Raw genomic sequence first — 144,179 nt, 5'->3', positions numbered from 1 at the left:
TCAGATGAGTCCGATGAGTCATGGTGAATTTGTATAGTCTGCATATAGTACAGCCCATACATCCTAACCATGATTCTTTGATAAGCTTGTGGGCATGAGGGAGTCAAGTCATGTTTATGCATGAAGTGCTGCATATAGACCTTAATAGAATGCTGTTCCTGATTGGTTAGATGCTTAGTCAGTTAGAAGCCTACTGTGAAGTATTGTATTTCATTACTAACCAAAACAAATTTAAAGCAAACTGCTAAGTTAAAACTACAAAAAAAAAAAAATCTACAAACAAACAAAAAAACAACTACTAACTAAAGCTAAATTTAAGTTAAAAAAAAAAAGAAAAAAAAGAAGAAAAAAAAAGAAAAACTCTTATCCCTTTCCGTTTTCAGAAAGAAGACTGCAGAAACATAGGAAGAAGCTCAATTTCCAAATTAATCGGTGTGGTATGACCATCAGTATCCTATGGTGATTTTAGTATTTCGGAGAGTAGAGTTACTGAAAATTATTCAAAAGTAGATGTCTAAAATCAGAGTAAAGCCATATTTTGCTTAAAAAAATATTGTAAGTATGATCATTTGGCGCTTTTCAATATTTGTGGTAACCTTTTGGCTGACACAACAAAATATTTCCCAAAGCGACTGTTAACGAGCTAATGAATGTGTGTGAGGTGAGTTGGTAATCCAGTATGGTGAAGTAATTGATCGATAGTAGTAGTATAAAAAAAATTCCGATAATTTCCTAAACTGACTGTTGGTACTACAAGCAGGAGCTTCTCTGTTTCTGAGGTTATTCTAGTGATCACTATGTTGAATATGGATTTATTGAGTAATATTCGCAATAAAAATACATATTTTCCTAACAGTGTGCTCTAGTATAAGCAGCATGGACTTCTTGATGTCTGTGGTCGTTTTTGTCATATAGTGAATAGATTTGAATATTTCGCTTTGCTTTTTTCAGCGCTGCACTAGGGTGCGCCCGGAGACCAGCGTTGATTACTCAGCAAGAAACCTTTGAGTTTTGCTGAAAACTAAAAATAAATAAATAAATAAAAACAACTGAGGAAATAATCGTAAAATGTGACTTAACATCATCAATCTCTAAAGTCCAAGTGTGCAATTTTTTTCTAACTTTACCGACGGAATTTTCTGTTGTGCCAGTTGTTTCTGTAAGATGCGGTCCGCATTTTTTCCTCATGTTTGCGAAGTTTTCATGTTCCAGATTTCGGTGATAATTAGAGTTGGACCCGTTCTCTCTCTCTCGCTCCCATAATTGTGGAGGCTGGTTTTCTAACAGAACAAGGAAAGCGCAGCTGCAGAAAGATTTTCCTTCATCTCAAGAGAATGGACAATACGTGCGCTCACTCTCAACAGGATTGCATCACTGGCGGCACACACACGTGTGACTGACTGGAGGATTAAAACATGGAAATTGATGAGGATTCTTTAACCTAGCCAATTCAGTTGGATATCTGCTTTAACAATGACCCCTGCAGCTGCAGCATAGCATCCGTCTCATCCCTGAGGAGATCCAGGTGTGGGTAAAGAGCGTTTTTGGAGGTTTGCTGCCTGATTCCATGCCTGGCCCCAGAAAATTTCTAGTGGCATCCACCTCGCTGCCCCTAACGCTGGGCTGGGGCTGGAACCTGAGCTTGTACGTGGGGATGCTCCTCGGGCTCCTGGTGCTCATGATGCTTCTTCTCTGGATGCTCTTCAAGCAGCTCAGGAACTCGGTGTCAATATCCATGCTGCAGCCCGTTCGCTCTTTCAGACAGCCCTACATTGAGCACGTGTTGTGAAAAATGGAACTGAATCTGCCAGAACACTGCCAGAACTGAGGCTCGTTGGAGGTCTTCAATGTGCCTTTGCAGATCCATGTAAGAAAAATGACTTTTAAAAATGATTTATTGTGGACTATAATACTTTTATTGCGTCAGACAATAAGAAAAGATCATGTTCTTATATGTAGAAACCTATCTGTTCTTGTAACTGCTTTATAATTTGCCAAGGTATTATCCTTCTCATACAACCATGAAACAGAAACTCTTATCTGTGTTCTTTTGAGTTATTAAAAATGCAGTTCATCTTGTGCGGCAGCCACTTTTTTCTCTTGTTAATGAATTTACACATCCCAGCTTAATGTGGTTGTTTTATTTTTATTTTCCTTCAGTCATTGTTCAGGGCCTGTCCAGGCAGTCTTTGATTGAATAGTCTGAGAGGAATTAATAGCCTCTTAATCCTGAGGGGACAAAACGTTAACAAAACGTTGACAGCTGATTTCCACAACACAATAACATCAGTACCCATGGTTCAGACTTAACTGTATAGAATAGGCTTGGCATCAGTTTCTTAAGTTTCTTCATAATAAAGTCAGTTCATTTTAAAGTTGTATTTATACTTGAAGTTTTATTCCAGGATGTATATCCCTTAACCTAATTTAGCTTAGTAGAAACAAATTGAAACAAAGGGAAGCATAGCATTGCCTCTTTTGTTCAAAAGGAATGAAAAAATCATAAAAACTTGTGTTCACGACATGGGAAGTCATGTACACAGTATGTGTGGTGTTCAAGTGGCTCTGAGCTGTGAGAAGGTAGTGCAGTAAAAATAAAGCAACCACGCTAACAATCTGGCAATGCTAACGACTATATAATTTAATGTAGGAAATGTAAAGGTCTGCAAAAAGTCTGTTGAAAATATCAACATTGTTCTCAAACATATTATAAAATCTCTATAGGACTAAATTGCAATAATTATCACAGATAAATAGATAGACCCATGCAGTTTATCAAGCTATTAAAAACTCAGCAGCCAATAAAACAGCAGGTATGGATTGGATGGGCTGTATCTGCTGAACATCTTAAATTTGCAACCTTGAGGTTAGCTCCACTTCTTTCCCTATAGCCCCTTTCACATCGAGCGAAAAACACGAGAATCGGCCCGGGATTTTATCGGCTTGGCTTTGTGAACAGGAATGCCACATCGACCCGGGTTTTTTGACCTGACATTGATGTATCTACCTATTACATTCTAATTTTGGCACTCAATTGCCTGTTAGACTATCAATGTAGAAGCTCCAGCTCAAAAATAGAGTAAAGACTGATCTCAGGAGGGCAAACAAATCAAATGTGTTGTTACACATCGTGTGGAAAATGCATGTGCGACTGTGTTTATATACAGTCTGTATTTGTGATATCCCACACTTTTTTAACAATCATGGCAGCGCTCTGCATCCGAGGAAAAGAGGAGATTAGGCAGCAGATATCGGGCTCTGTGCAGGACACAGTGATTTATTCAAATATCAGTAGCCTCTTGATGGAGCGGGGGTTTGACTGGTCCATTCTTAAGATCATCAACAACTGAAAGCATTAAAAAAAATACACCATACTGTCCATTGTTTACCTGCAATGTACGCAATGACGTATGAGGGAGGAAAAAACAGGCACACAGCTCTCACAGCGGGAGGTCCGACCCGGGACTTCTGGAGATGTGAAAGTGCTCCAAAGGTGATTTGACCCTTTTCGATGTCTCACAACTCTCATGGTACATGGCTTTCTTCCAGATTTGATGAGTTTAATGTTGGTTCATGTGGTCAAGGATAAAGCAGGAAAAGTAGGCTGCTCAGACAATTATAGACCCATCACTCTTGCAGGCCTATTATCTAAGATGGTTGAACAAATTCTCCTGGAGAGGATCAGTGATTTGACTAGTTCTACAGATAATCAATTTGGTTTTAAATCAAGGCATGACATGGATATGTGTATATATGTCTTAAAGGAACTGCTGAGTAATTTTAAGAGAAAAAATCTCATCCATTTTATGTGTTTTTTTTAGATGCTTCCAAGGCATTTGATCAGGTGATCATGTGAAATTATTTTAAAAAACTGAGTCAAGCTTGGGTCCCTAAATATGCAGTTAGAATTCTTTCCTACTGCTATACGCATACTATACTCATTGCTTAAAGTCATTATAGGATTCCACCAAAATGTTTTTTTCAAAACAAAACAATTCAGGCGAACCCAACAACTTCTTATTTTTTAACTGTGTGCCTTTATTCAAGAACAACACCACTTATGCTTCTGACTTTTGTGACTGACTTTCAAAAGAGACCAAGGCCATGAATGAGCTCCAAAATGTTCATGAACAGCATTCAATTTAATTTGGACATGTCCTAAACAGACAAGACTGGAATGATAAGAGGTTAAAGCATTTTGTTGTCCTTTATACAAACAATATAAAACAAACATTAGAGATATAAGGGATTACATATTAATGTTGTCAGGACTTTCTACATCAAACATGTACACCAGGGGAGGCACTCGGGCCAAAGGTGGATTACCAACCATTTTCATTGTGCACATATTTATGATATTTTGATTAACTTTAACTTTTTTCAGATTTAAATTAGAATATTGAATGAATGAGGAAAGAAGCACACTGATGGAAGTCAACGAGTCCCATAGGAAAGGTAGATGCTAATTTAATCTAAATCAAACATGATGATATTGTTTAGGAGCCAGCAAACAGGTGATCCGTGGTGGCTAGGGAGGCGCTTTCATTGATGATGGCACTTATTGTCAGTCAACGCTGGACAAACTGAGCTGTCACCATGCAGCATGCACAGCTGTTTCACAGCTGTTGTGAAGGAAAATCTAACAGAGATTTAGTTTAAAAAAAAAAAAAGAACGACCACTCAGGGATAATAGGGGAAATAGTGAAACTCAGCAGTCAGCAGCTTGCAGGCTGACTGACTGGCTGAATAATTGTTTTGTTTTGTTTTTTTTTTGTTTAATAGTAAATTTACTTCGATATCAGACAAAATATTGTCGATATTGTGATATATTTATTACATAATTGTCTTCAGCAGAAGTAGTTGGAATGTAAATTATTGCAGTGGTCTTTAATGTTGGCTATGTAGAAGATGACTGTATAAATATCAGTCACTACATGTAGCGTGTTAATCCATCCATCTGGTACATGTGTCTAGTCTTAACCATGAACATAGGCTTCACAGTGGTGACTTACCCAGGTGATTTAATAAAAATCTTTTATTTATTTATTTTTTTTATGTTAAAACTTACAAGGGAACAATAATCTCTAAATCCTGTAAAATAAAATAGTAGTTTGACATTTAAATAAATGGGCCACTGCAGATTTAAACCCTCAGCAAATAAATAAATTTGCAATATATATATATATATATATATATATATCAAAGTGTCCCTTATCAAATTAAGTTTCTCTGTTACTTGCAATTAAATCTGTGCAGTTACAAGATTATTTTGTTGGACACTATTAAATGTCTGAGATGAAGGACCGAGGATTCCACAATAGATTAAGCTTTTAGCTCTTTATATATTTGCTCTTTAATAACATTTTGTTTAATTAGAAGTTTCGTGCAGTATCTGAGCAAAACTCCAGAGCAAACATAAACACACAGTATCAACAACAACAACAACAACAGCATCAGTCTTAAAAAAGATGAGAAAATTCCTGGAGGCATTTGTCAATGTGCTAGCCACTAGCTAATAAGCCCCAGCCATTCCTTCATCATGCTTCAAGCCTAATGTCACCTTGTGGTGTGGCTATTGATTTACACTGTAAGTGGTAAAATGTAGTTCAGCAGTAGCACAATTAGCTACATTAGTCACAGCAGTAGCGGTAATGTTTGCTAGAATTAGCATTAGCATTGGTATCATTAGCCACCACATTTGAAAATTTGAAATGTGACAAGAGATATTGCATCTTATTGTTATGTAAGAATATGTTAAGATGGTTTTATTCTATTTTTAAAAGTCAGAATAGCTATATTTGTTTTGGTTTTCATTTGGTCACACCAGTTGAGGATTTTGAGGATTCCTCAATACGTTTTCAATTCAATGATTAAAGCACAACTAAAAATACACTCGCGTCATGTTGTGTCCAGCATTTCTATAGCTTTTATCCAATACTGTAATTCGGAAAGAACAAGATATTTGGGAAGCTGAAAGAATTACACAAATTATCCCAATAATTCAAATGAAACACAATTCAAATCTTCAGTTTTTGAGATGATTAAACATTCAGAGCAGTACTTAATCTCTTCAGTTTGCATAGGGAGAAAAAGTAAATTATGAGACAGCATCTGTTTAATCTGATGTGTTTGTTATTAACTGCTAGTACACCTGTTTATTTGCTGATGAAGGAAATTGGCTTGACATCGGTCTGGGAGGTGGTGAAATGAAACGTTGCGCTACCGGATCACCTGGGAGATAGTGTTCACGCTCTCATCTTCTCAGATGTGCTCACTTTAATTAAGGTTTGCAGGGAGGAGGACAGCAATAATGATACGTGAGCCGCACCTTGGCGCTTCGCTCTGTCGATCCCTTTGCTCCTATCAGAAATCAAGCGTCTCCCGTGTATGTCTTGCTTGCCCGTAGCACACATTTACCTCACACTCGGAAACAATTTACTGTGGAGCGTTGATAATAACAAATGATAAAGATAATATAGAAGACAAATGAGAAACTGGACCAAATTAAAGTGCATATTCAGAATGATTAATTATTTAAAGGAAACTCATCAACACTGATTCAAAACAATAAAGTAATTATGGTCTTATGTTATTAATATGTGTACTTACTTTGTTTCCATTTCATCCAGTTTATTCGTCCACATTATTATTTGATTACTTTACATATAAGGCTTTTATAGTACTGTGTGGGATGCATTCTTCTAATAAAATATATTTAAAATTACCACCACCTAACTAAATTACTGCATCTAAAAAAACAAATACAATAGGACACAGTCACCTTCCTGGATGTCTTTATATTACATACTTTTTAGTACATTTTGTTACTACAACAGTTACATACACACATTTTTAAAATGACATATTGCTTTTATCTTTTTTTCCTTTGTAAAACGTTTGAAAACTGGAAAAGTATCATTTATGCACATTTAATGTAAAATGAAATAAATCCAGAATCATATTTTGCAGATAAACCTGGGAGCATTTTTAACCTTTTAAAAGCGTTTTCATTTTCAACTGCAATAACATGTGTGACAAACACTGCTGGACTTGATCTTCTTCTAATAGAGAGAGTGTCCACTGTAAAACCAGCCTCTGTGGACCCTTGGGTCATCCAGAGTTGGAAAATATTTAATCCTTGTTGCTTTTTGAAGGTCATACAAAGCAGCTGTATGCATGATCTCATGATCTCTGGAGTGAAACACTGCCTGTGGTGGAGGAAATCTGAGCCACACATCACCAACGTAGAGAAACAAGACAGCTGGCAAGTTGGTAGGAACAGAAACTCATTAGTATTTAGTAATTTCATAATACTGATGCTACGACAAAAAAAAAGTTCTAGTTTAATTAGTATTGTTTTTTTTTTGTTTGTTTGTTTTACTTTGTTCTATTTTGTTTCATGTTACAACGCTTCAACAAAAGTGATGGTGAAAGGTTCCTTTAACCTCTCAGATTCCCTTAAATAAATTTTTTTCCTACAATATAGCTGGAATTAAGAGCAGTGTGTTTTAGCCGCAGCATCAGGTCTAACCTTTATTTGATTGTGTAATGAACTGTGTCTTTAGTGTTGAAAGGTCAGAGACTTTCCAAGCCAGTGATGCTCACACTGCATGAGCAGTCTTAAACAATGCACATCATAAATAGAACACTATTTAGGTTTTGCACGCACCTCTAGATGTTTACTTCACACACCATTTCACTGACAGGACTCTCCGTGAAGATGCACTCGTTAGTAAAACTTTAGCACGCCTTGTACAGTATACTCACATTGGCACAAGAAGAGAATGACCATTTTCATTTGATATCCTAGATTTGATTTTATCCCCTCCAGCTTGCTGAGAGACCTCAGACTGTGATGACAGTAAGTAGATGGTAAGATGGCGCTGTTTCAGCTGATGGTTGTGCCATATTGTGATTCCATGTGCATGGAAACTACAGGTATACCTTTGTCTGTTGTTGCTGTCTGTCACTCTGATGAAAATGTGGCTTAAAAGGAAACACTAGCTCTTCTGCACTGTAATAATGTTTTTTTTAAGTTAAATAAACACTCTTTGAGATTAGACTTTAATCGAACCATACCCTAAACCAAGTAACCACTATGTTCAATAACTAGTGCAACAATTTCTTATTGTATATATTATATATTAAAAAGATACCAATGAAATATTTTACTTGAGCATTTATTTGACATTTTCTTTTGGAATTCCATGGTAATATTCAGAATGTATTGGTCCATCAGTGATTCCAAGCCATCATGGCTCAGATGCAGTGTGTTCTACATTGGCCTAATCTGTTCACAAAATATTTTCTCAGCACCTTTGTCCACGCCATCATATATTTCTACCAACATATGTCAGAGTGTGAGAAATATCTGATTCTTTAAACAACACAGAGCACTGAACAACCCTTGAATCTCATAATACTGACAGGGAAAAAATTATAACCAAATTTACTTGACGTTCTCTCTTGACTTTCAACGAAATATACTTATAATATAATATACTTCATAATTGACATGGTTTTTGTTTTTGGCGAAGCAAGAAGAAATTTAATGTATCAATGGTTAGGTCATGCTGCATGGTGACAGCTCAGTTTGTCCAGCGTTGACTGACAATAAGCGCTGGTTCTCTTTCTCTACTTTCAGGACTTATATGAAAATTTGTTTCTGACAAAATTAAGTGCATGAGCTCCCTATATGTGACAGAGGTGATGGAAAACTCATCCACACACCATGATAATAATGGACAGAGCCATGGAAACGGAACGTTGAGGAGGGTATGCATTGTTGTCCCTGCTGCCTGGGGTCACAGCCCTGAAATGTGGCAAAAACACAGCAGTAAATACAGTGAAACCAGGAAAAAGTCTTTTATCAGATCCAATTAAGGACAATAGGACTCGACAATGATCCATATGAACTAGTATGGATTTGGAGAAGTGGACTAGCCTCAGTTTCAGTTGCAGTTTAAGTTTAAGGTTCCATTACTACGCCAAAACAACATCAAATCACCTTTTTTTTAAAATGAATTTTGCAGTTTAGACGCTATTAAAGCCTGCGATTCAGACTTATGCTGCTAATCTCCATGTTCAGCTGTCAGTGGTTACGGCCACTCAGACTTCGCTTGCTGTGACACGTACATTACATTAACTTTCGAGTTTACCATGCATTGAAAATTTGTAAATTGAACTAGGTTAATAAATCTTCTGGCTGGAGACCTGCCAGGCTCTTACCACCAAGGAACAGGTTTCCTTTTGCATATCCTTTTTCTTATTCATTAAATTACCACACTAACTAAATTGAAATAAAAGTGATACAATGTAAAAAAAATGCTTCGGTGACACTAGACGTCTCCTTGATATGAAGTCAATATATCATCATTTTCTGCCTAGAAAATTTCCTGGTAAATGTAAGAAAATAAAGACTTGGACAGACTTTAATGATCCACAAGGGAAATTACTTTGTCACCGTAGCTTTGTTGCATAGAAAAGTAAACACTCATAAAAACCACAAGAAAGATAAAATGAGATGAAATTAAAGTAAAATAAAAATAAGTATCATCTAGCAAAATAAACAGTGTAATCAAAAATAAATAAATAAATACAGAATTAGCATTATGAACAAATATACAAAAGTAGAATAGTTGGCAAAACTAGCTAGTTGTGTCTAAAGTGATGTGGTTGTTTGGCCAGTTGCATAGCAACAGCGGCATGGATCGTGTCACATGGTGTTTCCTTGTCGCTGAGGGAGGGATGTAAATTCAAACGGACTGTGTTGACCCGTAGAGTCTGAAGCCGGGCACAGACGTACCGTGGTCCTATGAACCAGGTCTACAAAGCACTTCAAGAATCAAGAATCAAGAATCTTTATTGTCATTATGCAAGGCACAACGAAATTCTGTTCAGCAGCTCTTGGTATAAATGTACAGACCTGAGATATATAAATAATATAAATATAGAATAGGAAATATTAAATAGAATAACAAGTTAAAATAAAAAATAGAATTTAAGAATAAAATAAGATGAGATGAGAGGTAGTAGTGCAATCAAGGATATTTAAAGTGACCAGTATGAATATTGCATGTATAGCAGCATGTTTAGACAAGGTGCAGTGCAGTATCAGAGTCTATCTGGCATCTGCAGGGGTTTAATGCTCAGTCTCTGGATGGGGGGGTATGTGAGGAGATGGGGTGATGGATTTCACAGCTCTGGGGAAGAAGCTGTGTCTCAGTCTGTTTGTGTTGGTCTTTATATTCCTGAACCTCTTCCTGGAGGGAAGAGGCACAAACAGTTCGTGGCCTGGGTGGGTGGGGTCTGCAGCTATACGGCCAGCCCTCCTTTGGACCCGGCTGTCATATATTGAGTCCAGGTGTGGGAGAGGACTCCCAACAATCCCCTGTGCGGTTTTCACCACCCGGGCCAAGTCCTTCCTGTCCTGTACAGTGCAGCTCCCATACCACACTGTTGCACTCAGACAGAGGATGCTCTCTATTGTGGCTCTGTAGAAGTTTGTCAGAAGCTGAGAGGAGAGTCCAGTCCTTTTCAGCTTCCTGAGGAAGAAGAGCCTTTGTTGGGCCTTCTTCACCAGGTGAGATGTATGCGTGGACCAAGTGAGGTCAGATGTGATGTGGATGCCAAGGAACTTGATGTTGTCCACCCGCTCCACCTCCTCCCCATGAATGAGGAGAGGGGTGTGTTCCTTCCTCCTGGATCTCCTGAAGTCCACGATGACCTCCTTGGTCTTGCTGGTGTTCAGGACAAGGTTGTTGTCTGAACACCATCCTGTCAGGTGCTGGATCTCCTCTCTGTAGTGAGTCTCGTCGTTGTCGATATGAGACCCACTACGGTGGTGTCATCTGCAAACTTCACAACCATGTTTGTGGGGTGAACGGCAGTGCAGTCATGTGTGAAGAGGGTGAAGAGGGCCGGGCTGAGCACACATCCCTGCGGTGTCCCTGTGCTCAGGACCAGTATAGATGATGTACGGTCCCCAATTCTCACCACTTGTGGCCTGTGGGTGAGAAAGTCTCTAATCCATGAGCACAGAGAGGCAGACAGTCCAAGGTTGTGGAGTTTCAGGGTCAGCTTGTCTGGGATCACAGTGTTGAAAGCTGAGCTGAAATCCACAAATAACATCCTGACGTAGGTGTTAGGATGCTCCAGGTGAGTCAGGGCCGTGTGCAGTGCTAATGAGACTGCGTCCTCTGTCGATCGGTTCTCCCTGTAGGCGAACTGATGTCTGTCCAGAGTAGCAGGGATAACGTCCTTGATGTGACTTAAGACCATCCTCTCAAAGCACTTCATGATTACCGGTGTTAAAGCAACAGGACGGTAATCGTTGAGGCAGGTGACAGCGGATTTTTTTGGCACCGGCACAATGATGGAGGACTTGAGGCAGACAGGAACTGAAGCGAGCTGCAGGGACAGGTTGAAAATGTCCAAGAAGACTCCAGCCAGCTGATGGGCACACAGCTTCAGGACCCGGCCTGACACCTTATCTGGTCCTGCAGCTTTGCTGATGTTGATCCTCCTCAGCGTGGTGCTTACCTGGTGTTGCTGCAGGACGAGGGGCTGGGGCTGCTCCTCTGGCTGTGGAGGTTGGAGGTTCTCACGACATACTCCCTCTGGGTCCCATCGAGCGCACACAGTCCATTGATCCTGCTGCCAAAGACTTCCCGTTCCCCATGAGGACAGACGGCACCGCCGACCTGAACCTCCTTCTCCGCTCCTCCACCTCCAACTCCAGCCTGACTCCCCAGCACTTCTGCTGAAGTTCAGTGTGAATCTCAGGCCTCAGGCCCAGCAGCTGATCTCTGAAACACACCGGACACAACAGCTGCTCCACCGAACTCCACAGCGGACAACACAACTAAAAACCAAAAAGTCCAGAAAAAACAAAATACACAGCACAAAATGACAAAAAAACACCAAAAACCATTTTCCCTGGTTCAAGGCACAGGGTAACAAGAACAAGTCAGACAAAAAACAACCAATAACACACTAAGAATAACTTAAAAAGGTTAACATTGTACTTTTTTTAAAAAAAAGCCTGAAAGACTGTGTGCATGTCGCCAGTAGCTCCATGAAGAATAACCTTTTTAGGTTATATTTTATACTATATTTATTCACTTTTCCCACCTGTGTGGAGTTGGGAACAAGGCTGCATCTGAGGCACATATTTCATTGCTTTTCCTGCTAATGGCATTTTCTCTAGAGAACAACCTGACCAGCAAATTACATTTTTTAAATTTACCAGCAGTCAGACCTGATTTGGTCCTCCCACACTGTTTGGATAAACAGTAATTAAACCCATGTGAGCTTTATTTGGTTTATATCCTACGATGCAGCTGCCAGAAGACATTAGGAGCAATTTTGATCATCTTTAAATTTTTATGCCCTATGGCAATTTCATTTGGATTTGGGAATTCAGGTTTTAGCACCGTGCTGAATTTTATTTTACTTAAGTGAGTCTAGCTGCAAATGTAGTTTGTGTATGACCATGCTGTTGACACTCTTCTGTTATCAGAATCAGAATTACATGATCCCAAGGGAAAATTACTTTTTGTTACAGCAGGTCCTACTCAAAGTGTATGGGGTGTTGCACAGCATGAAATTATTGCACGAGGTGAGTCCAGAGTCCAATAAATATATAAGGAAATATGTACAAGTAGATGAAAAGAAAGTGAACAGGAGTTATTGCACAATATCAGTATAAATATGGTTATGGGTTAGACCTGCTGAAGGGCTGTTAGGCTGTCATCTTAGTTACATAGATATCTTTTCTCATGTGAAATCATTTTAAACTGTAAACCAGTAGTTAACACATAATGAAGTAAATCTGCAATCTTGTAAATGTTATGATCAGCACCTTTTAACTCCAGTTTTGACACTCTCCCTTGAACCTGTTTATCCACCTCAGCCCTTTTCTCTGAGATGTTATGACCGTAGTGGTCATAATTTGCATGTTTTGTTCTTTCTGTTGTGTTGTCCCTCCCTGTCCAGGGGGGGAGCTGTGTCCTTGTGTTTCCAGGATGGGCGCGTGCGGCTGGAGGCCGCTGATTGGAGGAAGTCCGGAGGCCGCGGATTCAAAAGTGGAGCTGACAACACACACTCTCTCTCTTTCTCGCTGGTTCGCCTTTGGCAGCATTGCAAACCGCATCGTGACCTTCACCGACGCAATCCATACCGAACTTCTTGTGATTCTTGTGATTCATTTATGTTGCGGATGAGATCTGTTATCTCTCCTGTACATATTGTAAATAGTAGAAATAGTTCGCAGTGCCATATTAGTAGGGGTGAGTAGCCTTTTACTTTTGTCCATCTTTTCTCTTGTTTTGTTGTTAGGGAGTGAGGGTAGAAAATCTGTTGTTTTGTTGACTCCTTTTTCTTCTGGCTAGGCAAGTCAGTTTTCAAACCCAGCTCATTTTGTTTATTGTTTTAGATGATGCTCACCCCGAAGACTTTATGTTTGTTTGGGTAAATAAATCCCTTCGTTTTTGGACTGCATCTCTCTGTGTTCTGTGTTACTTTACATGTTTATGTTATGTTAAGGTATCCCTAGGCCGGGGCATACCAGAGATGCTAGTGACTTTCAGGAGCTATTGATTGTTAGATCATCAGTGTCCGAAAACATTTTGAACCTGATCTCCTGCTCTTTAACTGAAGTTGTCCAATCACGTTTAATAGCAATTTGTTCCTTAAAAGACAGGGGCGAAATAAACCCCCCCCTTTTTTTTTCTTTTCCATCCACGTTTCAAGAAATGTTTGCAGTCTCTGAAGCTCACTCAGTGTTGTTTTCTTCATGTTATTTGATTGTTGGTCCAGGTACTGATGAAGATGCCATACTCATGCTTCTGACGGCCCACAGCAATGATCAACACCAGCAAATTAAAGCAGCATACAAAAAGGCCCCACGGAACGATGTGATGGAAATGAAGTGGAGAGCCAATGACAACTGGAAGTCACACTCTCTAATGCACTAATTCCTGAGCATATCCACCCTGGTCACAACCACAGAAAACCTCAACATCTTCAGCTCTGCTACTTCCAGCTTCTGTCTGTCTGCCTGTCCTATTGCTGCCATTCTTTCACTCCTTTCTCCACCCATTCCATGATGCCTGCACATGCGTGTTTGCCTCTTTTCCACACTCCGTTGACGCTAAGTACTTATTAAAGCCCTGAACCATCTGTACATCTGCTCCCTACAGCCTTACTGTTTCACTTGTGCACACATGTTTTCAGTCTTGCTTCGGCTAACCTTCAGTCCTCTTCTTTCTAGAACAAACCTCCATCTCTCCAGATTTTCTTTCATATGCTCTCAGCTCTTGCAACAGACTACAATGTCCGTGGAAAAGAGGTAATTTCAGCCGCTGTGTCCCCCTCACTGATCAACCAGGATCTGACTGATGCTCCATCCAACCTCACCTATTTCTTATATACACAATTATAATCCTAAACAAGCTGACAATTGTAGTATTCATCTCATCTCACCTCATCTTCTACCACTTATCCTCACTTGGGTCGCAGGGATTGCTGGAGCCTATCCCAGCTGTAATTGAGTGATACGTGGGGCCTGGACAAGTCACCAGCCTATCGCAGGACTAACACTGAGACAAACAACCATTCACACTCACACGCACACCTAGGGTCAATTTAGAGTCACCAATGAACCTAACAAGCATGTCTTTGGAGGTGGGAGGAAACCGGAGTACCTGGAGAAAATACACGCAGAACAATTATTAGTATTGGTATATATTATTAAAAAAGGAGTAAAATTTGTAACTCTCTAGTTAAGTGCGTCTCATCCTGAGGTGTGGAGACCCTTAAAAGGAGACATAAGATCAATCTGAATGCACACAAATTCATTACAAAAAGTAGCAGTTAATCTGCTTTCTTCTTGCTAATTACAAGAAAAATATTTGGGCAAACTCATCACATCTGAAACCAATTGTGGGGCTCACAAATTACAACAGCAATAATAAGTATGTAGAGCAGCAACGGGATGCACGTGGGTTAAATTCATAATACGGTACTGTTTTGTTCTCTTTGGCGAATCCCTTGGCAATAAGTGGTAACTGCAGCTGAGGTTTTGAACCTCACCTCTCAAAGATCCAAACAGGTGTCTCCACAGACACCCAGTTCACAGCTGTAAGAACCTTCATATAATCAGTGATCCACTGACTCAGTCCTGAGACCTGCGGTCTGACTTGGTGATAGATGGTAACTGAATATACATTTCTTAACTACAAACACACAACAGTATTTGTTATACTTTTTGGTCAAATTGTGCAAATTCATGGTGGAAAGAAATTTTGTTTCTTATCACAGATTTTGTTGACAGTAAGAATAAAATAATAATTTAAATAAAACAAGAGAATAAAATATATCTTACCACCACACCCATGCATAAAGGACAAATTTGATCTAAAACACAGTCATTACATATGAGTATTATGATATCACTGTGAAGTTGCCTTCCAATATTTTGCATAAATAGAATAAATGCCATCATTTTTACCCTGCTATAAAAGGTTAAATTTTGCCAAAATTGCACATTCAAGAGTCATAGCGAAACATTTTGTTCGAACACAGCATCCTTTGACCATTGACCACGAAATTTAAATCAGTTCATTAATGAGTCTAACTGAACATTTGTGCTAAAATGGAAGAAATTATCTAAAGTGTTTTAAAAACATCACATTCACAAGTTTGGTTATAGCTAGAAAAATGTGGTAAATGCAAGCACAGACACATTCACACACTAAGTCCATGCACTGGGAGCAACTGGGGGATTGGTGTCTCACTCAAGGATAAAATGATTTTATTATGGTGCATGTACACTTACATTTTGATTTCTATTTCATCCACAATGGTCAAATAAAGGACTGCATTTTTCAGCACTTGTCATCCAACTTACAAGGTTTAATAGCAAAACGTGGTCAAAAGCAATGCTAGCGTTTCTGTTTAACGGTCAGATGTGAAGAGTTGACAGTTCGTACCCACACTCATCAATTGTCTAGAAAATGTTCTTCAAAGTGGGAGAAAGACTAACAACACCACCAGACACGGGCATTTTATGCTTGTATACTCTTCACTGCTCTATCACACTGTCAAGTTGTTTTATTACCACTTGTGGATTGAAAGCCACAGGTTAATTTTCCCTCTGTGGAGGTTATTGAACAGCATTCTGGCAAAGGTAATTGTCGCCTCAAGTACAAACACACAAAGCATCCAGAGAAAGAAAGAAAAGGACTTGAGAAAATCATAGGGTGGCTCCTGGAATACGTCTCATTATTGCAGCGTTTTATCAAAATGAAGGAACCCATTAGCTTTTTATTACTATTTCAGTGCACTTTTATTACATGCTATAAAAAGTAATTATTGCCTAAAACTACTCATTTGCGAAAATATCCGAAATCCGGAACTCCAGTTATTATATATTATTATATATTATACCCTTTAACAAGTACTGCAGAGGAATTTAGTTTGACAAGCTTTTTTAAGGCACAGACAAAACAGACAGATGAATATTTTGTTGACTAGAAATAAGGAAGAGTTTCTGCTTTTCAAGCACTGATGACTGTTAAACTGTGTACTAAAGAGCACTGGCTGAGCACGGTAGATTAAAGGTTGCCATGGGTGTTCTGCACATATATACACACACACATACTCAAATAACAAAGTGTGTGTTCGCATCAATGACCAAAATAGTTGCAGGCAAAAATCAATCCGGATGAAGCCAGCTGTAACTCATAAGAGCTGCTTGACTCGCTGGTAGTTTAAGGAAATATTGCATATTTCTTTTACCAGCTTATGGAATGTTATTCATGCCTTCACTTCAGTAATGTGAAGAACCCTAATGCTAGCTTTCTATTTATGTATTTGTGTCTACGTACATGAAGATAATTTGCCAGGGAAGCAGACACAGCTGGTGAGCATTGTATATTTCATGGCACTTTGCTTTTAATAATTGTTATTTGTTGGTATCCAGTGTATCCTCTGAAATCTGAGCTCAGTGTGCTGTTTGAGAGTCTGACTGTGGCCTTTAGGACGTCATCTCTTTCATATTATGATACTGACTGCACAAGGCTCAAGGTGGCAGTTTCCTCGCTTCACCTTATTCAGATTATTTACAAACCCACAGATAATGAATTGGAAGGAAAGACACGTGTTCAGTAACAGGAATCAAGCCCATCCTAGACCCTATATGTCAACACAATTTATTTTTGAAGAATAATAAGCTCTTTAGTTTCTTTTTTCTTATTGTTTTGGCCACCGAGCTTGTTTACCGACAGTCCATTTGATGTGTTACAACACATGCAATTACACAATTAAATTTGGACAGTGCACAAAGAAAAGAGTCTGCACTTCAATTCATTATTAATTATAAGACCATAATTAATCATACAACCATAATTTCTGTTTCGGTAAACAGCTAGAAACAGTCTGTGTCACTGCTCAGACCAACTGTATATGGACCTAACAGTATGTCGTTGTTTCACACCTTCATCCAAAGCATTTCCATCAGCAGGCAGCTGTTCTTAGAAACAAGCCTTAGATGACAAATTGGGTTTGCAAAGTATAGGAGATCTTTAGACGAATGGGACATTTTCATCATTTCAAATAGATTTACTGTCGCTTCACAATAAAAACATTAGAACCAAGCTTCAGACGAACTGTTCTGGTGTCCTTTTCCTCAAAAGAAGGTGGGTCACAAGTTGGATTTTAAAGGAAAGGGAATATTGGATTTACATTTCTCAGGTGCTCGGAAACAAAGGCATATTTTAGCAGTTGTTTGCTAACCCTTTAGTCACAATAACCTCCTTACTTAAGAGTACTTTTACTCAGTACTCAGACTGTTTTGATAGCATTCATCTTCAATAACTCCCATTACACAGTGGCAGTGTGGTCATGACTGAAACATATAGAAAGTGGAGAACTGAGACTAAGAAACCCACTAAACCCATCACAGGTATTGCAGGATGCTGCTTGCCATTGACACTTTCTTTTGCTCTTGTTACTCTAATGTTAAACCTGGTATTCACTGTGATTACTCAGGGCTGCATTTACATTAGATTCTTACTGTCATATGGCTTCATGAATTGTCCGACTGTGTACTTTATTAGAACTATCTCCAGAGGTACAAGATGTTATTGTCTCTGGGATTATGGCTTTGATTGCACCCCGTTTCCTTGCATTCTGTTCAAAAAATGTGTATTAAATTTATTTGTATATCTAAAAACCTCAACGTTTCAAACATTTGTGATGCTTTTTATGTTACTCTCAAGGCTCATACTGGAAAATAAAAAAATTCGCAAACTCCTGGATCAAACTTACCAGAGCGTTTGAAGACATTTAAAAGCATTTAGAATTTGGCCTCAACATGACCCTCTCACCTTCTGCTGCATTACTTTGACGCGTTAAAGTACTTTTTGCTGTTAGTTAATTAATTAATTATTAGTTGCAGCGGAGAAAAGATCATTTTCTTTGGTTCTGAACCCTTTTACTTTCTAATTGCACAGCTCTTAAGTGGACTGTGTTCACAAATTATATTTCTAATTATGTATTCTCTAACCATCATCATCTTAAATGTTTTTGATTTTTGTTTTCTTTGCTCGCCAACATTTCACTCTTTACTCCAAACACCACACAGGGTAATATAATGGAGGACAGCATTGCTTGGTGAGTTCACATTGCCTCATGTTGAGCACATTTCTATACTTTGTTGGCCAGGGTTCTGGGACTGATGATGAAGTGCTGATTGAGATCCTAGCCTCCAGGACTGGTAGAAATCATCAAAGAGTACAAGAAAGGTGAGAAAGAGACAGATAACAGAAGACAGACATGGCAACTGGGACTACTACTGCTTAGTAAAAACCTGTGAAATGAAATAAATGAAACAACAGGTGTTGCACTTTAAAAAGACACATACAGTAAAATCAATGTCTGATGTTCTTGTATGTAGACAGTGTTTTTGTCCCTAGGGTTGGTTGAGGCACAAAAACATCTCAGTTAGAGTTAGAAAGACTGTGGTTTAATTGAACTACCTAACTAATAAATGCAAGGAAATGGTTACAGTCATGGCTAAAAAAAGGAAATGTGAATGAATGGAATTCTCGATATCAAAGCCTGATGACCTAACAGACAGTAATTCCTATATGACCTCTGGAAAGCTTTGTCACTTTCATGTAAGCAAGAGGAGCTTGGGCTGTTTGGTCAACAGGGTTAGGGCCATAAAAAAAAATGGATTTAAACTCACTCACTTGATTAACTCGTTCATCTGACAATAGTCTTTTCTTAAAGTTGAGACACGCACTCCAATTTCCTTTAACCTCCAATAAAGTTTTTAAAACCATCTTATGCTGCATTCACACAGCTAGCAGCAAAACTTTCCAAATTCCCAAGCATAGCCAACTAAACTTGCAAATGAAATGCTGCTCAAGTGCTCATTGACGTTGTTGAAAGTCAGCATCGGTTTCTAAAGCTTTGATATGTAACCTAGGCATCGGTTTCATATCACCAGCTCCAAATGAATACAGCTACATCATGTGTCTTCAGTTGCTAATGTGAACACAGTATTATTCATTATATCTTTTAAATATGATGTGTACACTGAAAAATATCAGATGCTTCTGTTTGAGTTACCTTTTCTCTGTTGACTAGTTTGTAATTCAGCTCGTGAGCCCTTTCAAAAACTTTATTTTTTTCACAAAACCCAGTGTTAGTGTAGTATCTTACCTTTAAATGTGCCACGATAGGAATGTAGCTGCAGTAAATTGCATCAAACCTCAGAAGAAGATAGCATGTGAAAACAATGGCTTAAAAGGCCAAAAGTGAAGAGCTCAGTTTATTTAATTTGGACGACACTGGTCACTAGCCAACTAATCAAATCTCTCATGTCTGATTCCTGTTAAGTGTAGAACAGCGGCTGTTGTGAGTGAGAAAAGTAAACAGTCTTTCCCTCGTTTTTTCTTCCACATGTCAGCTGCATGCTAGATATCTGTAGCAACACCTCGGCATTATCAGAAACTACTGCAGGTAGAAAGACTTGTGTTTCCTTTCCTGATAATGAGAGAGCTGGTGATGCTGGTTTTTCGTGCAGTGTGAAAGGGTTGACATAGTATTCTGACCCGTCTCAAATGACCCGGCAATCGACATGGGATTTTATCAGCAACATGCAAACTCCACCTGGAGCTGGGAGGCATCAGTGCTAACCACCAAGGCGCTGTGCCACCCATGATGTTTAATAAGTGAATTTATAAATGATTCCACTTAGAGGGGAAAACATCTAAGGGGATGAATACTGTTTACAGGCACCATATTTCCATGTTTTACTGCACGGTATTTAATTTAGAAATATTTTGTTCATTTTATTTCTTTTTTTGTTTTTTAATTATATAGAAATATATTCTTCTTTTATCATTTTTTAAATTCCATTTACTTTTATTGCATGTTTGTCAAGTTGTATATGCCATTGAAAATGGGAGTTCTCCTTTGATGTATTCTGTAAGGGTTTAAATGAATCAAATAATAATAACAATCGATAGATAATATAGCAAATAATTTAAGTTTAAACGAGATGATTGTGGTTCATTAAAGTGCAAATTAGTGATTAGAGGCCTGTGCCTAATGGTGAACTTCATGCTTTGCTATTGTCTGCACTACTTTACTACCAATACTGAAGGCAGAAATAATTCTCGTAATCACAAAAAACAATAAAAGTGGCAATATAAAATATTCAAGATACATACAACTATAGAAAGATGTGTTCTATATACAATTAAAAATGAGGCTCAATGGATTGCAGCTGCCTTGTATGTGCAATCAAAGACGTGGGTTCTCCCTCTGTGTGTTTTCTGGACGATATGAATAATTTAAGTTTAAAGAGAGTCATGGTGAATGGTAAATCAACGTGCAAATAATTGATTGCAGGTCTGAGCCTAAAGGCACAAACCTTGTGGCTTAATATAGTCTGCTGCAGGCCGGCAACAGACGTAGTGCTCATAAGGATGTAACTCCAAGGAAAAAGAAGTTGCTCAAGTGTATATTAAGAATAAAGGCACTTTAGCCCTTAATGTGTTTGCCTTTATGAACAAACCCCTTTTCCTGTTTGAATATGAAATGTGATATAAAACTAGATTTAGTTTAATTTGGTGGCTTAATAAAAAATATTATACTTATGCTGTGGTCTGTGTGTTTTTGTTTTGTTTTTTTATATTTATGATAATGCCTTGATTTTGAATCCATCAGCTGACTGGGGCCCCTCTTTGTGCAGCTAGTATGTTCTCCCTGTGTCCGCGTGGGTTTTCTCCAGGTACTCCAGTTTCCTCCCACCATCCAAAGACATGCCCGTTAGGTTCATTGGTGATTCTAAATTGGCCATAGGCATGAGTGTGAATGGTTGTACGTCTCTCTGTGTTAGCCCTGCTGGGACCTCTGGTCCAATGACATCTGGGATCGGCTCCAGCTCCGACATGACCCTCCAGGTCAGGGATAGGGATGAATGAATGATGATTTTGTTATGAAACATGATTTTGTTAATGTTGATCGAGCAACTTTAAAAGAGAAAATGCTGCAGGTAGTTCGGATTTATCTGAATTTCACAGTCATTTTTTAAATGTCAGCATGCTGAGAATTTCATCATATTCACAAGGCTGCTCTTTAAAGTGCAGTAAACGTGAAGGCCAAGAACGCTGTGAGTGAGTCTCATGGCAGAACAGTCAATACAATAAATTCATCAGAGGATTTTAACCTTCAGGAACAGGACATCTCAAAAACCATCCCTCAGTAATAATATTGACCTGTGAATTGGAATCCATCCCACAAGAACATTAAGTATTCCTGTGTGTATACCGTTAAATGCACAACCCACCAATGCACTGCTAAGATGCCCTATGATCAAACTCATTAAAAGCAACAATAAATTGATTTTATGAACATATTTTCATATATCTGTGATCAAATGGTAGCTGTCTGAGCAGGGGATGAGCAAACAACAGGTGCAGAGAAAACCTGATGCCCAGAATGTTTCTAATAAGAGAGGCAGAAATGTTTTCAAGGTCCAACATTAGTGCTGTCATCTGTCATCTCTTCTGGGCCTGTGAGCTCCAATAAGACATGTCAAAACCAGGTTTCTGTGCGTGTGTGTATGTGTGTGTGTGTGTGTGTGTGTGTGTGTGTGTGTGTGTGTGTGGTGTGTGTGTGTGTGTGTGTGTGTGTGTGTGTTTTGCCATTACAGGACTTATTTGATGCAAGTGAAGGCAAGTTTGGCACAGATGGAGAAAGCTTCATTACAATTCTTGGCAGAAGGAGCATCCTTGAGGCCGTGAATGTTGTGATGTGTGTACAGTATAATTTATGTTGAATGTGCAGGCAAAGCTACAAAGGTATGTCTGTAGTAAACAGCCACACAAAGTCAGTTTTATATGGTGCAATAAACAACAACCGTGACATCAACTGTCCCGTGGCTCAAACTTGTAAATCTGTGGAACTTTTAAACTCAAATGGATTCAAGCAGCAGAAAACTGCTCAGCCACCGGGTGGATGAAAACTAAAGTGACCCTGCAGGCAAAATACTGGTAATAAAATAGAAGCTTCAGTCAGTATTTTAGCAGATAAGTGGCTACTTTGGATACTTCAGCATGAACACTTCATGAACCCTAAACACATGTCGATGTTTTTATGATAGAATTTCACACGGCCTCATGTTAAATTATTGAATTTACTAATTTATTCTTATTTTATCTATTAATTTAGCTTCTTAAAAGCTACAAGAAAATACATGAAAATGCTCTCCATACTCATACACAGAGGGTGCTTTTATCTTTTCTGACAATCATTCAAAATATCGACTGTGTGCTTCCTCTCCATGTGCATGGTTATGGCACAATTAAGTCACCGTTTTGCTTTGTGACCACTGAAAGTACTCCTGATCTATACAAACCCTTATAAGATGGGAAATATATTGTAATTTAATTGTATAGATTTTCTTAATAGTTTTACAATATGGAAAATGTAGCTTTTGCATTTTAAGGTATCAGCTTGATAGCTTGCTAAAGTGCTAAACTCATCAACTTACCACAAATGTAAGTTCAACAAGCCTTTTTATGTACAGTGCCCCAACATCTATTTGGAGTTAGAATGAAAAAAAAGAAAAAAAAGACGCAATTTAAAAAGATTAAAAAAGATAAAAACTCCAGCTATACCTGTAGCAGCTCTCACCCTTATGGAAAGTAAAGGTCACTAGATCGTGTCAGTGACTCCTGTATGTTTATTAGAGTAGGCTTACATGGGATTTTTTGTTGCTCTTGCTCATTTATACAGTTTATTTGTGTGGCTATAGCTAAATAGGCTAGTAGCTTTTCTGAGCCTGCTAAAGGATGCTGAGGACATGTGAGAGCGAATGTCAGGATGGTGTCAACACTATTACATTTCAAGAGTCAAGAGTGCCCGAAGGAAGGAATGTGGGAAGTTCAAGGTTTTTGCTCAAGGACACGTCGGCATGTTGAAAGAGGATGCAGGAGATCGAACCTCCTGAGCTACAGCCACCCACATGGCAGGCTGCAAAACAAAAGAAATGACATAACCAAAACAAACAATTGGATATCATGAACTGAGAAATGACAGAAAATAGATAGATAGAAATTTTTTAAATTAAATGAGATAAAATTCTTAATTGCGTGTTTTGCTCTACAGAAAGACACATATGTAGACTGCCAGAAGGCTATACTCTGCGTCTGCTGTGCGGTGGGAATGATTAATGCTGCTTCATGATGTGTTTAGCAGCACGGAATGATGAGCCCCTGCAGCGCTGTGAGACAAAGCTGTTCACATGAGATGAGAATATTGATCCAGAGTTCTTCCTTTTCTTGCTGACTTTAGTATGCTGTTGATTGTGAATTACCCGCTTGTCATTTTGACTTACGAAAGTATTTCCAGCTTGAATATCTGTGACAGTGCACTCACTTTAAAGTTGGTGTTAGTTTAATGCCAGACATAGTTATAGTAAACAGATGGAATGCAGTGCTGTTTCGATGGTAAAGACGGGAACTTACAGACTGGGTTAAGAGTTGTTAAACCTTACTTATGCGCGACGATCGCAGCATGTGTTAAACGCAGCTGCTGAATTATTAAACCCTACATGTCGACAACTCTGCTGCTCTCATAATTTATGAATGAGATCCAGCCTTGAATGGCGAAGTAGCTGTCAGTAATCAATAAGTAATGGGATGCTATTAGATATTTGTTGACTCATATAAAGTCATCTATTGCCTACGTGTCTTTAAACATGAAGGGGCCAGATGTCAGACAGATGAGCAGTGGCTTCACGGTGCTGGAGCTGAGCCACAGGGTGGCAGCAGAGTTTATAATGAGCACACAAACATACGGCCTATGGGCCAAAACCTGGCCCGCCAGAGGGACTGATCTGGCCTGCAGTATGAAACTGCAAATTGTTAAGTGTGGAAATTACATAAAAAAATACTTGTGTAAAGAATCTGTAATGTCCTCTGTTCAACATGGTTCCTGATTTGGTGTATTTATTTGATGTAGAGAGTGAACGCTCAGTGCAGTCTGTTTCCATTGGAAATTCTACTTAATTGATGTTAAATGGTGACCACACTGCAAGTGTTGCTAGTTAGCACCTTGTGCTAGCAGTATGAGAGACTGTGCGTGAAACACTTACTGCACCATGTTGGAGAACCTACTGGATGCTTATGTATGTAGACGGAGCCTGAGGTGTTTCTTCACCACTGTGACAGGACACTGCTGAAGGAGGCTTTACCAGACAATATCAAACCGCATTCTGCTGCATTTTCAGTGTCAACTTGGCTGTTTATAAATAAATCTTATACAGTCTATGGTAATAAGTAGGGAGCTATGGGATCACACTGGTTTTGTTAATGCATGGGAGGTTGAGCTCACATGGGCAGCATAGCTATATATTATGCTGGCGACGTCTCTCTACCCTAGAAAGAGTCATGCATTCTAATTGCTGGTATACACACATTAATACTTTAATAGACCAGTCACCACTACGCCTCTCATGCAAAGAATGATTTCTCTGAATTGTTAAAGGCAGCTTGTAGGCTACAAAAGTAATGGCTATTTACATTTGCACTTTTAATTAAGAAGTTTTTGGTTGTTCATTAAATGTAAACATTTTCATAATGTACTTGTAGTTCTTTGCACTAAAAAAAAGGGAAACAACTGCAGTTTTTACTCTGATAATTATCTGACTGAATTCACATAGTCTCACTATTTGTTCACTTTAGGATTCACATAATTCACATAATTCAACTTTTATAATCATTTTTTTAAACCCCTTATTGTGTCTGTTTATTTTTTCTGTCTTGTTTGCATGATTCCTCTCATGTCACTGTAATTCAGCTTGATACAATAAATGCATTTTAATCTGAATCTATGCTAGAATTTAAAATAAAGCTTTGAGAAAGCCTCACAATAGGGTTTGCAATAATAGGAGCTCATCAAAGAATCTTTTTGATTGGTGCTTAACATATAATTATCTACGTGAGTGAGTGTAACAGTTAGACTGGATTCATAGTCACCCTGAAGTCATAAAATAAAACGTAGTCTTTCAGAAAAGTCTACATTCAGTTTTTAAGAATGCATGTCTGACAGATGCTGTATCATATATTCAAAAAACACCTGAAGGCTCAGGTTGGAAAGGATTTTCTTGTATTCAATTACGTTTCAATTAAATTGTATCTTTATAGCATCAATAACAGAACAAATTGTCTCAACACGCTATACAAAACCCAGGCTGAAAACAGAGCGAGCCTGAAGGCAACAGAGGCAAGTATTGGCATGCTCTCTCTGCAAACGCGTTTTTCACTCCAGTTCCCTGAAAAATGACTGAGGATATAATGTTTGCATCACTCTGTAGTTAAAGTCATTCAGGTAAGAACCCACAACATAATTTCTGTAGCTTTTATTGTCATGAATCTATATTTTGTTGTGGATGTGATGCTCTTTTGCAGACACATTTTGTGAGATGTCACAAATTAAATAGAATCAGAGGAGCATTTAAAATACCAATACAGTGACAGGAGAGAGATATTGAGTGTAAATCCAACGACAAAACTAAAACAAAGTCACTTGGGCTTGTTTGAATTTTTTTGAAGATGTCACACCACTCATCCAAGTTTACTCTTCAGTTCTAAACAACTGCTACATTGATTCTGTTTAGAACATAATCAGTATAACTGTGGATGTTATCAGACCTAGGGGTAATCAGGACGGGCAGCAAAGGTTACACAGGTTAGGAAGCAACTGACAAAAAATAATGTAATCATTCAGTCTAAGGAAAATAAATACGCATAAATCCGTAATAAAAACATTAAAATCCAAACCCAGACCCCCATGAAGAAACGTAGAGATCAGAAGTGCGGAGAGGAAATGGAGGAAAACTAAACTGACAGTCCATCATACGGAAATACTATGGGAAAAACTCATAAGCTACAATAATGCCATCAAACAGACAAGAACCTCCCATTTCACTAAACTCATTTCAGACGGACAGAATGACAATAAATTCCTCTTCTCTACAATCAATCTTTTAACTGACCCTGATTTTAAAAAGTCCTCCATGATTCCAACAAATGCTCTATGTCAGGACTTTCATAGAGGGTGTAGGAGGGTCGTAGGAGTAACAGGCGGATGACCTTGGCTTTTGCATTTAGCTGGGGAGATTTCTGACATAACTGCATACAGACAGAAAGGTAGTTGGAGGAAAGTGGCTTCTACCTCCTCGCCGCCATTTTGGCTCCCCCATTTCTGGCTTCATTTCTGAGTTTCAGAATCCAATGGGTGAGGTCACGATGAGTTTGTCCATAATATGGACCCCTTCGTGGTTTGTTGACAATGTGAGCATTTTGAGGGGCGGGGCTTAACTGGAAGAAGCAGATCTCAAACACTATACTGTAGATTATAAACAGCAGTTAGCATATTTCAAGAGACTGTTTTGGCAAGAATGGACATGAGAAATGCATATTTTAGAGAATATACAAATACACTCCCTGAGGCCGTGAGTGTTAATTTGACTCTGACTGATGGGACCACATTCATCCTCCAAAGCCAAAGCCAAACCAAAGTTGTCTACGAGTGGCAGTGGCTGGTATGTGATAAAACTTAGTGTTTTTGATTTTTCGGATTTGGCACCAAAAATACAGCAAGACAACATTTTCATGGTCGAAAGTGACAGTGTGCGCTTCAGGTTTCCCTCTGTTTTGCCTCCGGTTAACATTGTGACGTCACAGTGACGTAGGCCATGAAGGGGTTAGTGGTGTAAACCTGTAAGAATAGTTAAAATATTAACAAAAAAACAAAGGGGTGTCTGTTTACCTAAAAACTGCACATGAAGTGTTTCCAACCTGCTACATGGACAGCTTTGTCAGTATAGTCTATAAGCCAGACGATGCTCTGAGGCAGTCACTGGCTGAGACTTATCTTAAATCAGTCTTGTCCTGGAAAGATGCTGACCTCTACTGCAGGAGGATGCGTTAAAAAGCCTCCACAGTCACATTCCATTAACAAATTTAAGTTATGATGATGATCTTGATTTGTGTGGTGTGATTGTATAACTTTTTTTGTGGTTGCTTTAGTGCCAGAACCGCACATGTATTAGTTTAGTTTCACATCAACAATGACACTTTTGTGGTGTTTCATTCATTCCCCACAGTCGTTTGTAATCTTGGCTCCACTGAGTCTAAAGCTCTTTATAAACCAAATGCTCATTCACAAAGGCTTTTGTATGAGCTTGTAAGCCGCATGCGTGCATGCTGGCCCAGATCTCCTTAGTGTCAGTGGTGCTGGAGTCCTTTAGTTTCAGTTCGACTCACATCTCTCGGCCAATCAGGAGCAGCGGGTGGTCAGACCACCTGTAAGTCCTCACCAACCAGGGTCCACTCAGGAAGGATGCTTTTGGCCGTAATTCTGGTGTAAGCCTGGAAGCCAGCAATGGCACGGAATAAGGCTGCTTAGAGGAATGTTTTGTTTTTAGCAACAGGAGCTTCAGGTGATTTAGAAGACTGCCTTCCTACCAGGCTGAGAGCCACAGACATCCAGACCTATTATATATTGTCCCTACAGTGTAGGCAATGTCAATTTAAAAATTCTTTTCATATCTTGCGTAATGTGACCATGTTGACCAAAAAGCTTTTAAACATTCGCCGCCATCATATTAGTAAGGTTTTAATTATGAACATCCAGCAGACACAGAGAAACATCAAGTTTATCAGATGGCCAAACAAATGCGCAGTACATATGCACATAAAAGATATTTTTCTTTGACCAACCAGAAGGCTCGTATTCTTAATCTCTGTTACGGTTGCTAGGATAGTAAAGGAAGGTGTCCAGGGCCTGCTGCTGCTGGAGACGTTGCTGATGAGAGTCATTTGACTTGATGTAAAATAAATAAATAAATAACACAGTAGTGCAGCTTTAAAAATGCCAATATGAAAATACCTTTGTGATTTGCACAATGTAATGCAAATGGTAACCTTGTCTTGAAGGAAGTACAGGTTCATGTTTAGGGCTATGATAAAATATGATGCTGCCAATTTTAGGTACTACGTGACATTTAAAAGACAAGAGTGCTTTAGCTGTAATTGTTTCTGAAAATGCTAGTCTTCGTCTCCCATAATCACTGCACCTGTAAAAGCACGACTCTGTAAAGACTGAGATATTTAGCTGAGATACATGCTGTGCTTCTAAGACACCAGTGGCAAGACAAATCACATAGAAACAGAAAACTATCACAATCAAAACGGAGGCTCTTAATGCAAAGCGTGATACAGCAGTGCAGTTTCTGTTATTTCACTGAGAAGTTGAGTCTGTCTTTAGATCTGACACTTTCTGAAAGGGGATCGTGTGCTATCTGAATTAGGTCTGGGTCAAAACTATACATTATTGGTTGGGAGAATGACTGCTTATTGGACTATAAAACAACATTAGTGTCATTTTATCACATTTCTGACAGTCTCAGAAATACTATTTCAATGGCTTGCCTCCTGTCCTTTTATCAGCTTTAACACTGCAGTCTTTAATAAAATTATCCACAAAGCAGATCATTTAGGAGTGAGCAGGTGTTCCTATGGCATTTTAGTTTTTATGGCCACAGTTTATATGGAGCATGCTATCCAAACCACTTCCCTACATCACATTGCTTAAGCCGCCCAGCAGAATTACAGTCCTGTGTTTCCAGCAGCTGGTGTTCTAAGGTTTCGCTCGAAGAACTCCTCCCTAAATACACTTCTATATTCATTGCATTCTTGCAGTGACTTTGTGGCTGCCCTCTAATTTGCTTTTTTTCTGCTGGAGCCACATCGTTTTGGTCCGACTCATCTGCCAATAACAGATTTCCTACAAAGCTCAGAATGCAACCTGCTGAGAGTCTGAACTTGATGGATTTCAGCTGTGGGTAATGCATTATGGTTACAGCAGGAGATGAAGATTCAATCATCAAGGAAAAAGGAGCATCATTCCCCTTTGTGAAATCACAGCATGTCATCTGGCTGCTCTGTTCTGATCTGTTTGAGCTTCTCTGGATGACGAAAGCTTCTCTCTTTTATAGACTTTATCATGATTTTGGTTTTAAACATTTTTCGCTGATGGTTTTAGGTGCAGTGGATATATAAATGTGCATTGTGAAAGTGTGAAATGGAAAACACTGTCACATGATGGACCACTCTAATTTTTTGGCTTTTTATTTTTCTACTCAGGATTAGAACTACGCAGAGTTGCACTGACCCTGTTAAAAAAGACAAACATAACATGTCAAGTATTTCAATAGTCAGTTTTATTACATTTATCCTGGTTGACTCTGATTATGCAAGTTGAATAAGTGCAGTTTTAATGGCTTCACACTGAGAGTTTCAGAGGCTTCAGAGGCTTCTCAGTGCCAAGGTATGCGGGCTGACTCTTCCAGAAATCACACTCACTTTGGTTAAATTACTATGTCAACACCCAGCAAGCTCAAACATCTAATCTCCCAGCAAATGCCTTCAGGACTGTACGCATTTAGCAAAGGTAGAAACTGGGTTTGACATGAATTATTGTTTTATATGGGCAGACTGGGGCTTTTTATGCAGGCATTTTCACTGTGACGTTACATAAATGCATTTAAGTGAAGTTACGTAAAGTAATAGACTCCACAGAAACAGAGAAATAGATAGAGAACCAGCTGCACTGTGATAGTATGTGGGCACAATGAATTTGACATTTGTCTCAGTAGTCTTTATGTCTAATCAAACTACACATAGAATAGATAGAAAAAGGGTTTATTGAGGGATAAACCAGTGTTAGCAAGGTGGAATGATTTTGTGTGAACAGTTAACCTCAGCCTCTATAAAAAATCACAAGTATTAAAGATAAGTATTGATGTAATTGCATACAAAGCTGAGTTGAGTTTACTACAGTTTTCTGTCTTAGCAATCATAATCCTGAACCATTGTAAAAAAAAATGTGCATAAGCTTGACCAGGAGTCATTGCAGTACTCCTCGGCTCGCTTCTTGTTTTCGGGTTGACAGGATTTGACAGTTGTGGAAGGTGGAATATAAGGCTGGAGAGTCTTCCTCCTCTGTGCAACACGGAGTCTGAAATGAGCATCTGTGGCAGCATTTCTGCACATACCAGCTCTGACAAGCGCACCACTGTCCTGGCACAGGCTCTTCTGCTTCTTCAGTGACCTGGCAATTTGCTTCCAGTAAAGTTTATTGTTGGAGGTGTACTGGGGACAAACAGCCGGTGTGGCAGTGTACTCGCAGCTGAAGCTCCTCTCCCCCTTCTTGCAGGAGACTCTGAGGATGAAGATGTCCTCGCCCGTTGCTGTCCAGGTACACTCGGACTTGTCTTTGGTGACCAGTTTTCCTTTAATGGGTTGTGCAGAGACAGACTTAGGTTGGCGGTCCATCTTCAGCCCTGACCTATCCTTGTTCTGTCCCCTGTCCGTGCCTCGCCCCTTCCGTCCATGGCTCTTCTGACAGGCGCCCAGCATCAGCTGATGGGACACACACGCCACGACCAGAAGAATGGTGATGTTGGTTAGAAACGCCATGAAACCAGCACTCTGTGATAAAAAACAATAAAACCAGATTCAGATATAGGACCTCATCTGTGGCTATTGGGACAGTGAAAGGCAAGCAAAAGAAATTTAAAACAAACAATAACGTTAAGTGGAGCATCAATATAGGATGTTGTTTTGAATGACAAAACTTTAAATCAAGTGACATAGCTTTCATCTAAAAGTAGAAAAAAATAAAACGGTATCACAATAAATGATTGATTAAATGTATGCAGCAACCAATACATTTATGCTCCTTTGCCAGTTCATTAGTGACACATGTGAAAATAAATGCATCTGCTGATATAACAGTCCTGAACTAACTCCGTCGTTATGCCTGTAAAGTTCAGTTTATGTTGAAACATTGTCAGAAAGGTGATCATTCAAATTCTGGAGGATGGAGTTTGTATTAGATTAAACATTAGTGTTTCTATTATTTATCCAAGCCCTTTAATTAAAGGGGGTTGTCAAATAATAATAATAAAAAAAACAATAAATAAATAAAAATCCAGTGCAACCTCCACAATGAAAACACAATTGAATCAACAGCTCTCTCAGACATTTTTAATGTTATGTCGAATGTTGAAAATCATAACTTCTGGGAAGCCATGATTTAGTGAAGGACTGTTGTATTATATTGCATCCATTAGTCTAGTGTCATATAAGTACTTACGAATAATAAAACAAGTAAACACATATAACAGTAGTAACTTTACTTACCTGAAAATCTTCAGTGAAAGTTTGGTTTGCAGTCCGATCACATGAGAGTTGAGTCGCTTTTACCTGTAGTCTGCAGTATGCTGCTGCACAATCAGCCCTCCCCTTCACACACACACACACACACACACACACACACACATGCTATCTTTGTGAGGACATTGATTAATGTAATGCATTCCCTAGTAACACTAACCCTATCCATATCCACAAAGTGCCTAATCCTAGCCATATTATAGGATTAGGCACTTAGCTCATATGAAACCATATTGTAACCGTTAACCTAAAACATCTTAGCCCTGAAACAGCCTTGCAAAGAAGTGTGGACGGCCCAAAATGTCCTCACATTGCACAAATCTCCTCTCTCAGATGGTATAAAACTCAACTGGTTCTCAGAAAGACAGCTATACAAGACACTACACACACACACACACACACACACACACACATTGTTATGGCTATCTTTGTGAGGACACTCATTGGCATAATGCATTCCCTAACCTTACTCTAACCTTAACCATCTCAACTAAACGCCTAACCCTAAACCTAACCCTAACCATAGCGTAATTGCAACCTTTACCCTAAAACTGATTTTAACCATCGAACAGCCTTGTAAAGTAGTGAAGACCAGCCAAAATGTCCTCACTTTGCACAAATGTCCTCAATCTGATGCTGTAAAACTTAAAGTGGTCCCCGGCAAGATAGCTGCAGAAGTACACACACACACACACACACACACACACACACACACACACACACACAGGGGTGCAGCATGACTGAAGGGCTTATAAAGTTTCTTGAGGTCATATTTTTAAAAGGAACGAGTTGGAAAAATATGAGCATTTGGATTGTGAAAACACATTCGCAAATTGCAATCATGTGACGAAAGATAGGGGTTGTAATGTTTTAAATGAAAATAAAAACAGATAAGGATGCTGACTAATCTACAATTCCTTCATGTTTTCTCTGACTCCAAACCTAATGAAGGCTTTAAGCCCCCATGTCTATGGATTTCAGTCATTTATAAACACTAACCAGACTTATGTTGAGATATCACAACTAAAAGTTATCTGTTGTGGCAGATTGTGCAGCCTACCCCAGGAAGCTCCTCCTGCTTTAGAATGATTTAAGCTCTTTATTTAAAACAAATGCAAATAGGTATTTCAAGATGCTCACTGGGCCATCTGTGAGTGCAGCCTGCAAAAGATAAAATGAGTTGCAATATCTTGAAAGCAGCCAGATGTCCCTGCAGGAGAAAATCTCTGACGGGTAGAACCTGACAGTCCTGATATCTGAAATGCCTAGTGGTCAAATACATTAATTGACTTCTAAAAATGTACACAGACACTGTAGAAAAAACCCTTTACAAAACTTTTCCTAAATAAATCTAACTGCTTAACACAATGATTTGAAATATGATTTATTTTTTTAAGTAATCATTTCACATTCTTTTTATCTTTCTGTCAAAAAGATGAGTACAGAAGTCGTTACCTGTTTAAATGTGAATGAAAAAAAAAATAGCAAAATCTCAGCTCTTCCAACAATGTAATTCTCAAGGTATGTGACTGAGTAGGATTATATACAAGTAAACAAACATAAATACATACGTTATCGCAACTTAAAGCAGTACCATTTCATACATGCATTATCAAGTCAGGTAGTGAAGTTCTTCCAGGTTTATTTCTGCAACTGCAGTATCACCGCTTCCCCAGAAGATGGTGCTACAGTTCTTCTGCCACAACAAACTGCAACTAGCCTGGAAGTTTCCTCCGAGGTCAGTTTTACTCAGACATCAGGAGTTATCTTCATCAGAATTCTAAATCTGGGAACATAACAGAGAAAGGAAATGCATAGAGTTTAAAATTATGTGCAGCCGTACAACTTTTTTGCAAAGAGTGCTGTAGGAAAGTTTGATAAAATCGCCTCTTTTACTCCAGAGGACTCTTAGGTTAGTCATAAAATTAGCCATAAATGCTCTGTGTTGAATGCTCACCTTTTTAACTACGAAACAACCCAATGACATAGGTGCAGACGCCTTGTAGTGACCTCCAGCAGTACTGCCGAGCCATCCTCTTAGGAGTGCTCTCAACAGGAGGAGTTGTCGTTGTTATTGGTTGTGAACTGGGGGCCTGTGTGGTCTTTCCCCTTTGTGGCATTCGAACTGTTTTTGCGTTTGCCTGCCTTGCTGAATCAGGCCTCGTAGGTGTAGGTGGACGTTGAGGTCTCCTGGTCTGCACTGCTGGTCTTGCTTCTGTCCTAGAAGGAGCTTCTGACCGGGAGAAGGAAGCACCTGAGAAGATCATCTGAGAGTCATCAGAGGCCATCCTGCACATGTGAGGTTTGATCTCCCTCGGTGCCTGGCAGGCATTATAGTGCTTCCTCAGGATCCAGGACATCTGAACAAAATAGTGGCGGGGGTTTTTGCTGTAAGCTCGGCAGGCTTGTGGCGTGCCCACATACTCGCACCAGTAGGAGCGTTTTGCGCCCTGGCATGACATCCTCAGCCTTGTGTATTCCCCTTGACCGGTGATGATCATGGTGCACGAATCCTTTGCCTTGGTGTTGAATTTGATGGGCTCATCCCAGATGCTTTGTCTTCTCTGAGCCTCAGCTGGCCAGAGGCAGCAGGCGAGCAGCAGGGCGGTGGCCTGGATCCACATGATGCTGATTGTAAGAGGAGGAGAAAGGGACTGCTCAAGCTGAAGGTCCCTCCTGCTATTTATTGGCCAAGCAGACAAAGAGGGATTTGAGGATGCAAAAAAAATGCAGATGCATTTAAAGACAGCTGTATGGGAGGAGGAGGAGGAGGAGGAGGAGGAGGAGGAGGAGAACATCAACATCAGTTACTGCTGTCAGGAGAAAGAAAGAACGTTTGGGCCACACCAGCTGAGATGTCGACACCAATGCTCGTGTTTAGAGTTGTTATGTACAAAAGTGCATACTATCACACGTGTAGAAATTCCTGAAGAGCTCAGTTATGTTAAATGCACCCCATAGAAGCCTATGAAACAGTCGTTGCCCCAGGGCTTATGCAGTCATGCAAAAACACAGCAGTTCTTGATCATGTTCATGTTCACTAAAGACAATTCAATTAAAAAGAAATGTGGCATGAGAATATACTCATGTAAACAGGCCATCCTGAAGGCTACAAGTTCCTGCTGGTTTTAAGAGGCAGTTGCAGCTCGCTACTGCGCAACCTATCATTTCCCTCCAAACATAAACACAGACTGCACAGTCCGTAGAGAAACAGCGAGTAGAAGTCTCTAGCACGTGCGGCAGTGTGCAGAACTGTGAGTAATTAAGAACGAACAATAAATGCATACTGTATATAAGACTAGGCCAGAGAGGTTCTGGGACTCTTTAAGTGGCTTTATTTTCGAGAAAAGGCCTCCTTGTGAGTGATGTGGGGCTGAGTCAACACATCGGATTTAGATTTTTAAAAAATTAATTTAAGAATGGGTGGATGCAGGATGAGGGTTGGGGTTAGGGTTTAACTGATGTACACCAATCAGCCACAACACTGAGAAACACTGACGAATGCTCTTCTGGGAAACCTCAATCCTGGCGTTTTTGCGGATGTTACTTTGATACCTACCCCTAATTAAACAACGTTAAAGACCAACCACACCCCAATGGCAAGAGGTTGTTCCCTGCACCCTGGTATGTTCACATTGTTGGTGCTTTCAACACTGGACAGCGGTCAGCATGGACACCCTAACCCTTGAAGTCCGAAAACCATCTCAGTGTGCATACTTTAATGGTATCTCGTGTTGTTTGGTTGTTGGCACATTAAGCCAAATGAAAACAGAGGGGGAATTCTGCAGAAATCTGTAGACACAACAGAAAAACATATTTTCTTCTTAACTGCTGCTTCTGTTTTTAACCAGTTCTGTTCTCATCTGACTTTATATGGGCCTATTTAGGGCTAGCAATGAGTTGGTATGTGGTTTTGCTGGTGGTGTTTGTTCACATACAGATTGGTGCCTGAGAAAACCTCAGAACAAAGCCTATGAAAGATGATAATCATCTCGTATTGAAATAGCTGACCAGCAAGGCTAGTGGATCGAGGCCAGCAGTGGCAGCACAACATAAAAATGTGCAGTGTTAAACTCTTAAGATACACGGTGCGCAAACATTTAGTAACATGCTATTGTGTTAAATCAAAACTACATAAAAATTACAAACATGCAGCCTAAAGGCAGATTCATTCATAGCAGAACAGCAGTGAAACAATAACTTGAATTTCAAAGTTTATTCACAATTTATACACTCTTTTTTTCACAACAAAGTTCCTCTCCAGTGGCTCCATCAGTGCCCAGTTTTAGAGCATCACAGTTCAAAGCAGATACCATTGTATCTGATCCATCCAGGGTACCACAACATTTAAGCACTTAGTAAAATCATCCATTTTTTTTTCTTCTCTCAAAACAGGTCACATACAGACTCTAGCAGACATGATAGTCCGGTCAAATTAAGCGCACTGGTACTTGAATAATGTCCAAATTAACAAGAATCGAGTAAACTAAAATGGAGGACATTTCGAATTTACTCGCAAATATATGAAAACTTTTGAAGGCTGGCAGTTTTGTATACTACATATTTATTCTATAACTATGATAAAGTAGCATCAAACATGGGAAACTTTTGGTTAAAATTAATGTTTGATGTGGAAAAAAGAAAGAAAATTAGTTATTCAGAAAGAGCAGTTAGCAATAGCTAACTAGCTTGGATTGTGATTAGTCGTAAAGATTTTACCTGAAGCATGGATTATTTGAGCATCATTCTGTTTGTTTTGTGAGTTCACTTAACTTCAAATATAAATATATATTAAATGGGAATAAGGTGCAAGAGGTAAAATACTGTATATTGAATAGGCTAATTTCAAATATTTTCCTATGCTAATCAGTTGATGCTAATATTACCCTATAAAATACCTGTAACATCTCGTTAGCACAAACAACTTACTTTTATTTATTTAATATATTACTGGATTCAGCTATTGAGTGTGATAATTGTTAAGAAAAATAAAATGGGAAAGGCTCTGGGTCAGCGAAGGTTAGCTAGCCTACCAGCTGTAGCAACTAGCTGAGTCGGTCAGCCAGTTTGTAATGTAGAGGTAAAGTAAGATAAAATATAAATAATAATAAAATGGGAACAAGGTGCAAGAGGCAAAATACTGCATTTCGAGTAGTTTCTGACAATAACTGGTTGACGCTAAAATTACTAAATAAAATACCTGCATCAAAGTTATTTAAAATTATTGTTAGCTCACATTGAACAATTGAAAACAATTGTTAATTGAATGTGAAAAGAAGAGCCCAATGTAAAAGATTATCAGCTATTTAAGATAAATATGTTAAATTGCTGTAAATCATTTTATAATTTGGAGAAATAATAACAATCCAAACTTGGTTGTTAAAATGGACATTATTTTTTCACAGTGTGCATCAACACCATCAACTGTGCAAACTGTAAAGCATGCTTCTTCTTTCTATCTGATTGACAGTGCTCACTTGTTACGCTAATGGATTGTCTAATATTTTCTACCATCATTGCCAGACAGCAGCTTCAAATCTGACCTGTAAACATGAAGGTGAGGTGGGTGGGATAACTTGATTGGCTTGTCCAATGCTTATACCATATTTCAGCATAGTTTATCAGTCGACTTTCATATCAAGCAGTACAAAATAAGAAATAATAGCTCTGAAATATATTCACTTGTTTCATATTAAATGTATCCATAGCTGCTGTGGGTAAAAGCGGACAAAAAGACTAAATACGCACATAGTTGGTAGAACACTAAAGACCTGAGACCTACAGTACAAAAGAAAACAAAGAAAGAAAACAGGATTTGGCTTGAGAATTAATTCTCCACTTTAAAAGTGCTACCACTATGAAAGCAAGAAATGTCGTGTTAGTGAACCTGGGAATGCAACCTTCCCTCTGACTTTCATATATTTAAAGGGAAAATCCACCAAAAACACCAACTTGCACTGTTGTTGAAATTGTTCCGAGTTTGTCGTTAATGTGTAGAAAGAAGATAAATAGATATTTTTCTTGCACATTAATAACACACAAATAAAAACAAAGATTTTCCTTTGACATACACAACTGATGAAGGTTCGAAAGAACTAAATGGAAAACTGGCTACAACTGATCTCAAACAGAATTTGCTGTAAGAAGAAATTGATATTAAGACACTAGCCTCAGCAGACCAGAATGAATTGCAGCATAAAGCCATGTTGTCTTTTTTTCAAATGTTCGCTGGTTCTTTAAAGGTAGTAGGAAACTAAGACCTGATGCAAATGTAGATGCCACAGCTTAACGGAAATTATGTATTAACAGTAAAAGCAACATGGTCATCTGAGCATCGTTAGATTGGTTTTGTCCACAACAAAATTGCTATCTGAGAAATGAGAAGATCGCATCTGTCTATTGCACCTGAAGTGCATCCTTTGAAAAACGGTTAACAGGCTTTTATCAAGAGCCATATGTTATAAGTCAGTTTATATCTTTGCTGATATATGCTTTACCTAAATTGTTATTCAATTTCAAGTTTTCAAATGAAACGCTTCCCATATTCTGGTGGATTTTCCCTTTTAAAAATGAGCATATTGGACAGGGTGAAACATCCATCTGGAAGGCAACCAATCATTTGCAGTGTACCCCTCACCCAATCAGCAAAGACAAACTGTAAAATGTAAACATTTTAAAAAAGTTATGCTAAATTTCTCCTTTTTCCATCATTTTACCATTTTATTCAGATCATCACGTTCTCTTTCATAGCATTTACACACATCCACCATCTCACACATGCTGCATGCTTAAAAAAGATGTGCCATATCCAACAAAACAGCACTTTCTGAGCAAACTGTATTTCATGTACGTTTGCAGCTTTCCTCGGTGTATTGACCCACCTGTACCATGAGTCTCAGTTGAAACTGTCACTCTGATTTTAAGTGTGGGATGAAAAAAATGTCCTCTATCCTTTTGCTGTTACCTCCAGGTGACCTTTCAGCCTCCGTTTTCTTAAGCACAAGTTAAGAACATTAAAACGAACAAGCATCACAGTTAATGTCCTATCACTGAATGTTTTCTCAGCTTTGTTTTGTGAGTGAACAAATGTAAACACAGAAGTCACAGAAGTCCTTTGAAAAAATGCAGAACAAGCCTGGCTCAGATTGACGTTGAGAGGTTGAGAAGAGTTTGAGGTTCTGCAGGTGTTAACCGAACCGAAGGCTAGGATAGGCCTCGACTGAGACGGTTCGGTTGCTCTTCGACGATGTTGTGTTGTGTGTGTTCTTGTTTTGTTTAAGGAAACCTGCTTGAATGGAGTGTCGTCTGGTCCGAGGAATTGCGAAACAAACTGCTTCAAAACAGATGAGAAAACAGAACATGCTCAGGTTAGTCAACACTGAGACTACAGCTGCTTCAGAAAGTATTCAGACCCATTTACTAGAGACTAAATACAGACTTAGCTCTGAAAAGAAAATACCTGTCCAATTAAAATTCACACAGAGAAAAAAAGAGTAATGAAGCCCAAGAAACTGTTTTTAGACCTCTGCAATAAAAAACTCTAAAGCTTTGAGTGCTCCTAGGATAACGGAGGCCTAAATGGTTCTGAAAGGGAAGTCGCTTGGAAACCGTCCAGCCACTCTAAGGGACTGAGCAGCTAGGTACTTTGTTGGGGAATTGACCGAGAACCCAATAGTCACCCTAACAGAAATTCAAAGGTAATCTGGAGATGTGGAGAACCTGCTGGAAGGATGAGAATTTCACTAGCGTTTAATCAATCAGGCCTTGATTGCTGAGTGTACTGATTCAAACTCACAGAAGGTTGACTCAAACAACTAAGGCAATGGAGTGGCCTCAAGACAAGTTTTTGACTGTATTTATGTGGCACAGCAAACAGCTAGACTTAAATCTTATAGAACATCAGTAGAGAGACCTGAAGATGGTAGTTTGCTGATGCCTTCCCTCTAGTCTGATAGAGTTTGACTGCATCTACCAGGAAGGAAAACTGTCCAAATCCTGGTCTGCAGTTACCAAAGAAGAGTCTGCAGTTGCTACTTCTAAATACATTTGTCAGTGCAAAATTCTTCATCATTACGTTGCCATTATGGGCTTAATGGGAAAAAAACAATAATAAAACAAAAATATTTCCCATTGAAATTTAATTGTACAACACAAATAAGTGTGTAAAAAGTCTGGGCATGCATGTTAAGTTAAGAAGTTTAACAAATTCTTAACTCATTTCTTGACGATCCCTTTTCATGAATAATTCTTGTAGTTTTGTCAGAAAGCTACACTCATTTAATTTTGCTGACAACAGCAACCTGCATTTCAAAAATGTTGGCTTTCTCTAAACTCTCATTTATGAAACTTGTGCTAAATTGGATTTTCACACTTGATATGCGAGCAATTTGCTTCTTAAATGGGCATGTTAACTGCGTTCCGAGTATTGATCTAGGAATCGAAACTCATTCAGCTGTTGGAGCTGCTGCAGATTCAACTGAACGGCTACAATCTAAAACGTAAAAATAGAAAGAACTTACTATGGTGTGTTTTAGTTCCAGTTGTCGAGGGCACTGGGAGAAAAAATAGTAGAGAAAAATGAATTAGATCTGTTTAGATGTTAGGTAATTAATTAAAAACACCTGCTTTCCACTGGGAATAAGACCTTTTAATGTCAATTAAATTTCAAAATGCTGTATATCATTAAATTTAATTTAACACATCAACTGTAACCCCAAAATTATATTTTAGATACAAATTTACATTTTCAGTTTTTACTGACATAGTAAGGAAGGTTATAATTAGGACTGTCAATCAATTAAAATATTTGTCCGTGTCCATAGCTTATGTGTGATTATTAAAGAAATAATAGCAAATCATATATTTTATTCATATATGTTCTAATTGTACCTTAAAGTGATACTTTACTATTTTACTATTTTCGACATGGGAGTCAGTCCCACATTACTAAGATAGTCCACTCCTGTTTATACCATCTGTGGAACATCGTCCAGACCATTTCATCTTTTAAAGACACTGAGACTATTTTACATGCTGTTATTTCATCATGCCTGTATTATTGTAATGGCCCTTTTATCGGTCTGAACAAAATCGATTTCTTCAGACAGTGCAAAATTCAGCTGTAAGGTTTCAACCAGAACCAGGATGATGTTTTATGTCTTTGCCAGGCACTTTGAAATGTTGATTTGAAAAAAAGAGAAGAAAAGAAGAATATATATATAAACATTATTGATTTGGTGCTAGGCATCTGTTGGCCTCTATAAACCAATGAGGCTGGCAATTTGGCAGGCAATGAAATGAAATGGAACCAGCAAAATCGTGGTCTCTCATAATGAGTAAACCCATTTAAAGGCACCACAACAAATTCAGGAAAAAGTCCCTGTTTTAGATATTCATCAAGGACAATTCATTAACTCATTTTGCCCGTTTTATTATTTAAACCTGTACTTTTCCTATTGTGACATGTTAAAAATATCTTGCTGCTTAAAGCAGGCAGCTCTGCCAGAAACCTTCAGACAAACTGAGCACTGAACAGGTGGCCTCTTAACACATTTCCCGAGCAGCACAAGCTGTCAGCACCAGTGGACAACAAAGACACAAACATGGTTAGACAGGTTAGAGGTGCTAAATTATTATCAAAAAGCATAAAACAAGGCAAAGGGAAGGGTGAACCACACGACTATAACAAACAGTCAAACACAGTGAGGGCATTTACACGTTGGAAATTCTCACCATGATGGTTTTGATGCCAGCATAAAAGCACTAAAACAAGCTGTAAGGAAGTTTTAAGAGAGTTAGGATGTTAGCGTATTAGAAACACATCGGATAGATTTAAATCAGAGAAGGATAGATATCACTCTGACAAATGCCGCTGTGTGAAAGAAGTTTGTTAGAAGGGATGCAATAAATAAAATGCTGTTAAAGAAACAACAACGCCTGTTGTTGTTTTTTTGTCTCTTTTTCTTTCCAGTACCTGTCAGGAGCCAGAGCAAGAGCCGGCTCTCTGTCACCAGTCGATGTGCCTCGGGGGAGCCGAGGCTCGCGGAAACCTGTTCATGGTATCATAGGTAGGGATGCTACCAGCACAGCAACAAACACACACAGGGCACAGCATTAGCAACGACACACACACTCATTTATTCATCATCGTTTTGTAAAACCACTGTTTGCTTCCCCTCTTTCATTTGGCAAAGAGAAGAAGGACGAGTGGGCGGTTGACAAGGCGGAGAGCAAAACAGCTTCATCAACATCCTCAGAGGGTTTAACTCTACAGTCAAAGAGGCATTAAGTAAGTCTCTGAAAGCTCCAAGTAATAAATATAGTTGCATGCTGTATTTGTGAGAGTATCAGCACTGGTGTCGGCAATATATTTGGATTACCAAGGATTTCTGTTTGCTTGGAGTATTTAAAAGGACAATTTCTGTCTGCTCAGCTGTTTTACAGCCTCACCTACTGCCTGACTTACTGGGTTCAAGCTGCCGCCGTTTCAACAAACATATACTCAACTCTTTACATGGACACCAAATGAAAATGATGTAATTGGATATACATTCAATTGGCAAAACATTAGGTTTTCTAATATAACAGTCCTGCACCCCCCTGTAGGATTCCCTGAAGGATGTAGTGGTGCTGTCGTACCGTGTTGACTTTAAGGAGTTTCTGTCTTTGTCTGAACAATGTCAAGATGCAAGGAGTAAGGTTTGACTTTGATTTTAATTTTAAAGCACACATATGTTCTGTCCCAAAAACTGCATTTTATCATTTAAAAAATATTTCCAAAGTAAGACCATTTCTCTCTCTGAGCAACACAGAGAGACCAAATTCACGCTTTTCTGACTAGCAGGCTAGACTACTGTTATGCTCTACCCAAGAATACAGTTACAGCCTGCTGGTGGATCTAAGAGGAGTTAGAAACATTGACACTTTTAAATGTAGGCTAAAAACCCATCTCTTTATTCTAGCTTTTATTTCATAGTCTTATATTTATTCAGATCATCCCGTTCTCTGTTATTGCATTTCCACACATCCACCATCTCCAAAGATATGCTCTTTAGGCTAATTGGTGACTCTAAATTGACCCTAGGTGTGTGTGTAAATGGTTGTATGTCTCAGTGTTAGCCCTGCGATAGGCTCGCGACTTGCCCAGAGTGTACCCCGCCTCTCGCCTGATGCCAACTGGGATAACAACCCCCGCGACCCTAGTGCAGGATTAATTGGTACGGAAGATGAGATGAGATGAGATTTAATGTTACAGTTTTATATTCTTCTATTTTTGTTACTTTTTATCTCTTTTATTGTTATCTAAAAAGCACTTTGTTTTGAAAGGTGCTATATCAATAAAATTTGATTGATTGAAAATAGGAACATGTGTCTGTATAACACAATACAGTTCTACACACCACAGACTCTTACATGAAAAGTTGAATCAACATCTCTGTTTTTTTCAAATAACGCTGAACACCACATCCTCCATGAAGCTAAGATCTAGCAAGACTATTATATTAGAATGCATTTCTGTTTATTGGTGTACCTAACGAAATGGCAAGTGAGTCCACGTGTTTACATGTCCCGAAACATCAATTAAGAATAGAACAGTTTGCCTGCTGTGGAGTGTCAAATCTCTCAGAAATCTAACAGAAGAACGTTTTTTTCAATCGCCACATTTTCAAGTTGCTGTGCATCTATTTCAGCCTCTAGTTCTTTTCAGCAACTGCTTGTTTTGCTACCTCCATGTTCCTTTCTCTCCTGGAAACTCGTCACCTGATGTTTACCCCACGTGGGTCCAACATGATCAGAGAGAACGGGCTATTCCAACCAGAGAGAAACCATCAGATCAAGTGCTGACATGGTAATAATACAGTATAACAGTATAACAGTACAAGTGTCCATGTAAAAGTGTTCAGTAGTGTTTCAGGAGTTAGATTAGATTAGATAGATCAACTAGATATGAATTACTTACTGCCTCTTCAGTTTTGGATAATGATTTTTAGGTTTCCTAAAAAAAAAATATTGCATGATGATGCAATTTAATTAAAAATATATATATTGTTAAATGTTATTTTCTACTTCCCAATAAGGCGTTAGAAGCTCAAAATGTCACTCTTTGAATGAAATGTCTCATGTAAAAGAAGATTCAAAGACACTTGTGGAAGCAAAGACCAGCAATTTAGCTATTTTGCTCTCTGCGTATAGTTTCTGTTACAGTGGGTTTGGTTGGTCCAACTTATCCCCGTCCAAATGCAACTTAAAAATACATAGCAGAACATGCAGTTAGATGTTTTGTTAGATTAAGGGGGAAATAAAAATTTAAATGAGCAGCATTTCCAGCGTCACACCAAAGCTTGACATGCTTGCCTCTCTCTGAATAAAATGATCAGGTGTACATTCATCGGACTCTGGCTGACTCTAAACGAGAGGAAACAGGAAGGTTTTTTTTCACTCCACATCAACGGCCCGTGCAGCGAGCACACACACACACACAGACACACGGCATGCAGTAGGTTAGTAATACATGAGATTCTCCAAAAAACACAGAGCAGAGCATTTGGCAACATGACAGAGAAAAGTAATGGTAGCTGTATATTTCATTATTATTAAGTGATGAGTAACTTCTTGTGTCCTGTCGTCAGTGTTTCTTTCTTTCAATTAGAACTGGACACCATTCTCATTTTGTGTGGGTTAATTATGGAGCTTCAATCTGGACACCATTAGCGTATCTTAACATGGATATCAGCCTCTCTGGATATGTACATGAAGCAGAGATATAAATAAGATTGGTGGTTTATGGCCATAGACTGTATATAAATATGGACAATGCGCCCCCACTTCCTTGCATTGGCTAAAATGCCACTATTTAAGCCAGAGTCTGCACAGTGGAGCGACGTGGACCATCCCACACGTCTGCAGGTCTCATCCACAAATTTGTTTAATTAGTACTACACTCTGCACTAGCTCCACTATTTACAAAGAAATGTTGGATTATACACTGAACTCGTGTACGTATTAAACAAATAAACATGCACGTACAATGAGGGAAACTGTCCATGAAAAAATCAGTGTTTAGTGTTTAAGTTTGGTCAAAGTCCCGACCACTAACATCGAGGAGGTGGAGCTTATGACCTATACTGCAGCCAGACACCAGGGGGAGCTCTACTAGCCTTGGCTTCACTTTTGAGGACCTGTTCCACCATCCATCCTTATTTACAGTCTACACCTCTCTAAGGCAGAGTCATGCTCATGGACAGATTTGGGGCCTAGATAGAGTGGGGTTAATCCTCTGGATCATGTAGTCAAGAGCAATTTTATTTTAACTTTGCACTTGATTACATTTCCAGAACATATATTGTAATTGGTACCAAAAGATATATCACCTACTGATCTGACTATATATTATATTTATTTGATAAGTTTAGTCACTTTATAAGTTAATGTTAAATTTGCATTTCTCAAGATCGAAAACTTTTACAAATCCAGCGATGAATTGATTTATCAAGACAATAAGCAGGAGATTCATTATCCAAAAAATAATATTTGAACATTTGACTACTTTCAGTGCAGGATCTATTCTTAAATCAGTAAATCAGTATTGACTGACAGTGCGGCATTTGTACTTCTACCTCCTTTTGAAAATTTGCTTGCAGAGCTACGTATGACTATATGAACGAATGCACTATATAGACTTACTGTTGTCTTAGCACACACACACACACACACACACACACACACACACACACACACACATATATATATATATGAATTCCTCATAATAATAAAGGTACATGTATCTCCAGCGCTGATACAGGTGCATACATGAACTTTAGAGGAGTTTGAAGCAAATTTGTTTTCATTTTAGACTAAGACTAAGCCAGACACCCCGTTTTCCTTCGTTATGCTAAACCAGACTGATTGTCTTCCCTCCATACTTAATGAACAGAAATGCCCCAAAAATCTAATTATTTCTTGACTTCTTTGACAATTTAAAATCTTTTATCATAAAAGCTACCATCACTTGTCTGCTTTCATGGCTCTCTTAACTGAAAACATCCAGAGATAGAAAGGCTATGTGTGTTTTTGTGTGTGCAATGAATCAAATCCCCTGCAGCCATGCATCTTGTTGGGCCACTTCACATTACTACCACCTCCCCATCACATGCAGGCGACAGGATTAGCTTCAACTTTACCTTGTCATCATAGGATCAGGAATACCCTGTGAGCGCTCACTATGATAACCATTATTACCAATTTCCATACTGAAAACACAATGTTGTATACAAAAAGAGTGATGAAGGATGGGACGTGGGAGACAAGGTGAGCATGCTGAGTAAAAATGCTTTCTCTTTGATTATAAACCATTGTGTTTTATTTACACCTTAACTTACAAAAAAAAAAAAAAAAAAAAGGGTGGACTTGTAATGATTGCAAGAGCCCTTCATGAAAGGTAAGGGGCACTTTTCGAAAGGTAGCACACGACAAGAAGCCACACCATCCACCCATACGAGCAAGTCCAAGCTTAAAAATCGCAAACCAGCACCAAGAATTTAGTAAACAGTTGTATGTACAAGATTCAAAGAAAAGCACAAGGTGATAGAAGCTGAGAAGAGGAGGGAGGTGGTCGGGCAAAGTGTCTTACGTTTTCATGGGAATTGTCTCAATGCTATAAAGATACACACAAAAAAACAGCAACGTAAAAATTGGCATTGAGATCTTCACCAAAAGAAATGCACCAGAGAGATGCCTGTTATTCAGGCCAGATTAAAAGCGATGTTTAAATTTGTGTAAAAATGAACAAAAAGTGCATGAAGAAGAACATATAAATTGACAAAAGCGTCAGTGTCTCTTTGTAAAGTGCCAAGTGCTTGACAGAGAGGGATGAAAACACAAATAAAATGAAGGTATGGAAAATGGAAATAGTAGAAATGGTTATCACAAAGTAAAATGCCAAGTCCCAGAAACAGAGGAGCTACAAGGAAGAAAGGAGGAGCAAATAAATCACCAATAAGCTAGTGGAGCATCAAAAAACAGAAACCGTAAACAGGTTATTTACCTCACTATAACCCTAAAAATCTAAAAACAATCAAATAATATTACAAGTGAGCGCTGAAAGCAGGTAGAGAATAAGAAGCTTAAGAGACAGAAAGAAGTCCTGCAACCATTAACAGTATGGGCTATAAAATATATACATACAGTATTCACATCTGTATGAATCCAACCATAACTATTAAAATGATAAGGGCTGTAAAGTAAATGACAGAGTAGATCAAAGTACTCACTCATCGTAAACGTCCTCTGTGTCCATCCTGCGGTAGTACTTGGCTAATTTCACTGCTAGGATGATGCTGGGGAGCAGGAAGAGAGTACTGCAGCCCAAGCCCATCCAGAAAGTGTTCTGTTGGAAAGACAAAAGACATTTAAAGGTTAACCGATGGGGCCAATGCCACAATATAATCAGACAATCATTTCTTTATTTATCTTTAAGTTGACTATCCCAGGAAAAACGCCAAATATTTTCTATTTCCTTGTATTTAGGTGTGCCAATCTACTGATTTTATGTCTTTTGTGACAAAGGATTGTGTTTTGAACTTGAATCTTAGTGGGCTTTCTTTTTTTTCTATGTTCGGACATTTTATGTACAAAACAATAATTCATTCCAAAGACAGTCATTCAAGTTGCAGCCCTCCAAAACAATATGTGTGTTGGTTGCAACACGCTTGTTACCAGACACATATTCTAATAAGAACAGGGTCCAGCTAAGCCAGGCTAATGGAAAAAAGTGAAATCCCACTGGCTTTATATCCAGCAATATAGACACAAAACTTTTGTGTCTGGCAGTGACTTACAGAGGTGTCATGTACAGTATAATACACATTTATATAGTATATATACAATATACAATTTTTTATTATTTAAATTCATTTTTTTCTTTTTGGGGTTGTTTTCCTTTTATCTCCAACAGCATTACCATAGAGTCGACCATGAAACTACAGGTCATGATTTCCGCCGTGTCCAAGATGTTGCTGAAAGGCTTGCACGGTGCAACCTCCATGGCCAGCTATAGAATATGAAAAGAGGAAATGTCAGCACCCAACAGATTGAGGAATACATACGATAGATCCCCAGGAACACCATATCCTTACTCCGAATGTTAAATCCTGTCTCTGTTGGAAACCGTGTGAGCCATTGCTCAATAGGTCCCTGTGCTCTTGGATAATATGTTATGATCAAAATAACAATGTTTTATTGACAGCTCTGAGATCAACAACAAAAGCACCAGGGTTCTTGTTCTTTTTTGTTTTACTTTGGTTTGAATTCCTTAGGTTAACTACAGCAGAAACCCAAGAACCACAACGCAAATTCCTCAAATTTATAGAGGTTGTAACTGTTATATTCGTCTTCTCTTGTCTCCCTCAACCTACTTACGTGACATGAACAGTTTTTGCTTTGCCTTTTCATAACTGTCTGTGCACCAACAGCATTTGGTTCTGACTAAACAAACTCTGGCATTAAAATGTAAGATCACACCTAAGAACTGCAACAAATGTGTGTACATTGTCAACAAATTAACACACTTACAGATGTTTTGACCCATTCTATATATTGACTGAAGTAGCCAACAATGGTCGCTGTGTATTTTCTTGTTTCCTGAAGAAGATGAAGACATAACGTGAGTAAATACCATTTACAAAGTGAGAAGACAAAGAGAGAAAGCCATTCTGTAATTACCCAGTTGATTATTTGTGTAGCGTTTTTGGAGATGAGGTACTGGGCAGCATCAATTGCTTCGATAACAGCTAAGACTTTGTTCTGCAGAGATGAAACAATGTATTTTGTTGAGAATCAGATCAAATTCAAGTCTAGATTTTTGTCTCAGTCTCGACGATTGTTTACTTACCGGAAGGTCTGAGGCTGTTCTCTCCAGGAACCTCATACTCTGGTTCAAAGCGCTCTTTAAAGGGAAACAAATTACCAGTGTCAAACATCAGCAGTCAATTTAATGCTTGAAAACGTACGCCAATGAAACATAAAGGGAGACACGCACAATGAGTAACATTATGTTTTTATTCCTGGCATGCTGAAGAATTTTGTTCCAAAATTAAATATCCACAATGACGCAATATTTCACCTACCTTCATGATAAAGCTCTGTGACAGTTTTGTTTTTTCCACCACTGATTTTTTCACCCTGACATATATTTTCTAAAAGTGGATATTTTGTAATGTTTTGGCTCAAAATCCTTCATTTACAAAACAGTATGTCATCTGCAAGACACGGCGATTCTTTAAATGTTCCACGTAATGAATGGGGACACTAAACGCACAGAATGGACACATTTGTGCTTACCCTTGCTCTAACATATTTCTTGAAGTTGAACGTGGAAAAAGAACAACAACAACAAAAAAGAGCTGTTGGTAAAAGCTGCATTGGAGCACATCACCACTTGTCTGAATCTCTTGTAGCTGTAAATCTAGGATGAAATTCAAAAGAATGACACTGGCTTTGACAGAGAAAATAAAGCGGGACATTTCATTTTTTTTTTTTTAGTCGTGACGTGTTTGACACACGCCCAAGGGGTTGTGAACACTCTGCTTGTGATGATATTAAATGAAGTATGTAAATATATTTGCTCTGACAAGGGTGATGCCATTTTCTTAAACAGAAATTTTCAAAGGAAACACAGAGATTACTCCTACTCAGGATTTTCTGCTACAGCACATTACAACAGTTGCCCTAAAGGAGCCTGTTTCTGAGTGTGGGAAAGTGACATATTCTCAACCTACAAAGTTGTCAGCAGTGGTTCATTAGCATTCATTTAGAGTTGGATTAGTTGCAGCCCAAGGAATTTATGTTCAATACACTATATACAGGAACATATGGAGCCCCTGAGATACACAGGATACTTTTTAAAAAGTATCTCGTTCTCATGAGATTGAAGTCTGTATTTCACGTGGCGCATTCGCACGGCATGCATCCTGGGGAAGAAATTGCCAATGACCTGTCAGTATTTAAATCAGCTCCCCTTTTACAGATGAACACATTAATGCTTGATTTAATGCTTTCATCCGTCAAAATGGGTGAATGGGTCAGAGACATTCACACTGGATTAGTTTTAACACAGGACCTCTGAGTTACCAGAACCACGGTGGGTAATTTGTGGTGTAACTTTTACAAATTACGGAAATGGACGATTTGCACGCGACTCACAGACGACCATTATTACAAATTACTAGAGCTCCCAGGTAAAACTAGTCCTGTGCGAACAGGCAGTTATCTTCTTCTGTATATGTGCACCTTGTGCCCTCTTACGTGATTAATTTTCACAAATATCCTTTACTGGCTGAAATCAGGTGGGAGTCAGTGTTACAGTTTTAGAGGCTCGGTGGTTAGCGCTAATGCCTTCCAGCAAGAAGGTCCGAGTTTGAGTCCAGCTTGGGCCTTTCTGGGTGGAGTTTGCATGTTTTCCTTGTGTTCTCTCCCGATACTCCAGTTTCCTCCCACCTCAAAAGACATGCTCGTTAAGCTGATTGGTGACTCTAAATCGACCCTAGATGTGAGTGTGAATGGTTTGTTTGTCTATGTGTTAGCCCTGCGATAGGCTGATGACCTGTCCAGGGTGTACCCCACCTCCCGCCCAATGCCAGTTGGGATAGGCTCCAGCAACCCGAATGAGGATTAAGCGGTAGATGAGATGAGATGATAAAAAAAATAATCCCGGAGTAATCACCATCTCTGTGATGGGGTGACTTTTGTTTGATTCTCATCTTTTTCTGTCTCTTGTCACTTAAGAATCACAGTGTTGTATAAATCAAACTCTGGACTGAGGTTAGGGAGCAGTGGAGACGTCTCCGACCCGTTCCCCCTGTCTAGACGGATGAAATCACAAAAATCGGCAAAGGTGGAGTTGATTTCAATACTGCCAGGTTGGTAGTAATTTCTTGCCTGGGATCAATAGTGTCAAAAATATATTTTGTATCATCCATTATAATTAAGTAACCAAAGCCGTGGAAAGTGTAAATTGCCCTCTGACAAGCAGTGGAGTGAGGAAAGCAGCAGAGATCATGTAGAGAGATATGTATCCCGTGAGCATGAGATGAAAAAAGTGATGTCCTCTTAGTGGCTCCGCAGAAATGTACCCTTTGCTAATAAAAGTTCCACCAGCTAGTGGCTATCTATCTATCAGACTGTCAGCCTGGTGTGCCATGTCCCTGAAAGGCTAAACCTGCTCTCCAACACTTTTATCACTGCCATTTTTTTCCATGTGCCACCGTGTCAAGAAAAGGTGGGAATGTGCTTTATACTCGCAGCAAAAGCAGGACAATATCTTCATGACTGATTGCTAGTCTTTTGATGAAAGGGCAGGAGAGGATGATATTGCTTTATACGTGGCCAGAAAATATATTGCTGTGACATGGAAGTCTAATTCTCCTCATAACTGAATGGTCTTGGAAAAAAAAAACATGTATAAACAAAGGATGCACCACCTTGATAATTTGTCTGCCATGTCTACATTATATAGGTAAAGTGTGTCAAATTTATTTAAGTTCAGGGACCACACTGATCTCAAGTGAACCAGACCAGTAACACAACAACCTAACAACCCACAAGTGACCATTCCATTTGTTTTAGAACAAAGAAAGAAAATTTCATTTCTTAATATAGAAAGGTGCAAATTGGGCTCATTGCTGTTTGCAGTTTAGTCCTGTGTCTCAGTCCTGTGCTCTGTCCACTTCTCTTACTAAAACAGTGGACAAATTAGAGATATTATTTTCATCGAAAAATTGCAGTTTTCTATGTAATTTTCACACTTTGCAAATTCATGCTCTGGGCCAGATTTGAGCCTCTGGTGGGGCCGCTTTGGGCCCGCAGGCCGTATCAGTGACAACTTAAAAATTGTTAAATGTTCTTTTCTTCTTTGTTTCTTTGAGTGTCGTGTTTGTATGATTGCCAAACTGTGACAAAATGTTAAGTCAAGTGATAAACAAAACATTTTTGCTGCATTCACGGATTTTATTGTACTGAAATGTTTTAGTACACATATTTAAGGTGAATTGAAGATGCAAAACTTGGAGGAAAAAAAGACTAGAAAGAAAGAAAAAAAAAGAAAAAAACAATGAATTGTTTTTGCATAGTTGGTTTAGGGAGGAAGTTTTTGTGGAAGAGGATCTGATCTGACCAGAAGAAGTCCAGTGAGAAATAAGTATCTAAGACACACAGTGCGGTCTTACCATGGCTTGCTCCATGGGGACGACCTGTTGCCTGTGGATCTGCTGCAGAGTGCCAACGTGGCCTTTCAGAGCGGACTGCAGAGGCCCTCTTGGCTGAAATACACAGACAAACACAATGTTTTGTGAAAGATCATTTTTCAAAGCCCAGGAGGAAATCAAACAGTCCATACTTTACGCATATCCCATATGTGAACAGGAAAATTGTGTTTATAAAGCTTCCACATAATTAAAGGACATTTTTATCTCTCTCATCCAACAGAAAGTAGCATCATCCATCTAATTGGTTGTTTTTAATTATGAAAAACAGGATATGCTGTGACGTTCTAAATATGTGACTTAATCTAATTAAAGAGTCCGTGAGTGAATGTTTGTATACAGTATATCGAGTAGAATGACACTTAGATGTTCGTACCATGAGGTCTGTCTGGGACTCCAGTTCTCTGGCAAATGAGAGCAGATCAACCACAGTGACTCCTTTATTCACCTGAAGATAAGAATGCATAGAGAGAAAAGACAATGTAAATGTTCTGGTGGGGTGGCATCATTAGGGGCAAATAATCGGACAACTTCCTGGTGTTATTATTTAAAGTAGCTGTACTTCGATAGCAAGAATATTTTTTTGCATTTATACTGTAGGTGTAAAATCTCTCAGACCAGCTGAATAAAAGACAAAACAGCTTGACATGAATTATACTTTTAAGATCACGTCAGTTCATATTTCTCCTGCATTGTCTTTAACTTTCCAATTATTTGATTTCAGTCTAAATCAGATGAATCAACACTTGCTTACATTATGCCGCTGTGATGATTAAAGTAAACTAAGTGCCTTGAATTGTATCCTAGCTTCCCGTATATTACCAGAGTAAGTCTACATTTTCTGTGCGACACCTTGCTGAACATAAAAGCATCTGACTTTCTGAGAGTGCGTATCAGCGCAGGACAGGTAGGACACTTAAATGGTGTCTCTTTTTTTCCACCCTCGGAAATAAATCTAAGTGAACCTGACAGGTAGTGTTGGAGGAGACAGGGAATGCCAAGTCCCAGCTTGTTCCGACACACTCTTTGCCTTGGCAGTATCACGATTGGATAATTGAGCTTCAGTGGTCCTTAGCAGAACCCAGCGTACTGTGTCATGTTGCAGCTGATATCAGGTAAAGCACGGCTGCCTGCTGTATGTTTAGTGACAGCAAAGGAGGTGGCTGATAAACTTGAGTCTGCAGGGCTTAGCTATTTCTGGTAGCATTAAAGTACAACTCAAGTATGTTTGTGTAGTATTTATAACAACCTTTTATTATTTTTACTTGCGCTGTTCTTTCTCAGATAAACCCTGCCGATTCATTCAGTCGTCTGCAGCTTGTTTTAAAAAATGTGCATAAGTCTGCCACTATAATTTGCGTGCGCCTGTTTCTGTTACTTCCTTTGTGGTTTTGTGTGCCCCGATTATCCACTTATGCGATTCCCTGCTGTTTGTGTCTGTCTTTCACTCCCTGCTCATGGGTTCTTATGTTTCCGTATTTGTGCACATGTGTCACCTCTTCCAGGTAGTCGGCGTAGTTGATTTCTGACAGACCAGCTTCAGAAAAATCCACGAGGTTCTGCTTCCCCTCTGCCTCCAACAAGATTATGCCTCTCAGGTCGATCTTAACCCTGTCCAGCTGACTGACCACATCCTTAGTGAACTGTGAACAGAAAACATATTGCAGTGGCTTTAATAAGGATACTAGAGCATAATTAACTGCTGATGAACGTCTAGACAGAAGTGGTTAATGTCAAAACACTTTTAGGTTTACAGTAAAATAATTTGAATTCCTTTTCCACTAAGTGTATGGCAGAGATGGGGAAGTATTGTATGTTTGCATACACATCATTAACATAATGAAAGGCTAACAAAAATCCAAAACAAATGTTGCAACTTGGGCCACCGGAGAATTTAAAGATGTGGTTTGGATGGAAGTCCGCATCTGCCACTAATGTTTTTTCTTGATGCTGTTTGTTTTACAACTTTCTCCTTATTTCAACTCCCTTCAGCTGTTAGTATTTCTGTTACATACTAGCATGTAGTAACATAGTTATTGTAAACATTGTACTTTTATTTAGCCTTAGACTTTTACTTTTGTATTTAGTAAATAGTACAAAATTCTTGGCTGGTAAATCTTTCTTTTTCTCGGCTGTTCTAAAATGCATGGTTGTACCACGGCATATATTGTCAATTTATTTAAAAAAAAAAAAAAAAAGGACAAGAACTTTCTTCTTGGTGAACATGACTGTCTGTTCAGATGCTTTGGAATTCCCATAAAACTGAGAAATGTCTGGCGTATTAAGTATTGCACGGTGCGAACAATCTTGTGTCTGTCAGTACATTCATTTTTGCAGTGACATTTAGTTGAATCAACAACTTGATAATGTCTCCCATAGAAGATATAATTAAACAGTTTAATTGTCTGTTTAAGATCATTACTGTAGAGGCTTTACTAAAAGCTTACAATATATAATGAGATATATCGATAAAATGACTGTAATAAGTGTCAGACTAGAGGAAAATCTTCAGACATTTGCAGACTTTAATGAAGACAAATGACCGACGTCCAGAAACAGGCACGGTGTGGGACATATCAGCTTGGCAACACAGAGCCAAGTAAGTGTTGCCAAATTGGCAGCAATGTGCTGAATGTCTTAGCTCGACAGAAGTGACTGGCTCAGGGTCAAAAAAGGAAATAGAAACTTACATCGGTCTCAGTCTCAGTCATACACTGACTTATGGACTAAGGCATGTTACTACTATCAGCTGGCAGAAAAGAACTAATGCGGTAAGCCAGTGGAGTTCTGAAAGCAAGAACTGAGATGCCCGCACACTCATACACTATTTGCTAATAGAGGTACATGACCCACCTATGAAATATTTTAAATCTAGCCCTGGATTGAGCATGCATTATACTTTACCCAGAAAGGAAAGACAGACGACTGAACTTGCCAGTTCATTAGATACCGATAAATCGAATACATTCTAATATATATAAAAATTGTCCCTCACAGGGTGGTATCTGTGTCACCCTCAAGCTCAGGTCCTCTACCAGAGGCCTGGGAGTTTGATGGTTTCTAGGACTGTTTCTGGGACTGTGCTCTTCTGGACTGAGTCTTCAGGTGATGTTCCAGGGATCTGATGGAGCCACTCTCCCAGTTTGGGATTCACTGTCCTGAGCGCTCCTGCTACCACAGGGCCCACGCTCGCTGTAACCTTCCACATCCCTTCCAGCTGCTCTTTCAACCCTTGGTACTTTTCAGCATTTTCGTGTTCCTTCTTTCTGATGTTGGCATCAGCTGGTATCACCACACATCTATCACCACCACCTTCTGAAGACATCTCCCCACTGACCTGTCGTCCTGGCTCCCCCTTGCCGTAGCATTGTTGTTGTATTTCATCTATCTCTAGTTGGGATCGTACTTTTCGAATAGAGATGTTGGTACACTGGGCTAACAGCTGTTTCTTTGTTAGCCTAGATTGTGGATTTCAAAATATCCATTGCTCCCACATTCGCTGCATGTATTCCCTCTCTCTGGGATTGTTTGTATAGTAGCATTCCAACAACTCTGTATTTTCCGCCCTTCTTTAGCAATGTCTTCTTCCAGTAGGCCATTTCTCATCAGGTAATCCTGGCTCACTAACACCTGCCCCGGCCATTGTTAACCCGGGTGACGTCCGAGCCGGTTTGATTTTTGTGCTGATGTTCCTGAGGTAGGCATTGATAGCATCAAGGATCTGGCCTAAGGATCCTCACTGGATGGATATTATTGATTTTGCCCTGACGGGGATTCGAGTTTGTGTACTGACTGTATTGAATTAAAAACTGAAGTGTTTCTCTTATTTAGCCTAGCCCTATGCCAAAATAAGAGAAACGTGTGGGTCAACGCAATACAGTTCAATTGTACTACAAACTAAAGCCTCTTAAATGAAAAGGTTGAATCAACAGCAAACTGTAATTTAAAGAAAGCTATGGTAGAATGCATTCATTTTCACTAGTATCCCTAATAAACTAGCAGGAATGAATAACTAAATTATTTTTAGTGTATTGTTTGTATATTTGGCTCCAACTGATTGCAACAGGTTAGATTAGGTTAGGTCAGGTTATGCAGAAATGAAAAAGTGAGAGTGCACCATCTAACTGAATGCTACTTCTGTAGTGTGTACGGGTTACTAACCAGTGTAGTGTTCAGGAAAGAGGAGATGTTGAAGACTTTGTCCAGGCGCATGGCAGAGTAGATACCTCTGTTCAGCTTGCAATTACTAAGGAAAACAACCATGCAGACACAAACACAAATCATAGAAAGAAAAAAATAGGAAGAAGGAGAGAGAAATGTCAATTGATGTTTCTGTCATAGTGAAAATATTTGCTGCCACCAAGTGAAACAGACTGGAAGTACACGACTGACACCATCCCTAACAGGAAACAGTGAACTGTTCATAAAAGCCTTGGATGTTTGCAAATATCTTTAAGATACATATTCCATGATGATGTTTAGTCATATAGACTCCCTTAACAAACGCAGTATAAGCAATGCTTGCTTTTTAATGAGCAAAGACTTGCTGAAGAAACACTGCTCTATTTGGCAATATAATAAGACTGGGTCTGTCATTGCAGGGTACTGAGGATATGCAGCATCTCACTGGAGGGAGATGATGAAAGCTCATGAAATCACTGAGAGAGAGGCTGCAGAAAAGTAGCACAGACCATGTAGGGAAATGATGTTAATTAGCTGAACCAGGTTAAAGGCAACTCTGTCTCATTTGCATCACCATCAATGGAAATAAAATATTTGGTTGCACGCTTGATGTCTGGCCAAACAAAGTTAAAAAAGGTAACCTCTTGTATACATGAAATACTGAGAAGACAAATGACAGAGCTTCTGAAAAGTTGCTGACGTAAAAGTGTCCCCATAAATAAATGAGTTTTCTTTGCCTGTACAAGCTCTCTGCCGTCAGGTCCAGTTCAGAGTCGTTGTACATGTAGCCAGGGATGAAGTTCTTCCACTCTTGGTTGATGAGGTATGGGGTGTCCACAACCTGGAGAATAAGAGGGGAGGAATGAGAATGTGTGATCGATCACTCTCATGGGAAGCAAAAGGAATGGATGGATGAATAAACATATTACTGTAAACTGAAATTATCAGCAGATTCTTTTCATCCTGCGGGTGGGCCCTCTTTGTCAAGCACATCCCACAGAATTGAAATATGGGTACGTTGGATGACAAGTCAATAAATTAAACTAGTTGTGGTGTTCTTCAAATCAATCCTGAACCTTTTTTTTCTTTGTCAGAGCACATTATCCTGCTGAAAGTGGCCACTAGCATCTGGAAATTCAATGAAAGGGTGAACATGGTCTGCAGCAATGCTTAGGAAGGCTCTGCTAGCGTGCCTTTCTCTTATAGTGCAACATGATGCAATGTCTTCCCCAGGTAAGCGGCACACACACTCAGCCATGCAGTTGATTTAAAAGGAAACACATATCTAATGTGAGGACAAAATATTCACTTTGGGCCTAATTTATTCCACCTTGATAATGAGGTAAACTCTGTGAATATGAATAAATGGTTGTGATGTTACGGCTGTTTATTGACAAAAAATAAGAAAGAAAATCTGATTATGTGGTTATTTTTATGGATGCACACTACTACTGGCAAAAGTAAGAAGATAAATGCACAGTAGAAAAGACTGCAGGAATGTTGTTTTCATTAAGTTTTTCCAATTTATTGTTTGTTAAAAAAAATCACGATATTTTGTTGGAAAGTAAAGATGCACCATGAATTAAGTAAAATGGCAGTATAGTTTAGTTGATGAGTTTAGTAGTTTTATTTGAAAACAAACAAACAAAAAGAAAAATTATGGATTGACATCTGCAGGATCCAAATTTAGTACATACAAAAACATGCCCAGCCAAGGGACACCAAAATATATATCATGGCCATATTTGTGACAATTACTACTTCAGATGTAATTGAAATGCTTGTTGGTGTTTATTTCTCCATCACCTATGAGTCCAATTATCCCATTCAGATTGTATGACTTGCCTTGAAGAGCTCTTTGGTGTGAAATGGTTCACAAACAAGCCTTTCCATGTTCCCTCCAGCCAGGAACATGGCGGTCACCACTCCCATCAGCACCCAGGAGAAGATGAAGCTAAATCCAACGCCACTGTGGGGATGAACAGACGGATCCTTAGGTACAGTCAAAGCGTAGAATAGAAGGTGTAGCTGCGATTCTACTTTTGGAGATTGGCTCATTGGTTTAGAGAACCAGCGCATAAGAATGGAAACATGATGAAAGTAAAAAACGGGACCTTCAAAGGCCACACAGAAGGTTTTTTATCTCATCGGAACATTTAAATATAAAAATGTATTCATCTATAAAGAATAGAGAAATTTTAAATTTTAGAACAAGTGTTCAGCATGACTCAGGAGAAACCAGCTCTGTTTTAAAGTTTGTAACTCTTCCTAGATTCCCACATAAAACAAGCTCCTCCCACTTTAAATGATGAATACAGACTACTGCCATCTGCTGTCAAGAAGAGTCACCTAACAAATAAACAGGCAACCATGCACTGATTGACAGTAGTCTTTACAATGTGTTCAAGTGCAATGTTTTGATCCTGACATGGACGACGTGGTTTGATGCCACAGTCAACCTTTCTTGCCGGCTTTGTGTGTCATTACTTTTAGATGTTGTAAACAACTTGTATACTCAATAATGACATGTGAATGATGGACTTACGCCATCAGCATCGTCCCTCCCGTATTGGAGATGCACCCACGTGTCGTAGGCGAGGCGTGTTTGTCGTAACCCAGCGTGCCACACAGCAGGCCCAAGTAGTTGAAGGCCAGAACCAGAACAACCATGCAGCAAAGAGCAATACAGCCAATCCACCTGTGAACAGCAGGCAGAGCTAGTTGGACACCTCAAAAAAGCATCAAAACAGCTCTCACTACAGCTAAAGTGTTTCCTGCCAAAACAGCCTTGAACAAGAAAACGAAGCTCTGCCTGCTTACTCATAAAACAACCCATAAAGCTAAATGGAGTCAAATGAAAATGGAATACAGATCTACTATCTTGGATTTCCACTCCTGTACTATTTTAAACAAATGTATTAAGTTATAAAAATGTTTCATGAATTCATAATATTGAATAAGTAAAACAGTACACGTTTATTTTACAGTGGCGTAGGCAGAGCCCATGAACATCAGACACTGCAGTATTACACTGAATACAGCCTCTCAGGTCAATATTCCTGTATTCTCTTTCTGAAAATATATTTTCTTGTCTAGACCCTTACAAGTTTACATTCATGTGATGAAAACCCACAAATTTAGACTTTTAAAATTGATATGGGTGTACCTGTAGAAGTCCATTTGGTCAATTTCAGGGTAGTAGTCTTCAATCTTAGCATGGGCATGGCTAATGAAGATGGTGAAGTTGGACAGACAGCTCTGCACTGGGAACGCTTTGGAAAAGCTGCTGATGTTATTTCCAATGCCATCCACCAAGCTCTGTATGCCTAGGAGAAAGATAATTGGTTACTGGATATTCTATCAGACAATGGCTGATGTGGAATTGTTAGTCTGGTTTCTAATTTCTTAATATCAGACAATGACACACAGCACAGAGGAAAGACAACAAACTTAGAAATAAACACACTTCATTTCTATCAGATCTGTTTTCAAGTAAATCCCAGTGAGTGACACATACAGTCAGCAAGTTATTTGATTTATATGTACTTTGATTTACAGCACTTTAGATGTCACTTACTCTCAACAACACTTCTGGTCTGTTCAATCACCATATGCGGCGTGTCATTCAGAGAGGAGAAGCCCTGTGAAAGAACACATGAAGTTTCTTGATCTTGTTTATTTTTTGTGCAATTTTTAAACATATAATCAAAATGCCAATTTAAATTAGATCGAAATGGAAGAAAAATCTTGAGTTGTAGTCCAGGCTCACCCTTTGGACGATAGCATTGAGGTCCGTTTTTATCACTTGGTTCATCTTTTCCATCTGAGCGTTCACATTAGGGAGCTAACAAACACACAACAAAGCAGTGATGAACACGCAGCGTTCTAAATGATTCAAGATTCCCTGTTGCTGTGTCTTCTTTCAGCCATGAAAACATTTGAACTGAAACGTGCAGTTAAGGTATTTCACTGTAAAGCAAGACTAATATAATAATTTCCTTTTCTTTATGCTTATTTATTTGGCTGTGGCCTTGGTCAGTTTGCAGCATACACTGTGCATATCAGAGTGCTGTGTTTAGTGTTTTGTACCCGTGTGAAATTCGCACTGATCTGAAGCTGGCTCAGTGACTGGCGGATGTTGCGGCACAGCTGAGCAGTGGTGGCGTCTGACTCCTCGTCGTGACAGCCGGGGTCGTTGAGTGTGCTGTTGATGCTCCTCCGAACTAGGCTCAGGTTGAAGTTGAGCTTCCCCGCTCCATCCTGGAGCACCTCCAGAGACACACTCACATTCTCCAGAGCCTCCTTGGTTTCTCGCATGGCTGAAATGAAAGTGAGCACAGATGAGAGTTGGGTTGATGTTAAAGTTTACCGGACACACGTATTATTAGTCGAAACACGTCAAAAAAACTCTTAGAGGACGCAAAACTAAGTCTGAGCCGAGTGTATCCTGAGCCCTAGTATTTGTAAATTTCATTTGTGTACATGGTGTCTTCATAGGCTGGTGTATGAACCTGGAACATCTAAAACATTTTTGACTGCTCTGCTTTTGACACACAAACAAACAGGAACACTGTGAGCGATGTGAATTTGTTGACTTCTATTAAAAACCTTGCCGTCCCAAGAAACTGAGTGCAACGCAAGACAGCAGCCAGCATTAGTTAGCAGTCACAGAGTAGCCTGCAGCAGGCTTTTAAAATTAAACAGGGTAAAGAAAAACATGCAGGCATCCTTGAACCGGGGTATAAAAGATGCAAGATGCATGTTTACTTTATATCTTGTTATTTTTTATTTTTCACTCTAACTTCTAATTATGAGACATGTTTTATCAAGTACTCGGCTCAGGCCCAGTAAAAACACCCACTAACAACACAAACTATAACCACAGTCATATCGGTGTTTAGGCTCCTTACCACATGAGCTACTGGCATACTTACTGAATGTTATTTCTTCTTTATACAATGTCACTCGACTCATCAAATATAAAATGCTGTCACATTCAAATATTATTATATAAGTGGTTGCTCAATGTTGCATGAAAGTGCTTTGTAATATTTGATAAAGGTTAAAATGAGGTATGATTGGTTACACAAACACATAACTTTTTATGTCCACACTGAGGGAATGTAGTTGCAGTATAAAAGGGAGGCATCCAGGATTAGACTGGTTTCGCAAGATCGGCTTAATTTGAAACTGCACTATGCATTATTTTTATGGTAAGAGAATCATAAATGTTTATGTGTGTGAATGTAACAGTTCACAGATTCTTTCTGTATGCCATAAAAACAATTTATCTGGTGACAACAGAAGCAGAAAGTCACACAGGCATGACGTAAATCTAGCCTTGGGAACAAATAACTTTCTTCGATTTCTTCCATTTGTGGTCACCAGTATGAGACATTTCATAGTGCAGTATTACATTTAGGCGTAACTTAGGGTAGGTCCAAGTACTCAAGGGAGAAGACAAAGGAAACACATCCACAGGAGCAACACTGGTGTCAAGGTTGACAAGGTCAGGGGTCAAAGGATTGTGTGTTATTGATCTGTTACTGTTACCTTTGATGGCTCTCTCGATTTTGACTTCATAAACAGATTGACAAAAAAGAATCTTAAGAATACAAGTTAGAGGACTCACTGGTTTACTCAGAAGAAAAAAATGAAATTAAATACAAAAACATGAACCTATAGAGTTTAAAATCATACCTTGAGGCATGGGGATATAATTCTGCTTGTTTTTAAGTGCAACTACTGACAATATTGCAGTGATCAGAGTGATATTCTGATCATAAGAGACGGAGGAAATTAAAAGTAAGCAGACGTACCTCCAGCCATATTGAGAACTTGGTCCAAGGCAGGATGGACTTCTTTATCCAGCTGTTCATGCATCCGTCCTCCCAATAAGGGGCCTATGTCTGGGGAAAACACAGCAGCAGATCAACAGGAAAACATGTAAAATAGTCCGATCGAGTCTTTTATTATATCATTATTTTTCAATTCAACCATCCTGGCTTGTGGTTTACCAGTTGGCTGGTAACATCCTGCCCTTGAATGTAAAGAACTGTTACTACAGGTCTGCCTCCAGGAGAGAAAAGGCATGAGTCCTCAAGAGATTTCTATAACATTCACTGTTGTAGCTATCTAGGCCTAGTTATGTCAAAAATCTGTTGTGAAAATAAATCATGAGGAGCAGACACAGTAAATCCAGAAAATAAGCACGATACACAACCAAGTGTAAGAGCTCAGTACATTGTTTATGTCCATTTAATTCACTTTCAGAGGCACAGAGAAGGTCTACTTACTATCTAGGTCATAGACGACTTTGTTCTTGGCTGTTGCGTATTGGGATATTAGGTAATCAATTTGCTGCAAACAGGAAACACAGAGCAGAGCAGGGTTTACAAATGAAAGAACACAGACATAAGTTTATCAATAAACACTCTGGAGTAAACCACGCTTTCTCTTGTATGCTATTTGTCACAGTAAAAGGACAAAATGATCAAACATGATGCAGGGTGTAATGTTAAACCAGCTGAGTGTATTTTGTTCTTAAAACATCACAAAATAACACCCCCATGAGTGAGACTGAAAGCCTGAGCTGAAGAAATTTCACAGAGTGAAGATGATGTATCAAACGCAAATGTGCAGCTGCTGCAAGCAGTGAAGGTGGGAAAATTCGCTTTTCCCACTTTGAAGGGATTACATGAAGGCGACACAGCTAGACTATGGTAGTTTTCACAGAGAAAAAGGTGCAGACACGGGTTCATTTGCTTTCAAGTCTAAGGGCTGTGACAGAACGAGTCGACGGCCTGCCATTTTCCGGTGTCGAGCCATTGGTGTCTCGCTCTGCTGGTACTCCTGACGGCAGCTTTTTGGCGGCAGATGAAATCGGTTAGAGAGGCCTCTCTGACTGGCCGATCAGCTTAGACGTCGTTTGATCTAGTGTTTGTGGTGTGTTCCAGTGCTTTTTGGCCCAGACACAGGTGATGTGAGTTGGCTTTCATTGCTTGTAGTTCTTTAAAGATGGTCTGTTGTGTTCATACATCCATAACACACTGACAATATTTCTAATGTCAGGGAATTTAGTCGTTTCATTTTGACATGAGTCAACTATTTTCATGCTTTGCTCAAATTACACCAGTCAGGCATGACATGGTGGCCACGTGCCTAATATGGTGTAGGTCTATGTTGTGCCTCCAAAACAGTCATCAGAGGATGGACATGGGCCTTCTGAGGGTGTCCTGTGGAGTCTGGCAACGTGATGTTTTTAGTGGGGGCCTTTGGGTCTGCTCTAGGTGGGTGCTACATGTCTAAGTAACATCCACATGAGTGCAAGGTCCAAACGTCACAAGATACTCAATATTATTTACTTCTCCTGTCAGTGGTCATAATGTTGTGGCAGATGGGTGTATTTACCTAACTGTAATTGGTATCTATCTATTTGTAGTATTTGTGGCAAATGTGGTATTATGTTTGGAACAGACCCAAACCATACCCTATAACTCTCTCACAACTCTTCATCTCACCATTGGTGTGTCATTAGCGAAGGTGTGCAGGTCCCTCATGTTGCTGTTCACCAGTCTTCTTATGTTCTTCACCTGAGAGCTCAAGTTCTGGTTGGCAGCGTATGCACACAGCACTCCGATCCTGAAGATAAACAGAAACACTGAGTGACCCTGACGATCCCACATCAGTCTACTTACTGTAGCACAGAGCAGGATCATAGCATGTCATCAGCAGTAGGGGTCAGTGTGCACCATCACATCTACCTTGTCTTTGCAATTTCCACTGAGTGCACCCGTGGAGGTGGCTTCATTTAACCGACACTTACATCAGTAAGATGTAATTATATCCTTATATAAGGGTTGTTTTAATTGCATTTTTTATTACTGTGGCATAATATACTATATTACCTGTAATAAGTGGTTAGGGTACCCTACATTGGGGCAATAACAGTCAAATGTCTAGTTGTTACAGACCACATTCACGTGAATTTCAGGCGTGCACATCCCAAGAATGTTCCTCGTAGATATTACTAGTAATACATGTTATTTAAAATGTAAGATTTGGCCTCGAAGGCTGCTGAAATATCTGATATCTTTTTTTTTTTTTTCATTTACTGTAAGTCGAGTTTGTTTTTAATAGAACACTAAATTCTGTACATTGTGACGCCTTGTATTAATGTGTTTCTCTTAAACAAGAAAAAATCTGAATGTTCAGCCCAAAGACAAAACACCCAGACAAAAGCAGGACACGTCAGGAACCAATTCAGTTGTCCACTAACACCTGAAGGACAAAGGACACTCCTTTGAAGACAACAAAACAGCATCCGCATTTTAGCCAGAGAACGCATATGATTTGAAAGAGTCTTAACATCTGTCCCCAAGGTGTTCACACCTAGAGACTTCCGGTTGATAACACGTTCTTAGAGAACCATTCACTAGAGAAAGATGACAGAATTAAATCATTTCCTCCAACTACAGGCAAGTGTCTAGTGGTTAACAGACCCTTGTCGCACGAGTTCTGATGAGAAACACCCACTGATGTTCCTATTAAAACCCCAAATCCCCACCAGTCTTTCAGGACTGAAGAGTCTACCTGGATGAGTGGCGAAACATCCACTTTTTCAGCTTTTCTGGATCACTGAAACAACACTGCATTTAAAAAAAATAAATTCTTCCAGCAATTTTTTGGTTGTTTTTCAGGTAATAAGACAAGCATTTGTGGAGGGATGTTATTTCCCAAGCAATTTGGAAATTAACTCTAAAACACAGGTGTGTTTCTGTTAAGCTCTGATGCTCCTATCTGTTACAATCTAAGGTCCCTGGGTTGTAAACATATTCAAATTAAATGTGAAAACACAGAATTGCATAAAGAAGACCACTAAAATGAGTCTCTTGCATACTTCAAACAGACCTGACTATATCACTACACGGCTTAATTAGCCTGAGCAACATCAAGGGGAAAGACAGCTCATATTAAGCTGTTTCCATGACTCACTCATCCCAGCTGAATTTGTAGCTCGGTACCTCGCAGCCACCGTGTGCATTTAAGTGTGTGTATGTTTTCTATGTATGGTTGGGGTTAGTGAGTTGATCGCATTCAGAAAAAAAAAAAAAAAACCTGTGTACGATGCAGTCGTTTGAATCAAAAAGAGTTGTTAACACAGCGCGTCTCCTTCATGGAAATACCTCGGCGGAATAAACAGATGTTAGATGACTTGCAGGACGGAATAACAAAAGGGCCGACTCAGAAGCCACGGGGAAGGTTTAGATCAATGGAGATGAATCAGGTTGTTGTGACTCAGGCCAGTAAAAAGGCAGCGGCCTTTCGATGTAGGCCTGTGTTTCTCTGTACATATGACAGCGGCGCTTATGTATGTACAGTATGTGACTGCAGTGCATATAAAGTTGGGTTAGGCATGATTATGACAAATAATAATCACATCTTCAACAATTAAACATTCATAATCATAACGAAATAACTGGATATGCTATTTATTAATGAGGACCCCATTTCAAGCTTCATGGTTTTAAAGATTTATGCATGTTTGACCCAATTAGGTAACGTGTTGTTTTACATTCTGTCATTAATGAACAAAGACAGTGTTACGTGAGCTTAGCTCTTCTGTTGAGTTGGTTACTCTTGGTGCCTGTGCTACAATAGAGAGCAGTTTCATTTCTGTAAAGCATGCGCCTTACTGGATCTCTAAAATCCCACTGTTTTAAAGTTCAGGTTTTGTCATTTGCAATTGGAGATGGTCATAAACACTGCAACAATCTGATATATTTCACACAAACTGACTTCCACAAGCTGTCACAGGCCTTAACCTAGATATTTTATTCCCACTTTGTTGTATTCTACAGTAAAGTGACTCACTTACATTTACACCTTCAACAAAGTAGACGATTAATTAATTACTCAAATATGTTTGTCTAATAAATAATGCCTAAATTCAGGGGACAACAAACATCACAAATACCCAATAGTAAATTAAAACAAATATACAATTTATAAATAAAAAAAAATGTCTGTAGTCTGTATTTCCTCTCTGCCAGACATCACTGTTTGCAAACCCTTTATGTAGCCAGCTAACAGCCTTTCTGTCTTCCCCCGTGTTTCTTGCAATTGTCGGTTTGGTTTTGGATCTTTGTCCTGTCCTGACCAGCCCCCTTTTCACTTTCAACTTTGTTACTTTCTGCATTTTCCTGCAAAATAAGTCAAAACCTGTTCTACCTTCTATCTGTGCACAGTAAACTGCTAATGGTTGCCACAGAACCCAGAAGCAGAATGTGTCTACCCCCATGCACCACAGGCTGCTAATTCCTTTCTTCAAACAGATCTCTGGTGACTGTGGTCAAATGCTCATTTATACCTCCATCTGTCCACAGCTCTTACTTCCAAAAATGACTCTGGCTTTTCCAGATGTTGTTTTGCATGCTTATGAGGTTGCAGGTAAAGTTCCTTTCTTCCTCTTGCTGCATCAGTGCTGCACTGTAGAACTGTGTGAGCTAAACCTTCCTGCAGGCCTTTCACAGTCATATAGAAGTTGTACTTTAACTACTAAAGCTCATTTTTCTTTTCAGTTTTCTTGTCTTGACTTCCTCAGTCATCATTTCCTCAGTAGACAATTCTGATGAGTCAATTAAGGCCTAATGAGTTCTGAAAGCATATGAGTAAAACTTTTGCAGATTACCACAAGTACCTAAATGTATAAAAATGAAAAGATATGCATATATTTCAAACTATGTGCCTGGCTCCCAGAACACCAGTGATGTGAAGTGATTAACTTTTACTTTTTATCACCTTTGACAGTTTTTTTAATGAATCTCAGTTAACTAATGAATTGTTAAATTGTTTCAGAGGATGTTATGAGGGAGACGAGGGCCCTCTGCATCAGCTCTGTGTTTGACCAGCGAGTGGCATTTGAAACTCTGCATATTGTGGTGGTAACTTAGTTCTTGTTCACAGAAAATGCAGACAATGTTGGTCTGAAACATCTTGCAGGGCTTTGAGGCTGAACTTCCCCCTTATTTATTAATTTCTTGTGCAATGTTTTTGCGTTAAACCCTTCATTAAAACTAATTCATGAGCATCTGAGTAGTAAAAGATCATCCAGACAGTCCTGGAGGTGGAAAATACTTCTCATGTATCCTATTGGTAGAGTACAATTTATAGCTAAAAACTAAAATATTCAAATCCACCTACAGTATATAGAGAACAAATGTGTGATTGGATCAAGTGCTGCCCTTTAGATAGAAAATCTTTTGTCTCTAGTACATCGGACATGGAGCCGCTCCATGTCTGGTGGAATTGTAATGATATCTGCCATAAATAATGGGTGGACCGACAGAGAAAACAGGTTTCTGTAGTCAATCGACCTCCAAACTTCATTTGGCCTTCAAATTAGCTCAAGACCAGAGTGTAGTGAGCTTCATGGAATGGGTTTCCATGGCCAAATAGCTGCATCCAAGCTAAACATCACCAAGTGCAATAAAAGCATCGGATGTAGTGGTTTGAAGCACACCACCACACCAGACTCTAGAGCAGTAGATACGTTCTCTGGAGTGATGAATCACATTTCTCCATCTGCAATGGATCATCAGCGATCTGATGGACCAATCTGGGTTTGGTGGTTGCCAGACTTCTCGTCTGACTGCTTGTCTGTGCCAAGAGTAAAGTTTGGTGGAGGGGGGATTATGGTGTGGGGTTGTTGTTCAGGAGCTGGCCTTGGCCCCTTACTTCCAGTGAAAGGAACTTTTACTGCTTCAGAATACTTCAGTATACCAAGAGATGGACAACTGCATGCTCCCTACTGTATGGGAACAGTTTGGGGATGATCCCTTCCTGTTCCAAACGGAGTGCACACCAGTGCACAAAGCAAGGTCCATAAATGCATGGAAGAGTGAGTTTAGTGTGGCCTGCACAGAGTCCTGACCTCCTGATAGAACACCGTTGAGCCAGGCCTGCTCATCCAACATCAGAGTCTGACCTCACAAATATGCCTGGTGCCTTGAATGGTCAAAAATATTAACTCACTCCTAAACCTTGTGGAAAGACTTCCCAGAAGAGTTATAGCTGCAAATGGTAGGCCAACGTCTTACTAAACCCTATGGATTAAAAATGGGGTGTCACTAAAGTTCATATTTTAATATATTTTTCATATTAAGGTAAGCAAATACTTTTTGCCATATAGTGTATACGTGGAGACTTAATGAGAAACTAGGCCAAACAACTAGGCTGGGGCATGGTGAAGCGGAGCCATCCGTAACCAGGGGAAGATTCAAAATGGCCACTTTCACAACAAAAGCCTTTTGTCAGACACTTTCTCTGCCTTTGCTCCATCTCTTTCTCACTCGCCAGCGCACAGATTCATAAACCTGTCTTTCATTTTTTACGCACAATACACAAATTCACAATAGCCACTCTTTATAGCCATGCCCATACTTTCCTTTCTTATTTCTCTCAGGCCACCTCTCATTAGTCTTTCTCCTCTGTCTTGCCTGTTTTCATCTGTCCCTGTATTTCTCTTTATATCTCCCTTGCACACACTTTATTTATCATTTCTTCTCTTTCTCAAGCTCATACTTTATTCTCATTTCCCTACATGGCTCTCCCTCTTCTTGTTTCTGTTCCTCCGTCTCCTGTTTTGCCCTCAGTTCCCTCTCTCCTCTCTCCCCCTCTACCCACCTCTCTCTCTTTTCCTTTGTCTCTCTCTCACTGCCTCTCCCTGCTGGTTTTCAGCAAGGTCACTGGAATCTGTGGCCGAACAAAGACTCTTTGAGAAAAAAGCAAAGAGCTTTGCAATGAACTGGTACATGTCCGTCCATCTTACTTCAGTTTATGTCCTTTAACTTTAAGTTTGTCTTGTTTAGTTCAAGTTTAGATATGTGATGTAATTGAATCAGATGATGAAAAATTTGCCAGCTCTTCAAACTATCAGTACATTTTAAAATACCAAGGAAGGCATGCCAGAGTTAAACAACAGAAGATAGATAAGTGCTGCTTTGGAGCAAAAAAACTTTCTCTTGCAGCGTTTGAAACCAGGCAACAAGAAACAACATGTCAGCCTTTGCCAAGACAGATTCAGTCCCCCTGTGGTGTCACCTTTCTTTCACCTTACACTTAATGATGTCTTTTATATCACAAGTTATTGAGTTATATTCCAATCCTTTAAGCTGAAGGACTGATTTTTAAATTTAAAAATAATATATATATATTTGCTTACAATTTCTAGGAATGTGTTTCAGTTTCAACATTTATTGGCCTTTAAGTGTGCCATTTATCAGTGCAACCATACTTTGACAAAAATAGCCAGTGGTCTGTTGTGCTGCATCATCACATTTCTGTTATCACCAATGCCAAAACCGACCCACTAGCTTTTGACCGCAGGGGACATTTAAAAAACAACGGGGGGAAGATTTACCTCTAACAACTTTAAAAAAGGGTCCTATTTCCTGATTGAGCAAAAGCCAAATGACACATGAAACTCTCCCTCAGGGTGGAAGCCCCACAACAACAGATGAAGAAGAGCAGCGAGCTAGTGCAGAGCCCCTAGAATCTAGGCCACTACTGGGGGCTGGGGAAGTGAGTATTACATGGTCTGGTGGCTCCATAGCTTCTTACAAACTCCAACAATGGCCCGCATTCAGTGTGATTGTAGTTGCGAGGCTGGGACAGTCGCCTTTCAACCCCTCCCTGCTGTCACACTGCTGGAACTGGACCTCTATTATACTATGTTTCACTAAGAGAATACTAACTGTATTCACTGTAACAAGTCTAAAACAAAATCTTTAACGCAACACCTAACTAAGATCTAAAACGTACACATAGTATAGTGTTGTGAAACCTCAGTATGGACACAATGGTTGCAGTCTGATCAGAGTGACCTGTATTTTAAAACTCATATGGATAGCCGCTTGTTTTGTATGTGCTGCATGTAGGGCAAGAAATCTGCTGACTGAAAAGTAAATAGCCAAAACGATGAATCCTGACTTTTCCCCTCTAAACAGACACTGTAATGTTTTCTGCAATAAATAATTCTATGTCTCAGTAGGTCATGTTATTTACACACATATTATAATATTAAGAAGTTGCTGCCTCTGCGACTGTGTCTGTTTAGGGGGGAAAAGTCAGAATTCATCTGTGGCTTGACTTATTTATTAGTGTACACAGTCACAATTGCTATATTCAATTTAGCAACCATGTTATTCCGTGGGGCCGCTTCTCATTCGGTCATGATGCCCTTTTCCTTTCTAGTAAACACTGTTATATTCCTTTTATCTCCTGCTTTCTCCTCAGAGCTTGCCAGGTCAGAGTCTGAACCCGACTTTCCCACAGCAGCTTTGTGTCCTAGAAAGAATGTAAGGAATATAACCAGACAATGAACAGTCTTTGCCTCCAGGGTTTTTGCTCTGGGCATTGGAAGGGAGTATAGACAGCACTATTTTGTTTGGGATGCTGTGCAATAGTTGCTGTCTGTTCTTTCTAAAGACTGGCTGCAGCAGTTTGATTGGAGACAACGGACCATTAATTCCACAGTAAACAGTCCAGGAATGATATGAATACTAAACCGTGAGCCAAACAGCCTCCAGGATACTGAGTTGTGCAAACAGCCAAAAAAGGTCACTGAAACAGAGTGTTTAGAAATCTGTAAAGGGGACAAAAGACTAAAAACATCCTCTAAAGTACATGGACTTTTGTAGTGATACCTCAAACAGTATACAAGTTGATTTATTTAGTTAGGTTATACATTTGGGTTTGTAGCTTTAAGCATTTTCCATTTAAGTAGTATTTATATTAAAAGAAAAATCACACACAATTTTAAACAAACTCTAAAAAATCTAAAAACAATTTTCAATGTCTGAAAAGTGCATTGGTAAAAGTGACTACCTGAGCGACCCAAGAGTCATGTCAGAAAGTGAACTGCATGTCTTAAGTTTGCTGAACACAACAAATAGGGTAATTCAATTTACTCTGTAAACACTGCCTTCCATCATATAGTTGCATCTTTTTAAGACTTCTCCTATCAATCTTGTACTTTAATCAAGTATTATTTATATATAATTGTTCTGATCTAGAGAACAACTTAAAGATCACGCTTTCTTTCAGTTTTTCATTAACCCCAAAGTTCATTAAAAGTACAGATCAATTGAATCACAGTTACCATTTTCTATTTTTACATTCTGGAACCAGACTGATATGATTTTGATTAGAGAATACAACTTGACTGAGTGTCTATTAGTTTATCTGCCCCCGAAACATCTACCAGAATAAAACGTTTTGGATGTGTAGTCAGAAGGAAATGTAAGAGAAGATTTATTTCATTCATTCAATAAATGTGACTGAAACACACTGACGTTCTGATTGAGGTGGTGGTGGTTACATAAGGCATTTTTATTCTGATTATTCATCCATGTCAACACAGCAACTGCCACAACTTGTTTATTCCCATTGACTCTATACAGTAGACCATGTGCCTGTGTTTTATCACATGAGTTTTTGAACATATTTCCTCCACATTGAAAAATGTTCATCATATGACTGATGTAAAGGCTTTATGGGAAAAGTTAAAAGCTTTAACCTATCAGTCGTATGATTCATGTTATTTCATTTCTAATGTGATTTGCAGAAAAAGTGACCAAACTATTTTGCTCTTCTCAATACTGTTCTGAACATATGAGCTATATGGCTGCATTTCACATGGTTGATTTTCATGTAACATCTTTGTTGCTCAGATGAATAAAAATCATGATTCAAATATTTCCTACACAGACTGATTTCTTGACCTCATCTCTGTGCTGTGAGAGAATCAAGCTAATATTATCACTGATAGGGCCACTGACAGGGTTAGATATTTGTACAGTAAAGGCATATGTAGGTACTCTGGAACTACACGCCGTAACCTACGCACCTAGCCTACACCGGTGTGAACTATTTATACTTGTGCCCTCGTCGCCGCCCAAACACGAGCCAAGTTCATTTATGTTTCTAAGTCCTGTGTTCCTTTCAATAATGGCATCTCAAACTTTCGCTGACATTTCAACAATGAGCCATACAAATGTTTGTATCTCCAAACATCCTCAGTTAACCTTTCCTCAGTGTCTTCCTTATTGATCCAAAACAGTCAATTCAAACATTGTGCAGATACAGAAGGTGCTGAAACATTAAAGCAGAAACACGCTACAACCAAGCAAACTAATCACAGCTCTTATGGTCTGGAAAGTTACATTTCTGGGGAGGTGCACGTCAGCTCCGGCACGGGGGTCTTCACTCTCCCAGTAACCAGTAAAAGCCCAAAGCTGTTAGTTAATGGTTAATTATTGGTTGAAAATTACCAGTACAGTAGAAAATCTATCCACCACAAGACTGGAACACTCATTTTTCTGGTGTCTTAATATTTATTCTTCCTCCTCCCGCTTGACCACACATTAAAAACACAGTGACACAAAGAAATGAAAGCTATATCTGTATGCCTTAGAAATGCTGCTATTTCTGGGTTATAAATCCTGCAAGCTAACCGTCCCTGAGATAGTGAGCACCTCTTACCCGTAAACCTCAGCACGGAGCCCTGCAGCTTTGCCTCCTCATATCTTTTCTCTCCCATGCAACAACAATGTGCCACATCATCACTATTGGAACACAAATGTCTCCTATAAATTCACAAGGGAGCCTGACCAAGCTGTGAACATCAATTAGTTTCACTGTGGAGATTCCTTGTGTTTCACATGTTCATGTGTAATGTGCATGCTACGAGAATCTACGGAATATAAAAGACCCCACGGTGAGAGAGAAAAAAACATAATTACAAAGAAATAAATGGAATTTCTGCTATAAACCAGAAATGATAGCGAATTAGACTGATTATAAGAGTGAGGTCTCTCCAGGAGATGCTATAAATTATGGGATTCACAGCAAATTCTGACGACAACCTCTTGTTAATTAGCTTGGCAGTGGTTTGTGGGAAGGTGCCATTGTGTTCTGTCCACATGCCATGAACATAGCAGGAATAGAAGAGTTTATTAATAGAAATGTTTTCTTTAACAGGGGACAACACACACAATGGAACAACTAATACAATAAAAATCTATTCCAGCATAAAATAATAAGCCTTCAGACACAGTAAGTACAGAAGATGGGAGCAAATCTATACTCAGGCAAAGAGAATTTACAGTTGTCCTACTGACATGAAAGCATTTAAATTAATTATTTAAACAGGTTTTGATGAAAATTAAAACCCTGGATATCCTAGAGATGATCCCCTATGAATGAACCCTTTGAAGGACAGATTAGACCATTGCCTCACAAATATAATGCAGCAATATTTTCTTTGCTATTGTGCATTGTTTCATAGCTGCACAATCACGCACAGTGTGAGGTTTTGCTCGCTCCACACTTGCTGTATCAGCTCTGTTACTACATCACGAGTCCATAAACTTCTGCACCACCACCAATAACTGACATTTTTACACACAGACTTTATAGACCATGTTAAGAATAAAGAATATTCTATTCTATTGCACTTAAAATGAAGATGAGGCTGTGACATCTTATCTATGCTCCAGACTGATTCCACGTGTCAGAATAGTTTTTCCTACTATATTTCTTCTTTTTCTTGTGCGGAGCTTATCAATGCCTGTTTTCCAGGTTGGACAAATACTGGAGACATCTAGACTCTAGAGCTTTGTTCTAGAGATTTGTTCAGGAGCGTGCACACAGGAAGAGACTAGCAGCAATGTGATGACAATGGACCATGAAATCTTAAAGAAATGTGGTGAGTTGTAGCGATGACAGGCGAGGAAAACCCCTTTGGAGTGCGAAGTTGAACTAATTGTAACTTTGAAGTGAAGCAGTTTGTTGGTGATGAATGAGAGTCAGTTAATTAATTAATTAATAACAGCTGACTGATCTGTGATGCCTAAAAAGGCTCAGAGGGTTCCCCAAACCCTTGTTTCCTACCACCAAGTTCACTATACTGATAGCAGGCTTGGACTGTCGGGTGGAAGTATTTTAATTTGTTTATTTTTCCAATAAAGAGCAACAGTTAGAAAATGTCTTCACGTTTACAGGGAAGCTGACCCAAAGCAATGCAGACAAGGCTGTGACAAGCCCTCAACGCCATGTGGTTGCAAACAGTAATTCCATCTGATGATGCCTTCAGTATGCCAATCTATCTGTTTAACCCACACAGATTTAAATAACATTTAATTTTACATTTTGCTTCTCCATGAGGATGTTCCAGTGGCCTGACATTTAGTCAGCAAGTCGCATCGTCAAAGTCACTGTTCTTTTATGACAGAGTGAAGTTAAGGCACATCACACTATTAATGAAGCCCCTAAAAATAGACATGCATGTGATGGCTCCTCAGGGATGCTGGTAACTGAGCGGTGTGTGGCTGACAGGAGGCACAGGATGTGTGAATGTGAGTGTGTGTTTCAAAGCGACTAATTGCGTGCTTGTTTTTTGGGTCTCTCTGAGAAAGACAGAATATGTTTATGTATTTGTGTCAGCAGCAAGTGGTTTAATTTGCCAAAATTACTAGTTACTCCTTGTAATTAAAACAGGTTCAATAACGTTTTAAATGTCAAAAGGATCATATTCAGTCTTTAAATGTATGATTACAGCTAAAATAAGAAAAAAAAAATCCTGGTTTGTGTGGAAACATGAATGCACTTACCTAATCAGAGTGACCCTAGTAGCAGTCTTGAAATTTAAAACCCGTCCAAACTAATCCCAGACCTATGTGGTGACAGATCTAATCGTATATAACCCAACAGTAGGTACTCGCCCACAAAATCTTCAAGATCTTGACAACTTTGCTATTGTCTGGTTTGTGTCTCTATGCCAGCTGGTGTAGAAAGAGACTTTTACGCAAACAATGCATCACTGAGTAACGCTGGCCAGGTTCACACGGACACTGGTGGTTCATTAATAAGCCCAATAATAGTGAAAATAAAAATGTCTCAAGTAACCACTATAATCAGAACAGACTGAAGTGATTTGGAGTGGTGGTGTAAAACTTCTAGCTGATTCAACAGGAAAATATTAGCTCTCAAGAACCCCGAAAACTCTCATTTTATATCACGCTGGGTAGAATAAATCCATTCTTTCTGAGTGCGTTTGCCCCACGTGGGGTAAACATCAGGTGACAAAATCTTGGAGATGGCAAAGCAAATTTTTAACAAAGTTGGAATCAATGTGGACAGCCATTTTGAAAACGTGAATCCAGATTGTTCTTCTCATCTTCTTCTATGAATTCAATAATGTTCTCAATGAGGTAACTCTTATATTTATGGTAAATTCAGTGTGCCACAGCAAACAGAACCACAAAAAAAGATATACTCTGATTGATATTTTCGGGCATGTCAACTCATAAATCTTATCTGATTGTTTTTTTTAGTCCATGTAAACAGCTAAATCTCTGATCAGAGTGCTTTCAGTAGCCTACCACTGCTTCTGTAGTTCCCACAACTACACAGATTGAAAAGCCATGATTACATCATGTCATTTTCAGCACTCCTAGTCTCCCAGATAAATCTTTATTCATATATTCTCCATAAATCAACCAGATCAGCTTTTACTTCCAAAAATTTGAGGCCATGGGCACAAACACTTCAGTCAGAAATTTCGTCTAGTGGGTTGAACATTGAGATTCATTTGTCTGTAGGATGCTGAGCTCCCGGTTCTGTCCCTTCAGTGCTCTGTGCTCCAATAAAAAGTGGACCAGTGATAAAAACCTTTTTCTACACATTAATTGGGTCACTTTATTAATAATTCAGTAGAATGCAGGGCTAATATCTCTTGTCACATAAATAGGAGTGAAATTTCACTCAGCCTTGCAAAAAAATGTGAGTTTGCATTTCTCTAAAACACACCGTACGTAGACTTAGCTAAAGTGACATCAGAAAAGCAAACGCTACTCGTAAGAGGATATGTAAAAAGAAGGCAGAATAATATGTATTTGCATGATGAGATACCATTATCCTTTCTACCGCCTTCAGCTGTTTTACTTAGAGCAGCAGTGCTGGGTAAGGAATCGGATAAGGAAAGTGGCATCTGAATTTTAAAAAAAATATATAATAAAATAAAAAAAATGGCAAAACAGCCTGTGGACTTTGAAATACACTGACATGCATATTTATGTTGAAGTTGTTTGAAGAAATGACATTACACTCAACACAGCCTGAAGGCATTTAGACACTAGGTCCTATTTCAAAGCAAAATATGATCAAAAATGACACAGACATCAAGGGATATTCTTATTTGTCTGTGGACAGGTGTTGGAAAACTGGATTTAATGATTAATTCAGAATGTAGACCTACAAAACCCAGAGAAGTTCAAACATGTTGTGTCTCTTACAGTAAATCCTAATGATGTCTCGTTTCATTCTAGCAGTGTGTTCCATGATACATGATGATCGATCTATTGATCTAATAAATGTAAAAACCTATTGTAGATGCTATTTCAAAGTATTACTTTCTTTTTTTCTCTTAAATTTGTCTTTGTTGCCTTGTTTTAGCAGTGAATTTGTAGAGAATGAAAATTTAGATCACTCAGGGGGCACCTTTTTACACTTTTCTCAAATAGAAAATATTTGCAAACACTTCTAACCCAAACTGAGTGAAGTGAGCGTTCTTTGTCCACTGCATTATCATTAATTAAACCCTATGTTATTAGCATAGATTACTAAGCCCGTAATGTCAGGACCTTTCGCGTTAATAGCGTCAGACACCCAGGGACTGAAAAAGGCTGATGAAATGCATGCTGGGTAATAGCATGAGGCAGAGGTCTTCCACTTGGCTTGAGCAGAGGGAAGGATCTTCAGTCTGTCATTGTATTTTTATAAATCCATGCAGGGTTTATGTGGAATCTGAGCTGATTAGTAGAGACTGAAATAGCTCCTGCTTCTGATAATATATGGTGTGGTTTCACAGTAGCTGGCAGACATGATGTTTTAGTACTCATGAATTCATGTGAGCTGAGACATGATATGTTAACTACTTTGGCACGCACATCGGTTGGTGTGGAGTCGTGCTGAGAGGCTGTGATCTCACATAAGAACATACTCATTTATATGTTTTTTTTTTTTTTTTTTTTTTTAAATTAAGAGAGGGATGTCTGGATCTCTGAATATGTTTAGACCTGTCTGGCCAGGGAGGATACACTGCTCAGCTTTGTAGGTCCATTGAGACATGGTCTCCACTAGACCTCTGAAGGTGTGCCGTGGTATCTGGCACCAAGATGTTAGCATCAGATCATTTAAGTTCAGTGTGTTGCAACATTTTGCCTCCACAGATCAGATCAGGTTTCTTACAGATGCTGAATTGGATTGAGATCTGGGGATTTAAGTCATCTCATCAAACTCTTGCTGTACTCTTCAAATCATTCCTGAAAAAAAAAAAAGTTTGCTTTCGAGCGGGGAGCATGACTTTGCTGAAAGAAGCTGCTGCCAGCAAGGTCTACCATTTGCATGAAATGGTGGACATGGTCTGCTACAACAATAAGGAGGTGGCGTAAGTCAAAGTAACATTCACGTTAAAAGCAGGACCCAAAGTCTATGACACACTCACTGCTACCTCACTAATAAGCAGAATAACACACCAACTCGTGCCTCGTGCAGCCATAACAGATTGGTGTGACTGAGCATGATGGTGTAAATAATCCATTCAATAGAAAAATATTAGCTCTTAATTCTTAATCTTGAAATCTCTTTAAAGGTTGTACACGGTCTGCAACAATGCATAGGTAAGTAGCACATGTCGTAGTAACATCCACGTGAATGGCAGTAGCCGAGGTCTGTTGCGTGCTGACCACAGCAGACCATCATTACCTCACTATAGCTGCAGTTTGAAATATACTCTGACCCAGTCACCTAACCACCATAATTTGAGCCTTGTCAAAGTCTTGATGACAAAATATTCATTTAATATATCCCACCCACTGACAGGTGCCATGCTAACAAAATAATGAATGTTATTCACCTTCCCTGTCAGTCTGCATAACGCTGTGTCTGACTGGTGCATTTGAATGCTGATGGGAATAAAAAAAATGGTAATTTTTGCAAAACCAGAGATCGGCAGCCTTCACCTAACAAAATAAAATAAAGTCATTTATTCATTTATCAATCCCTTATCACTACATCAATAAGAATTCATCTCACAGTAAACCTGACTCTTTTTGTCTCTCGATTAGTGGGACACTAACACACTTCACCATGATCTTCTTCTACTGTTGACATGTTTGTTTTATTTCTTTGACTGGTACTCTTTCCTGGTCTGTGCCCAAATTCAAAGACCTGAAAGAAATCAATCAGATGTCTTTACATGCCACAGTAACTGAGGATTCATGCAAGCTCGTTAATCACTTCATGCTTTTTTAGATTTCAATCCCCATTCACCTCATTTAACCTGGTGTTAATGAGACAGCTGCACTAATGAGAATATTGCTCTTTCCAGTCCTCGTTCTCTGCTCAATTTAAGGACATTAAGTGGCTGACACAATGAACCGTGACACAGTGAACTTCACATCTGCTTTGCATGTGGCAGGTTTGCTCAAACTCTGACAACAAGGTTACCGTTACTTATTCAGCACATTTGCTGTCCGAGCAGTAGAGCTTGCATTTTCAGCATGACTGGCATTCGTGTGAATCAAACCCCAGATCCCTACAGCGCTACTGTGATCCACTGAACACTGACTCATTCACGTTTACAACCACAGCTTTTTGGCTGCTCCTCTGGGTTTTTTTTTTTTTTTTGACTTTTCAACCTTCACAGAAGAGAGCAATGCAAACGTGATTTTTTCTCATCAGTTTTCTTGTTGGAGACTGATTTCTTCTTATTTCAACCTGGTCCACTGATTTATTTTAATTTCTTGTTGTTGCAATCGATGCGGCCATGCATGGTCTGCAATTTATTATTTCACTAGAAGTCAGTGGTGGTTATGTATTTTGGAAATTAAAATACAACGGTAAAAGCAATGTAAAGTCAAAAGGCAGCACAATATTTCTCACAACACACTGAGTACAATGAGGAGTCTCCTTGTAATCCATTTATGACCAAGCAGCAACCTCTACACAGACACTGAACATGCTGGATTTCCTCAAAATGACACTTGAGACTGGTTCTAATGTCCAAAGACCTTCATGTTAAAACCTCCAACGCTCCAACAATACAGCAGAAATAAACACTGGCAGTAGATACTTTAGTTTAACTTACATACAAGTCTTATAATTACGCATTAATGAGAGCATAAATACTTTGACTGACAGGTGACTGTTGACTATTTTTGAATTGGCCAAGACTTAAATGGAGACGGCCAGAGGCTCCACTTGGAGCTTCAAAACCACTCATCAGGAAACCTACGGGTGACATCATGGAATAGGACCACACATTTGCTGATAATATTTAAGCAGGGAAGTGTATGTCTTACAAATATAAACCCAGAAAATGTTTGTGTCCTCCTTATTTGACATTTGCTACAGAATAGATAACCTCATAAGCCCATCTGGCAGGTTGAATTTTGACAATGTAAACTGTGTGTGTCTCTAATAGCAGTAACATTCGACAGTCTGTGTGTCCACCTGACCATGAGTCCACTTTGCAGCATTTAGATTTAATAATAATAAAAAAAAAAAATCCTTTATAAAATCCTCTACATCTTAACATGACTCACTGTCTGACTCTGTTACTTAGTATTGCGCTTTCTGTATCTGTCACCTCTGTCTTATGCCTTACACTTGGCCACTTCATAGTGTTTTCATCCGTACCTGAATGCCTTAATCCCATTTTAAAACTCTGGGGAAAATAAATGTCACCCCTGCCACTCCTGTCAGCTTTCCAGTGGCAGTAAACCGCAGTCTGGGCTCAGGCTTGGTACTCATCCCTCTCTAGTCTGTAATTGCTTCATTAGAGCCTCTGCTGCATCTCTGCCTGGTAGTTGGGGAGATTTAATAAGAGCTGTGAGGATGCTCTCAGACTCTTGTGTCTGGGCTGCTAGGATATTGCTCTGGAATTTCTTATAACCAGGCTTCGTTCCAACAAAGACAGAAACATCAAACTAAGTGCACGCCTGGATCCCTTCACACAAACACAAGAGGCAAAACAGCTCTCCAAAACCTTTTGTACTGTGGCTGTATCCCCAGCAGCTACAGCGACTTCTACCGCGGAGATTGTAAACCTAAGTACAGAGACAAGTGAGTTTCCTGAGGTCCATTTTCTGAGAAATGACATTCATTAGGTAACAGGACAGCTAGATGATGTAACAGGCGAATGCAGAAGAGAGTAAACCTAAAGCTATATTCCTCACACCTTATTTACCAAATCCAAATCTCATCACTTGCTTCACTACTATTTCTGTTTCTACACGATGGCGGCTCTCTGCTATTAGGACATACTAAAATGATATCGCTCCCATGTTTATCTAAATAGTGGGTGGTCATTTTTAACAAATGTCTTTTTTTTGTGCTTGGTCACATCTAAAAGGTCCACTATGGAATATACCTTAAGAAGGTCCTTGAAATCAGTCTGAAGCTCTTATCTAAAGAGATGAACACTGCCAGTGTTGGTTTGATTGCTGTGATCGACAACCCTCTCTAACTTGGACAAAGCTGGAGGCACCAAATTCCTACATGTCAGCACACACTGTCAAGAAAGTCCTGACATAGTTTGATTGAACTTGATGGGGGTTCGGTTTTCAGGCTCCGGGCTTAAATATCCACGTTGCTGAAAATGAAATTAAATCCTAGATTACAATAGTTAATTACAGTTACTTCAGTCTGGAGCAGTAATAATCGATGATTAGCATAAAAACCTAGAATCACTGTGCTGAAATGTGAAGATATTTTGTGCACCTATCTTTGAATTCTTAGAGTATTTTGCTTTTAGGCTGACATAAAGAATTCTCACCACAGGTATTGAAAGCCTTTTGTATGAAGGCTCTGCAGGTTTAAGTGACCGGTGCTTAGAGTGAACACAAGTATGAAGGGTGCTGCCACACAGCATCTACAGTAGGACTTAACTATATATAGCAAACAGCATGGGGGTGGGGGAAATTTGATGACTGTGTCCATTTGACCAGAGGACTAGTATGTGTGTATGTGTGTGTGTGGACAGTGTTTTGTTTTTGCCTGACAGTACAAGCCTGTAAAAGGTGGACTTGCAGCTATAAACCTTGTGCATGTGCGCAGGTAAACAAGCATACACTCGGTATACTGTATGTGCACCAAAATGCACACTCAGCAAGCTGATTTCCACACATTTCGCCGCATGTGTCATACTCACGTGATGACCAGTGAGGTGGAGAAGAGCAGCGTTCCCAGCAGGCCACGCCGGCAGTCCGCGTTCTTCCTCTGACGCTGGTGCATCTCGCCGCCACAGTTGTCACAGCAGCGGCACATGCAGAAGAAGAGCCCGGCAATCGGCATCAGAACAGCAAACAGCAGGCCCACCGCTGCACATACTAGGAAGCCTATCTCATAGTAGATGGCCTGGGGTCAGCAGGGGTGGAGTCAAAGGAAAAATGACAAATTATTTAGGAAGCACAGCAGTGAGAGGAGGTGAACACAGAAATGAGAATTAGAGTGGAAGGGGTGGAAAATGTGATAAAAGCAACAAGAGGAAGATTAAATTAGAAGAAGATAATTAGTTAGAAAGGGTAGATTATTAAAGGCATCCAGGAAAAGAATGGACAAATACATACACAAGGAGGCCAAGGATAAAATGAGCAGCAAATCTAAAAATATCTTGTAGAATCCCACCACTGGAAAATCTCTCCACTCTTTATTCAAAAAGGATTTATGGATAAACCAAAAACACATTGTGTAACACTACTCACTTCAGGAGAATCCTTTCTTTGCAATCCTTAAATACCACAAGCCAATTCAGTAATCGACTCCTTAACTACATTACTCCGCAAAATAAATGCCAAGACTAAAAAAAAAAAAAAAAAAACACATAAAAAAAAAAATCAACGACAACAACAACAAAAAAATGGTGGTATGAGATTATTGTTCTCCCACGCTACCGTGCAAGCTGGAACTGCAAGCGTAAAATCGGTTGAGACTTTCACAGAAAGCGATTTTTAAAGGTTGTTTTTTGCATAAATTCACAAAGAACTGCAATATGCACTGAGAGGATAGCAACACATGAAGGATGATGGGGAAAATACTCAAAGGAGCCAGAGCTATCCATGCAGCCCTGTGGCGCACTTTTCCCACTCTAATGAACAGGAAAGACAGCATTTCTGATGAAAAAACCTGCTTCAATAGGAATGGACTACAAGGCAGTTAGCACGCTGCAGAAAAACTCCTTCCTTAGAAGCTCTTTAGACTCGTAATGAATAATGAAATCCTGGCAAATCCGCCCCCAGTGTGAGATAATGACACCTATAAATATAAGGTATATCACTTAGCTACTTCTGAGTTATTATCTGCTGAGATTATGGCTTGGTGCAGACCTTATAACTCCAGCTTTGTGGCTGAAATTAAAGAATTATGAAAATACATTTCATTAACCACAGCCAGCAAAAACTAACGCAGTAAAATAAGTTCTATACCCAACCTTCATGAGGCTGGAATAAAGCAGTTTGCCCATTTAAATTATAGAATATCTGGTGTAAATATAGCTCAATTCAGCTAAAAAACAACTGCTAAGTCCAAACTCAGCGGTGGAGTGTTTAGGTTTTTATTTTAGACCATCTGCAGATGATGTCCATGAGAAAGTTTTCAGGTGAACACAGACCCCACAAAATTGAGAACCAGCCATTTAGAAGTGATGAAGTCATTTGACTGAGCAGCATCTTCAAGAGACCTCGAACTAGTCCAGTTGCCTATATTTTAGTTTTTAGACAGACCATAATCTGGATGACTGAGAACATTCACAGCTGCAATGACCATGAAATTGCAAAGAGTTAAACTCTTAAAAAAATATTTATTGTTGCTCTTTCAGTTTTACCGTGTGTATATTACCTTTCTGACTTTGAAAAATCCACCTTATTATCAATTTTTATACATAAAGCATTTCCAGTGAATAGATTGTGGACCATAGAGAGTAGGCATTGTGGTTAGACAACAAATACGAGTGTTGTAAGGCCAGTAAGACAGCTAAGTTGTAGTTGGTGATGATCAGGAAGATTAAAATGCACGAGAGGGTGTACAACAAAGCTGACTGATATTTCATCTCAAAGCCTCAATAACCCCTTTATTAAATAGAATATTAGAAATCTTCAAGAAGACTCAACAAATTCCCCCTGACATATTGAGAGAGTCAAGCTGCAGGTTTGCAGTAGTTCTTCCACCTTCTCTTGTCATTCACCACAACGCTCACACTTAATCTACCTCTATCTAAACTGAGCATAGGCTTTGGAAATGATCAAAATTGAGCAGGGGATTGATAAATCCCACACCATATGGAACTTGTCACACTGGTGTTCTGTGCTTCTAGCTATAACTTCTTGACAGGCTCAAAGCTGCGCCGCTATCACTTCACCTGAATGGACACGCTGCTCTCCAAGATGACTCGCACTAATCTTAATCATCATAAGTCCGTGACTCCCTTGGAGACCTGCAGCTTTCACTTTTTGACACGGTGACAGTAAATGGGAAAGACTTGGGAATGTAAGGCAGTGACTATAATGTTCATTCCAAGTGCTAATATTTGGAGGAGTGAAGCTACCTGCTGTGATTTATGAGATGTAGAAATAAACACGCATTCTTCCTCACCTCAAACAATACAAACACAGATGATATCGTTGGAAATGGATGGAAAAAGGAAATCAGAGACTTGACAATGCTGAGAGGCAAAGAAAAAAAGAAGACACAGTGTGAGTGTGAGAGTAGGTCTACTGTATATAGACGTGTGTCCTCTAAAAGCACCAATGTCAGCCCAGTTGTTGAGGACATGACGCAAATCTGAATGCTGGCATTGTCATTCTGCTCCTGGGCTCCTCTCGTTATTGGGTGAATCTTCAAAAAAAAAAAAGGTCAAAACTCTTTCATTTTTCTTTTCCACCACCACTCTTCAAAGGCCCGCAGCTCTAACTATTTTTGGACTATAGCTTTGTCTTGGCATGTGCCCAAAAGAAGAAGGTGACCTTCCCACAAGAACAAACTAGATGATGGGTTGGCAGCATGTCTGAGCGGTGAAGACATTTCTGGCATTTCTGCAACTTGCTGTGTCCTCAAGCAAGAAACTGTTACTCTAAACCCTGTGATTCTAAGCTAAATGCTTTGGTATAGGGGGCTGATTTTTAGTTGTTCTTGGTCTGTTCCTTCCCTGTATTGATTCTGATCATTTTGTTTTGAAGGGAATATTAGAACTCTTGAGTCCTTGAAACAGCGAGAAATTCAATATTCTCAGCGTTATTGTTATGATTTCCACACTAGCGCAAGAGAAGACTGTGATGTCTTTGACCACAGATGAACTATTTAAATCCTCGCTGTGCAGGATTCGGTTCAAACTAAGATTGCACACTATCATCTGTATTTATTGGCAGCATACGAGGAGGTGTCAAAGCCAATTCCCCTGCAAAAAATGGAACCAATTTAGATGTGATGTGGTGGAAAGGTTGAGGTGATATCAGAAACAAATGTGGGGGTTTATTTTCCAAAACATAGCAGGCAGCAGCTCTAGTATGAATGACAATAGACACAGGGAATATATGAATGCACCCTACTGACATTGATTTATTTCACGCTGGGACCATCTTTCTTTGATCTTTAAACAATGGTTTAGTCAAAATACATGGAATGAGTGCTTTTGGTAAAGCCACTGTCATGAATATAATCCTTTTTAAATGTTAAATGTTTCTCCAATTTAGACACATGATCACTCATCACCAGTGTTTCTCAGTGGGGTACATGTTTTGCTTAAAGGAAGGTTTATTTTTGTCAAAATGTAAACGGCAGCAGGTTTTTTTTTCCCCACACCAGTCAGCTCTAGTTAACTAAAATAGTTTTCTAATTTCTGTCTTCAGTATTGCCTCCATGATGTTGTAGTATCTCACCCTCCCACAACTCATCTGCTATAAATTTGAAGGACCTTGCAATCTGTAAATATAACTACAACCCATTAGCTTTTTCTTCTTAAACACAGGTCAGATTTCTCCTTTTTAAAACAAATGAAGATTGTGTAGTTAGTGCATATTGTTTGGCAATAGTAAAAAGTGTCCTGCCACCATCTGCCAACGTCTCTTTTATTTGTGGTGGTTTGGTTGAATATTTGAAGCCATTCATCTGGACACTATTATTATGCTGATGTACACAAACAAAATGAGTGTAAAAACTGTGGCTATGCAGTCAGCATTGTTATTCCATCTGTGGACGTGTTAAGACTGGGTTCCAAGGTACATGTAAGGAGGGTGGGATGGTGTGGAAGTCATACAGCTGCACAACTAACCATGTATATTCCAATAATCACTTTATACCACCAATGAGTAAAATATACAAAAAACAGAGAGTTCTATTTTAGCTGTAGTTGTGCAGCCTTGGTGACTTCGACAGTGGAGCATGATGAGACGAGGGATGGGAGGGGACAGTAAGTCCAGTGTGCAGACTTTACCTGAAGGGTCAGCACTATGTTCTCTGGCTGAGCGAGGCCAGATCAGATGAAGAGGGCATGCAGAAGGCAAAGGCAATGCAGCACCAAAGAAAGAGCAAAGCCACAAAACAAAAACACATGTGATGAAACAGAACCACAGAAAGATAACTTAAAGAAGTTAAAACTGGCATGCATGGCCACCTAGTTGCATATTGTAACACTGCACAAAAAAGCCACTCATTCAGTTTAGAAAAACCTTGTTTGTCCTTAAAATCTCAAATGTTGGGTTTTGCCTTGACCAATAAAAGCTATTAAAACCTTGTTTAAGAGAAGCCAAGAACTACAGGAACTCAGAGGTATGTTTCTTCTGTAATTTCTTTTGTAATTTTTATTTTTTTTTTTTACAACAAATTGCTGCATCCAATCACGAAAAATAAAAAGCAGCAAGGTGAATGAAAGGCAATCACTTCACACACACACACTTACCTTTTGATACTCCGTTTGAATGGCTCCAAACTTGTCCTTCGCTAGTTTCACAATAAGATCTGCGGAGAGAAAACACACACAATGTAATGAAAATACCATTCATGGTAGATTCTTTTATCCAGCGCATCATGTGGTAAAAGGTCTGAAAGGGAAGAATTCCTGGCACCTTCTTCAAACAGAGGCTTTACCCATTTATGCACAATATACAACAATATACAAGACTGACAGTATGCTAGGCTAATGCCCAGAAAATATTGTTTGTTTTTTATGGATGCACAAAGCTCGATCCTTCATGCTTCAACTCTTAATGTTGTTTGCCAGCTTGTGTGTAATGGGCCTGGTAAGGAAACTTCTCTCAGGTAGCAAACGGCAGAATATATTTATTATGAGGAATAATTTTTGTCAAGCTGAAGCTTCACGCTGACATTTCTGACAAGACAGTGCCATGAAATCCAAAGCCACACTGTGCCACTGCAGTGTCCCCTTCATCCAGCTCTTCCTGCTGGGTTTAGACTGAGGAAAGGTTATTTTATTTATTCGTGGACTGACATCATGTTTGGATCCTTCTTTCACTCCCAGTGACACAAGTTCAGTTGGGCAACTTTGGCAAGTTAGTTTCTGAAAGTTCAAGTCATTGTAATTTTGCATGCTGTGTTGTTTGTGTTTGTGCATAAAGTCAATTTGTTGTCAATCTTTTACTACAGATGCAGTAGCAGAATGATTTTGTTGTAAACAAAATAAAGTCAATGCCGCATAGTATATCAGATGATATGTGTAAGAGTAAATCACCATTACTCTTCCTTCCATCCATCCATCCATCCATCCATCCATCCTGCATTGACTGACTCCAAAATTCCCCAATTAAAAGAAGGGGAATTTTTGTGAGGTCAACTTTGAGGGAATCATTGACTTCGAGGAAAATAAAAATGGACAAATTCTCAACATGTACGAGAAACAGAAGTGCCTAATAACAGTGAAGTTAAGATTATATTGCTTCTATCAGTCCAGTTTAAATTTTAACTTGTAGACCTTGTTAGGCTAAAGTAATGCTTAAAATAATAGTGACTTTTTAACTTTAAGTTTCAGTTTAGTTTAGATTCACTTCTTATCTTCAAACTATGTGTACCATCGTTCCTGTTCCAACCTACGAGGCACGTGGATGCTTTTACACTTTGAATATATCAGATAAAACTGATCAAAAAAAATGTGTCAAAAGAGAAGTGAAATTCATGACTGATAGCTCTCACTTAAATTCAACCCAGACTTCTGCACTGCAGCACTACTTCGTGATAGAATTTGCAAACAGTATACCAATTATTTTGGGTGGACCCTTGGTTGAAAAAAAAAAAAAAAAGCTTTACTTGGACCCCTGCTGGTATGCACACTTTGAAAGCATGGAGATGGAGCCAATTAAATCCATTTTAATCATATTCAGTGAGATTGTTCAAAACATGTGATCTCCTAACAAATACTGTACGTGTCTGTTCTCCTTCAAGTCTGCACCTGGAGCAGAGCTGGTTGTGACTCACCACATAATGATGACAGAGACAGCAAGGGTCCTCTGAGGCAATGGGTTTCCAAAAATAAGATGTAAAGCGCACAGGAGTTTTCCCCCTTCTGCAAAGCGGCATCCTTTACTGAAGAAAGAATATTTTCTATAGAAGACACGTTGACAATCATTGTTTTAATTTATCACCTTGTATAACCTCTGATCCTCGCCTCTTATTCAGAACGTGAGATATGTACTTGAGGAGGCTGCCTCAGGCTTAGCTTTTATTGTGGCTGTTTTGGAGAGAGCTCATCTGTAACTGGCTTTATTTAAACATTTATTAATACGGGATTTTTTTTGTACTGCAGAGATAGAACCAGTGTGGTAATTCACGCAGTTTTTCACCAGTAGTCCAAGGTGTTTCAAAGCCCAAATGTTTCCCAGTTAAAGAAAGAACATAAAAAGGTTATCAGCGTATGGCGTTATGCTTTTCTTTTGTCTTTTGTTTGTTGACCGTATCTTTTGGTCAGCTGCAGCACTGCTCCATATTTTTTCACCAAGTGCTCCGAACTCGCTATCAGCACGGTGGATTTGTTGGTAAGAACTAAGGTAGTGGATGGTGTTTCCTTGAGATAAACGTATGGGGACCTTGTTTGTATCATTTGTTGGTCTACTGGATCAAATTCACCCATTGGTCGTCACCTGTGGCTTCATGGCGTCAAGGTTCAGATCGGTTCATCTTGATATCCACCTATTTTGTAACCGAAAAGCACCTTTTTTCACCCAACACCTCTACAACTACACATTCACTGGTCTCTTGTCACCGCAACACAGAACACAGCCAGTCTCTTCCTGTTTGCATGCAGCTTTACTGTAAGCAGCTAAGCATTGTGATATATTTCTCTCCAGAGTTTTCCTACCAAGTTCTGGGAATGTAGGTCTACTTTTTAGGTCAGCTTGTTAGTGTTTGTGTTGGTTCCCTCACCCCAGAATGGCTGTTGTCAGTCACTATTGTGTGTTTCAGGTCAAGGTGTAAGAGTATCCTGCCTATTTGGAGGGAAATAAGTACAGTTGGCCAAGTCCAGCTATTATCTTTTCTTGTTCTGGTGCTACCCGGCATGCGTGTGACCTTTTGGTGAAGGTGTGTTCAAATTTCCTGCATCCCCAGAGGGTGAAAACTGTAATGATAGCATGAGTGTAAACAGAGATTTCTGCACCAAGATTTTAGGCCACATGTAACACTGTGATAATATGTCACAGTATGAGGAGTGTTTCTTCTGTGTTGTGCTGACTGGCTGAGGAGTAGTTAGGGACGGGTGTCACATGACACATCAGTGGCAAGTTAGGCTTTTGATTTACACACGACTACAAGCTTCATAAATAGTGCAGCATGTCTTTCAGTGTTACTTCAGAAGATCTTCCCGGTCTGAATTAACCCAATGTTCTAGGTGGTTTGTCACCAGAAAGGAAACACAATGTGTCTCATTCTGAGGAGCTAAAGATAAGTCACTGATACTACATAGTCAGCATGTTGGTTAATGATTTATGCTGTCTTTTTTAAACTGCCCAAATCTAGCAGCCTCAACGCCTGAATCGCTCCCTTTCTCAATTAAATTGTCTATAAAGTTGGTCCATGAAATAAGAATGCAAATCTCAGTTTTGCAAAAATTCAAATTCCTTACATTGTCAGGGAAATACCCAACACTCCATTAACATTGCCTTTTGCAAGAAGAAGATTTCAATTAAACGTAACCACCTAGTAATTAATTACCTTTTTTACCAACTGGCAAACCTTTGTTCTGACACTCGTGTCTGGCTTGTGTGTTTTCATAAAGGTCACGAGGACCTGGCAGGAATGGCTGACTGGGCTTGTACACCACTGGATGCTGAGGTTTGCTTATAAGCCCATGCTTCAAGTCAGTATAAACAATGCTGGAAAAAGAAATAAGTTTTCCATTCCCCAGTGACTATGCAGTAGCTGACCAAAATATAAAACAACCCTTTTCTGACAACTAAAACTCCAACCTCCAAAACCGAGTGAATGAACTTGTCACTGCATGGGTGCTCAGTCATGAGAAGTAAAACAGAGAGGAAGGAAAAATATCAAGATGGGAGGACGAGACAAACAGGAGGGTTGGATTGAATTCCGCTCCTAGTCTCCAGTGAGAGGCGTCTAATCCCTCTCCATGAACGGAAAGCTCACTCGATTCTGGTTTCCACCCACGTCACTTCTTCTCCTCCTTTTCTGCGTGTACTTGTCATTGAAAAGGCGCAGATTTGTCCTAATGCTTCAGCCTTTAACCCCTCTAAAGGAACCTGTTGTTCCTCTTCTGTACTATTTGCTGTCTTAAGTGGTTTAAACTGATTCTTTATGATTAATAAACGTCCCTCTCAGCAAAAATGCATGCACAGTATTTTAAGTGCTAGTGGCAATGTATGTGGGATATTAATGTAAATGTAAATACATAGTAGAAGCCAGCTCCAGTAGCTCCTGAGCGCTGAATAAAATCGAGGTAGAGCTTTTCCAGAAGATTTAATGAAGCTTTGCAGGGAGCTCAAGATAAAGTCGAACCTGGCAAGATGAATTTTTCATCAGTTTCACTAGAAGGGAGTCGCCCACCCAGAGGAATCCAGCAGCTCTCTATCTTGGTTCGACTGCTTGGTTTTAGCACAGCAGAGGAAGGAGGTATTTTGAATGACCATCAACAGCGGGGTTTCACTGGGTACTCAATGGTGTCCAGGACCAGAACTTTACTCTCGCCAGGGTGGGGACATAAATTATGCAGCTGCAGTATCACATTTGGCTTTGCAACAATATTGTCAGGTTATGTTTGTGTTGCCCAGTTGTGAAGCTTTTTCAAAAGAGCATGAGCCCAGGCAGCTTGTTTATCGAACCGACCTGTGTGATCTTGTGTGACAGCAGGCAGTCAAAACTAATTTGAAGGCAGTTCAGGTAACCTTGCTTTCTGTAGGTGGTCTCCATCTCAGCTACGAATACACAGAACCACTGCTTAATATGATCAGCTCAGACTGCACTTTGCCCCAGATGGACCTTTTATGTTTTGCTTATCTTGTTCCTGTCAGAAGTATGTCTGTCTCACCAGATATCCGCATGCTGTGCTTGTTAAATATTTATATTTTTGGTTCAAATGTGCACATGCAGCCCTGATACTTTAAGTCAGATGCATTGATGTAGTTTGAGTTTATTTGAGTTAAAGTGGAAGTAAAAGAAAAGGGTACGATACCCCCCAGACTTGGCTGTTATTCAGATTATTAGTGGAACAGTTAATGTAGCCAGTGTCTGTTTATGTGGCAAGAAATTACTGTTCCAGTTTTCACCATCAGAAACTATATCCTAAATCAATGCCTTGATGTAACGTTAGAGTTCAGACCTGGGAAAAGTAAAAAAAAAAGCAAATCATAGTTGTCTTTAGTTCATTCTTGTGTTTGTAGAAGCCTGTTTTCAGTGTGGATGAAGGATCAAAACATCTCCTGAAACATCTTTAACTTCATCTTCCTTCTGCACCAAATTATTGCAAAGTACATTTTCTGAGTCTTGATGACTTTGAATTGGATACAGCAGATATTCCATTTGACAGACAACACATCAGGCTCACTCCATGTTATGAGTCATACCAGCGTTTGTCACATTTATTATTGTAGAATCTTCTATTTTACCATAATCTGAATAGGATTTTTGGACCAAGGGAAGTCACACTGTTTACAGACTAAATAATAATCAAATTAATCAAGTTCATATGTGGTAAAAAGGTAGTTATGATCTAAACTGCCGGAAGTAAAGTAAAAAATATATATATACAATTTCTACTGTGCCGTAAGAGCTTGTATTTCACAAGTTAATTAAAGTAGTATGACAAACAACAGACAACAAATTAGATGTGTGACTGATAATCCTCCCAGCAGTGTCCATGGAAGAAAAGGAGATTAGCGCGATGGATTAAATGATTTGACAAAAGTGCTCACACCCACATCTTTAATAAACACAAAGTTGATCTGCGCATTGATTGTTCGGGAGGATTTTCAGCAGAAAGGCTACAGTGGCATTAAGCCACTCCGCCGTCTCTACGGCATTCTGTGCTCCAATTCTTCAGAAATAAAATATTACAATCCCATGCATGATTTAGGTTTGATTTTAAATACAGATGAACTACACTACAGCAAACTAGAGCTGCACTTGTATGCTTGCACACACTGTACTAGCTTCAGATTTATATTTGCTTAACTCTCTACGCCTCCTCATCTTTATCTAACTTACTATCTCTTATTTGGATTCTCTTGTTCTTTACATATACTCAAAGCATACTGAGGGCAGGTCAAACCATAGTCAAATTGCTTGTATGTGTTAACATACTTGTCTGATGAAGTAGGTTTTTGGATAGACGTGAGCAGCAGGGTGGAGTTAAATTAGTCACTCAGCTGTTACTGAGAAACACTCTCATAATTAATGACTTCAAACCTCAAATCTCCTTCTCCCTATTTACTGTGCTGCCAGTGCTTCATTTAGCCGAAGATGAATTTAGTATTCTATGTATTTAAGTCCTGATGAGCCCCCATGAAGTTATCCAAAGGTTTCCTGAAGAGTGGTTTTGACTTTCAGTGAGGTGTCAGTAAAAGTAGCTACACTAACTTCAAGTCGTAAGAAAAATTTAAACATAGCAAAGTTGAATGAATATCGCAGCTTTCTACAGAGACAAAAGATTTCTGTAGTGAAGTTGGACGTTTTCACATGGAGGTCAATGAGCACTGATTTACTTTCAGTGACGGCATTTAAGAAACTGCAGCTTTTCTGGAACTTCCTCAATGGCCTCAACTTTTTAGCCCTAGAGGAATAAAAAACTATGTAAAGTTATGTGAAACTAAAATATTTTAAAAACAACAGAAACTTACCGGTAATTAAATGTGGGCAACTGCTGATTATTGTCTTGACAGATTAATGTCTGTGGAACTGACAGCGCCACAGACACCTTTCAGTCAGTACCACAGAGTGTTGAAGTGTTGAGGTATAATGTCTAAAAGCATTGGACTTAAAGCATTATATATTTTATTATTTATTATATATATTAATTCTGGTCGTCTGCAAATCTTTACATGCACAAATATTATAAAAACAATGACTTGCTCTTTTTAAGGATAAATCTCCACTGACAGAAGAATATTTCCCGTACATGTGCAGTAACACATGTCAAATGTAAGATGTTGCTAGTCGCTCACAGCAGTTCCCAGTGTGTGATGTGAACAGAAGTCTTTTCGTTTTGTGACAGTCTGGTAACCAACAGGACATCCTGTGGTTGTTATCGTGGCAGGGCTGTTGAGATGAATGACCTTTGTAAATGCTGCGCTGAGGCTCAACCAGCACCAGCTATTAAGGAATATCATATAACATCCGGTCAATGAAAATCAAATAACCTTGTCCCTGTGGGAGAGGAAAGCTTTTTCCTAGAATAAAAGAGGTTCGGTTGACCATGAAGCTGCCCGGGAGGGTTGGGACCAGCTACACTACTGAAAAGAAAATGCTGAACTTCAATGGCACCTTTTATTTCTCTGGAAGTTATCTGAGGGTCGGATGTTTCCACCATTTACCAGATGTCCAGCAGAAATATGAAAGGAATTGCAGTAAATAACCTCTGTTCCCTGCTGCTGGTGTCAGAAATTAAGCTTGTTTTATATCCTCACTTATTTTAAATTACTAGTAGGGATATCTGAACTGGGGCCCATCCAGGCATTTTTAAAATGATGTGATTGGACTGGAATTGGTCTTCAGACGAGTCAGATCTTTTGTTGTTATTTGTTTTAGACCTGCCACAAAACAAAACCCTGTCACTATAGCTTAAAACCTCTTCAGTTTTAATGGTGGTTGCTAGTGCATAGACTGCAGGGGTGCTGGATATATGGCCAAATTGTCCAATCGATCCCGTGGGATCAATTTGCAAAGTCCGAAAATTACATCGCAAACACAAAACAGCAGAAATTTTACTTAAGAAATTTCAGGTAGTTCATTAAATGTTTTGTAAAAGAATAGCTCATTAAATGTAAGCATTTTATATATATAATGTACTTCTTTGCACCAAAACAAAGGGAAACATTTGAATTTGTCAACTTTGTATCAGTAACTGTGCTACGATGTTACTGGTCCAGGGCTGTATGTGGCCCCTGAACTAAAATGAGTTTGACACCCTGACACAGGGCTAGTGTCCAAACTGCCTAAAAGAACACGAAGGTCACTCAAAACCATGTGACAAAAACACATCTGCCGTGTGGAAGTATTTTACTGAGGAAAATGGAGTCAGTCAGACAGCAATTTGAAAACTGTGCATGTGGTGGATTGGTGAGGAAAAAACAAAAAAAGCAAAATGGATTACACCAAGTACACCCAGGCAAAGGTAGCATGAGAACAACAACAAACGCTGAAAGATGGTGATTCGTGAGCCAAGCTGGGAGAATAAGATAGATAAGAAAAGGCTTCTACGAATCTCCAAGGGCGGAAATTTTGTTTAAGATCGGATAAGGATTTCCATAGTTACTATAAACAAGAATACAAACGGAGCTGCTGAAACGCAAATGCAGAAACAGGAGGAAATGGATGGAAGGCAGAGGGGGGGGCACACACAGGAGGAGACCAGCAGCAGTGTGAACGTCAGTGAAATTGAGCGTGTTGTAGCAATAACAGATGAAAAACTCATCTCAGAACTTTGAAGCAACAACAAGGAGCGATCGACGGCACCACCCAGATGTTACCTCGAGGAAACACCCTCCGTGACTTTGGTTCTTACCACTATATACTCAATGCAGGCAGCAAGCTCGGAGCACGAGGTGAACCAAGATGAAGCCTCAGTGTGGTTGCAAGTATTTTCTTTTCAGATGGAGCGCAGTGACACCAAGAGAAGCAAACTTTGTTCAAACACTAGTAATATTTTTATGCTGTGCTTGGAAAAATATGCAAGAGGGTTGCCTAAGCAACGAGGGCCTGGAACATCCACGAGCGACCAACTGTCAACTACTAAGAGATGGCTTTGTATATGGAGGAAGACGTTCAAGTATAGAGACATGAACAATAATAGATGCAGGGATATTTAAAGTGCTGCGACAGCGGAGAGTTAAAGATTTTATGTAACCTGAAGTCTTCATGCTCTTTTACCCAGTACAGTAGAAAATATTTACAAGCACAGCTACAAAATGTGAACTACACATTTTTTTCTTGTTTTTTTTCGTTTTTACAAAAAAAAATCTGGCTCCAAAGTCCACTAGCCGAATCAACAAATTTCTAATATTTCCCCTCCTAAGCCCTGGCAGCCGTGCGTGACAACACCCGTTGCTAACAGACTTATTAAACATAAATAAATTATTAAATAAGGAAGTAAGCCTTGCCATGAGATACACTTCCACAGCACAAAACTTCATTCAGCCCCGCTCTGCTTGTAAGGCGAGTGGTACCACAAAGCAGACAGCCACTTGGGGGATTTTTCCTGAACAGAGGGACGCTGTTGCCAACTATGTGGATTCTCCCTGACAAAGTTATCTGAGGACACACACAAACAGGAGGGAGATTTGTGGTACGAATTAAATTCAGCAGGAGTTGTAACACTAATGCAGAAAGAGAAGTCTGCTTGGTCTTCACTTCTTCACTCCTGTGGAATAATTTAAGGGATTTACATACAAATAGACTCAACTCGCAGCTGCTGTAATCGATACTTTAGTAGTAACAATCAGTCAAATGCCAAAGGTTTTACCAACTACACTGACCAAGACGGACTGAGGCTGAGCCTTGTTTACAACTGTCACCCTTTCTTCATCTTTTCAATAGATTGTGTAGATTGTAGATTAGTAGATTGTGACTCCTTGTGTCAACTGATGTTTACCCCACGTGGGGATAATACTCAGAGTAATGGATTATTATTATTATTTGTGTGGACCCCAGGAAGAGTTGCTGTTACCTTTGGCAGGACTAATGGGGATCCAAATAATAAATAAATAACCCAAGGAGAGAGAAACCATCAAATTGACTGCATGGTTATTAGGCGCCAATATCCTCCTATTGCACAGATTATCAAAGGAACAGCAGGTCAGTGTTTTCTTATAATGGTAATTATCTGTGGCATATGAATTCTGATTGGACTATTAATGTGATTATTCGTTGAATTCTAGTGTTCATGTAAACGTGACAGAAAACAAACGTACTAACAAAAAAAAAAAAGCTATGCAACAATCTTGTTAAAGTATTCCTTAAAGAAACAAGAAATGATCTAATCTTTCAGTCATTACAACTTTAGGTAAAATTCATAAACAGACACAATATAGTAAATGTGGTGTCTACACTTGATACTTGCTCATTATCAGTTGCACGAGTTTATCAATTAGCTGCTACCAGCTGCAATCCAAGATATTTTTGTGCTGTTGGCAGATAACAAAAGAACTAATAGTTGGACATAAACATTATTGCAAATGGATGAAAATGTTTTTTCCTTTGCCTCCACATGGCCATAAGTCAGTTAAGTGTAAGTATTGAAAAATATAATAATCACCAACTGTAAAAGGATCAAAATCAAGCAGAGCACCAGCCTTGAATAATAACGGCTTATGTCTGTCCAAACTGAGGCGTGATAATTGTGACACCTTTAGCGGGTGTCTGGAGCTGACTCTTAGATGAGACACGAGGCTTGTCTCAAAGTGCTGCTGTCGATGGAGCCTTTCTACCTGTTGCTATGCAACAAAAATGTTTCCCGTACTTTTGGATAATGGCGTTGGCATTTTTTCTGTTTTACTAGAGTTCAAAGTAAAGATGAAGACGAAACAATGAGAGAAAGAGTCTGTGACTTAGATTATTAGTCAACATTCAAAGGCTGTGACCGCAGTGGGAACTGAGCTTAAAGGGTCAGTGTACCAGTTTTATCCAAGATGGACAGTTTCCTTAATAAGGAGAAAGGTATTCAGACTTCCTTTCTGTTCTGTAGCTTTAGTCAAATCATTAAAACACCACTCATTATATAATTATCCAGTGTTTGGAGACTGCAGATTCACAGAAGGAATAAAGCCCTATCGACACATGAAGCAATTTGCCTGTCTGCCATTACTCTGTAGCTGACAGCTGGATGTTCAGCCCTACATATATATCTCGTCCCAACTGTTTGCATGTTAAACAAACAGAACTTAAAAAGTATAGCGTGTGTATGAAAGCAGCTAGCCCACCATCAGCATGGTGAATTTGATGGTAGGAACAAAAGATGTGAACGCTGTTTTCTTACAGTGAATATGAGTTGAAAACTGATCAGATCAACTCAGTACCCACTCACTTCACTTCACTAAATTTGACAGCAATTTGCAAGTTATCTAATCTGGGCCTACGTGAGACAACAAAGCCAACAACATGACTGAAACTAATCATGAAAAAGAGTGAGTTTTGTGCTGATTGGTATAAATATAAGATAGGAGCAGGATAACATTATATACTCACTCATTATCTTAGTCCTGCATGATAAATTTCATTGTAAAACACATTAAGTCTCTTCACTTTTCACCATATCCAAAACCCAGTTTACAAAGTCTGGATGTACTTGGAAAAAGGCTGATTCAGATTACCACATCACAACTGCACGCTGACATTCCTCCTTCCTCCAGTCTGTTTCACAAACCACCTGATCCAATCGGTTCCGAGATAAATTTAAAAAATTGTAAAATGAATGACAGGGCAAAAATCCACAGATCTCTGCAGGGCATCTGCAGGTCATGAACAGTGTTAAGAATCATAGGTTCAACCACAGAGAAAAGTCTTAAATTTGATTTACAAAGCCTGAATATTGCCTGCTGTTAGACAGTAACATTAGTCACACATACTTTTGTTGGAGGCTGTGGGCTGATGTTATGGGCCCATAAACTATAAATTATAAGTGTCAAGAAAGCTGGCTGTGCTGCAGGCGACTGTTTAACAATTTCTGAGAAGTTTTAGCTCCATCAGCAAACTTTATTGGTCATATACATACATATATTAGTCATGTTAACTATTATTAAATACAAGTAGGAATTTTAATTTCTCATTTATAAGTTATCTCCATTATACATATTACTTTTCTGACATTCTTTGTTGCGACTGTGAAAAAGATACTGAATGGTTATTCTATTAGGGTTTAAGACCCCTTAAAAGAAATAAAAACTGTCAGACATGCATCAGACAACTGTGACCAAGGGCTGCATATAAAGACTTGCAAGTCCTATCTGGCGCCACTCACACAACTGTTTGGCTTACAGCCTGTGAGGACATTTGGACATGTGGGTCTATGGGAGTCAACCTCAAGTGCTTTTTGGCAATTATGTGTTGGCTTCATCTTTCAGATGCAGAAGTTGCTTCTTGATTGTAACAAAGCATATTTATATGAATTAATTTCAAATAAATTTATTATCTAGAAAGAAAACCACCCACAACATTAGAAATAATAGCCATTCTAGTTATAAATACATTAAAAAACTAAATAAATAAATAATGTAGATGCTGTACTGATGGCCTTCACATGACTTCAGATTAATAGCACTAATGCTCATGAATAAAGATGTGCAATCAAAATTGATGTTAACCTTTAAAAACGACACAGACATTATTATTTGTTGGAGTCGGTCTCGTTCTTGTTTGGTAAATGGTTTTCAGTCAGTGTTGGTTGACATTTAACTGAAATGTTCCTGATAAAGGAGAACAAGTTGGTGTGTGTCTCGGGGGCTGGCTGTTCCTATCAGAGACGACTTCCCATGAGCTCGATGTAAAAACACCTCCGCTCAGGACAAACACTCCGTTACCATAGAACCTGTAACTATGGAGAAGCAATCCGGGCTTAACTTTACACAACTAGAAGACAGGAAGAGAGAACACACATGTAGAAAGCTACGAGGGACATTTCATTTAAAACTGCTAAGCTTTTACCTCCGTGACTTGGTAACAATACTCCCACTAATGGCATGTGAACAATTAAACCCAACAGAGAGAAATGTGTAACTTGATGACTCAACCTGTCAGGGAAAAAGTCAGATTTCTATAAAAAACGAACACTCAGCCTTGTTTTTTTCCATATACTAACAATGTGGGTGTGTGGAGGAATATTCCACGTAAACAGCTGAGGCTCTTCAACAATCTTGTATAGATCACCTCTATAGGTGGAGACCCACTCTCCTCTTAATTCACCAGATGAACCCATGACTGGTAAAGACACGTCACCCACATTCTTAAGTAAGCCCACATTCAAACAGAGCCTCTGCAGTACACATGTTGTTTAAATATAATCCGAGAGTGTCCACACACTCACGCAAACACGGAGAGGGGAAAATAAATCTGGGAGACATGGCAACAGATTTTTATTAACCATGTTATATTGCACAGGGACTTGTAATGTGTCCCGCTCACTTCGAGGCATGATATAATTACCCGGGCGTGCTGGGGAGCTGAACCACGCAGCGATAAATCTGTAGAGATGTAGACATCAGCGTTTGTTATTTTTCATATTTTTGTCTGTACGTAGGAAGGTTTTCATCACATGTCAACTGGATAATTTGGATTCTGCAGGTGGTTGCACGTAGCCGCACAGCAGAGAACTTCATGTGTTCAATTTCAAAAGTAAAAACAAATGGTGATGCACAGAATGTAAATTAATTAATTAATGATTTTTGTTTTTGGGATAACCTGTTTTAGGACACATGAGACACTGAGTTACTGAAGGTTTATGGTAACAGTATTAGAAACATTAAGATTCGGAGTAAACAAATAATTAGTGATGAATATGGTTAATAATACATAATAATGTAAATTAACAATTATATAATTGTATAAATCATTATTTATCATTAATAGATTAGGTTTTCACACTGTGAACTTGTCATTCAGAGTTCTTCTGCATTTGTCAAATTTATTTTTCATGTTTGACATTGGTTCATCGTTCCCTTTATGGCTGATGGAGTACTAAACTACATGGACAATGCAGTAATCAGCGTAATAGCTCAATCAAAATAAAAACATCGTGGATCACAGTGGCCCGATCAATTTTTAATCAGCTTGAATAATAATCACGTAAACACTAGAGCTGATCATTTATCTCTGGTTGGAGGAGACCTATTCTTTCTGTGCATATGGAGCAGACATCAGGTGACGTGATGAGTTAGTGTTCGAAACATGAACAAAGCTAGAATCGATGCAGCATCAGTAAACACGGCTCCGTCTTGGTTATCTTCTTCTATTAAAAGACTTTTGTGTCGTCAGTAACCTCCTTCTATTATATTTCTGGATCCAGAGCGTGTGGAACAACTTCAAGGCAATCCAAAAACCAACAATCTAACATTGTCGAATTTTATTTAGCCATTTTGGAGGCAGGAAGTTTAAAAGTATTTGCTTTTCTCTCTCAAACTCTGTATTCGTTCTCCACTCTGCTACTTTGTATTCTATTTGTGGACGAAGGCGAGCGAAATGCCACGAAGGACATAAGGATGAGAATGTTGAAAAGTGCACACCATTATCCCCAACTGTATCAATCATTTTTATTGAGACTGCAATGAAAGATACTCAAAAGCTAAAGTGCTGAGGGAGTCAGGGAGTGGTGCAGCCAGCAGAAGGCTTTTATTCTAAGCGCGACCCTTCTGACCAGGTGTAAACACTACCTGTGGCTGTGGTTGTCTAAACTAATTAGTTCCATGTTTACTGAAGCTGCTGCTTTCTTAAAAAATCCCCATTTGAAATACTTCACCTGGACAAAATGCTCTAATATGATGTACAGTAAACTCAATCCTTATGATTTACTATGATTACAAAATCAGGATTTCAAAGTTAAGGTCTTCTGTCCACAGGTTTCTATTCCAACCTTTAGGCTAAGTAGCTAATTGATAGTCCAGGGACAAAAGGACAGGTGGTGGGCGGTGGTGTCTGCTCATCATGTTGACTGCTGGACATCCGAGAGGATTGTCTCTGAAGTCTGGCTCAGGTAAACAACCTCCCAGATTACCATCAGCTAATCAAGGCTGAAGCCAGGCTGCAAAGACAATGACAGACAGGAGCGTTGACCTGCAGCAGCCTGGGAAGACTGACCAATCTGAGACAATCTATTGTCCACCTGCTGATAGATACCACAAGAGACATGCTGTTGAAATGTTTGTGCCACATCTGCCCTATGAGGACTAGAGAAAGTCTCTCTTTAGCCCTTTATCTGATGTTTTTTGTGAAATATGATTTAAGCATATTTTTTTGAGAATGCCTGCGAAGTCCATGAATCCCGCTGCGTCAAACTCATTGATTAAATATTTTTGTGCAGTACCGAGGACTATTCTGACAAACATACAGTCACACAGTCGTTGCTTTTAATGTTTGACTTTACTCATTAAATTGGCAGCCATAACTAAAGTTGACAAGCAGACTGGTCTAGGAATAATATTTAAACAACTTAAGTTTCTCTCTTTTATCTCCATCATCCCCCTCCTGATACTGTCCCCACACTGCCCCATACCAAAATCTGTATATTGCATATGACAACATGCTACACTGGCGCTCTGAATGGAAACCTTTATTGCATGAACCTATGCAAAAATAGCAGCAACCTCAACTGAGATATCAAAAGGCTCTCCCAGGTGAGTTGAAATGCATACTCCCTCCAGAGAATTCTGGGTCCAAACCTGGGGTGTTCTCTCAGCCACCCGTGCCTGGTAAACCTCCACAGGGAGGCATGCTGGAGGCATCCCCACCAGATGCCTGAAGTGCCTCCACTGGGCATATCCAATCTTCTTTACCTATCTCTAAGGTGCAGCCCACCCACCCTACCGAAACGTTCTTGACCACAGGTGAGGTTTGTAACATGCGTGCACGAATCACAAATCAAAGGCCTCGCTTCACGTCTCAGATGCCTCTTCACTGCAAAGGTTTGATACATCGCCTGTACTGCTGCTGCCGCCGTGACCCAGCCTCAGATCAGCTGACATAAGTGGAAAATTAAAGGGATGTAGACAACCTTAATGTGTGGTAGACCGTCTAATACATTTACATCGGTAAAAAAATTCAGCAACATTTGACATGTTGTCTATTTTTGAAGAATTTGACTACCTGTATGCATTTAATCATGTATATGCCAGACAATGGGGCATAACAATCATGTTAAAAGTATAGAAACACTCATCTAACATTAATTGCTGGTTATGATTGCTGCCCTAAAATAAGCACCAAAAAGTATGGACACCAAAATCTTACCTAGAGAATTTATTTGTCAACCAGCCCTGTTCAGCACTGACCCTAAACCACCTAGTATAAAGGCTGTGTTCCTTGATTGAGAATGCTTGACACCCAGCTTGTCACTGAGAGCTAAATTACACACACCAAAAATCCTCCATGAGTTGTGACAGCCACGTTCCCGTGACACATCCCACTCAGTGAAACAGTCCCTGCACAGCTGAGTGAAGGCTACAAGGACTGTGTGAAGGGGTGAGACAAATGGCACTGAGGCTAAGCAGAGAGAGGGAGAGGAGGGCCATTTAGGCCAGTCATCTCTGGCGTTGGCAGGTCGACCCCTTACTGCCACACATCTGCAATTACAGCTCACCATGTCCCAAGTCGAGTCGCAGCGGGCACCACTGCACCCACCAATGAAGCGGAACAAAGGGACAGGGAATGCATGACTTGCCATCCATTCAGTAGGACTGAGCCACTTGCTTTGCCTCGCCCTCTCTCCTGCTTGGCTACCCAGGCCTGACCCAAATCTGACGTGCCTGAACGAAACAAGGCTTTAGCAGCACCCGGGGAAGTGACAGCTCTTTCTCCAACGCTCCCCCTCCATTTATTTCTCCCTTCTTGCTTGCTTCTTTAAATAAGCCGATATCTCTGCGGCTTTTTCTTACCACCGTAATCTTTAGATTTTCTTTGATTTTGTACCAGTGCTTTCACTCCGTCTGGCTGCACCACACTCCTCACCTGCATCCTGTCTGATAGCAGGGAGCTTAAGCTGAGGGTGGCATTATAATATTACCTTCAAATGTCTCAGTCGTTCAACTTATCTTAATGCCATAGCTCTTATCTCCCCTTACTTAGCCTGCTAATATGCCAGCCTTTAGTGAAGCAAGCTTTCTAAATGAGCTGTGTCACTTTCCCCTCATAATCCACAAGCTACCTGTTGAGTCTATTGATGTACCCTTTCCCCTTCATAGCAGAAAGACACACATCAATACAGAGAGACTATTGTACATGGAAGGGGTGTTTTTGCTTCAAAAGGTGCCAGGCAACTTTGTAATGGACTCCTGCGGTGCCACTTGAATCCAACAGCGTGTCCTGGATCGGCAAAGCTCATCTGATGACACACCTCTAATTATGAAAGCATTATTTGAAGAACCAGGCACTGCACTGACAAGACTGATACACAAAAGGCTTTATATGGGTCACGACTGGGGGTCTGTGTGTCTGGATAATGACTACTCTCTGATTCTCCTTTGAAAAACTTTCTGCTCACAGTAGCTACGTTTAGAAATGGAAAAGGTCACATTGGCTGTTATATTCTGTCCAATAAAGGCATGCTTTAAAAAAAGTATTTACACTTATTGCAAATCTAAGATGATTCTTTGTGACATAAACACTGAATAACAGTGCAGCCCGGGTGGCAGAAAGCTAAGAGCAAATGAGAGCAAAACCTGTCAATCATGGTTAACACAGTTAGGCCCTAAAATAGCATATATATAAAATATATATAAAAGTGTCCATCATCAGCGTTTTTCAATATGTCTAGAGGATGACTGTAAAATCCTGTCTGTCCAGCAGCTGATGCTGAGTGTTGTAGGGACATATTTTACATTTAGACAAGCTAAAGTCAGCTTAAGGTACCACTTATGCTACAAATGCTTGACAAACCTGTAAACGGTATGAAAAAATTTTGAAAAAAGCAAGACATGCACACGGACAAATAAAAAGACGATAAAACTGCATTGTTGTAATTTAGGATAGCTCCTATTCCTGCCGCTAATTTCAAAGTCACATAAACTCACATCTGTTCGGTGAGTTCTTCTTTCACTATCAAATAGTAATAGTAAAATCTGGGCATGTTTTTTTTTTAAAGCTAAATCTTAAAAATTCAAGTTTTGGGCTTAAGTGTGGTTATGATGTTGTTGTTGGAGGTAAAGGAAATGTTAAAGTGACAGCTTTAACACCACTGACTGAAAATATTACACTAATTACATGTTTGGTGTGTGCCACCCCCTCCATTTTTATTGTTTAATGCTCTGCACACCTGTTCGAAAGTAAGAGGAGGGAAAGGACAAACAACACAAAACAAACAACTCACTGCAACTCTGTTTTTAATGCACCATAAAGGGTTGTGCCATGGGACACGGAGTGTTGGTGAGAGTGGCTGAGAGTGGCTGCTCCCCGGTCATGTATCATGATTGATTGTATTATTATAACTATCATTATAGTAGTTTTTCTTATTATTATTATAATTATTACTATTATTATTGCTATTATTATTATAAACCAACCAGGGGTCAGCAACCTTCAACACTCAAAGAGCCATTTGGACCCGTTTCCCAGAGAAAAGAAAACACTGGGAGCCACAAAAACCCTCTGACATCTAAAATGAAGATTACACTGAATATATCGTTTTTACCTCTATGCTAGGCCTATGTATAAAAAACTATATTGTGTTGCATTTATGAAATGAAAGACCTGCAACAGAGAAAGCAACACTTTGTTTATGCATAGGAATACATTTTGAACTCCGAAAAAAGCAGGTTTAACGTAACACTGCATATATCGTTTTTTACTTCTATGCTATGTATAAAAAAACTATAGTGTGTTGCATTTATGAAATGAAAGAATTACTACAGAGAAAATAAAATTGTATTTATGCATACATAACAGGGATTTATCCATGGTTGGCTTACCTGCGGTGGAAAAGTTCAATAAATAGCGCGCTGGACCTGCCGGCGGGTGTCGCACATCGGCAGTCGTGACGTATATTATGAGCGACAAAAAATTAAACACATTTTATTTTAATGTTACAAGATCAACCATAAATCAAATCAAATTTATTATCATGTTTAAAAACTAACGAACTAAAATAAAATACATTTGAATTAAATACTCAAAGAGTATATGCGCTGCAATGCACTGTGGGAGTTAAGTGTTTTTTGATGTTACGACCTAGTATATACAGTCAATGGTTACGACCATGAGTGTGAGTGGTGGTGTGGCATTCAGTGTCATTCAGTTGTTGTGTAGCTCTTGTTTGTTCACTACTGACTGAACAGTTGCCGCTTTTCTGAGGCAGTTTTGTCTTATTACACATTAAAAAAAAATAATGCAATGAAATTACATGTTTTGATTATTTGTAACTTGGTGTGTGTGTGTGTAAATGGTCACTACCAGTGTAACCTGTACAAACTGATTTGACTTTCATTATGAAGAACCAGTAAATACAAAGTGTATTTTTTTCAGTGAGTTTGAAATATGTGAAAATGTGGAAGTGAACAATGGATCACTTTGAAATATTGCCGTAAGTAATGAAACGATAAAACTGGAGTGAGCAGCCACAGTGAGCTGTTAGATGAAGAGATGGGACTTCTCAGAGAAAGGCAGGCTCCTCCCTTTCCCTGTCCCATAGTGTTTGCAAAGCTTAATTTATGTTTCTGTGTTGGAGCTACACCAGTGAGAGCACAGTAAATTCACTTTCCTTCTGCCTTGGTTGTTTCCGTGGCCATATGCACCACCTATTCTGGCGTATTCTCTCTTTTCTTGTTTTTTCCTCTTCCAGTTGCTCAACATTTATTAGTTCCAACCCCAGTGTGGTCTGTTCACTTCAGCTACCATGGAACTAGAAAGACCAATTATTTTCTTCTTCTTTTTTGTCAAAACAACAATGTATAGATAAACCATGACCTGAAAGGTTGCAGATTGGCTCTTCACAATCTCTATATCACACAGCTTTATTTTAAGACGGCAATTTTATGTAAAGCCTCTGTCTCTTGCTGCTGTGTCTCATCCCTTTAATCAATTTTTTATACAAGAAACCCATTTCTCTCTCTTCACTTTTTTATGAAACAACTTCAGTCTCTCCGTCCTTCAGGTGGGCTTTGAGTTGTGTAAGGTAATTAGTGCACTTCGCATTTTGTCCTTCTGCTTGTGCATCCGTCTCATCGATTTAAATGATTAAATACTCATTTTGGATTGAAGCGGTTCATTTGGAGCTGGCCACCTCGTCTGTCTCGCTGAGCCTTCAGAAAGACTAATCCCAGATTTGTGGATCCGTTTCGAGAGTAACAACATGTAGCTGAGGGCTATTTTGATATCTATTCACAGGCCTGGTGCTGCAGGCAGGGAATTAAAGCATTGTACTGTGTTACTTTTTGTGTTCTGATTATGCAGCGTGATCTTTTCTAACAAAGCTGGGGCAGCGGCTTAAGTCTTAGACAACCTGTTGTGTGACGAGAGGAAGAGCAGTTTATATATTTGAGTTTGGCATGAAAAGCATGTTTCACACATCCATCTACAACCATCAACCAGAATAAAAACACAGTGGTAAAGTTTTTAGGAGAGACTGAGACTGAAAAATATTGCAATAAAAAAGAAATACAAACTTTATGTGACAGAAATGAGCAATTAGTTAATTTAGTCTATCCATTAAATTAGAGTTTTTAATTTTTTCTACCAGAGTTAAGACAGTGTTAAGACAATTGTTTCGCTTCGTACCAAACAAAGTCAGATTTTATGGTTTTAAGGTTTTACGTAAAAACCTTTGCTTGGAATAAAAGCTATGGGATGCAGACAACTAGTGTAAACACACCATTGAATGAATAGCGTCACAATTTTCCATCATTGCCTTACTCCTTTTTTTAAAAGAATATTTCAGTCCTTCACGTTCAGCTTGAAGCTACAGCCAGCAGCAGTTTAGGTTAGTTTAGAGAGAAAAGGGAAGCCTGGCTCCGTCTAAAGGTACAGACACGCCAAACCAGTATAAAAGAACTGCCGCCATCCAAGGCTGACTGTGACATCGTCTGTGTCTGAACCAATTTGCACTTGAAGACACCACAAAGATTACAACCACAGTCTCTGCCTGTGTTCAAGGAAAAAAAAAACGGGAGGCAAGATAACTAGGAGGACGAACTGCAGTACAGAGCTGGCCTCTTCTGAATCACTCTGATCTACAGTTTATCCATATTCCATTAAAATATTTGAATCTTTTAATTAGTTGAAGATGTAATATGAGAAAGGTTAGGGTTAGAGTTTTGAACGCTGTTGTTTCCAGTTACTAGGCTAATCAGCCAATTCATTCGTTACACCACAGGAACAGTTTCTTTCCATCTGCAACTGAACTTGTTAATAGTCTGACTCCCATTGCAAGTCTACACGCGCTACATTAACACACTTTTCTTGTTAACGCACACCACTTTCATACACAATCTGTTCAGTTCCTTCTTTACTTACATATTTTGTATATATTTTTGTTTGATTTCCCTGATTAATGTTTATTGTACCAAGCACCAAAACCAATACCTCATATGTGCAAACATATGTAATAAAAAATGTGATTCTTCTATCTATCTCTGGATAGATAGATTATCCAGATGCCAAATGCAAAGATAGTGCCTTTCACTGTTCTGCTATGCATTGTCAGAGGCCAGCGCCACTGCACAGTTATTCTGTGTGCGTCATTCCACATATGTGGTATGATAAAAATAAATGAGGAAATATCTGTGAATAAAGTCAGTCCTGTAGATTTTCACCTGCCATGGCCTCCTTAGCTCTGTGCTGCAGTGACATATTGCCTCTGGCTATCAGATGGCATTATGTTGCAGGCGAGTAAGACTGTGCCTGTGTGTGTCCTGAAGCGTCCAAATGCCGAGGGCCATCACTGTCAGAGCAATGACATGACTGCCAGTGACAGCAGGGGGGAAAAAAAATACACAGAGGAGCCGCATACATCACTTTCTGTCATACAGATGCTACTACAGTACGACTGAGCCAGGAGGTTTCACAGAGAAGCAGGACTATTTATAGTTGGACGGTTTTCTCAGATTGTAAAGGCGCGTCTTATATTAATATTCATTTAGAGATTATATTGAGCATTAGTGAAACGTCCACATTACATTAGATACACATAAGATAATTAGAATATACCATAATAACATCCTGTCATGAATTCTCACAGATCACATCTGATTTGTTGTTTAGAAGCAGGCGAACGCTGTGGAAAGTTTAAAATACTGAGGACATGGAAGCGTTGTGCACATGTTTATGTCCTGGCCCTCAGGGGCAGACATCCAATCCTACACAATAATGGAAAGGCAGCGACACGATTCCATTTTCCCTGAACGTGTCACGAGGATCTGTTCACGTCACTACCAGGCAACAGCAAGCATCAGTTACATTGCTGCTTTTTCAAAACATAACTGAAACATTATACACAAGTAAAACTGGAAAAAGTCCATCTGGACCTAATACCTAATAGGACAGTGAATATCACTTACTCGTGTCAGCTAATGATGACCATTAACATGGAAGTGGTATGTTTTCACATATACTCACTTATTTACAAGAGCAGATGGTAGCCAAACGTGTTGTCTTAATCCTTTCTAATCAGACTATTTTCATATGTCTTAAACAGACTGATGAGTAGCATGCAGCCTTGTTCGTGTCAGTTCACTCTTTCATTTCCACAAAAGGAGATAAAAACATTATGTGCATTTCATGGATAACATCAGGTTACCATGGTGCATGGTCCTGTGTTGCTGCACTGACACTTTTCATTACAGTTGAAACTTCCCATCTGCCAACAAATTATTCCGTTTGTAAAAGGTTTCAGTTGCTTTAGTTTGTGCTCAGCATATTTTACATTTTCTGACAAATGGAAGTTGCTGGAATACAGGTCAGGCCAGTGTTCTGACTCTGTGTTCCCACCATGGTAACTTTTCAGAGATGTAAAATGGTTGGAAAGAGCTGTGTCTCTGCTTGTCCTGCTATTATTATCTGCAACACGCTCTACACAAATTGACCATACATTGTTGTGTTTTGTCTGTTTTTTTTTTTAACCCTCATGCAACTCAAGCATCTAAGCGTCCACTGCACCACCAGAGCCATCCTTCTGTTGCTCCTAGATAGCAGATTGGCATTTGAAGCCATGGTGGCTCCACATGCTGAAGACATTTGTATGTATATGGACACGAGTGTTCTGTTAATAACTTGAATAACTGTCCAATCAGGACAAAACTGATTTGATTTGAAATTAAACTAGATTTTATATATAATTTATAATGTACACCGGTGCATTACGGACACAGTCGACTTGTTGAGAGGAGTGGTGTAAAGATCCATTTGGTCACGTTCTTCTATTCAAGTCTGAATCTGTAATCAAAATAATTTTATTTGGCTTGAGGAAATATCATCCATGTTGCCTGCCAGGGCTTTGCAAGGTACCTCTGCTTCCATTGTGTGTGCCTGTTAATGGGTGAATGAGAGACATCTGTAAAGCAATTTGTTCGGCTAATGTCAGAGGAACGTTGTTAAGGTCCTCCTGTTTAATCAGCAAGACATGTGCTCATAGACGGCTGCTACAATCTGGTCAGGTCTTTACAGTTCATGTTCTTTTCATTTATTTCATTGCACTTTCGCAGCAAAATGAGACACCATCCCATCAGTTCGGCTCACTTTGTTCTGCAGTGATTTTGCATTATGGATAGAGAAATGGTTCAGTCCTGCAGAACATTACGATCGTAAAATGTAAGCCCCTTTGGGGGATCATCACAGCATCTAATGATAATCTCCACGGATGTTTCTGCTGCTGAAAACATCTCTAATTAGAAAAATGGCTGGAAAAATGCTAAAAATTGACTCATGACTCAAAAGATTTGGGTTTGGCGTCACCCTCACCCACAAAGATGTGAACAGAACACACGGGGGTCAGTGACAGACTTTTGCGACACATACTCCGTATCTTCCAGTTGAAGATAGATCAACCTGCTGCAGCCCTTCTTGTACGCAGCTGTACTGTTGGTCCTCCATTTCAGTCTGAAGGACACTCTGTCTAATCATTTTAGCACTGTGCTGACCTGTGGGCACATGAAATTCATTATCTGACATTTTTTGGTTAAACCCTGGAGAGTGAACGGCCTCAGTTGTATTCAAGGTTGAAATATCACAACCAACACTAAACAGAAATCCTGAAAAACGTCCCCTCATCTGCATATAAGTAGCCTTATTTCTACACCGAACATTCTAAGTGATCATATATCCACATATGTACCAGATTCTGAAAAACAAATTGAATTCATCTGCAGTCCCAACATTTCTAAAACTTAAACGTCTGGCTTAACGCACAGACTCTGTTACTTCCTGACATTTACGTATACTTTAGCTGTGAAATTCTAAAAAGCACTGTTTGTTTCTGTGTGTGTGTAATCCACTACCAGTGATTTGTTAAGCATGTAATTTGGCCCTTGTTCAGTTTAATAGGCTGTAATGAGGCTGTGAATCAGCTTTTTTGCAATCCGCTATAAGCTGAAATTATGATATCATGGTCCAATTTGTGAGCGGCATGAATGTAAACAGTAATTAGTGTAACTGTGTTGGACTCTTTAATATTCAACAGTATATCCTAAAGATGTGGACACACCAAAAAACTTGTGCACCTGTGCAGAAGCAAATCACCCTCCTTACCAGCAGGTGGCAGTAGTCTGACTTCTGCATTTTTTTAAAAATGGAAAACTACTATTAGTTGAGAGGCTAGGAAGTTGTGAAGTACTACGCACTGTTGTACAGAGCTGTGGGTGTACAGATCACTCATGTAAAACTATTTGTGGATTTAAATGGTCACATGAGATCAAGATAAAAAAATTAAAAAAAGACAGGAGCATTCTTGGGTGCTCTTTGACCTTGGTTGTTTTGACTACTTTCACCACATCAGTTTTAATCCTTCTTGTGTACTGGTCCAACATGCTGACAGAGGCCCGACTCAGTTCAACATGCTGAATCAGCTGAAAAGTTGACGAGGGGGCCGGACTAGTAACAACACAGTGAGACACACTGAACAAATCCCCAAAAGTCAGAAATGTACATGAAGCAGAGGAAGCCCGGTGACATGGTCACACGACACTCCTGTCCAACAAATATTCACAGTGTGTCTCTATAACGAACCACCACTGACATTTAAACTCCATAACTGCATTTATTTGCTGCTTTTTAATGTGTGACTGCAGGCTTCATACTGTGCTTTGGGGAAATGTAAAGTTACAGCAACCTGTCAACAAAAATATTTGACCACTATTTTCCTGCCATATTTGGAATTTATCAGTATCAGCTTTATCAATTTTTCGTTCTCAGAGCATGAAAGAGCTAAATAAAATAAATGGTAGCTACTTTGAAATTCCACTAACTCTCTGATGCACCTCTCAAAGCGCCTCAATCTCATCTTTGTCCTGAGTTAGAAATCTTTTGAAGTCGTCAGTTTCTTTCATGTGTCCTTCGCTGAGCACCAAAGATGCTTTAGTGTTCTCTGTGCAGGAGGATACACGCTGGGATTAAATGACAAGCACGAGGAAGGACTATTTAACCTGATCTGTCTGAATCTACCTTGCACCGCAGTACGTTTTTACCTCAGGCCATGCTGGTGCAGTCAGATATCACTGCCGATGGGTGAACTAACAGCTGATTTTCATTAGATCCTGCTGTCTGGGCTCCACCTTAACAAGGTTTCTTGAGGAGAGGGAACACAGACGCTAATGAGAAAACGCTTTCTAACAGGGGATCAGCTACATGATGGTGGATGGCATCAACCCCCCAGCTGAGCTCACCCACAGGTATAAAGTGATACAACTGCATAAGCAGCTTAATGCACCTCTGAATCACATTAATATGTTGTATTTACAGTTTTTATATTGGTTGGTATGGAAATAAACTCTTCTGAGCCTCCTAGAAGCAAAGTAAACTGGCTCAAAAAACACAAGCGCCATTGAATTTTGGTTGTAGGATCAGATGTAAGCTATAGGAAAACATTTTCCCAAGCCCATGATGTCAGTTCGTTGATAAACAGTAAACTAATGTAATTCCTGTTGGTTGTATAAAGATGGATGAACCCTTAGAGCAATGGGCTACAATTTGTTTTCAATAGATGTTGCAGCTAAGTTGAGCTCACTCCAGTGATGCAGGGATTGTTTCACCAGCTTACTTTGAAAAACACACTTGGTTGGCTTATAACATTTGTGACTCGTAGCATGAGAGCAGTAGTGGTATTCGTTTTGAATCTCAGTGTGTCCCAGCTGATTCAAATAAGGACAAAGAGATGGAGCGTGAATTGGGTGGATGACACCTAGCAACACGTGAGGACACCCACCTGTCAATCAAAGCAGGCACCACCTTAATTATGCATAGACTTAATTCAAACAGGTCAGTTATATAGAAAACTGTTCCCTTATATAGTTGTAGTAAATCAAGAAATTAGCTATATAGACCATAACTGTTTTTGTATCAGGCTGAGCTTGTTGTTTTAACATGGAGGTCTATGGGGACCTGCAGCCCTGGATGTTGCCAGGTGGTAATGCAGCAGCTGAGATTCACTTCATGTCAATAAGCACTAGGGCCCGACCGATATGGATTTTTTGGGGCCAATTACAATTCCACTATCAGGACATAAAAAAATCTGAGAAGCAATATATGAGTTAAATGTTTGTTTGTTTTTTTGTTTTGTTTTTTCCAATTTAAAAAAAAAAAAAAAAAAGATGAAATAGCTGCTTTTGGTGGCTTTAATATATTTCCACACACTTGTTACGAATATATAAATTGAGTGGAGAACATTAAACCATTTTCAAATATTTTTATTATCAGAACTTATGTAAAACATGCAACATATGAACATTTGATAAAGATACTAAAATATTAAATGAAATATCATCTGTAGGTAATAGGCAGGTGGGTAAACTGTCATGAAAGTCTCTCGTACAATGTGACTTGAAATGTGCCTCTTTGATGTCCTCTAAATGTGTGTTCCCCTTTTTTTTTTCCTACATTAAGATATTATTTCGACTAGAAATGCTTTTGCCTCCTCAATGCCATATGTTAAAAATCATAGCCTGTGCACTGCTGAATAAAATACAAATACAGCCCACAACAGTTTTTCCACAGTGGCGCCGTGTTATGCTAATTTACTCTGGTCTTGTCTAGTCTGGTAGCAGCTGCCTGAGTGAGTGTAATATTAATTTTTTAGGTACTGTAACATTACAGTTACGTTCATCGTTAGTGACTTGGTTAAAGAATTTAGCAAGGTAATATTTAAGCTAGGTGATCCTAACTTTAGCTTGCTAACATATCAACCAAGCGTGACAGACACAAGGAGGCAGGTCATGTGGAGCGACTGTGGAGCATGACATGATAGGAATTCTCCAATGACTATAATCAGACGATTAAATCAGTTGACCGATTTATCATAACACCTTAATGTGTTTTTAGCTTGGTCTAATATTCCCAGTTGTTTGTGAAAGTAACAGTAAATATTCTGAAATAATACACAAGACCATGATCTTAAAAAGATGCTGTAACTGTACCAGTTTGTTTGTAACAAACAGAGGTTTGCTGATGTATCGCAAGAGCTCCAGTGACATCTCCTTAGTGCAAGAAAATAAAAGCTGAATAATTTATGAAATAGTGTACATAAGTGTTTAAGATTTCAGACTCTTCTTTCTCTTCTTTCATTCATTTCAATAGCACTGATGATTAAGGAAACATCCAGGAAAGGCAAATAAATGTAAGCGTCTATGCAGCAGCATTCTCTACAAGAGATTTTCTGAAAGAGAAGAGGGCGCGGGCATCTTTTTTTTCAGTTATGCAGCTTGTCAGCAAACAGAAAGCTCTCCTCTGCCTTCAGATCTTTTCCCTTTTCAACTCACAGCTGCTTTACCAACCACCACTCCTGCAGCAGGTGTGAGATATAGCACAAGATCAGGGCTCTGTTCTGCACATTTTCTACTATGTTTTAATAAATACATTTTGTCTGAATAACTAAAAGCCCCCTGAATCCATCAATATTGTGTCTTCACTGTGTGAAAAGGGCTTCAGATCCTGTATGTCATATGCCTGCATATGGGCATGTTGTGTGTTGTTGGGAATATAGGCTGGTGTGATGGAGGCAGTGGGACGCCAGCAGCTCCTGTGGGGTTCCATGCAGCAGCTAAAGGCCAATTTAAATAAAACATTGTTGGAAAATATGTCACCGTTCATTTACTTTGTGTGGGAGTCCATGATAGACATTTATTGCGGCTTTGCTAATAACACCTCCTACGAGTTCAGAGGCTACGTGCGGCGCGGTTTGACGAACACATCGGCGGACTGAATCAAACATTTATGAGATTATCAAGATGTTCTACAATGTAAAATTTCACACATGATTATAGACGATGTGGTGATGAGGCGGCGCTAATTACACAACAACATAATGTTCATCTCACAGTCGTTTACAGGGTCAGGCTGGTACTGGCTGCTGCTCGTTCTGACTTAAATCCACAAAAAACTTAAGGCATACCTTAGCTTCTGCAGTTACTCTTTAGTTTAGAGATTAGAAACCATTTTCCATTTGAGAAAAGAAGAGTGTTCTCCGAGCATTAACACAGTCTGAGCAAGCAGCCATATGACAACTTAGAATAAAATGCAACATTTTGATTTAAATAGAAGATTTCTGTGTTGCTCAACAGTGTCTGATAGTCAGAGTAAACACACTTAAATTGGCAACAATACATATTAAGGTGAGTTGTAGTTTAAAAAAACAAATGCAGTTTAACGAATAAAAGCTAAACTATCAATTAACACAAGGGTCTCAAAGTGTTGTCACATCTGAATGAATATAAGGTGAGAGAGGCTGCATCTAAATAAATATGAACATCCACCTCTTGTCTATCTTGTTGTAAGTGGGTTTGACACTTGGTGACACACAGAGTGGGGTTGCCTAGCAGTGGTTTTCTCATGGCTTACAGCTGAGTTACCACTTAAATGCAAGACATTTTGTGTAGGTACCATGAGCATTTGAAGGCACAGCTTTATATCAGCTCATCCGAGGGCCTAATGTGAGCTTGTTTACAGTAACGTGGTAGTTGCTCATAATGTGACCTAGGTGCTGTTCATGTGTTTTCACATTTAAATACAGGCACTTGATTTACTTATGCACTGAACTGGAGTTGAAAATTGTGGTTTTGTTGACTATTTAATCTCTGTGCATTTCCTTCCAGCTCTAATTTGCATAGAGCAAGTTAGCCGGGTCCTAAACTGCATTTCAGAAGGGACTTCATCCAGTTCACTTGTGATGCCTTCACTGACCTATTTAAGATGGCAAACAGCCTCATTTCATCTATAGTTATCTATACGCTATGTTGTTTAATCTGACATGTTTCCACTCATTAAATCATGTGGTGTTGTGATTCTCTTTCACTGGAGGCCATTTTCGCAGATTTTTCCACAACCAAAGTCAAACTCCTGCCAATTAACAGTAAATAAATGAGTCAACAGTCCGTTTGGTAAAGGATGAATCTCCTTTTCTGTTTTGAGTACTCCGAAAAAAACACATAGTCCAGGAATTAGCTGCAGACACTGTTAATGATCATCTATTATGATGTGAGGAACCAAGATATTAATATCTATGTAAACACAATAAACTTTAGCATTTTTCACAATCTTCTGGTGTGCATAGGCTAAACAAATTAACAAGAAATAAAGTAAATGATACATTTAGTACTATAATGGTAATCTAAATGGAAGTAACAGGATCTTATAACATTTTAGCTAAAGGAGGGTACACACAACATGCCATTTATTGTTAATGGCTTTCAACGAGTCCTCTTTAGCAACACCAACTGTGCCAATCTGAACTAATCTCAATTTTGAAGAAATGACCAATGTTAGCGATAAGTTCCCCTACACAACTCCTTGACAAAGTCCACAACTTTAGTTCCCATCACCAAATTCACTGCACTGATATCAAGCTTGGAGTGTCAGATGAATCCAGATGCTATTGACAGTATTTTCTTTTCAGATAGAGAGCAGTGAAGGCGAATAGAGCTCACACTTGTTGTTCCATGATGTATGGTTTTGATCTAAGCCCTGTCTGAACTACAAGAAAAGCGGTTTAATTGTCACAATTGAATCCTTCACTAGCTCCATCCACACACAAGCAATATTTTTATTTTTATTTTCAGATTTTTCTCTGAAACATTTGGAGTGGGAAATAAAGAAGTTACAAAGGTAACCCAAATCTGGAACGTCCACTAGAAATGATCTGTCGGTCAACAGAAGTAAAGGGCGACATGTTAAAGTTGAGATTACTTCAGCTTGGCACATTGCTAAAAATTCTGTGTTTTGGGTTGAACTGTCTCTTTAAATGTGATGCGTCTTGAAGATGAAAACTTGTCCAGTTGGGCATTTTTTGAATTCTTTTAAATGTAGGATGACAGTAGTTCCATCTTTAAATGTCTAGTGGAAGAGGACTAACACTGTGGCTGAACAGACCTCCATACGGACATCTGCGCCACCTCCAGTCACAAACTGACGGAGTGGAAACTCAGCGTAGATAGTTTTCCTCACTTGCCTCTTAGATTTAAATGTCACTCACGGTTTCACAGCAGAAGCTGAGAATCTCCAATAAGTTTCAAGCTTGTATTCAGATTTAAATATCTATGCACAAACTCATTCTATTAATAAGTGAATTTGTGATTTGGATGGCCCAAATGATTGTTTATGAACCAACAATTTCCACATGACTTCCATCCTCCGCCTTTCATCCTCTGTTGACTGCACCCATGAATGAGCTTCACTGAGCAGTGGTCTTGTGTGCTCCACTCCACAGGATTAGGCCATGAGCCCCCAAGTGCGGGTGACAAACTGCAAACTAAAAGGCCAACAACATATGGCGCAGGGGCTTATGGGATTAGTCAATTAACAAGGTGACTCAGAGAGTCACTAATCTGCAAAATGTTCGATGGAGTACGGACACAGACTGAGAGGCGTGGAGGGGGAGCCTCGTCATTTCAGCATCCGACACCCAATTAAACACAACTCCTGGATGTGTTTAAGCAGTCAGGTCTAATTGTTTAAATGTAGAGTTGTTGTTTTTGGGTGCGTCAAACTAACATTCTCTCACGCACACACAGTTTACCACTGAGCATGTGATGTCAGCAAGTGCTTCATTAATTGTAATTATCCTGACAGAAAGTGCGCCGCCGGCAAGGAACACCAGCATCCAGTGCGCAAAAGAAGACGCGCGCTGCGTGTAGGGACGTGACGCACAAATGGTCAACACATCCTCAAGTGATAGCTTTTTGCGCAACGAAGAAAACATTAAAAACATACTATGATTCATGATTACGCACAAAACCAAGCTGAACGCATTCGTGTGCACTTTTAAATATAAAAAAGACAGTTTGATGCAGTCATACGTGAATGTAAATCAAATGTGACTCAAAGGAACCCACTGGTTTCCCTTTGATTTCCATCAATATTACTCAGGTTTGCAACCTCATTCTCCACGGATTTCACGTGCCTCCAGCTACTGTGAGCCCGGATGCGGATGCTTACCGTGTGGGAAAGCGTTGGGCTGCACCGCGTACAGAAAGGCGTGCACCAGGTGGAACAGAATCCCTATCGGTCCCGGCTCGTAATGGGCCAGGGTCTCGTAAACTCCCGCGGGCACATAGCCGAAATCCAACTTTCCCGGGGGTGGCAGTCTCCGCGGCTCCGTCTCTTGCTGGAGTTCACCGGTCGCTGAAAACACCCACAACGCCGCCGTCAGCAGCAGGGGCAGCAGCAGAGTAGTCCCGGGTTTCCACATCTTGTCCAAGGGAATGCCCCGACCTGTCATCCGACTGGAGTTAAACACTCAAAGAGCGAGCAAACTGCACCACGACTGGCTGGATTCTTCTCGTGTCTCCTCTACCAGGGAGATAAAGAGTCGATGGGATGAGAGTAAACAGAAAAGTGTTCCGGCGGATGGAGCACAGCTTTTTAAGTCCTGCTGCCCGCGGAGAGACTCGTTCTGAGCATCGTTCCCCGCGGACTGAGGATCCTCGACGGACGCAAGCCGGACGATCTTCTCTTCTCCCTTACAATCCTCGGTCCTCGACACGTTCGGTCCCACCGAGATGAGCGCGCCTGCCGCTTCCACTCCAGCGTCTCTGCGCACAGGGATGCGCTGCGTCACGGGAGCGGGCGGGCCGGGGTGCGCGCCGCCGAGGACTGGTCCAGAGGGAAGCGCTCCTCCTGCCGGGAAGAGGAGGCTGAGAGTTAGAGAACAACATAAAATAAATAACATAATAATAATAATTTGCTGAATAAAATAGTAGTTAGTTAATTCGGAAAAAAAGAGAACAACATCCCTTTAAAATAATTTATTATTCAGGTAATTCAGCCGGTTTTAAGCTGCTTATGTCTTGCTTACATTTTACTGTTATTGATCACCTCAGTGCCAGTTCACACATTGTCTATCAATGTTTTGTTTTCATTTTTCATTTCATTTTTACATTTGCAATAAAACTGATATATCTAATATCTGAGAAAACATCAGGATCTCCAGTGAGAAGAAAGAGGTGGTTCTGAACAATGTGTGGTCGCTTGGGTATGTGGCACCAAATCATTTGCAGTAGATTCTTTTTTAAGTCCTGCTAGTTGTGAGGTTGGGCCTCCATGGATCAAACTGGTTTCGTCCAGAACATCTGACAGATGCCAGATTTCATTGAGATATGGGGAATCTGGAAGTAAAGTCAACACCTTGAATTCCTCAAACTGTTACTGAACCATTTTTACTTTGTGGCACAGAGCATTATCCTGCTGAAAGAGACCATCAGTTACATGGTCTTCTTTTACTTGAAAACACCTTCAGGACCAAAGTTTTGGGGGGCACCTACCTCAAAGCTGTTTCCTTTCCTTCTTGCTAACTAGAACGCTCTGACAGATAAAAGATACCTGCAATTCAGCTCAGAAGGAGTGACCTGATTGGCCGAGTAGTGAATAGGTGAGCTTTCCTTCTGTCTCTTTACACAATAACGTCCTTGTCCTCGCTCTCCGGAGCACATGGGGCCCTGGCTCCTGGAGACAAGAGGGTCTCCTGTGTGGAAACCTTTGATCACTGATTGTGTGCACCTTCCTTCACACTCATTACCCCTGCAGATGGGCTGATGGGGACATTTAGTTGCAGAGATAACATTAAGTTGAGGGCCCATAACCTAACCGTGAGCTGAGTTCTTGTTAAAAATATGTGATCTTTCTGTCCTACAAGTGACTGACATTTGTCCTCGTTCTTCTTTGGATCCTCTCCAAGTACTAGTACTACTCCTGTCGTTCTTTATTAAGACAACTTCCTGCTAGTGGTGACAGAGCTGGGGCTCGTCTCGGCCCTGATCGTCATAAGGAGCTTAGCCCTCTGAGAATGTCTGCCGCAGATTTGACCTCCTGCACAAGCCCAGCACTCAGGATAGGTGAGGTCAGCAGTGGTGTAAACCGTGGCTTACTGGAATTACCATTCGTTTAGAGACATTCTATATTTGATATGATTCTCCAAGCAGGAAGAAGTTTCACACACAGTGTAACTATAAAAACTTACCTTAAAAATCAAATAAAAATAAATATCTAAGATAAATTATATCAGACATTTTTTAGTTTTATTTTAAAAATTACAACCTACACCAATTCACTGAAAAACAAAAGTGACATGTTTTACAGTGTGAACAGTAAATCCATATATTTATAAAATATTTGCATATTACTTAGCATGAATAAAGTCAGTCTCTACTTTTGTGTCATCACTTTTCTGACTTCACGTGAGCAAAGCACAAAAAGAACTAACATTTACAGTGAGTTTCATCATGCCAGAGCTTTCATCACTGTCACATCATTTTCTTCAGTTTTATGAATCATAGCTGATCAGTTTCGTATCTGTAGGAACTGACTCAGAATCAGGAGGAGGCTCAAAATTCACTCAAATCTAGCTTCAGCCTGCTAAAGACAACAACGTAAAACAAGAGACTTAGGAAACCAAAGTTTTTTATTCCAAAGCTTCATAGTTCATACAATATCAAGGTAGAAATTAAATATGGGCCCAAAGTGATGGAATGAAGCAGGCAGTGTACTGGACCCACGACACCTCTGCCTCATCTCCATCAGCTCTGTTGAGCGTTGAGCTCAGCTGGTTCCAGATGTCGTTCATGGAGGTTCCTTTTATCTCCAACCACAACCAGACTGAGAGCCGACCGATATTTTCATGAATGAAAATATTATCATCAACTTGCAGCTCCAAAAATAGAACTTTATTACAGTGGTAATGGACATTATAAAGAACCCTTTATCCAATCAAATCAACACTATGTTTCTACGTAAGATAATTTTATATTGAACTCACATCTTCATACAGCTGCTGTGGAATAATTCAAAGCTCAACACTGGAAGAAACCAGGAAGTACAACAGAATGTAATTTAAATAAATTTAGATAAAATGACCAGAAGTGATTGAACCCTGATACAAATCAAATGTCAGGCATTAATTGAAAACTCTAATAAAGTTAGGAACTTTTTTTTTACACTCTGTTATATACATATATTTATATATATGTGGCAAACAAAAGCTGGTTTATTATTTATTTTATATTTATAGATTTCAACATTGCAATAAAAGCAAAGTTCAAATAACTTCACAACGTCAGTCAACAAAGTCTGGATTTTAAATCACACACATGCAGAATAAAAAGGCATTTAGTTGTGGAAATATTGCTTTTATCATCCTAAGATGTAAACATTAGAGCATTACTTGAGTCCAACGAGAAACGCAACCGTATCTGAAGAAGGTACGGTCCATCAGTGCAAACATCCCCCAGACCAAAGTAATGACAGATTAAATACCATTTTTATAATAAAATGATTTGTGTTCTATCTCTTTATAACCTCTTTCCACTGATTATCTGCATTTTAGAGATATTAAATGATGAATTTCAGATGATTACTCACCTATTATATACCTATAAAATGAAACTAGAAACTAAATGGACCCGACTGTAAGCGGCTGGTACAAGCAGCAGATTTACCATCACTTCTGTTCTTTTCGTTCAATGACTAGCTCCTTTAATAAATGTCTTTTAGTGGCTGAAGGCGCAGAGTGAGCTGTAAGTGACTTCATCTAATGGCTGTGTAAACATAAAGCTCTACTTAAGGCTCTATTTTCAAAGTCACTTTCTGAGTCCCGTTTGTAACGTCATCAAACGATGTTCACTTCAACATTTAAACCTGCTCCAGGTTTGGAGGTATAGACTGTAATCACCAGAACGGAACGGAGCGGTTAATGGTGTGAGCGGTAATCAACAGACTCTCATATTGACAGCGTCTCTGCTCCGAGCTGCCATTCCCAACCTGCTCGACCATCGTTTGTTCTCTGTTTAGTTTCATCAGCACATATTTTAAACACCTAAAATGTAAATTAAGCTGTAACAAAAAAGGAAATGTGGCAGGAAAAGTCTGATAAACATAATGTTGTGAGGCAGATGTGTTTTTTTTCTGTTTATTAATAATAATTGTATGACTCACCTAAGGGGCCCTGATCCTAAGGTTGGGAACAGCTGACTTTTTGCCTGACTAAATGTCTTAGCTCATTGTTCTTAGAAAAATAAAATAAAATAAAATAAAAACAAACCTCAGACCTGACTCTGTATTAACACACATCTTGTATGATCAAATCTCAGTCTTGCGCTGTGTTTGTATATAAACGCTAACATCATTTGGGAGCAGTAGAACCTGGTTAACAGCTGCTGTCTCTTTTAGTTGTGCTTGCGTCTCAGCGTGGGGACATGATACAAAATAGTGGAAGATAATGAGCTGCAAAGAATCTAACTCAATGAGAGCACATATTATTATTCATCTTTTGATCTCACAACCTGAGGTTAGTAGCTCAGATTATGACTCGCCCACACACAGTAGTGTCTGGTTCCATCGACTACCTTGACTCCTCATATCTAGACTTTGTACGTCACCTGGAGCACATCACTAAGAATTTATCAATTCTTGTTTAGATTTATTATTTAGTTTATTAACAACTATAAGAAGTGAATAAGAGATGCACCTACTTATGAACACTTGCTCATATAAAATAGTTGTTGTGTAGTTGTGTTTTTTTTTTTTTCAAGTGTTCTACAGTCGCCAAAATCCGACCAATCAGATCACCTCCTCAGTGTTTCTTGGATATGCTCACATCTGTACCTAAAGCTGGTCACTTGTGATCAGATCACCCAGGTTGCACGTTAATACCAGAGTCTGAGCAGTCTGGTTGGTCTCGACATGCTGATGACGAGATTCAACAATAAACTCCAACGCTTGTTTTGTGGCTGACAAAGGAAACACTAACGATCCAAGTGCTGCCTCTAATCAGTCAGTTTTTCTGAGGAACTTTTCTTCTCCTGGTCCCAGTGCTGCTTGTACAGGAAGTGCTTGTGTGCTGTAACGTTCACACATATGCTGTCACACACAAACACACACCTAAACACTCACTCGAAATACTGAACCATCCTCACACACACACACGCACTCACACACACAGTGACACATGCCACTTTCTATCTCCTGCTGTTTATCACCAGCTGAAGTTTTCTTCAAACCTTTCGACATCAGACTTCAACAACAGCAGAATCGTCTGACACGGTGTGTCCACATTCACAATAACTTACTGGCTTTAATAAATACTCTGCTGTCTGCTGCTGCCGGCCTGGAGAGCCAGGCAGGGAGGCCTCGTCTCGCCGTCTTTCCTGAGTGGTTAATCGCTACATCAGCAGCTGCTGTTGGTCAGTCGATGCGGTTACCACAGATTGTGAAACGGTCGATCTCCAGCAGGTCTTTATTGGGAGTCCTGTGCTTTATTTCAGAGGCTCCTTGCGGGTCCCCCTCCTCTTCCTTCGACGGTGAGGCTGTAGGTTGTTCTGGTTCAGGTTCGGGTGGTGGAGTGGGAGGACGGCTAGCCGGTGAAGCAGGGGAGGACTCAGTGAGCGGAGGAGGGAACAAGTCAGTCCTGGGAGTGGGCTGCGTGGTCACGGAGGGGGAGGAGGAGGAGGAGGACGGGCTAAGGGGCGTGGCAGGGATCAGCTCCACCGTAGACTCAACTGTGAACAGCAGCAGAACACATTCTAATTAAATACAGAATACACACTGATGAGTGTTGCTCAAAGCATTTACTGGTAACTGGACTCAAGCTCTGTTGATGCTGCTGCTGCAAATCTGTTTTATTGCATGAGACTGAAGAGCGTTCTGTAGTTTTATTTTATCAGCTAGATTGTTTAGCTGTGAGCTGAAGAGTTTGTGAGATATCAGTCATAAAGTTTTCTGTCTTCTCTCAAAAATAAGACAGCTACATCCCTCTGAATGTGGCAAAAAATGAAGCAAACAACAAAAAATACGTTTTGAGAGGTTTTATTTAGCTACTAAATGCTTGATGTCACGTGTAGACACTTCTTCATCTGATAGCACTGTCATGTCTGGAGCTTTAACCAGGAGATGATAAGCTCAGCTTAGCATAAAGACAAGAGACAGAGGAAACAGCCTGGCTGATGCAAAGGACATTTTGTTGCCTGACAGACATGTGAGACCGTCATTGTTTCATGGTGTGAACGGAAAATACTCACAAAATGCATCTTTAGTAGTTAGCTTCAGAGGCGCAGAAACTGTTTCCAGTTTTGTGGTAAGCTAAGCTAATTAGCTTACCGCTAATTAATTGCACGTCTGTACTTCCTCCCACTCCTTTTCAGACATGTAGAATAAATCATTTTCAGTTCATGTTTTTTGTTTGCTTTTCAACTCTTGGTCCTTTTCCACAATTAATATATAGACACTGTATCAATGTTCAGCAGAAAAGCAAATAACTGCGGAGAAGCTAGAACCGGTAAATATTTAGCATTGTCACTCAAACATAAAATTCCAAATTGTTAAAGGAAATGGGAGGTTAAAAGGTACAAACCACACCAACCTCTGCCGCAAGGCCGCTTCACCCATTTACAACAATCTAAGAGGGTGAAATCTAATCGGTAGCTCCTGGGAGCAGACTTTCAAAGCTCGTGTTCTCAGAAATGAGGAAGTGTGCAAGTGCAAATCTTGTGTTGTGTACAGGTGTGTAATGCCATTTAACGACTTTAGTAGAGAAAAACAAAAGGAGAGGTGAGAGTGCATGAAAGAAAAGCTTTAGATTAACTTAATTAAGAGAAATCAGATACTAGATGAGAGAGGGAGATATCTTTAGAAACTATTTCAAGCCATTAACAGAAGGATTTTAGTTGCTCTGATTTGACTGACGAGTGAGTAAATGAAATCTGCTGAACCACAAGACGGCCGACCTCTACCCTACTGGCTGCTCATGGGCCATGCAGCACAGAGGTAGAATAATACAATGCTGAGGTAAAACACACAGCCCCTACAGCTGGTTCTCATCACAATCCACCGCATTATGTTACGAAAAAACATTTCAAGGGTGTTGTGCTTTGAAAGCACGGAGTGCAGTCACATTAGGAAAATCAACCAAACAGAATAATTCATCACATGAGAGAGAATTGAGCGAAGCAGCGTTGGATATTAAGAAGATTGTCCACAGAGACGGCCGCCTCGCCCCGAGCTATCAGACTACAACAAACCTCCAGTTTTTACTGTACACAGAGCTGAACGACTGCAACCCACAAGCTCGTAGAAAGAGCACGTACTGTATGTGTTTTTGAGAAAGGCGTTAAAAAAAAGAAAGAAAAGCAATAAAGTAACTGTAGGGCAACTGAATATTGAAGTTTCAGTTCCAACTAAATAATTTAGTGAATGCATAACAAGGTATACATGTAAACGGTGCCCACACCTTCTCTCTTTTATTTATTTCTGCTGGATGATTGTTGTCATTTGGTGAATATCAGAGATTTTGGGCTGCAACTTATTTATATTTTTGCCATATCTGCCATTTACAGTATATTCTCCATTAATTGCCTGGCTTATAAAAATCTTAATTTAATAATGATTATTATACGTCATATTTTTCTAAAGAATATTTATCTTTATAATTGAATCGATTGTTGATTGACTAATATTTGCAGCTGTGGTTGTATAGATTTTGAAGTATTATTTAGTATATTATTTGAGTCGCATACTGAGGGACTGCAGAGTCCCCCAGTTCTTCTGTGGAGATATGTGAGCCTTAATAAAACTTAACCACCATATGGCTTAAAAGGCTGATGTGAAGCTGCTCATTAGCCATCTCTGCCCTCCAGACAAAACCATCCCGTACGGACAGATGGCTGATCTAAGTGGTACAAGAATCCAGTTCATTGTAAAGACAAAGATGACCACAATTGTGCAGTTAAAATCAGTGGAGAAGCAGGTGATGCTCAAGGCTCTCACCAAAGAAGTTTAACATCAGAAAATGATGAGAAACGTGATGCCTGAGGTTGAAGGTTCAAATGCTAACCACTAAACCCAGGGGAAGAGGAAGAGGAATCCTATTAATTTCCCCACAACCACAAAGCAGTTATTGTACTTAACATGCTAGAGTGAGAGGGTTTAAAACACATAGCCTCAGCTCTCGGAGAAACCAGATTTATTTGTAACACGAGCCCCGGTAGGAGCTTTGATGTCTGATGACACCATGCACCATTAGGATCTTTGTCACTTTAAAGCTGCTGGCTCAGTGTGGCAGGCGGGGGAAGAAAAGATCTGCAGGGATTTGGCTTCAAATGACTGGGAGATACAGCCACCTCCAAACCCGAGTCTGATCGTGTGTTACTGCAGGTACAGCGCCTGGTTGACACTTGAATGTTAAATATGGGAATCAATGGGCTAATATCCGAGGATGGGAAAAAAAAGGTTTATATTTGTTTGTGTGTTATTGTACATCATGTGTCAGATGTGCTGGATAGGCTGTTTTTGTTTGTGTTTGCAATACAAAGCTTTTTCAGAGGAAGTAGTTGGTAGCAGCCCTTGATTTAAGGAAACATGTAGCCTTCATCAATTAAAAAAATAAAAAGTGTCCAATGAGACATAATAAAATGTCCTGCTTAAACCTGCTTGAAAATGATTACAATAGTGATTAAATTTTATTCTGTTAAATTATTAAATGAATCTTAAAAACCATTGGAACGCTTCAAAAGGGGTGTATAGAAGAGACTACCGGCGGTAAATGACCGCGTTAATGAAATTCAGTCAATTGAGAGCGAATAATAAATAATTTGTGGACGTTCCTACTGTCAGGTTCAACATGCTGATAGCCTGCTTGGAATCCAGATGGAGTGGGGGTGTGGTTGACAGTATTTTCTGAGAAGAGCTAGTGCCGTCCACACTAGGGTTGGTGTTACTGATTTCCACAATTTGATTTTGATTTAATATCAAAGTATTAAGGGATATCTCAAAACAATTTCATTTTAATATGAAAGAGATTTTCAAAAAAATAAATGTTGCATATTGCACAGAAATGGGACCAGGTGCATTATTAAATAGCTCCCATGTGTCCATGCTTTAGTCCGGCACGTCTCTGTTTAAATTCAAATGCTGCTACACATCCGCTGCTTTCAGGCCTGATGATGAACTGTAGCTTGTCTCATGTTTTGTATCTCCCTCACACGTGGATTAACCCATGTGAAACCAGTCTTGCGAGACAGCAATTGGATTTGTCATGCAAACAAACAAACAAAAAAAAGATCTGGGGATTTTTACAAATTGATATTACATCTTTTGCATGAATCTGAACCCGGCCCTAGTCTATACACAAGCAATACTTTTACACTAGGAACCATTAGAGATTATACAACAGGGTTACCTAGGCAACCAGAGCATAGAACATCCACTACCGACAATCAAATCACTTTATGTGTGGACGAGGCTGAAGTCAAGACAAATTAAATTCACTCTCCTGTGTGCGAAAATCAAAGGTCAAACTTCCAAATGTCAAGTAAGTGTTACCTGCTCACTAATTAATTAACCACTTCACTTCGTTTTTCTCATTTTTTTTGTGTTTATTCAACAAAATAAGCAGTTATATTTTAATAGGAATATATAGTATATACTGTATGTATAATGTTTTGGTGTTTAATGCAGCGCACAGAGAAGTACGTTTGTTTTACCTCGTAGATTATTGGGAATCTAATAAGTCCTGACTTGTACAACCAAACAGTCACAGGTTTGATTTCTGAATCACTCAATGTTTCCATCAAATGCCTGAAGCTGAGCAGCTACCTGCTGACATATTTGTCTGGACGCATGTGTCAGATAAATGCCCAAGATGTAAATTAAGGTGTCAGCTAAATGCCTGAAAATGTTAATATAAACATAATTCTGCTCTCAGGCAGGGCCAATTAGTGAGTATGAGGCTGTGCTGCATCCAAAAGACAAACATGAAATCATTTCAAGTATTAACTAGCAGCATCCAAACGGCGTTTCAATCCAAGCTGCTCAGGCTGTTACTTTTAACAGCAACACAGGTGTATTGTTTCCTTTGTGAATTTTTTTTCCTACGGTTTCAGTAAGATACTTGTGTTTTATCTGATGCACTTTGTTAAAGTACAGCGAGACGACATAGATCAGGAGCTGAGTTGGAGGCAGAGCAACAAGCACTGTAATCATCAGCAAAATTAAATCCCAGGACGTCTCATTTACTACATATATACCTGACAGACAGAAAGAGCCTCTCTCAAGTCTCTGCACTGCAAATTTCCAAAATATTTCAAACCAAGGTTTTAGTGAACCGACTAAATATATGTCTTTGTCAGATGTAGGGTTCTTTGCAAAGTATTGCTGTGCTGCTTTATCTGCAAAATCCAAAATCAAACTTTGAGATGAAAGTTCCTGACTTTGTCATAACAGTAAAAAATAAAAATAAAACTTGAATACTTTTAGTAGTGCAATATGGTTTCAGGGCTAATTCAATCATTATTTACTTAATTATGTAGAAAATGCTTAGAATACTAGCTAGAATAACAAACAAATCCAAAAATATTCATATATCAGTCCTCAAATGTAACTTCAGTGCTCATGAACCTGACTGTAGGAACCCTGGTGGAAGCACATTAGTGGCTCAGATGACTGTATAATTATGTAAAATGATTGGGAACACTGGGCTGACCTGAGTTCTCTCTCAGTAAACACCAAGTACATGATTAAACTGATTTGAGGATAAGGGATCGTTGGTGACACGCATTACAATTTTCCAGTTAAGCTGATAATTATTAATTGATTTAAATGGTAATACACAGAGTGAGGTAACTATTTATTTTAATTGCAGACAGTAAATGCTTTTATTTGTGATTTCCAACTTCTTTTAATAGATGTTGATTAATATCAAAAACTTTTCTGTCTGACACATTAAACAGATTTGTGAATCATAAATAAATTATCAGTCATGGAATGATATATATTATGTGTATTCAAAACCAGTGTAAAAGTTGCTGCTGTGACGTTAAACATTAAAAAAATGAAGACATATGTACCAGACATTTATGTTTAACCCACTGTTTTATGTTAAGTTTTATGACACCTTAATCTGTTGATCTGATAAACCATTAAAGACATGTCACTGTAATGTTTACTTCCTGACTTTTCTTTCTTTGTGTGTACGTTTTACCTGAAGGAGAGGTGCATCTGGCAGGCTCCGCTTTGCTGGGGCTCTTGGCGGAAGAGGACGGAGCAGTCGAGGGCTTCTCAAACAGTTTGTCCTCCATGTTGGCTCTCTTGACGTAAACACACGACTTTCCCAGCAGCACAATACTGTTCAACACTTTCAGTGTGACCAGCCTGTAGAGGGACAAGGCTGTAGTTACAGTGGTATCTGAATGTAGGAAGCCAACTAAGTAGGTGATTTAGTGCAAGTATCACAAAACCGTTATAACAGACTCCTCTGGATAAATAATAAAACACAGCACCTATCACAGTGGTACTAGTGTATCTGCAACTAAACACAGACGAAGCAGAATTATGATCCCTCTGTTATTTAGTAGTGAGATGTCAAGTTATCACGGAGCTGCTGTCGTCTATAATGAGTCTCCTCGACCATCTGGTTCCAGTCGGCACTCTTCACGTCCCACCACTCACAGAAAGATGTTGATGTGCACCATCTCTCTGTGTTTCTGGGCTTTGCTAAAATGCCCAGACTTGGACGCTGTGACGAGTGAGAAACAGACACATTTGGGTCTGTGGACCACTGCTCGCTGTGACGGGGTGTTTCAGACTGAGAGCTTGTCAGCGTGGCTGAATCTTTGCCAAGGCGCAGCGGTCTGTTGAAGCCAGAGCTATTTTTAAATGGGGGGATAAGGATGGCCAGAGATGGCACTAGAGATGACAACATTGCATTCTTCACCCCGAGGGAAACTCTTCAATGGTACGGGCCCAGTGGGATCCGGCAAATGAGAATGAGCGAGGCACACAGAGGGAGAGGGCACAGCAGCGATGCTTATGTAACCGCGTGTGTCTCTGAATCTGAATGTGTGTTTATGACAGCGCCTGCATGTGTGCATTCATGAGTCCGTATCCTGAACATGACTGTGTGTGTGCTCGGGTGAGTCATGCTATAATTAAACAAAGAAGCTTTAATTCAGTTTTAAGATACAAAATATGCTGAATTAAACCTGCATGTTAGTGTTTTAATAAAAAGGAAGCAAGTAACCATGTGTCTTATTACCAGATTAATGTGCATGAACAAATGACAAACCAGTCACTGGTCATTACAATTTCTTTTGAGCTCCTTCTCACTGACATAAAGTCAGATTAAAACACTTGCTTTACATGGACCAGCCATAACAAGACATTAGCAGCAGGTCGTTTAAGTCTCGTAAATTGCGATGTGGGCCCTTTGTGGATCTGACTTGTTCGCCCAGCTTGAACTCGTTATGGTGTTCCTCCAATCTTTTATGAACCATTTCTGCTTTGTGGCAGGATGCATTGTCCTACTGAAAGAGCCCACTACCATCAAGGAATAGTGTTTCCATTTAAGGCTGTACATGGTCTGCAGTAATGCTTAGGTAGGTGGTACGTGTCAAAGTAACATCCACATGAACTGCTATTTCTCCGTTCATCACCAAGGCCAGACCCAATCGTGTAGCTGCTACAATTCTGCACTTGTTGAAGTTACTCAAATCCTTCCACTTGTCCATTTTTTCCTCACTTCATTTGTTGCCTAATATATTCCCCTCACTGGCAGGTGCCATGAGAATGAGATAGTCATTGTTTTTACTTCACCTGTTAGTGGTCGTAATGTTGTGGCTGGTGATCGGTGGTCACATTACAATAAAATCAAACTTACCCAAGATAAAATAGGAAGACACACGTGTACGACAGCGCTCCCTGCACCTTCACTGAACTCATCACCACTCGGATCAGCTGTTAGAACAACAAACAAGCCAGTATAAATGATTATGTCTTCACTTTAAAATGGGTATTTTCAGCTCGTGTCATTACAGCAGAGTTTTACATTTACATGTTCATGCGTCAATGACTAACTCTCTTCTGGTATTTAGTTTGTGAATAGCATCAGACTGCAGCCTCTCTTACCAGAACAGCCAGTGGCAGAGGGATGAAGCCCATCCTCCGGGCCACTGAGTCACTGTAGTCAGTGCAAGCCTACACAGTGACAGACGAGCACAAATTACAGCACTTGACAAAACTGAATTGATTAGCTGTGTGGGCAAGAGGCTGTTTACGTAAGGATAATGATGATGGAGGAAAAAAAAGAGAGTTGCTTACATTCTTCTGTCGACTGCTGACGAGATCAAAGGCCAGACTGGCTCTGTATTCACTGTACACCTGGACAGACAAGGAAGAGGACGCATTACATACAGTACTGAACATGTACAGGCATTAATTCGGGACAGTAGCTGATAAATAAAGAGCGTGTTTGCTTCTTACATCTGCAGTTATGTCGTTGAACTTCGTGATGAATGCATGTTTAATGATGTCAACAGCAACTTCAGATGTGACGACCATGAAGACGTCAGGGAACAACACCCACAGGTGCTCTGGGGGAAAAACACATCATATGTGTTACTTAACTTCATTTATTAGGAAGGTTCGTAGAGAGGCTGCAAGCTAGAGTGAATATACTGTAACATGCATTAGATGATGAATCACCTAATGAAAATAATGATAAATTGTAAATGTGTTTCATTTAGAAAGATTTAGATAAAACAAACAGAACATCTTGACATTTAAAGGTATCCAAGCCAGTGTCAAAGTTCTTACGGCCACAAAGGCTGATTGTGATGTCACCTCGCCTGTTTCTGGACCAAACAACTTGCACTTGAACACAATGCAAAGACTACAGCCTTCAAAAAGCTGATGACTACATACTGTGTGGGAAGAAATAACTCTCACAATGTTGGTCGACAGTTTATTGATTCTAAACCATCACGTTTCTGTCAAATATTAAAGAGACATATTTGATGAAAATACAAAACGCTCAACTGGCCGGACAGACAACAGTGGTCTGACTCAGTTGCTGCTGGCCACACCACCAGAACTAGGACCACAAACAGTTGGCTTGGTGTAGCAATTTAGAAGCAGTAAAACCAATAAATGTCTTTCTCACCGATGATAATTAATAAATACTAAAACTTTATTTTTTACTTCAGTGAACGATTGAAATAATTTCTTGGTTATTATCAGGTGCTTTATTTTCATCCCAGATATTGACCTACAGACCACAGTGCTGCAGCATGGAGGACAAACTGCTGTACACCCCCCTCTGCTCTGTATCACTGACTGTCTGGAGGAGAGAACTCCCCAAGGTGTCTCAGTGGGTCAGCAGCAAAGGAGCCGCTCAGCGTATCTAGACTTTTAGCATGGTAAGCGCTGGCCTCAATGGTGGGATGGAAATCTACCATATATTATGTAAAATATCAATTAAACTGTGAGAGGAGCACCTGGGTTCCATGAGAACTGCTCCATATTCCTGAGACAAACGATGAGCAGGAGAACGTAGCTGGTGAACCGTTCTTTGATATCTGCAGGATGAAAGAAACAAGTGAAAACATGACAACAGTAAAGCTGAATACAAGGAGTTTTTCAACCAACATTGGGCTGTAGTTAAAGGATTCAAATGAGGCTCAGCTGTTTGTTTTATTGTGCTTGGAGCTGCTAGTGATCGTACACACATTATAACTGCATATCATAATTATGGTAGTTTTTATCACAAAATTACATCCAATAAATGTCAATGTATTGTAATTTAAAGGATGTGGCTCTAAATGGAGAGCTGTTATCTATAGTTGGAGTGCGAGTGAACAGTGAGGGAAATCACAGCTGATTAAAGCTCATTGTCTTCCTCTCATTTGATCACAATACAAGTGACTGAGAAGAAAACGTACTGCCTCAGGGAATATAGGAGGAAACTCATGATGTATGAAACTTTTGCTGATCCCATCAAAAACTCGTAATGTTGAATATTTGTGAATCTATTATGTTTAATAGTAATTGGGGCTGTCATTCAATTAAAACAGTTAGCAAATTAATCCCTTTCAGGTTTTTTAGTACTGCTATCATCGTGGTAGTGGACAAACATGCGTAGTTTAGGTAAATTCATGTCATGACTAGTGCAACAGAAAACAAACAGAATTACAGTCTAGAATATTCTCCGGGATGACCCCAAAGGTACAAAGTTTTTTCATGGGTCTCAACTGGTGCAGAGGATAAATACATCTCTGCACGCAGCTGGATGGTCATACAAACAATCAGATCAACTGATTCTGTAAACTATGCATCTTGACAAATGCCTTAATCAATGTTAATTGTTATTTTTGGTCAATACCTTTCAAAACGGACGTGACAGCAGAGTCTAAACATCTTGCACTTCCAAGGGCAAGGGTTGTAAATGAAGTCAATGATGGCGCATGATTACATTACTATTACTCTTCTGTAAAGAACGCACCCCAAACACTTTGATCAGCCCATCAGGTCTGTGCAGGGTATAATGAGTTTTGAACTAAGAACCACATTTCTTCCAGTACTGTTGGTGGAAGATGTTCATGTTGGCTTCCGGGCTACAAAGATACTGTAAGATCTAAAAATATGGAAGTGGTATTTGAGACTTGAACTAATCAGTGGTAATTTAATTCACATCAATAGTAAATGCAAAAAACTTCTTCTTCTTGCCCACAGGGTCATCTTGCAGGGTTCTGAAGCTGAACTTGCTTTCATTTTAACTTTGACAGCCATAATTTAAACAGTGATTTCTGATCAGTTGCTGAATATCTTACCGCTGTTGGACATTTGGAATAAGTTGTTCTTCTCAAATTTCTTGAACACACTTCCCTTGATTTCCACAAACTGTTTGGAGGAACGGAAAAACAAAGAAGGAAATGCACTCACATATTTATGTAGGAAATAAAAAGACGAACTCTCTTGTCTCTTGCAGCTGCTACAGAAAGATTTCATCACCAATGTGCCAACTTAAAATTTTCTACGATACAGCTGCATGCAAGAAGTATGATGTTGTGTGTGAGCAGAGACTTTGTGAATTGAATTACTTAAGCAATTTTTTAGAGAGCTTGTTGTACAACAGTCATGTCTGTGGGTTTGTGTATACTGACATTGTTGGACATCATGATGGTGAGCAGAGACTTGTTGTGGGAGTTGAAGGCAACGTTAAGAGTCGAGGCTTGGACCATGATGAGGATAGAATGAAGAACTGAAGAGCAAATACTCAGGAAAACGACAGCCTTAGAAAGAATCACTGAACTCCACAAAGCTGCTGTTGTCATTTGAGAACGTGTTGAACATGCCCTCCTCTTTTACTGAAAGCTACTAAATGTTTATGATAAGATATAGAAATATATAAAGTAATAATATCTCTGTTTGGGTATCAAATGTTTAAATTAGAGAGATAAGCTTAAGAAACTGAAAGATTAATGTGTTATACTACACATAAGGATTTGTTTACACTCTGATTTTGTCTTTAAGAGAAACTGTGGACATCCAACAACAAGGATACAGACATAAAAGACGGCCATGAAAAAGTGGGGGATGACTCCTATGCTGTCTCTCTTCCGTTCTTTGGGTTCTGTGGCCGTCCAGTACAGAGCATCCAGAATGTCTTGACCGAAGGAGGAGAAGAGACGGTCTGCAACCTTAAAGAGGAAGGACAGGTCATATCATGTTTCCTCTTTTATCTTACATTAATACAAAATTTCAGCTGCTGATCGTAGTAACTACTCTTCTCACATAAGTGGCACAATGTGACAAAGCAAAAAAGTCCAAAAATACATCACATGTGCAGAATGAAAAAAGTGAGGAAAGAAATTTTGTGAGACTGTTTTTCAAAAATCATTTTAGTACGGTTCTTTTAGATTTCCTCCATTATACAGAGAAAGGCAGAGGTGTATTATGTATTAACAGTATGTATATTATAGCAGATTACTGCTATTTCTACATTTTTTTTTTTTACATATTTTTACATTTTTAGGAGACCTACCATTTAAAATGAGTAATATGTATAACATAAAGTGTCATGCTTCCTCGCATGGAGCAGGTCCATAAACAGGAAGACTATTTCTATACTGGAACATCACCTGCCGTTCTTATGGATTAGGCCAAAGGTATTTGGGTAAAAAGTAGTTCAAAGAATTTTGCAACATTTTGTGAACTTGGTAGAAGAGAAAAGATGGAAACCTCTGCTCAGCTCTGATTTATGAATTAAACGCAAAACAATACGCATGACAAAGTGAAAACTGTAAATATGGACTAACGTGTTTCTAAGACAGCTTCAACATGCAGTATACTGGATATACACCAATCAGCCACAATATTAGGACCACAGACAGGTGGAATGAATAACACTAGTTATCTTGTTTTCAGGGAACCTGTCAGTGGGTGGGATATTTAGGCTGCAAGTCAACATTTTGTTGTCAAAACTGCTGTGTGTTGGAAGCAGGGAAAAAGCGCTAGGGGAAGGATTTGAGTGACTTAGACAAAAGCACAATTTTGATGGTTAGATGAAAAGTGGTCCAAGGAAGGAAGAGAAGTAAACCAGTGATTGACGCATACCGAGAGTGAAGCTCCACTGTAGCTCCAATAGAGTTATGGGAGACCTTTTCATGGAAACAGTACTCCTTGATGGCAGTGCGCCTTCAAAAACAAGTTACAGGTGTCGACTTCCCACATCTCAATTCTACCGAGCATTATGGTACATGCTGGGAAAACAACTCTGATATGATGTTAACGTCTTGGTGCCAGATACCACAGCACAGCTTTAGAGGTCTAGTGCTCTAATGTTATGGCTGATCAGTATATTTTACATGGAATAGACTCAGAGTCCTTGTGTTTTATAAAAGAATGCAGGTAAAAGTGTATAAAGTTTGGTCTACCTCCAACATGTTGTAGATGATGTAGAGTTTAATGACAGACTGTCCTCTGATCAGGTGGTACATCATGGAGTAATCCACGTAATGCATCATGGAGAAGCACAGCACCAGGATCAGGCCCTTCAGCACGTCGCACACCTGTGCCGGCTGCAGCAGCCGCGACCCACTGCCCACACACACAAACACACAAACATGTTCAGACAATCCTTGGGTATTTGAATACACTCTTGCATGCAGAGATACAGATGATACTTAACATGCACATGGGTGAACAGTTAAATGTGTTTGCACCAAGATGTAATTTATGTTCACAAGGGCATTTTGTGAAATGCACACAAGCATTTAAAGCATCATCACACACACTATTTTCAAACTTGCCATCATCAAACAGCTTTTCTGCCAGTCACTGAGGCCAAAGACGTGAAGAGGGAACAGATTAAATGCACAGGCTCTGAATAATTTCTGCTTTTTATCCCGTGTAAGGAAACATTAAGGCAACACACCCACAGGGAAAGGAATTCATTTCTGTTCAAAATGAGATAATCCACATAAAGGAGAAGTGATAACACAAAGACATGATATAAAATATTAAAGTTAGTATCTTCTCATTCGTAAGATCCAGTTTCCCTTTTGGTTCTCTGTCAATCTTATTAAATTGAATCTTTTGTTGTTGTTATCTACCAATCAGACACCAACAAGAATCCCTGTGTGTGTGAACATCGATCTTCATGGAAATATATCGGTCACTAAACAGGGTCTGGCATTTTAAACAGAAATGTTTCAGATGTTTCAAATGAATGGAAGGGCGCACACTTCAGCTGTCACATACTGCAAGAACAGCAAAGCATGTCTTTTAAGGGTAATAACATACGTGTCAAACATGTGCAGCTTTTCTAATTAATATCTGGCAGCTTTGGAGCACGTTAAGGAGGAGGCCTGACAAATCCGTAGGAGCGGCTATTTACTATGACAGGGACGCCCTGGAAGAGCTGCAGAGCTTAACTCCAGCACATGCTGCATATTTCCCATCTCAGCCGTGTGACCAAACTACTAGTGAAAATATTTTATCTGCTCAACACACAGGCTGCTTACTGACCATAAACCTCAACGTCATTAATCACCTGATTTATCATTATCACAAAGAAAAAAGGACTTTTGAAGACAGATGCCGCTTTCTAATATAATACGTCTTTATTTACAGAAAATAATTTGAACATGTCACAAATACTAAAATTATTATAAACTACACTGACTCAACTATCTGACCCAACTCACTAGTGCACAAGACACAACAAGGCAACAATGAACTAAAAGTCATTTTACCTTCATTAACTGTAGTGTCCACTGATTAACTAAAAAAACTAAGAAGTAGAAATCATGTTTTAAATTGGTGAAGGAGGAGAGAGATGTGAACTATTTTAGGAGCTGACTCCAATGCGTAAATCAGCTTAATCAAGCGTCTAACTCCTCTGAAGGGCTGCACAGCTGAGCACGGAGCTGTGAAGAAAATGCATAAAATGAACATCTGGGCCTTTTTCTTCCCAAGATAAAGGGACAATGATTGGCCTCACAACTAAGAGCAACTGGAGTTTACTTCAAGTACACACATAGTACATTTTATTAAGGATTTCGAAGAGTTACACTCACAGTTACACTGTGGAAATAAAAAGCCATTAACTCGTATTGTGTTCATATCACAAAGGAAAAGATAACATTGTGCTACAGAAGGGGTTTCTGTTGCTTGCTTTTCTGAGGCTTTGGCTCCACCCAGTGGTCATATCTGAAGTTATTCATGTCAAAATGACAACCTAAGTTTCAGAGCTTAAAAAATTATAAGTGTAAAAATATATAGTGTAAAAAATGGCAAGATGGTGCCACAGAAGACAATATATTGCTATATACTCAAAGAAAATATAAAAAAGAGACAACTGCTGAGAAAAAACGCTTAATCCTGCACTAGGGTTGCGGGAGTCTATCCCAGTTGGCATCGGGCGAGAGGCGGGGTCCACCCTGGACAGGTCGCCAGCCTATCACATGGCTAACACAGACACTGACAACCATTCGCACTCACACTCACATCTAGGGTCAATTTAGAGTCACACAATCAGCCTAACGAGCATGTCTTTGGAGGTGGGAGGAAACCGGAGTACCCGGAGAGAACATGCAAACTCCACCCAGACAGACCTGAGCTGGACTCAAAACCGGACCGTCTCACTGGGAGGCATCAGCGCTAACCACTTACTTCAAATATACTAACACTATTTTTCCTTGGGGTCAATTTGATAAACATCCAGTGTACCTGTTACCTGACTTTGGAGAATTATGCAGATCACCATAAAATCTCACTGAATGACCTTAAATTGGAAAGAGATATTTTTAAGGGGCCTCATATTATTACTAAGTCCATATTCTTGTTATCTATAACATTTGGTATGAAAAAAACATTATCACAGCTATTATCAAGAATAATGACATTGCCAGGGCCAGTGTCCGTGTCAGTGTCCCATTAAATTTTGAAAAGCCATTAAATATGAAGAACAAAATTAGGTAAATAACATAATTGAAGATGTTAAACATTCAGTGGGGTCAAATTGTCCCCAAAGATAATAGGAGGGTTAAAGGAACAGACGCACCAAACGTTTTAAATATCTTTAAATTGATAGAATTGATCATTATCAAACTGTGACACTTTAAGGTCACTGAATTAACAGTGAGAAAACCTCCTGACAAAGTATCTTATTTGAAAGAAACAGCTCTCTGCATGCAAAGCTGCTGCAGCCAGCTGGTAAACTTCACAAAGCACCTCTCACTATCTCCATTTGACAAGCATTATCTCTGTAACACATATGGACACGACATTTGAGTGCACTCAACTCTGCTGTACTGCAAGTTTCTACATATGTACAGCACTTTGTTTCGGCTGTGGCTGTCTTTGAAGTGCTCTACAAATAAATTTGAGTTGAGAATAAAGTTGAGTTGCCATCACTGTGTGCCATTCACACCATATCAGCCTTAAACACACAATTTAAAACCCAGGACGAGAAGATTTGGCTCCATTTATTCCTGATATAAAAGCTTTGTTAGAGAAGCTGACATGTGAGTGGAAAACCGCTTTTTTAGCTTCTGTCAAGCAGTTGGGGACATCTGAACCGGGTAGTTTTTCCTCCAGCAACAACTGAGAGACAACACAGAACAAGGAGCCCCACACTACTGATACAGTAGGCAGCCCTTGTATCATGACAAGAAACAAGGTGATGAGAACGACCATGCAAGCTCAGCAAATCTTCCCTGAACATATAAGGAACCAACATTGTGGCTTTGCCTCGAGGGCTGGAACACGATGTGCCGAGCTGTATATAAACAGACAAGATGGAGATGAAGGGAGGCTGGTGAATGGACAGTGATCATGTTTGTGAAGTCTTGATGATGGGCTCGTGGGAGCGTACCTGCTTCTTCTGCAGTAGGGGCATGTGCGTGCCCTGCAGCGGGGAGGAAGGCATGGGGAGAGTCAGGGTGAGGCAAGGGTTTACTGGACTTTTTACGGTTGAACTCATCACTGTACTGATCTAAACAATGCAAAGAGCTGTCTGTCACCTAAAAATGAAGACAAACCAGCGCGCTGTATTTCTGGTTTTCAAGAAACATGAAGTAAATTAAACTTAAAGGCCTAAACTACCATGTGCACAATGTCACACAGACAGGAAAATAATCCTGGTGAGAGCCTTATCGGTTTCCATGGAAATCATTGTGAAAGATTGGAGGAAAACAGTAATGGAAAAGCGCTACATAAAACCAATGCATTGTTAAGATTGGAGGTGTACAGAAAATATATAAACAGAGCAGCACAGAACAGGCGTCATCAGTTATATTTTATTTCAAAGTCTGGTGTATAAAACCATGCTGGAAGAGAGGAAGCAGAAACACGGTCTCACGACCTTTTCAGACAAAACTCAACTCAGTATCACAAAAACTATATATTTTTAGAGATTAAATAACAATACTAATCAAGGCTGGGGTCAATAACAAGGAGAAAACGTCTTTAACAATCAGAACTAAACATTCTGATAATAAATACTAGCATCATAGTAATGCAATAGTTTGCGTCTGTACCTCCACGACTCTGTTCATATCTTCCTTTATTTGACAGAGACAACACTGAAACCTTTTATTCATTTGAGACGTTTGGAAACAGTGAACTGAAGAGAATAGCTGCTGTTCTAAAAGGCACCAAATATTGAGTCAGAAAGAAAACATGAGTGACTTGTACCTTTCAGCAGTATCATCTCCAACTATACTGTGTACCATAGTCTGTATAAAAAGCTTCAGGACTTGTTGCCACTTCCTCCTTTGGGTCAAAGTGATGCAAAAACAGTTACACAGTTGTGTAACAATGACAGGCCTAGTACTGTCATGATTAGCTTCTAAACTCCACATCATAGGTTAATTTTACTGATGCTTTTGTGAAGATCCCAAGTAATGAGTTGTGATTTATATTTTCCGTGTTTTGTTACGAAGTACGGTCTGCATCTTTTCTTGGTTGGACAGTGTGTGAGTTTGGGTTCTGACCTGAAGCCGCAGCATGGAAGCGTGAGGAGGCGGAGCAGGGCCAGCAGCACCCTGAGGGGGAGCAAGGTGAAGACGTACAGGAAGGCGTCCACACACAAGAAGAAGCCGAAGATCATCAGCTGGAAAAGTGAGACAAAGGCTTTAAGTCAAACTACAACTGTCAAGTGTCCATTCTCGCTTCAACATGACTTGACACATCTTCTCTGATCCGATCCAGCCAACGATAACCTAATAACCACCACAAGCAACAACAAGCAAAATGGAAAGACTAGACGTCTAAACCACATTATGCGGCAGACACATACCTTCACTGTCTCCCATACTCGTAAAGCCATTGCCATGTCATTTTAACAGTTTCCTAGAATCAGCATCTGACATGTCCTCATTCCTCCTTCTAACAGGGGAAACATGGAGCCACTTAAGTATTGGTGGAATCCAGTGGGAGGGTTTGCCTCTCATTGGTAGAGTCTGTGTGACTTTTCCTGAGGCCTAGTCAGGTATCCCAAGGAGGTTAGTCTGCTTAACATGGTGGAGTCAAAGAGGCCTTTCATGTCATGGCCTTTGCACACATTCCCGTTGCCCCAGATGGGGCTATAAGGGGGTCTAAATAAAGACTTGTACACATGAAAACACAAAGAACGTCTCAGCAGCTTAACTGTGTGATTTTAGTCCATCACTGTAGTGATTTAAACTTGTGTTTTCAACACATTATAAGAAGCACAGTGGTGTATGTCATGAGAAAACTAGTCAGCAAGAGATATCATTAAAGAAACCTGGAAAAAGTAATAATACAACTATTGGGCTTAATATAAACTCTGCTTGTGTTTTAATATTGCCACCTGCTGGCCAATGAGAAAAATAACAAAGACAGTAAACAAATAAAAAACTACTTAAAAACATGTATTTTAAGGATTTTTTGGTGTGTAACTGAAGTAATTCATATTTTAATTATTAACACAACTGTCCCAATATTATTGTCCCATAAATTATAATTTGATGAACAAAATGTCCCTATAATGACAAATACACACGGTTAAACAGCATGCAGTATTAAAAAATGCAAATACAAATAATCGATGCAATTATTTAATAGTGGAAAACTGCAATCTGAAATATTTGATTTATTTTACATTTATTTACTTAAAATAAAAGTAGACCAATGGAGATTGCTGAAGAGAAGGGGCGGGGGGCAACTGAGTTCGGGGCTGTTATCATACTGTACCTTCTCCAGCTCCTTGGGAATACGCATGCATGTGTAAACCCTCTCCCTGCGCTCGGTGTACTTTGCCTCATTGTGTTCCAGGAAGTATCCTCTGGTGAGCTCGGCGCAAATGAAGCGTGTCAACGACGGATCTGGAAACAGCATGAGAGCAACAGTGTTACCACGAAGCCATTGTCTGCAACAATTACAGCTGTCAACACAATGAGACCTCTAGCCTTCAGAGCACGGCTCTGTATAGTGAAATAGGAGGAAACTTTTCATCTCACACGATGAAAACTAGAACAAGACGCTTTATTGGTTGATGTAATGCACAGTGAATATGACGTTATAAAAGTGGAAGTTTGTTGTGCCATATGAAGGGTATGTTGTAGTACATTATGACACTAGCACTGCAACTAATAATTTTTTTTTTTTTACCAATAATTGGTCTATTTTCTCAGTTAAATGACATTTTTTCGTTGGTTTAATCCAAACAACGGTCTAAAACCCAAAGCCATACAGCTGACAAGAGAACTTTGAAAACTGAATGAAATTATCATTATTATTATTAACATACTTTATGAGGTATAGTGCTGAGTGGTTTCTGTCAAATATCTCTCTGAACATACACATCCTGTCTTAAAATTAGTAAAATAATTAAAAAAAAAAAAGTCAAAATAGAAAACCTTTTGACACTGAAAGACAGTTATATGCAGACTAAATTTTTCCTTCTGTTCAAACACACATTTAAATTCCGTGACACCTTACAATGCGACATCTCAGCAGTATTCAAATACAGACAATATTTTGGTAGCTCTGATCACGATACCAGACTCCAGACCAAAGGTCAGCCAAATATTGACAGGGGCTGCAGGGGCACTAGACTTGCAACAAATAATTATTTTAATCAATGATTAATTTTCCAACAATTCCTTAAATATACTGAGAAAACTGTTAAAATGTGGCACATTCAAATGCCAAAATACAAGGAACACTAGTGGAAACATTCACTTCAAAATACAGTCATATGCTAAATTGCTCTTAATGGCTGTCATAATGTTCATTTTCGATTGAAACAGTGTAAGAAAGATGGTATTATTTAATTGAAATGAATTCAACCCCAAGGCATTTCATAGACTAGACTACTGACTAAAATTGGGGTGTCAAAATAATAAAAACATGTAAGTTATCCGTACAACACAAGTTGGTTTCAAACAGTTTATACCACTTATTTTAAACATATGCTGAATAACCTTCATGAAGCTGAGACTTAATGCAGGACTGTAATATTAGAATGCACTACTTTCCTCTAGTTCCTATCTATAATTATTTACCTCTAGATGTTTTAGCACGGGTTAATTTATTTCGTCTTGTACTATTAAAATAGAGTTCGAAGTGGTGACGTCACGATTCGGGGGGTTGACAGCTGAAACTCGTGAGACTACAGAATGTGACAGCTGACAGATGTTAAGCATAACACCTGGAAGGCATGATTTATGTGCATATTAAAGTAACAAGGATGATTAAGACGTTAGTAGAGTATGTTAGAGAGACGAAGTATGTTAATGAGCGACACAAGGTTCATAATGAGCTACTTTATCAGGCTAACGCCGACTGTAAACAAGAGCTCTACTCACAATGGCTACTAAATAATAGTTTTTTTTTTAACAACTTAAACAATATCGCTAGAGAGTTGTTTCTGTGCACTCGCAACAGTCACAATGATAATATGCTGCCTAATTTATAAATTAAACATTTTCCAACGGTTATTAGCTGTAGGTGAACGTCACCATGTTACCTGCTGAGAGCTCCCGTTGCTCCCTCCGGACAGCGCTTATGTCGTAAAATCCCAACGTCTCCGGCAGCTCCGGGGTTATGCTGATTTTACCCGACTTGTGCAAATCCTCCCACGGTCTTTTCTGCCTTTTCTTCAGCTCAATTTCGGCTTCTTTCTCCTCTGACAGCTCGCTCCCCGAGAAGTCCGCCATCTTTACTTTTGGCCGCCGCGTCGCCCTGTGCTACGTCATCTCGTAGGTAGGTAAACAAAATAAATGAACGACGTCACGGCGACGCTCTGTGAGAAGGTAGATTCAGCGGATTCGACAGTTTTATACGGATTAAAGATAATCAATCAGAAAATATAGACTACTTTAAAAACCACAAACATGTTATTATATAAAAATATTTTTCCCACGACAATGATTAATGTTTAATTTAATCATTACCAAACCCAAATCATCCATTTTCCATAAAAAAATATTTAAATGATTATCTGGCAACAAGAAAAATATATAATAAAATAATAAAAATGCGCATCTGTCAACCGACCAGTCAGTTAACTGACTAATCATTTTTGATCTTATTGTCCGATCTCATTTTTTTTTTCAAGTGCACACTGGGTTTATTTAATAATTAAGATAAAATAGTGTGAAAATTAATTCTAACTTAACACATTCTGTTGTTTAAAAATGTGTATACATAACTCATTAGCAAGTATGCTATACCGTATTAACATTTTTTTCTGCTGTTTTTTCCCTTAATGTCATCCTTAATCTTAATGATGCAAAATATATGGTATTCTGTTATTATTTGACAAAAAAAGACAACAATTACAATGATATATAATACAAATGAATATTTTCAGAATTAATGTTGTTGTAGTACCCAATAACTTCCAGTTGGTGTCGCCAAAGCTCCACCAAATTGTCCTGGATGTAAAGTCTACCCGACAACAGTCCTGAAGCATTTTCCCTCACTTCTCTAGAAGTTTCAAACATACTTATGTTCCAAGTTTTATTTAGATAAATAATGCAGGTAACCACAGCTTGAAACAAGCCCTTATATGTCAATATTTCAATAAAAAACCTACAAGAGCAGAAAGATGTTATAGAATCCATTCTGTCTGTACTTAATGTTTAATGTTCTAATCCATGTAAATAGAAAGACACAAACACAGCTCACCTACAGTGACAGGAATGCATGTACCTGTGATGAAGGATTGTAACTTAAAAGATGTAATTTTTTATATTATTTTAATCTAATCCTATTTTTATTTTATCGTTCTTGTGTTTTTTAAGAGTGTTACTTTTATGTGCAACAAAGCTACTGTGACAAAATAATTTCTTTCGTGTCTTTCTAAGTCTAAGTCTAATAATTAGTCTTTTAATAGTAAGGTACGTCTGTAATCACAATCTTGAACCTTGTGGTCCTCTGAGTTTTTGGACATAAAAATCTTTATCTCTGCTTCGTGTGCAGTAGATTATTATATGTCATCAGAAAGAGAAACAGGTGTTAACGAAGGACAACTGAATCTTTTTCTGATTTAAGATAGGTGCACGCAATGTGATGA

The 144,179-nt window shown here is 39.3% G+C and overlaps 4 protein-coding genes across 29 annotated transcripts; all 4 read right to left on the bottom strand.

The window, feature by feature from the left end:
• Nucleotides 1-29,792: 29,792 nt before the first annotated feature.
• Nucleotides 29,793-31,888, bottom strand: fgfbp1a (fibroblast growth factor binding protein 1a). Its single transcript, XM_047585300.1, has 2 exons — nucleotides 31,794-31,888; nucleotides 29,793-31,079 (listed from the first exon to the last, which is right to left on the bottom strand). The coding sequence occupies exon 2, from the start codon at nucleotides 31,065-31,067 to the stop codon at nucleotides 30,438-30,440; it is 630 nt and encodes a 209-aa protein (XP_047441256.1). The 5' UTR covers nucleotides 31,068-31,079; nucleotides 31,794-31,888; the 3' UTR covers nucleotides 29,793-30,437.
• Nucleotides 31,889-33,194: 1,306 nt separating this feature from the next.
• Nucleotides 33,195-34,516, bottom strand: fgfbp2a (fibroblast growth factor binding protein 2a). Its single transcript, XM_047585437.1, has 2 exons — nucleotides 33,784-34,516; nucleotides 33,195-33,612 (listed from the first exon to the last, which is right to left on the bottom strand). Exon 1 carries the CDS (start codon nucleotides 34,448-34,450, stop codon nucleotides 33,788-33,790), a length of 663 nt encoding a protein of 220 aa, XP_047441393.1. The 5' UTR covers nucleotides 34,451-34,516; the 3' UTR covers nucleotides 33,195-33,612; nucleotides 33,784-33,787.
• A 1,511-nt stretch (nucleotides 34,517-36,027) lies between these two features.
• prom1a (prominin 1a) lies at nucleotides 36,028-117,988 on the bottom strand. Of its 24 annotated transcripts, none has more exons than XM_047585400.1 (31): nucleotides 117,314-117,988; nucleotides 86,277-86,335; nucleotides 85,812-85,838; nucleotides 81,537-81,742; nucleotides 63,784-63,904; nucleotides 62,560-62,623; nucleotides 62,083-62,172; nucleotides 61,817-61,840; nucleotides 60,353-60,582; nucleotides 60,033-60,107; nucleotides 59,841-59,904; nucleotides 59,430-59,589; nucleotides 58,809-58,961; nucleotides 58,109-58,232; nucleotides 57,001-57,104; nucleotides 56,243-56,327; nucleotides 53,578-53,724; nucleotides 52,458-52,529; nucleotides 52,046-52,138; nucleotides 49,164-49,181; nucleotides 48,715-48,768; nucleotides 48,546-48,626; nucleotides 48,396-48,464; nucleotides 47,785-47,874; nucleotides 47,096-47,211; nucleotides 46,456-46,479; nucleotides 46,007-46,075; nucleotides 41,800-41,902; nucleotides 41,559-41,598; nucleotides 40,346-40,378; nucleotides 36,028-39,159 (listed from the first exon to the last, which is right to left on the bottom strand). In XM_047585400.1, exons 1-28 carry the CDS (start codon nucleotides 117,594-117,596, stop codon nucleotides 41,833-41,835), a joined length of 2,772 nt encoding a protein of 923 aa, XP_047441356.1. In that variant the 5' UTR covers nucleotides 117,597-117,988; the 3' UTR covers nucleotides 36,028-39,159; nucleotides 40,346-40,378; nucleotides 41,559-41,598; nucleotides 41,800-41,832. The 24 variants fall into 24 exon arrangements, with proteins under 24 accessions (XP_047441356.1, XP_047441358.1, XP_047441355.1 ...); XM_047585402.1 differs by having other exon boundaries at nucleotides 36,028-39,156; XM_047585399.1 differs by lacking the exon at nucleotides 41,559-41,598.
• Nucleotides 117,989-119,756: 1,768 nt separating this feature from the next.
• On the bottom strand, nucleotides 119,757-142,866 carry tapt1a (transmembrane anterior posterior transformation 1a). 3 transcript variants are annotated; one of them, XM_047585531.1, is made up of 15 exons: nucleotides 142,629-142,866; nucleotides 140,852-140,982; nucleotides 139,630-139,748; nucleotides 138,510-138,542; nucleotides 135,067-135,229; nucleotides 133,695-133,830; nucleotides 133,294-133,391; nucleotides 132,961-133,030; nucleotides 131,629-131,709; nucleotides 130,616-130,725; nucleotides 130,454-130,513; nucleotides 130,262-130,330; nucleotides 130,014-130,090; nucleotides 128,340-128,509; nucleotides 119,757-122,865 (listed from the first exon to the last, which is right to left on the bottom strand). In XM_047585531.1, the coding sequence occupies exons 1-15, from the start codon at nucleotides 142,816-142,818 to the stop codon at nucleotides 122,552-122,554; spliced, it is 1,821 nt and encodes a 606-aa protein (XP_047441487.1). In that variant the 5' UTR covers nucleotides 142,819-142,866; the 3' UTR covers nucleotides 119,757-122,551. The 3 variants fall into 3 exon arrangements, with proteins under 3 accessions (XP_047441487.1, XP_047441489.1, XP_047441488.1); XM_047585533.1 differs by lacking the exon at nucleotides 130,262-130,330; XM_047585532.1 differs by lacking the exon at nucleotides 138,510-138,542.
• Nucleotides 142,867-144,179: the final 1,313 nt, after the last annotated feature.

The sequence above is a fragment of the Mugil cephalus genome, chromosome 5 (genome assembly GCF_022458985.1).
Source record: "Mugil cephalus isolate CIBA_MC_2020 chromosome 5, CIBA_Mcephalus_1.1, whole genome shotgun sequence".
NCBI lineage: Eukaryota > Metazoa > Chordata > Actinopteri > Mugiliformes > Mugilidae > Mugil > Mugil cephalus.
Note: the sequence above shows the minus strand (reverse complement) of the source record. Positions and strands in the feature narration are given on the sequence as shown.

Excerpts from the sequence above, each read along its gene's own strand:
- fgfbp2a (XM_047585437.1), bottom strand. The coding sequence starts at position 34,450 with ATGTGGATCCAGGCCACCGCCCTGCTGCTCGCCTGCTGCCTCTGGCCA.
- tapt1a (XM_047585531.1), bottom strand. The coding sequence starts at position 142,818 with ATGGCGGACTTCTCGGGGAGCGAGCTGTCAGAGGAGAAAGAAGCCGAA. Across the intron at positions 130,514-130,615 it reads TCAACGACATAACTGCAGAT|GTGTACAGTGAATACAGAGC; the intron begins GTAAGAAGCAAA and ends TTGTCTGTCCAG. Across the intron at positions 128,510-130,013 it reads GTCTTCCTATTTTATCTTGG|GCTGGTCACACTGAAAGTGT; the intron begins GTAAGTTTGATT and ends GTCCCTCTACAG.
- fgfbp1a (XM_047585300.1), bottom strand. The coding sequence starts at position 31,067 with ATGGCGTTTCTAACCAACATCACCATTCTTCTGGTCGTGGCGTGTGTG.
- prom1a (XM_047585400.1), bottom strand. The coding sequence starts at position 117,596 with ATGACAGGTCGGGGCATTCCCTTGGACAAGATGTGGAAACCCGGGACT. Across the intron at positions 61,841-62,082 it reads AGTTCTCAATATGGCTGGAG|TCAAAATCGAGAGAGCCATC; the intron begins GTACGTCTGCTT and ends CTGTTTATGAAG. Across the intron at positions 59,590-59,840 it reads GACCAGAAGTGTTGTTGAGA|GCATACAGAGCTTGGTGGAT; the intron begins GTAAGTGACATC and ends TCTTTCTCCTAG.